The sequence below is a fragment of the Falco peregrinus genome, chromosome Z (assembly GCF_023634155.1).
Source record: "Falco peregrinus isolate bFalPer1 chromosome Z, bFalPer1.pri, whole genome shotgun sequence".
NCBI classification, from domain to species: domain Eukaryota; kingdom Metazoa; phylum Chordata; class Aves; order Falconiformes; family Falconidae; genus Falco; species Falco peregrinus.
Genome location: NC_073739.1, coordinates 39,895,332 through 40,015,813, shown reverse-complemented (window position 1 = coordinate 40,015,813; position 120,482 = coordinate 39,895,332). Strand labels below are relative to the sequence as shown.

At 39.5% G+C, this 120,482-nt stretch overlaps 3 protein-coding genes across 10 annotated transcripts; all 3 read right to left on the bottom strand.

Moving 5' to 3' along the window:
* Nucleotides 1-6,380: 6,380 nt before the first annotated feature.
* On the bottom strand, nt 6,381-52,448 carry CDC14B (cell division cycle 14B). 7 transcript variants are annotated; one of them, XM_055790530.1, is made up of 14 exons: nt 52,116-52,448; nt 44,303-44,396; nt 43,291-43,366; nt 41,608-41,700; nt 31,097-31,173; nt 27,721-27,787; nt 26,207-26,269; nt 25,206-25,293; nt 24,637-24,867; nt 22,905-23,043; nt 22,629-22,782; nt 21,783-21,883; nt 13,407-13,523; nt 6,381-9,555 (listed from the first exon to the last, which is right to left on the bottom strand). In XM_055790530.1, the coding sequence occupies exons 1-13, from the start codon at nt 52,273-52,275 to the stop codon at nt 13,412-13,414; spliced, it is 1,455 nt and encodes a 484-aa protein (XP_055646505.1). In that variant the 5' UTR covers nt 52,276-52,448; the 3' UTR covers nt 6,381-9,555; nt 13,407-13,411. The 7 variants fall into 7 exon arrangements, with proteins under 7 accessions (XP_055646505.1, XP_055646503.1, XP_013157272.1 ...); XM_055790528.1 differs by having other exon boundaries at nt 6,381-9,558; nt 52,116-52,447; XM_013301818.3 differs by lacking the exon at nt 52,116-52,448 and adding an exon at nt 45,886-46,210 and having other exon boundaries at nt 6,381-9,558.
* A 2,526-nt stretch (nt 52,449-54,974) lies between these two features.
* PRXL2C (peroxiredoxin like 2C) lies at nt 54,975-59,944 on the bottom strand. Of its 2 annotated transcripts, XM_055791481.1 has the most exons (6): nt 59,291-59,941; nt 58,684-58,752; nt 57,147-57,200; nt 56,634-56,739; nt 56,256-56,387; nt 54,975-55,634 (listed from the first exon to the last, which is right to left on the bottom strand). In XM_055791481.1, the coding sequence occupies exons 1-6, from the start codon at nt 59,750-59,752 to the stop codon at nt 55,507-55,509; spliced, it is 951 nt and encodes a 316-aa protein (XP_055647456.1). In that variant the 5' UTR covers nt 59,753-59,941; the 3' UTR covers nt 54,975-55,506. The 2 variants fall into 2 exon arrangements, with proteins under 2 accessions (XP_055647456.1, XP_055647457.1); XM_055791482.1 differs by lacking the exon at nt 57,147-57,200 and having other exon boundaries at nt 59,291-59,944.
* Nucleotides 59,945-104,772: 44,828 nt separating this feature from the next.
* Nucleotides 104,773-114,691, bottom strand: LOC114013030 (protein FAM240B-like). Its single transcript, XM_027791381.2, has 3 exons — nt 114,612-114,691; nt 108,753-108,901; nt 104,773-106,220 (listed from the first exon to the last, which is right to left on the bottom strand). Exons 2-3 carry the CDS (start codon nt 108,896-108,898, stop codon nt 106,088-106,090), a joined length of 279 nt encoding a protein of 92 aa, XP_027647182.1. The 5' UTR covers nt 108,899-108,901; nt 114,612-114,691; the 3' UTR covers nt 104,773-106,087.
* Between the last annotated feature and the right edge of the window lie 5,791 nt (nt 114,692-120,482).

Below are 120,482 nucleotides of genomic sequence, written 5' to 3'. Positions count from 1 at the left end.
CTTCAGTAGCAAGATACATTCTGCAACTACTTTGAAAACATAGTAAAGTAAGAATTTTGAGCAAAAGCCTGTATGTATATAAGGATATATACATGCAGACAGAACTAAACTGTGAAGGAAGCTTTTATTTCTGGCAGGAGCAAGTACAAACTAAAAAGTTTCATTCCTTACCAAGAAGTTTGTATCATATAGGGGATGAGGTAGGATGTCCTTTCCTTGCAGCTTTAACATGACTTCCTTGAGGCAGGTACCCTAACTTGTTCCCTGTCAAAGGGGACACTCAGAGCCATTCATGGGGGATCTGAGAGAAACAAGGAAATGGTGCCAGAAATGAGAGGACAACCACAATGGACATTTTGGAAGTAGCTGTTAGCCTTAAAGGAGTCTACAAATGCCTGCTCAGCTTGAAGTCATTCTTTCAGTTTACTGGGAAAGCAGATTAATATAAGCCTTTCTGTTTTTCCCTGTTCTCTGCCTCACTTTGTTTTCTATCACTCTCTTTCTAAGCACTCTCCTTTGAGAGCAGATAGTGGATGAGACTTAAAGAAAAAAACTGTTTTGGTTTGAAGTAAGCTCGAGGAGTATTCAGAATCTTAAAGTAACTTATCTCAGTGGTAAGGCTTTACACAAGTAGGATATTATCACCCAGGGAGGACTACTGACTTTTCTACATGCTCCAAACAGATGGTCTGCAAAGTAGTGCTGCTCAAAGGACTTTTCTTACATTGTTAAATTACTTATATGAAAATTTGCTATAACATGAGATTTTGGATTCCACAAGGAGCTCATTTTAGCGGCATAGAGATACGCTGACAATCCACGGTAGAAAGAATGTGCAAAAGCAAGGGAAGCGTTGGTGTTAGAGAAACCTATGCTGCTGCTTTCTGAACTGGATGAAATAACATAAATGACTTTTTCACCTTGTAGGAGTGTTATCCTAGGTCTGGGTTCTTCACCTGGCATGCAAGAGCCAATCCACACACACAGAGCAGAGCAATTCGTTTATTGCATGTTTATTGCACAGAGATGGGTGCTGGGTGGTAAATCCACAAAGCTAGCACACTCTTAACACATGGTAAAACACTTTATACACTTTGAACAATTGTTTAAAACTATGTTTAGTCGCACTTAATTCTCACTGGTTTGTAAGAGCCTTGTCTCCATTTGAAGGTACAGTATTCAGGTACACAGTTCTATGGGGAGGGGGCTTTGTTTGTAGGAGGCTTTCTTTGCTCGAGGGTGGATCTTTTACTATGCTAATTAGGATAGTTCATACATAGTTTCAGTAATTTTCTGTTCAGTCTCATTAACCATTTGGTTCTCCTTGAGCTTAGCTTGACATACTGGTGGTATCTATTGATTCCCCAAGGCCATGTCTTATTAACTATCTGTAAGGGTTGATGAACGTCCTCTGTTTTTCAAATTCTTTCTTGTCTTTCATTATAGATATTTACAAATATATATTTTTATAAAAGTAAATAATTCTTGTATCAGGAGCAAGCTGCTACTTGAAATCACTGCAGCTGCTGCTGCTCTTGTAATAGGTGTTTGGGTGTTTCTGCCAAAAATGGCAATTTCGTGATTGTGGAACAGAAGTTATTTTGTCTGTGGGAGTCTTCAAATTTTGGGGGGTTTTTTCCCTTCCTGTTCACCTTATCCCACCAAACAGGGAAGAATGTGTCTAAATTTATGTTTTTGCTTGCAGGTGTGAGTGTATATATAGGTGTGGAGAGCTTCTTTGCAAGGCTTACCTCTCTTTTCCATTGTCTTTTAAGGGTGTAGCTTCTTCTTTTACTAACACCTCTTTTTGCTAAGGAAAGCAGTGAAATACTTAAAAGCAACCCTTCCACTAAAAATTTGAAACCTTGTTATGCTACTGGGCTGAATCTGGTGTAATGCAGTTGGTTCGGTTCTGACTGTTCTCTGGGAAGGCTGAAAAGATTGTTTTATTTTTCAGTCTGGTGCCTGATGCTGCAAAGATCCTATTTACTCCTCTAACTTCTTTTCAGACTATCAGACTTCAGTATGGCTTAAGGATATATACATACAGAGAATCAATTATTAATTGTAAGTGGTGACAGTGACCCAATTCCTTTGCCTAGCTGTGAAAAGGTAACTTACTAAAACCCAAGTCATCTGTCGTATTTAAGGTACCAAAATAGCTGTATCTGTTAAGCACGTTTGCTGCTTAACAAAGCACTCCTGGTCTAGCTTTACTCTTTCACGTAAAGCAAATGGAAGCAGGTATACATATATACACAAACACTAGTAAACCATGGCATGCATCTTAGGAGGAGATTAAATTGTGTTGCAGATCTTAGTCATGTTACTCTCTAATGCACTACTACAAGGTACTCTACTGTATAGTATTACTGTAGCGAGTGGCCTAGGAAAACTACTGTATTTCAGCTTTGAGTTTTAGATTAATATAAATCTCATTAAGTTTGCAAAAAGAAGAATTCACTTTTCTCTACAACTGCCATTTATATATGATAGTGTTGATAACTGTGTGGTCCACTTGAATCATATGTAGTGCTGTAGTAGAGTTTATTACTATGAAAGTGCTTTTAAAGGGAAGAGGAGAGGAATGTCTGTGCTTAACATAAGAATACTGAAGGATAACTAAACAGACTGAGAAGTAAAAAGCCCTGGTGAAAAACTTTAGTTCATGGATACAAGTATTAGGCAATTGAGCCCATGGGAGGTGAGCTTTCAGCTCTGGTTACGCTTGTTCATGTGAAAACAGCGCTGGGAGGGTATGAGCAGCCTTTGGGCCCAGACCGCAAATCTGCAGCCCTAGTACATCTATGTCATTATGATTATTCTTACATAATTCTCACTCCATGTTTTTTTCCTTCAGAGGTGTCTCAGGCACATGTGCACCTACACACACATCCACATAAAAATACATATATACACACATATATATGTAGTGTTGAAAGTAATGTAACACTGACTCATTTTCAGTGGATCAACAATTGAATGTGAAACAGGGTTATATTTGCAAAAAAGTACATTTCAGTCACTGAATAACAGGTGTGGAGTTAGAGCTTTTCTTTTTCAGTAACATACGCTGGGCAAATGCTGAACAGTTTGTGCTTGGAAAGGGAAAACCTTCATTGGAAGAAGTAAGAACTGTTACACTTTGGCTCTATTAGAATTTAATATGAAATATATTGGATCTTCAGCTGCAAACAAATGCCTTTTTGAAGATGTGATGCAACAAGTGTCGCTGGGTCTTCAGAGCAGTGTTTGCAGTTAATTGCAGTGTTATGTTTAAGACTAAGCTAGCACCTACTGAATTGAATAAAGTTTTTGCACTCCCTGTCTGAGTAGCTAGTGTGAATATCCATATTCTGTGTTTTGTTGTCTCTACAATGTTTTACAGCTACTAAGAGGACTCCATAAGCTGCTGCCTGCTTTTAGCAATGGTAGTTCCTGTCTATGTTTGCACTGTATTCAACAAAAGATACTGTTTTGCATAATGTAATTGAATTAGCAGGATAGTTTTGCCAAAACGTAAAAATAGCAGCAACAAGGTAGGATTTATTCTCCTCTGGCAAGTAAGTTGACATACTATAATCCAGGAATTCTGAGCTTGTTACTGGCTTGGTTATATTTCTGTTACTTACAGATTGAATGCTGTTTTCAGGTTTCCTTGGCTCTAGCAAAGGCTCTGGAGCTTGGAAGCTATTGTGGGAAAAGTAAAGCCTAGTAACGTTTTGAATGAAGAGTCCAGTGAAATGAAAGAAGACCGTAGGCTAGAAAAGGTCTGATCAGTGGGAGGAAAGGAAGGAACCCAAACAAACCAACATTAAGTAATAGCTCACTTTGAGACATGATGTTGGCATTGGAAGAGTTCTCTAGAAGCATGACACCAGGGTACATGTCAACTGTTGCGAGTACTGAGTAGAGTTTCAGTCATGGGAGCATGACATTTCAGGAGGAACAGCGAAAGATTAATCTGGTAATGGCAGAACTGAAACTTGGGAAGAAACACAAATGGGTCTGGAGAGAGACTGTGTTTGAAGGAGGGGTAATGAGGTGGCTGACTTCTGCTGAGTAGAAAACCAAGGGACTACCAAGTTGCCTTAAGAGAATGGCATCAAAGCACTGATGGAGGTAAAAGCAAGCTCACAATGGTGAGAAACGGTCTGCTTCAGCATGTGCGTAGTGCCCATCTTCCTGCTATTGGCAGCAATCACTTTGCATTTTCTTGCACTACTAACAGCTGCTGCCAAGGGTCATCTCCTGTCTGCTCCCTGTCAAGGAGTTTGGGATTTTACCATTTTATCCTGTTTGTGGTATAACTGGTCTGCAGCAACTGACACAGTTGGAAGAGCAGGGAGTCAGAGGTGCCAGTGACACCAAACTGCTTTTTATCTGCTGCTGCGCAGCAGGGCCAGCGCATGCTGGGCTGAGGGATGATAAACAAGCATTTGCTGCTTGGCCCTTTTGTTTTGCCACATATTCTTTAGCCACCCTGTGGACTGGGACAGTCCCATAGCAAGGACATAGTCAAGGAGCGGAGCTGTTTAAAGGACAGACTTTCTAGATGCCCTCTAGTCCCTCTTGTCACAGACCAGCACTTGGACCAGGTTCTTGGAGAGACCCTGTGGATGGAAGGTGTTATGCTTAATACCAGATTTACTTACTTGAAGATGGTTGATGTCACACATTTCTGATTTAGAGTGATATAAAGTATAATGACACACACAAATGTAAGCTATACTTTGCAAAATATAGCAATTGCAGTACATGTTGCAATTGCAATACATCGTTCAATCACAGTACCAGTGTGATTCCCATTACTGGACCCTATGATAATCCTGTCACCCCGAAGGGTGTCCCCAGTCCCTGACAACAAACAGGAGGGTTGATGCCAGCTCACACCCACTGTTCTGTTCAAAATGCTTTTGGCAGTTGCCTGGTGCTTATACTCTGTATATTCACTCTCCCCATGCTGCTCTGTCCAGTTCAGGGACATCTTCACTCTCTCCAAAGCACTTGGGCAGAAACATTTACACCACCAGCTGATCCACTCAGCTGTTGATAATCATCTAAAACAAAGGCCACCCTCTAGTCCTCTGTGTTGAGATAAAGTCATCTGCTTGGCAACTGCTGTGGTCCACCACAGCCTGCATCACTCCCTGAGCTTCACAAGCACATCACCCTTGCCCATCTCCTCTCAGCCTTATTCTATTTTGGGGCTTACTAGTCAGTTACACCCAAGTGAAACCAACAGACAAAACACAACTGCAAGAGAAAGCAAGCATATCTCTCTCAAAATACTTGTAGTTAGGTTTAAAACATGTATTTTAACACCAGCTTTGAGTATTTCTAAACAGCGCATCCATTTGGCTACAGTGTATTTTTATCCACTCCTACACATGCTATGTAGAAATTGTAACGCGAAGGAGGCTAAAATAGAGCCAAATCAAACTTACTCAAATTCTATCCAGGTTATTCTCACAGTGCACACACTTGCAAATGGATTTGACCTGGGCCACCGCTCCGGCTGTTCTCTGAAGGATTTTTTTTTTAGTCCTCTGCCCTCTCCTGCCCAGTGCCAGTACTCCTTAAATCACTAATGGTATCACAGGGCTTAACTGTTTTCGTCCAGACATCACATGCATAAACCAATGTTTTCACAGACAAAACCCTCACTTTTCAGCAGGGAGTTAGGTTGTCAGGAAAATGTCATTTCAACATTAATGTAATTTTAGAAAGGATCACCTTACAACAGATGAACATGGATTTTCTAACTATAAAAATGTATCTTTTGAACAAGAAAGTTTACTTGTCAAACAGTCTCTGCTTCAGGTGTGCAAATTCTGCATTTTCTAATGTAGGTAAGGTAAGGGTGATCAGAAGTATTTGAGTTGGTCAATACTTTTTGCTGTTGTTTTGTTATTTTTAAGTCTAAACTAGACCACCATCAACTCTTACACAAAAAGAAGTGTTTCTGAAAATTTATTTTTACTTTTGAGAAACCTTCACTTTCACAGTAAGATTAGATTGTATTTAATATGATGTTCATTTCTGAAAATGAGTACTGTATGATCATAAAGAAAGGACACAAATTAACTAAACCCCATTGTTCTATCTTCTCCAAGTTTTTTTACTGGGTAACAGTATCCCAACAATTTAAATACTACTGTTTTCCAAAGTGAGTCCCCTGAAATGCAGAGCCAGAAGGTCTCTATTTTTAAAATTGGAGAAGTATGTGTTTTAAAGATTTGTGCTTTAATTAAAGGTTTTCAGGCAGCTGAGATTCTTGCATTATTTTTCAGAGCACATATAAGCCTATGTGATACAGATATGATGGGTGTATGCCGAACTTTTTTAGAATGCTGGAAATAAAAGTGACAAAACCAAACTTCGGATTATTACTTTTAATTTTCCACAGTTCATGTTTGCAATTCTCACTATTCAGTATTTTGTATAAAATCAAATACAATATGCAGTATTTTCAAATGAGACACAAATGCATATTGAACTACTTAAAATTACAAGATAATATGAAGCTTTATCTTAAAAATACCTTCAGCAAAATAAACTCCCACTCTGTCAATCCAAGTTAAAAAAATATTAGAAATACACAATTTAAAAATAATCAGGATGAACAGTACTGATTAGTCAAGAAATTTAAGATCTCGATAGTCTGTACACGAGTTTATGCAAGACAATCTGCAAACCATTAATATAAAAACTGCAGTGCAACAAACTGGTGAACATCACATTTTTGTCTTTTTCCATTTTAATGCACAAGTCTCTACAAATCTTATTTAAGTCAACAGCACTTCCTCTGTTTTACTGGGGCAAAAAGACAAGGTCTGAATTACCATCCAAGTTCAGTTTTTGATGCTGTAACAGAAGCCAGCAATTTGACCCTAGATATTACAGCTTTTGAGTATGTTGCATACTTTTGAGTAAGAGATCAAGGGTGAATCCATCTGTTGTGCATTTTAAATAGGGAAAAGAATTTCTAAGGAAAAACTCCTAATTGATGACAGCAGAAATAACTTCCTTCAGCTGCTCTGTGGTACAGCAGTGATGCAGCTGCTGCCACACATTCCATTTTGGCACATAATTAAACAAAGATTTAAAAACCAAGGACTCTCTCACCCATGGCCACTCTTCACGCTTACTTAAGACAGCTTTGGTACGGTATAATAAAAATGCTAGGCAAAGTACTAAAAATTCAGAAGAACAAGTGAAGCAATACAGTTAGGTGGGACACAATGAGGTAATGAGTTAATTTTCCATATAAGGCTGTTTGGAGAGTTCAAATGTAAAATCCCTTTGACATTTATGTGTTTCTCCCTAAGATACTGGGTGGTGGAAAGAGTACCCTGAAACACACTCATGCCTAACATGCAGTTTTGGTTTAGCTACAGTTGCTATTGTGTGTGTTTGTGCACTTGTTTCACCAAAACTTACTTCTTAGGAACCTGAAAGTGCTAATGGCTCTGCTGGTTACTTTAGAAAAGGCAATTACATTTTGGAATTTGGAAGGGCTGTGAAATAGACTGATTAGGTCAAAAGCAAAGATGCCAAAAGAAGCAGCTCAGCTGAGAGAAGGGCAAAGCCAAACACAGTATTACTGTATCTTTCTTGACTCACCCTCTCACTTCACTAGTTTCATCTCTTCTGCCTTCCAAGTAAGAATTTACTTCAAGAATAAACAGAGATTCATATTTGCACAATATACCTACTATTGTGGTTACCTGTAGTTCATCTTTTGGGCAAGTGACATACTAAGGAAAAAAAAAATGTAATCACTGTATCAGGGTGAATTCAGTTCCCCTCTTTTAGGTGCTTTTCACCCATAAAAAACTGGTGGTGAGGGTGAAGATTTAAGAGGAAAACAAAAAATAATCAGGTATGAGCCTCAATGGTCCTTTATTTTGCATCACACAAGCCTCTTCTGTTTTCTTTTTATTTGTATTTGCAAATTTTGAGTATCCAAACTTATGCATCCTCCCTGAAGCTTACTTACACTTCCCATCCTGCTTCCCCTCCAATTCAAGATGATCTTGCCACAAAATGTTTTCAAGCCAATGTGTGGTTATTCATATCGGCATTCAAAAATGACCAGCCTAACAGAAAGCTTAACCTTAATTTAAAAGCATGTAGGTTGAAACTAGTCACTGCACCTGCCCATTTACACTCATGAAAAGAAAATTCTCTCCCTTGCAGAGGTAATCAACCTTTAAAAACTTCAGTTATCCCACTGCTAACATTTCAGATCTCTCCATTTCTTGTCCTTTCTACTGTGAGAGTCAATCAACAGATAACTGTATGATATTTAAGGCTATGTGGTAACAGTCCTCATCTGAGGGATATGCAGCTATAAACTTCAGTTGGCAGACAAGGGTACATCACTGCAAAGACGACTTTGAGATTTCATAATGTGAGAAGTGGTAGGGATAAAACGCTGCCAGTGTTTGAAGACAGTCTTGTAGTGGATGAAAACTGCAGTATCAGACAGAGGTAAGCTGTAGGTTTTGAAGTGTTAATTAGATGTTAAAAACTATACGGGCCCTCAGTTCCACTACCAATTGCAGTTGTACAGCAAGCTTATTTTCCCTTTTTTGTGTGCTGCACTCATTAGGTGTCTCAAAGGCAAAAACCTGCGACATCCGCATGTTATCAACTGTACCAATAAAACCCAGGAAAAATTCTTACCTTTTAGATATGGTAATCTAAAGTTTCACCTAAAAGGCTTGAAGATAGGAAAAGAAACAGTAATGACATTTCAGTATGACAGCACTGCTTTAAATGGTAAGCTGTTTTTCCCTCCCCTCAAAATCACAGACTTAAAGCAATTACAACTAGCTAGAAGAGCCATTGGTTGTGAACAACTAAAAATCTATTACTGATAAAACTAAGTTAATTGCTTATAGTTACATTTTTTCAAAATAAACGAACCACACAACCTTTGAAAATAAAGCACTCTTTGGTGGACAATAGTTGCTTCATGTAGTCAATACTGCTGCTTCATAAAAAACTTCATATAAAATAAGAAAGAACAGCCAATTAACACAGGACGGTACCAATACTATAAGAAAAAAGCTTTTGTGATTTGATTTTCAGTCTCAAGTGCAGACTTGAGCCCAGTCTGAACGGACAACACAGATTTAAATATTTAAAAGCTCCCACTGTCTTTTCATTTCTAGTGGTCAGCAGCTAAGTGATTGCCATCACAATTTATACACATGCATCATACATACTAGCAAGCCCTCTTTATAATAGAGAGCTTACATATTTACACCTGAGTCTGAACGTACACAGATTTTTGTTGGTTTTGTTTCAGGAAGTGTTAGCACATCAGGGAAGTGTCTACAAAGCACGTTGACAGTTCATTTTATTCTGCACGTATGGAAGAGATTCTTTTGTTTCACTTTTGCTGAAAAATGAAGCCAAAGTAATCTTCTTTGAATTGCATAATCCCCTCTAGTCGCATCCCCTTCATTCCTGAATATCCTTTTCACCACTGGTTGCTTATTTGAAAATTAACGCAATACTGTTCTAGTCCTTGGGACGGATTGGCTGCTGAAATAAAACATATTTGAGAAAAAAAGTTAAATATGTACTCAGTATGTATTTCAAGCAAATATTTCTGGGAAGGTAAAATGAGCAAACAATACTTCAAAGAAAGAAACAGAAGATAAAAGTCACTGCATTTAACAACAGCAATATTGGTTGTAAAGAAAGCACGGAGTGGTCTGATCACAGACAATATGAAGAAAGGTTCCGTCCATACAGAAAAGCAACAGATTCAAAGTACCATAATTTCATTAAGCGCATTTGCTGTAAAGCATTCCTTTTCTTTCTCTCCCTCTGCGATATCATACTGTTGGAAAAGTAGAAAGAATAGTAAAGAAACAATTTTTTTTTAAGCTGGATTTAGATTACATATAGACAAGCTCTGAAATGCTGCAGGTAGTTTTCAGTGTTTGAACACGGGTGCAAAAGGGTGCTTTACAATTCCCAGCAAAGCAAAAGCACAGGAGATTTTTAAAGCGTATTCCTCTTTGTTAGTTTCTGTGATCTACCTCTCTGGTTAGAAGTAAAAGAATTTATACAATACATTTTTGATACATTTTCCACCACACTCGCAATTTTTACTTTTTTAATAACCTGACCTGTATTCCCTTAAGCACCTCTACCTACCAAAATTCCTTCACCACTCAAGATTTAGTTTCTAATCAACTACTTACTATACACATAATCCTAATTCCGTTATGTGTAGTAACACAGAAAAGATTGTTTCATTTGTGTCTTACTACGATTCAGCTGGGTTGGATCTGATGTATGCACCTTGTTAAAATACAAACACGAATGTCTCAGTAACTGGCAAATTTACAAGGAAGATGTCTTAACTAGAGAAACAAGGGGCATCCACAGAAGAGACCGTGGATAATGCTCTAGCAATATGATTTCTTGTAATTCAATGACAGTGCTATTTCCATCACAAGATATGATGTGCTATGTCCACCAGTACCGGTCTTTTGTAGATGGCAGCTGACACCTAGAGATGTTCTGTAAAGGAAATGCAGCGAGTGTTATGAATAGGACTGAAATTCCCTTAATTCTCTCTGCAAAGCCAGAATAGAGTGTTTTAGCTGTAAGTGACTGTTTTGGCTGAAAATCATTCTGGAGGCATTCTATGCTAGTGTCTCTAACAGTCTGAAGGATAAAATGGTAAATCAGTTACTCAGCTCTGCAGATTACACTGTGTTAAGATGTTTTGCAAATGTGATTAATCTACAGTAAGAATGGACCTAAAGCATCAACAAATGAGATTTATGTAAAAACAGTGTAAGATGTTTCCACTGGAACATATCAAACAAGAAAATGAGAGGGTAAGGCTACACATTAATATTGGAAGTTCAGAGAAGGCAACAAGGTCTTGACAAAGACATATTGGTTAGGGCATGATCTCAATTTTGTGATAATAATTATTCTCCTCTACCCTAAAATCCACTTGATCTGGAAGAGGTCAGTCAATATAAGCACTACGAGGCAATGCAAACTGCAGAGACTTCAAGAAATTAAATTTAAAAGAGATGAAAAAAACCCAAAGGGATGTTTAAAAGAAGAAGAGAGCAAGGTTTTACCAAACACAGGAAAAATAAAGGACACCTACACGATTAACAACAAGGTACTGCATTCTAAGTCCATGAAGTTATACAGTCATATCAAAATACCCTTTAGAGGGATGAACACCCAATCTGCCCTCCCTCTCAGATGACACGATAATTAAGAACTCCAGAACTGTGACATACCTGTTTAGGACAAACTTGATTACTGGATGCAGCATAAAATGACTTAAATTCTTTGACTCAAGAGTTAGAAGAAACGAAACAGAATAAGGAATGAAATATTTGGGGTAGAGGCTTCAGAAAAAATCCCTTGAAATATGAAGTAGCTTATGAAGTTTGAGTTCAACCCGATCCTTGGTCCTCAGAGTCATAAATCTGTCAATACACCTAAAGGATCTCTTTCAAAATAACTGAAATCTTCTAAGAATTCTATTTTAGGGGTGTTGTTTCCTCCTAGGGATAAGTATTCTCATCTCACACAGGAAAAACATCAACTTGGAGGTGTTTTCTCCAGGGTCTGAAAATCTCTGTTCAATTACACATGCACATACTTCCAAGTGTTGCAAGGAGCTTAAAACTGGGAGAGGCATGAAGAATAAAAACAGCAGGCAGAATCCATCCAACATGGTGAAAATGACGCAAAATGAAGGAAAGCCCAACCAACCAAACAGGAAAACCCTGAGAAATACTTCAGTTTTTTAGTAAAATATGCATTTCAGGAAAAAGATATTATTTTTTAACATATTCTTACATTAATCAAAACATAGTTCCTATAGCTACTGCTAAGAATTCTCGGCTGCAGTCTTCTGCTGGAAGAAGGGTTCGCCGGAGTCAAGAAGACGCTCAATATGAGTTATGCATCTTGCTCAACTTTATTAGTTTCTAACACTACTTATATAGAACCGATACACATGCATATTCGTAAAGCAGAAATATAATTGGTTAGTAGTCTCTAAATGCGCGTGGTTCTCACTCCCCTAATTATCATGACTAAAATAAGCATTCTATCCATGTAGCTAGTTGTGTTGCTGTGCTTCAGCCTTGTAGTTTGTTACTCCCTATATTCCCATTCTGGTCCCTATCCTTCTTGGCCCTGCACCTGCTTTCCCAGCAGCTGTAGCTTGTTACAGCCACGGCCTGTTGGCACAACGTAATCACTCGGTCTCAGGATTCAAGAACAGCTCAAGGCTACCTTTCTTGTTATCTCCAGCACAGCAACTTCAGTACAATTCTGGTTACAGGCCTATTCTAATACCAGGCCTGGATTGTGCAGATCTTCAGAGATTCTAAGGCCATGCTTCTGCAGCCATTCTTCTGCAGTCTGCTGTTAATGACTGTTTCTGATAAGAGTGATTTTTTCATAAATTCTGTTACCTTCAAGATAACAGGGCAAGGAAGGGCAAAGAAAAGCTCTGTGGGGAAAAAGCTGCACAACCCCCTGGAATTTTCAGCAATCTTTATAAATCAAACTACGTAACTACTTGTTATGTTATCTGCCACCTTTTAATCTTCCCAACAAAATTCAGTCTCTTCAGCACCCAACAGACCCATTCAAAAGCTTTTCACTATAAGCACAAGACAAACTGGTGAACTGTAACCACTGGAAATTGCTTGGAATTGTCTTAAGCAAATCTTTCAGGCTTATCTTTGATAATGATCTGGAGAGCTGCCAGAGGGGCACAGACACATGCATACACAAAGAAATGTAGCAGCAGTATGGCCATAGGCTTCTGGGCCAAAAGGCACTTTCAGTCCTGCATAAATCTATCTGAATTTAAAATTTCATTGAGCTTTACCAAACAGGTTCAGCTCAGATTATCAGCCACACTCTCAGTGCCAAATCTTATACCCATATACCATGCACTTTATACACTTCCCCTCTACTACTGCATTTCAGTTGTGCATCAAATTCCTCTTAGATTTCGCTTCATGTACTGACTAATATTTGACTTAATGCTGTGAACAACTTTTCCGTCCCTTATTACAGGCAGAGGTTTGGTAAAGAAAGGGATTTTTCTTACCAAAATCCCTCACCTTCAGTAATTCTAACTCATATTAGCATTTACCATATAAAATTCTCAAAGCTGAAAGACTGAGCAACATAAACAACACAAGATTTAATAAGGTTCTAGATATTTTCAGTACATGACATAAACCATAAAATTCTTTCTCATTTCCCATTGCTAGGAGAAGGAGTTGAAACTGTGGCAAAAGCTGCCATCAGCAATTGATATGCCATTTCAAAGTATTTGCCTAGAAAACAGTTACTGGATCTGTAAAGAGGGTAACTCTCACCTTTTTTAACTGTTTTTTCTTGCAGCAGACCTGGTAGTTCTTTTAGTAATGTCTGAACTGTCAGAAATGCTAGGTTCAGAGGTTTTATTTTTCTGAACACTGGAGTGCAGAATTACTCTGGAAAGAGTAGGAGAAAAGAAAGATTATATAATCTGAAAGTTTCTAGGAAAACACTGAAAAGCGGGTATTAAAGTTGATGTAGAGCTAACACGTACCAGCTGGCTTTTCACAAATCATTCTGAAAAGCAAAGTCCTTGTTATAATCATGGTAATGCAAGTTCTTTTATTAGGAGCACAGCAGCTTTTTCTGGTTGATTTTTTGGTTGGGGTTTGGTTTTGGTAGGTGATTTTTTTGCTTTCAAAGAACAATTTAAATTTATGGCTTTGAATTTCCTGTTAGGTTTTGGAAAGACAAAAAGCTAATAAATTGTATTGTATATTACTGCAACAAAACCAAAAAAAAAGGATAAAATCTGGAGTATGCCACAAAGCCAAACATTATTTTCCAGACTGACACAGAAAGGAATTCAGAAAAAAAGCCAAGTAATTCGATTTGCGAAGATCCAAGCCTGATCTCCAACAATTAACCAGGAGATACTCCCTTAAGTATAGTAGGCTGAGAAAATCATTGCATATGCTGGCATTTTGCTCTTACAGGGAGTTACTACACCATACCCAAAACTCAGCTTTACATGCTGGTTGTGCTCAACTGCTTGTCTGGAAGACTCTAGAGCAGTATGTTGACTATTCCTTAAACAGGCAGATAAATCCTAGTGTTGCTTACAACAATAAGAAACCCAGACTGTGAAATGCAAATAACTATTTTTAGCCACAGCCAACTGGTTCATGGGGAAAACACATCTTCTGTATTCCTGAATACTTGTAGTGAAATTGTAATACTATGGAGACATTGGAATCCACAGATATCTATTCAGTGCATCATTTTCTACATCTAGTTCCTAGTTATTCCATCTGTGCAAGGCTCCAACTGTAAAACTATGCATCATTTTGAAGATTCAGAGCTAAGACTAACTTAGCTATTACTGGGTTTTCCCTTGCTGTTACTAGACTCTAATTTTCAGTGGCTTCACTGAGTCCATCTGTGTCAGCAGATTATATTAGATTGGACATCAAAATCTTCATGAAGTTGTATAAACTGCAGTCCAGATGCTTAATACTCTGAAGAAACTGTTTTCAAAAATCCTAGATATGAACATAAAACATAACTTTTGGAGCAAAAGTGGACAGGCATACATGGGAGAAAATATGACTATTTTCATACTCATGTAACATATTCACCAAAACCAGAAATGGAATAAAATCCCTATGCTTTTACCGTTTTATATGGGTTTAATACCAGAATATGCATCGGAGGTAACACAATTTCATCTGAAATAAATTCTTTTCAGCGGTAAAAGTTATCAGCAACCTTGTTTACCACATACTTCTAGATCGTTTAGCAAACAGATGACTACAGAACCACAAAGTATTTTGAATTTCGACTTGAACAAATCTCTCAATAATTCAGACTTGCAAAATCTTGTCATCTGATTTGCAGAAGTCCAAACTGAACAGATGTTCTCTTCCTCTAAGATAGGAGACAAGATTGTAATGGCAAGTACTATCAAAATATGCAAAGCAAATTCAGAGTCAGAGGAATCAGTTATTTGCGAAGCTGAAAACAAAAACCAGGTACCTTCATGTCATATCATGCTTCTGTAGACAACAGAAACTCTCCTAACAATCTATCCTCCTTGCATGCCCAAAGTTAAAAGGTTCAAATCCTGGAAGTTCACTTTGTAATTTCTATTGTGCTTGTAAACCAGTTCTAACAAGTTCTAATATTAAAATTCTCTTTTCAGTGCCACAGTTGTCATACAACCTCAACAAATTTGGGCCACTGTGCTTTCAGCTAGCTTTAAAAATGATACTAGTGGTGAAAAAAGACTTATATTGTACCTTTCATCTGTGCCACTAGCAACTTTCAGGACTGAACAGAAAGGTACAATGCTGGCTTAACCTCCTAACATTTAGTCACTGAAATATAAGCGTGACCAAATCATGGCATATACAACTTTTATTAGAGCTCATGCAGACAAAAATATGGAAAAATAATGTATTCTCCTTAAATATTTGTATACAGCATCTCTCTGTATAAAAATGCATGTAATGTACACATAAAAGAAAGCAAAAGTTATTGGAATGTGATATAATATTTCTCTTATAGATGTCCATTCTTTCCAGACACCAGAAGTTCAGAAAACAAGTCTGTATACAAGGCTTAAACCCATATACTTATTAGATATGAACTGGAACTTTATGAAGTGTTAAGACACTACCTTGCACAAACACTAAAATATTCATCCTTTCAGCATTTCATACGTATGTCCTTACTTCCCACATAATTTAATCTGTTCAGCATCAAGAAAGAAAAGAGGTTCTAAATGGGAACATGACTTATCATGTCACCATATATAACTGCACCTTAAACCCAAACCAACCACAACATCATCCTCTTAAAGATTGCTGTATTTACCAAAGGGTAGGGAGAGAAGGAGCTGGCTTATGGGATCACCTCAGAGCCAGCTGTGAGCATGGTAGAACCTTTAACATCATCTGCTCTTCAGTCGATATGTCATTTTTACATCTCAGCAATCCACAACTTCACATGGCTACCCAAGAGTAAAGATTAATTGAAATCCCTGTGAACAAAACATTTGCTGCATGATCAGACATGTTTAAATCAGACTACAATTCTAGACTTCCAAGGCTGATAGCACCCAAGGAAAACAGATGAGGTCTCATTTACACCATCATCTGACATGGTGTGACAATATTCAGAGCTGTCTTTGGGCCTGACAATTGTCAGCTTAGGAGCAGTAACAGTACTATCAGAGCTTTCATTACAATTGCTACTGCATACACGTTTAAGGTCAGAAAAGAAACAAATGTACAGAATTTTGATTTAACACAATTAGACTTACAGCCTCACTTGATAGCAGGTTCAACAGATAGGTTTTATAATGGAGATGAGGCCACAGTAGAGGAAATCCTCCCAATATCTCGGACACCCCAAAAATCCCAAACTATATTAGAGAAGGGTAGGATCCTCAGGACACCCCCTTTAGTGTTTTGTAACTGTTCACGTAAAATAGCATGTCATGCTGTACATGACAACAAACAACTTCCAGAAACACCAGCAGAAAGTGCATCTGGTGTACTCAATGAAACACAATTTATTTATTTTTTAAAAGAAAAAGCAGAACGTTTCCTGAACACAGGCGATGTTGTAATAGCCACACTACTAAACATGTATCATAAGAATTTTTCATCTCCAGTTAATCCATAATGGAAGCATCACTTGGTAGTTCTGAACCTAATATATTCCCCAAACACCAGGCTGCTTATACACTACTTTTTTATTCAAGTTAGTACATTGGCCTTCAAACAAATCAAAACCCACTTAAGTGGAACAGTGTTTGGGTTCAGTAGCACCATCTTTTAAGTAGTTCACAACTTTTTTTCACCATTTAACTCAGAGCAAGGTGGGAGGACAGGTACACCACCAATACACAAAAGCCCGAGCACCCCACAACCCAAGACAAAATCCACCAAACCTGAAACGCCAGCAAGGTAGTAAGTCTTGCAGATAAATCAATCTACTCAATAAGCTTTTTTAAAAGAAAAATTATTACAGTGCCCTGCAGAGGAATGAGGGAAAGAGAGGCTGCAGGAACGTATCTTCTCTGCCCTGCAATGGGCATCTTATTTTTGCTATGGTTACCTGCTTTATGAAGTCTGTCAAATGCAATATTGCATTCTCCTTCATCATCTCATGATTTTTAGGAAAAAAGCCGAAGACCTCTACCACTGCTCCAAGTCATTGATGTGCAAGAAGTGACAGATACTCTTTAGTATACAGGGCTGCAGCCAACAGGACTGCCGGACTAACCCAGAGAGATTCACAATCCTGAATGATAATTTGATCTCTTAAAACACAAGGGACACTAGCTGTGTAACAGAGAGAATGTTAGCCTAGGTTTTAAGAAAAGCTTAAGCATTTTCTCTTCCAGACACAAACCAACATTGTGTGATTTTCAATCTTGGATATGAGGCAGCAGCACCAGTAACCCAATTGCTTACATCATGACACATTTAGCAACATCAAACAGTCTTTTCTCTTTCCCTCTAGCAAGGGAATTTTTAGACAGAACACAACTATAATCCTTTCTTTCTCTTACAGTTTTTGAGTGAAATTGATCTTACAGTACAGGAAAACAAAGGACAGATTGTTTTATTTTTTTAAACCCTTGTTTTAAGTTTATCTTTTTAGTCTGTGTTTAGAAATCTGAAATCTGACTTTTAGAAAACACTAAGACAATACTGCTACACTCATAAAACCCTGAAAACAATCCTTTCATTTAAGTATGTTCTTTGACAAAGTCAGGTACCAATAAAAAAAATCGCTAAAGCTATAGTAAATTTTGGGTTTTGTTTTTCTCCAAAAAAACAGATTAATATGACCTCAGCTAATGCTAATAGTGTATCTAAGTTGTCCACAAGTCCTCCAGTTCTCATTCTTAGGTATTAAGTCATTTGGTTTAGCAGAAAGAGTCCAATGCTTTTTAAAAATCTGGACAGAAAGTTGCCAGGCCAAAAGTAAAAAGGATAAAAACTCTTCACCTTAATGCTCTGCCAGGAAAGAATGCATTTTCTTACCTCATACTCTGGTGTAAAACACTTTTTCTGACCTACTTTTTCTCTGAGAGCACCCAAGTTTCAAGCGTTCACCCAAAGAAACCATTTCACTTTGAGGGTGGTGGTGATGGAGCAGCTCTAGGCAGACACAGCAGCAAGCAGAAGGCTCTTGTTTGGGTTTCCTGGCAGTTCTGCGTGCTGCTGAGGTTTTGTTCAGCCAAAAGATGGAAGCTGTGATTTGATGAAAAGAATCCACCTTCTAAGGGCAGGAAAGGCACCGCAATCACTGCAGCCACTTTGACATAAGCAGGGTGGAGAAAGAATGAAAACTGTACTCAAGGAACTAGTATGTTTTTAATGCTTTACACAGCTCATGAATCCAAGTAACAGAAAGAAGGGATTTAACTGGTCTTATAAAGCTCTGTAAAAAGTAATTGGGCACAAAAGAAGATGAAAACAGATTGCCTGGGTAAACAAGTGAGCCTTGACCTAATACTGCAACTTGCCTCATCTTCTGTTAGATTAAACAGGAAAAAAGAAATCCCATTTTATTGCCTCTCATGGCACACAATCCTATAATCTAGTAAAAACAAAGACCTACTGACATTTATAACAAACTCTAATCCCTGGCATATCATGTGAGTAAAACCATCCCTTTTTTTTTTTGGTAGGGTTTTTTTTTAGGAAACTAAGCTTCTTTGCAAGTTCATGGATTTCAAAGTAAAACTGGAGACAACATCTTCATCTGATACATGCAAAGGACAGGACCCTGTTTTAAAGCAGTACTTTTTCCTTTTTACAAATATAGTTTTGCTCATATAGTTTTGCTTATTTGCAGGAGCATGCAGAGAAGAAAAGCTTCAAAATTATGAACTATCCCGTTTATAAAAGCTCTGCACCTTTTTGTTTGCAAGCCAGCCATAAAACTCACTCAGTTACTCTAAATAATATATACAAAAATACAACAAAGCCAGAGCAGTGAAATTAATCTTGCAACAAAGCCAGTTAAGAAACATGATATGAAAACATGCATTTATGAGACATACTAGACAGAAAGTGTGAGCTATTGTAGAGAAATGGAATGGGACACTTACACAGTGGCTCTCTCAGGGGGTCCTGATGGTTACTATGTTCTTAAACCATCTAGACAGAATAGCAGGCTGGGCAGAAGGGAGCCACAAACAATCCACCAGATGACAATGCTACACAGTGTAGACACCAGCATAGCTAGAAGCCATCTAAAAAAAGGGGTTGGAGGGGGAGGAAAAGATGAACAAAAAATTCAAAAGCAAAAGCTATTGATGCATTTTAGCTTGTTTCAAGTTCTTCAAAAGCATATTGGTCTATAACTTTTGCCAAGCATTTTCTTACTGTCTATGACAGTAACAATCCATGCAACCATAGCTTGCCAAACGAGGTATCCACGTGTTGCTGGAATCAAAGCGTATTCCAAATATTGTCTGTACACTCTTTGGAAAATAAATGCATGCCGGAGCAGTACATCTCTGACCACTTGCTGCCATCTCTTATGCAGTTTCATCAGCTTGTATTCATACACCGTAATTCACAATCATACGTCTTAATACTAAAACATTAGATCAGAGCCCTATCAGTTTGTAGGAAAAAGCAGTTCATGTAAACACCCAGATCATGGGGTATACTACCTTCCTGTGTTCAAAGCAGCAAAAGCTAATTCATAACCCTTTGCCAAAGGTGCAGAATATTGCTAATTAGAGCATATACAAAGTATCAACTCATCAAAGCATATAGTTTATACAACCAACTTCAATAAACACTAACAAACATTATACACAAATCCCTTGTGACTTAAATGTAAGCAATGCCTGTAACTCTCAAAGACTGTAATTGTCCCAGCTTCTGGTGCTCTTACTTTGCTTTGTTTTTTTTTTCTTTTCTGTGAAATAGAACTACATAGAGGAATTATTGTTTGCTTCAGTAAAAATTGATCAATTTCACTGCAAGATTAATTGTTTTTAACAGTCTAAACTAACGGAAAAAAGAGGGACCTCTCTTCAAATAGGGAAGACTTCTGACTCACGTAGGACAGCTAAATATTCTAGCTGTATTTTGGCTTAGTAATCGTAACACAAAAAATATAAGAAGTTATATATTTATTTTTCACCAAATTATTTCAGTGCAAGCTGCAAGCCATACAGATAACTTGGGGGAACAGGAGGGAGGAAATTCCAACTCTGCACCACAATGCACACTATAAAGAGCAACTATAAGCTCCAAATCGATTATTTTAATTCTACAGAAGTACAAGCTAACTAGTTTTAATTAGAGCAGTCATGTTGTGGAGTGCTTCATGAATGGAATAACAGTAAACAGTTGATAGGCTGTCTGCATATTACAACAATGGCTCTGAATAATAACCATACAGTCTACATTTATTCTATGAAACATACAATAAATGAGATCTTTCACAACTTTTATTACATAACTTAAAGTACCTTTTATGAAAAAAGTACTGTAAAGTGGAAACTAAAGCACTATGTGCTTTAGCAACTGACGTGCAAGGTAGTTGTTTTTTTTACTGTGCTACCTGAGGTAACTGAGATGATGTGTTTTGGGGTCTTTGTAATGTCAGTTGGGTACAGGCTTTTTCTGAATCTGTGTAAATGATGAGCATGAACAAAAGAGAATCTCTTCAAACAAAAGCATAATTCATACATAGTAGTATGCGAGGGTTTCCAAAGACATATTCCTTTACCTTCAGCACATTCTTGCTACATACCTCTCATGTTTTCTAGGAGTCTGATGACACTGTTTGGTCTTTAAGAAGGAGAAAAAAAAAAAAAAAATCCAGGTGCTAGGAGCATGATCCCCTACAGAAACACAGCACAGTAAAAGCCAAGCTGCTTTTAGTCTGTGACTAGTGCTACATTATTTGCAAAAATCTGACAGCCAGGGATCATCATTGTTTTCCTACCAATCAAGTGAAATCCCTGTATGTCTTGCAAGTCTTACATTCTCCTGTAGTTTATTTAAGGGCAGACAGAAAAGCTTCTCCACCTACAGTTGCTACAAGCTACATCAGATGCAAAGGCCACTATGAACTTCCTTTCACAGGTAGTGTTTCAATACTTGTCTAAAGAGACTATCATACCAGGTTTCCTGACAGAAATGCACTCTTTTTCTATTTACTGAGATAGTGCTACTCTGTCTTCCAGATCTACCAGCCACTATCCCAAAGCCCACAGGATTTACGGAAAGTTCCTCTTCAAGTAAGAGGAAATGAAAGTAAGATAAAGATTCTTCTTTCAACTCTTCTTATGTAGCTGACTTTACTTCAAAAATCTGTGTGTACAAACACCACCACACGAAGTCATATTCTTCCATTTTTATACTACCATGGGAAAGACAAGAGACTGTTTGTGATTAAACTAAAAGTAAAGCATTCAGGAATACTACGGGAGCTTGTAAAGCGCAGACTAATGGAATCAAGACAACACAGAAAACCAGTAACGCAGTTATTTAACGAAGTTTTCCTGCCTCTTTAGTGCTCACCAAGCCTTCAGAGAAACAGTGAATCTCATGCTTGTTTTAAATGAGTAAATGTAGCCTTGGCAACAAACTTATTGGGGCAAAGGGAAGTATGCATAAAGAAGAAGAAAAAAGTATTTCTGGCATTTATATATTCAGAATCTGACTTACGTTAGTGGAGATGTAGTTGGAGCTTTTGCTTGCCTGCTACTTTTCAGAGCACGAAGCTTATCACCTTGTGTTACACAGTTTGTTTCATCTTCATCACTGTACTGGATAAGTGGAGGGCGGGAAAGATTAAAATAAAGACACTTAAGATATTTAAGAATTAACCTTATATTAATGTTAGAATTATCCCAACAGGAAAGTTTGCTAGGATAAAATCAAAGGAAATTCACTTGCATAGATACAATTATGTTCTTTCTAGTTCCCTATTTGCTGCTTTTAAAGCTGTAAACCATTAAGTGGTCTCATTAATTACATGCATCAGAACGTTGTCTACCTTTAGAACAGTGGAAACATCAAATCTTTGCTTAGGTACAGTACAATCTTCACTCAAGTACACCATTTCCCTCTTTCACTTGCCTTTGTAAAACAGCAGTACCATTTTTTTAAAAGGCAACATCAAAAGGTGTTGTAGAAGTTGCAATTACTTAGAAACTAATAAAAGCAAAAAAATATTTCAGCCCTTCTCTTAAACACAGACCATGAAGTAAGAACCTAAACAAAGTAAAATCACAGTGGTTTTGACTGCAAATTGTGAGTACTTCTTTTGTTCTAATATCTACCCAATTATTAAAGACTAAAGTATGATAAGGATACTCCTACTTCACCTGTGTATTGCACTTCTTTTCTCATACTTGCTGTTCATACCTTTTCCCCTCCCCATATCCCCTGATACAAAAAGTGCAAACAGAAAAAGAATCTGATTAACACAGTTTTAGCACAGCCAGAGGTTTGTTCAGATTCTCAAGAGCAGTTACAACTTTTTGAAGAGCACAGTATTTGGATGGTTACCAGCTCAATGTCCTTTCGGATGGTTCTCCTGTTTCTCATGTCATTAATTGAAATATCATCTACTCTTGACAGAATTCTTGTTACAGCAATTTTACAGTTTCCTTTCAACTTTGCACGGAAAATATCTCCTTCTGTCCAAAGTTCTGCCTGTTTGCTATCATAACATGGAAAAAAAGCCCAAAACACAATAAATCAACACCAAAGATTAAGTGTACAATAAAGAAGAAAAAGACATCTAGCTCTATTTTTGAAATAATTTATAGTTAATCTACTTACTCCATCAAGAAGTGTTGTTGTGGTCCAATCACTGAACCAGGTCTATTAATTCTAATCCAGGCAATAGTTTCAGCAGCTGTCATCCGATAATGCTTCATAATATAACAGGCAATAAGTGTGCCAGTTCGTCCAAGACCAGCTGTGTAAGATAAAAGAATGGCTTCTTTCATATACCCATCTTCATCTGGAATCTGTTGTAGCTACAGACATTGTTACTTGGACAAATAGTTACTGGCCTAGTTTATTATTAAGCAAACATGTTACTGATCAAACTTGCTAAGTGCAACCTACCTTTTGATTTTTTTTCCCCCATATACAAGGTTACTAACACATTGTTCACATGCTTTTTGAATTGCACTGAAACCAGTTGCTCTTCCAATTCCTCCTGACTAACCTCTTACTTTAGTTCCCAAGGAAAAGACAGATTTTGTAATGACCATGTCCAGGCACTAGCTGACACAGGCAAGAAGTACTCCAGAATGAGGAACCTTCTTTGCAACGGCCCTCCAAAGAGTTCTATTTACCTTGGGAAACATGAGAAGGAAAGGAGGGCAGCTCTAGGTAAGTGGCTCCTCTCCTCAGTCACTTGCTGTAAATATCAAAACCACACATCACCTTCTCTCATTTAACAACTGACTGATCAACATCAATGTAAAATCTTCAGTATAACCCAATAGCCAAGGCAATCACACAGCACTTTCCATGCCTTGCCCTGGCTTTAAGAACAGGCTACAGTGTTGCCCTCTTTCTCAAGGGTAAGAGCACACTGAGGAACATAAGGTGGTCTATACACCGTTAGTATGGTAAATATCAAAGAACATCTTAATCTGAGTGAAAACAAAGCACTTGTACCACTAATATGCAGTATTCAGGCATAATCAATTTAGCCATATACCAGAATTTATCATCTCAGTGGTGAGCAAGAGTATGCACTCGCTTCCCAACTGTTAATATGCTGGTTTTACCAATTCTACCACTTCACTCTATAATCCTGTTAAACATGCAACAAATGCAGTCTCTGCAGGTCCCTGGCAAATGGGTTAAGAAAAGGCCTTTCTCCAATCACAGCGTTATCAGGTACACCAGTAGTGAGGCAAGGTCTGTGAGGAATAAATGTCTGATAGGCTATTAAAGATGGTGTGGGAAGGGAAACATAGTTCCTCTAGAACCACAGAAAACTGTATCTTTATACCAGCTGCATTGGGCATGCTCTCTTTTCCTCAGCAGTCTAACTCTGGAAGAGCAGATAATCAGAGCATGCCCAGTGTAGCTAGTATAAAGGGTTTCTGAAGGATTAAGATCTCTGCGGTTCTGGAAGAACACGCATACTTTATGAGGAATATCCTCAAAAAGCAGCAATGATCTTTTCAAAAGTTTATGATTTGGTACATTTAACCTTACATTTTCAGAAAGACCTATAAACCTTGCCAGGACTTCAAATTCCTGCTCAAAAGCATCCTTTGAAAGTGTTAACACTTTCTAGCAGAAAGAGCTGATAATATTGGCAAGGTTACTTTCCCCAGCCTCACTCTTCAAAAAGCTGGGAAGATTTCCCTGGAACTTAAAAAAATTAGAAGATGAAGTGCAGAACAGAAACATAGAATTTGTACGGAAAAGTTGAAGACTGGCAGATAGATGTTCATAACTAGATATAACAGCAATATAGCGCAAAATACCTCAGGAATTGTAACTACAAGCATCACCTGTAATATAAATTTTTTTTAGACTATACCTTTGCAATGAACGGCTATAACACCTTCAGCGTTTTCACAAATATTTAGAAATGTTTTAACTATAGTATCACTAGGTGTGCTTCCATCAGCAAAGAAGAGGTCAAAATGCTCAAATCCAGCATCCGTAAATCGCTTGGCATCATACAGTTTTTTGTTGAGGCGTATTATAGTGGTGACCTTATGTTTCCTGAAGTATGGGAAATAAGCCTCTGGAGCATGGTGGGGATAGCCTATTTGAAAAAAGAAGGGGAAAAAAAAAGAAGAGAGTAAGGCTCAAACTGCACATATGAACAAAGACCCAAAAACAAGAGATGAAAACATTTTCAAAATAGAACTCATGTTCAACATAAAGAAACAGACTAACTGAAAATGGAATTTTAACATAATCACCTAGGTCAGATACAATTAAACCAAGCATTAAAATTTTACTGCCAGCGTTCTTATAAAAGAAAAAGAGCCAAGGAAAAAACACACTGTTTGAGGAACAATTTTTAAAGCTTGTTCTTACTGATAACAATCACTAAGAAAGCAGTGGGCTTGTGTCCCCCACCTCCTTTTTTAAGCATACCATTTTCAATTTTACTTCTTGAATGAGGTCCACTGAAGGCAATGAATTTGTTTGGTATTATCCAGTTAAAATCTCCATTTTCTGCTCTCTGTCAAGAGAAAATGCTTGGTTTATCATTATCCCTGTATTTTCAGGCTTTTCCTTATTGTTTCAAAATACATGCTAGATAGAATTGATGTACAATTTTTGCCAAAGGAAGTTATGTTAGTTGTCTGCTTTCTGTTCCATCAGGAGGATGCCAGAAGCTCTCAAACTCACTTTTCTTGCCTGTCTTCTCCTCTTTCTAGAGTTTTAGAACAACAGAACTGATGCCCTTCAGATGAAAGGCAATTTCCAATATTTAATTTTTTATAGGTTTCTAAATTATGACCTTGGCCTTACCTCTGTTCACAATTTAAGTCATGATTTTTTAGATTCTAAGAACACTAAATTTTCTCTTTACAGACAACTGGCATCTGTGCATTTCTGAGACTCCATATAGTCAAGAGTTGCAGCCCTTCATTGTCACATTCATTTCTCATGCCCCAAAGTCAATTTTACAGGCTTGGAGTTTCCCAGTCCTGCTTCTGTCTTTACCTCAAAGACTGGTACTGTATTTTCGCCATGTGTTCAGAGATACATAATTTAATTGCTCCCCAGAATTCAGGCTTGGACTTGCATGCCCTTGAGTTTCTCATCAAGACTGCTCAAGAATATGCATGATCTCTAAAAGGTGGTCAAACTCCCACTCCCTGATCATCTTCCAGGGCTTTCATAATAACGGAAAAACGTATTTATTTCCATTTTGGTTTCTGCTTCCCCTCCCATGTTGGAGGCTGACTATGCTTAAATCTGAATTTTCATATTCTCTCTCTGACCACAAACCTTTATTTAACAATCAACGTTTAAAGAGACAAAACAAAAATGGAACTTAATACTATTAAAAAAAAGAAAAAGAAAAAAAGCACTTATAAACAATCACCTTAGCATTAGTAACAGCAAAACAATTACTGAATACTTACTTCAAAATGCTCATATTCATTTACATCAAACACACTGAAATCCAGCAAACCATATTGCAAAGCCTAAAATTCAGAATACAGCTTTTAACAAAGACAACACATTTTCAATGAGGACAGTTTATCACTCTTTTAGGTTACTGAAAGCCACTTAATACCTTTTCTACTCCTTCAGAGAGATTTCTTCCTATATTTGTAAAAATACAGATAACTCAGTCTTGGTTCAAAACAGATTTGCAGATTTCAATATAAGTGAATTTGGACAAGCAAATCCACTCTTTTGTTTTTACTAAGTGACTACAAAATTCCAGACTACAGAAGCAGTCAGCCTTTTCATTACTGCTAGGTGAACAAAATAAAAAATGAGAAGAAGAACTGGCAAAAATTACCTATTGAAATTATGAGTACATGCTAAAGGATGCATTCAAGGATTGCAAATATTTTTGTGCATGAAGCTATTCACTCTCATTATGATGCTAATATCCTCACTGATTTTAAATTGCTTGGAGACACACAGTCCTAAGCAGACATTAGTGTGGTCCCTGATGTCCCGTCATCATCCTCAACCATTATATTCAATACTGTATATAACACGTAAACATTTGGGTAACTGGCAGTTTATCCACTTGCTAAATCAGGAAGCACAAACAGAGATAATCCCGTATCTCCAGATACTTATAATACTACATTCTAATTTCTTCTTTCACTGCGTAATCTTCTGTAGTTTTCCTTGCTGTTCACTGGTACTAAAAAGAAATAGCAATTCACCACTCTTGGCATACAAACAGCCAATGTCAAAACATCCAAAAAACCTGAAAATCACAAATTTTCAAGAATCCACCTTAATCAGTAAAAACTCCAGTTTTTGGCATACCCATAATAAAAAAGACAGTAGTAGGGTGGAGAGCTGCAGATGCCCCATTTCATTACTCATACAGATGAAAAAAAGTATGCATTTGAATTCCCCTGTCTTTCAATGCCTCATTACTTCACAATTGTATTGCTATAAAACACTGGATCATGATAATTTGTAGTTACCAGAAAAAAAAAAAAAAACAAACACCTGCCTTCTAACATTTGTTCTATTCATATTACTAAAGCACACTTCAGACATTAGCCCACGCTACAAATGCCTAAAAAGTAACACTAACCAATTCAAAACCACTGTCAAAGGCTATATTCAGCCTAAAATGTAACACCAGGGGGCATATAATAAACCTATCACACAACTCTTAGAGATTAGAGGTGTGAACTCCTGTCCTGATAGATTACATAAATAAAACTCAAAATTCTGCCTTTAAAATCTTCACTAGTTGATTATATAAGTTATTGGTCAACTTCTAGGGATGCTGTACCTAGAAGTTTTGTTGCAATGCATAATACATAATAAGCTAGCCAACAATCAGAAAATCTGCTGCTGTGCAGCTCTAACTGGATCCTTGATTCCTAACCCTTCTTTTTCTGCTAGGCAAATTTTAGCTGACCTTTTGCAACTAGAAAAATATGGTTTTACTGACCTTGTTTATTGCATGAAAACAGTCCAGCAATGTCAGATGAAAACTGCAAGTACCAAAGGAAGCATCCCTGTAAGATATGATCAAATTGGTAAAATTGTCCAATTTCAATCCAAGTGAAAGCAATTGAAGATATTTCTCTAAAACACCTTTAAAAATTGTTCCAAGATAATTACTATTATACTGAAATGATTATGTCAAATGATTATTTAATGTCCCCATCTTGCATCTTACAATAATAACAAAACATAAAATGTTATATTAACAGATGATCCAAGAGCAAGATTAGGCCAGTTACAGTTCTGGTAAACATGACATGTTTTATTTCTGACATGAACATTCAAATTGGCATCCTTCAGTAATTATGTCAACAAAGAACAGACAAAACAAAGTCCTTCTGGCAAAAGTTAATGTCTAAATTAACATTATACTCTAAAATACACTCTTAGAACATTTTCTTCTGAAGTACACTTTCAAAACCATCAACTTTTAATACAGTGCAAATTTTTTCTCCAAACTCCATTTGAAAGAAAAGATGATGCACACATGCATTCTATGTATACATGAACAGCATCTCCTGACTATGACTGGCAAGATACGCATTTGTGTGGATATATTAAAAGACTTTCCTTAAGATGTATAGAATAGTTTATGCTTAAACACGAGGAGAAGTTGGTTTTCATTAAAACTCCTCCTTTAAACTACAATTTTAAAAAAATCTGTTAATCCAAGAATGGCATGTTCTTAGTATGTGACCATTATTAGATTCCCGAAGGACTGCAGAGTAAGCATTCTACATGAACACTATAGTCAAGTCAAAAAATAATTTTAAACTGAACCTACATCTAACAGTATTATGTCTTGGCAGAAGACTGTGCAGCCCTCATCAGCAGAACACCATTATAGTTTAAAACCAGTAAAAAATATATCACGCTCAAATTCAACTGAGATGAGGAAGAACTTCTGAAGAACCTGGATGGCTGCCTCTACAACTTGTTTGTATCATTTTCCTCCCTAATGAAGCAGCATGAAAGATGGCGGTAAAAGAATTAAGCAGGAGAAGCAAATAACATGAACCCTATTCATGTTACAAATAAAATGAACCCTATTCAAATGAAAGAGAGGACAGGTAAAGCTGATGTTGTAGTGGACTGTCTGTTTGGCCACCTGACCAGGAAGAACAAGTGGATCAGGCCCTCTACAGACAGATGGGAGCAGCCTCACATTAGCAGGCCCTGGTCCCCATGGGAAACTTCAGCTGCTCCTGTACCTGTTGGAGGGTCAACACGGCAGGACATAAGCAATCCAGAAGGTTCCTGCAATGAGCTAATGACAACTTCCTTCTCCAAGTGACACAGTAGCCAATGTGGAACAGTGCTCTGCTGGACCTTACACTCACCAACAAGGAGGTGCTCGCTGGGCATATGAAAGCCAAAGGCAGCCTTGGATACAGTAACTATAAGGTGGTGGAGTTCAGGATCCTGAGGGTATGGAGGAAGGTGAAGAGCAAGCTCACCACCCTGGACTTCAGGAGAGCAGCCTTTGGCTTCTTCAAAGATCTGCTTGGAAGATTCTCATGGGATAAGGCCTTGGAGGGAAGAGAGGCCTAAGAAAGCTGGCTAATATTCAAGGATTACCCCTTTCAAGCTTAACAGCAGTTAATCCAAATGAATCTGAAGCAGGCAAAAAGGCCAGGAGGCCTCTGTGGATGAAGAAGGAACTCCTGGCCAAACGCAAACACAAAAAGGAAGCATTCAGAGGGTGGAAACAGGGACAGGTAACCTGGGAGGAATATAGAGACACTGTCTGAGCATACAGGGACAAAGTTAGGAAAGTTAAAGCCCAAATAAATTGAATCTGGCCAGGGATGTCAAAGAAAACACAAAGGGCTTCTGTAAGTACACAGATGACAAAAGGAAGACTAGGGAAGATGTGGGCCCACTGCTCAATGAGACAGGGGACCTGGTTACACAGGACATGGAGAAGGCCGAGGTGCTGAATGCCTTGTTTCCATCAGTCTTTACTAGCAAGACCAGCCTTCAGGAATCCCAGGTCTCAGAAACCAGGGGGAGAGGCCAGAGTAACAAAGATGTACTTGGTGGAAGAGGATCAGGTCAAGGAATACTTCTGCAGATGGGACATACCTAGACCCATTGGCCCTGGCAGGATGTACTTGTGAGTGCTGGGGGAGCTGGCAGATGACATTGCAAGACCACTTTCAATAATCTCTAATCAATCATGGCAACTGGTAGAAATGCCCAAGACATGGAGGAAAGTAAATGTCACCCTCAGCTTCAAGAAGGTCCAAGAAGGAATCCCCAGGAACTACAGGTCAGGCAGTATCAGCTAAATCCCCAGAGAGGCAATGGTGCAGCTAACCCTGGAACCCATTACCAGACACATTAAGGACAAGAAAATCAGAAGGAATAGTCAGCACAGATTCACCAGTGCAAAGTCATGCTTGACCAATTTGGTAAACTTCTACAGTGAAATGACTGGCCGGGGAGATGAGGGGAGATGAGGTGGTGGCAGAGGGGAAGTAACAGGTGGTGGCGGGGGTAAGTAACAGAAATACAGATCATCACAAGACCATCTCTTGGCAAGAGAGCTAGAAAACACAGACAAGCAAGGACTGAATTAATCACCCCATAACAATGCATTTGGACAGTAAACATGCCTCCTAAAAAGCTTTTTGGCCATTCTTTCCTGCATATTGTGGCAGCCAACAGAATGTTAGTTTAGTCCAACTTTTAGAAACTCTTGTTTGGAAGAAGTTAAGGTGGTGTTCCTCTGCACAATGGATCAACTTTGCAACATTAAGCAGCACCACTTACACCACAAAGAGAAGTCTGTGGACTGAAACAGCTAGGATTACAATCCCTCAGTGGCAAGCAACCATGAACCAATGGTTTTACACATTTCCTCATTGGTAAAAAGAGATACTTTAAAGTTACACTACATCATATGAAGTTAGCTAAGCAAGTTTTATACACAAATCACTATTTTTGGGTTGCTGCGTACATTCAACAAGCGGGAAAAATGGAGTGCTAGAAGTATTACAAGCCATTTGTGATGAATGACAGATATTTTGGTAAACTTAACTACCAGCTACTGGCAGAAAACCAGACCACCACGTGAGAAGCAACGTAGATCAAAAAGCTCAAGAAGAGTGCATACAAAGCAGTGTGACTCCCTCACCTTCTGTCAACCGACTTCAGTACCTGCTGCTAACACCTATGTTCAGCAGTCTGCACTTAAAGTTCAGGCAGTGAACATGTTAAAACTTCAGATAAGCCCTGTCCCCAGATTAGTACTGATAAATGCTACATTCTTCTTCAAATTATCAAGGTACAGAAAATTCTAACACCTTGTTATTTACCTGAAAGGAAGATAGGAAATGCTTCCAGCCAATATAAGCCTGTACATATCTTCTGGGGATTTTCTCAGGTATATTATCTATTTTTGTGGAAAAGGACAGAAAAGGAAAAAGATTATTTTTAAGATTGATATTAATAATTTCAAGTCACTTGTTTACTACAGAAGGCATTATCACAGAGGTAAAAAGTGCTGGGAAAGAGTGGCATCAAGAACAACTGTATGCAAGTGTGCAACAATAAAACAAACATAAACAATATAAAATACTGGTCAACCTAGAGGAATACGTATTTTTATATAAAATGTACAAATCAGTGCATGAGTTGTTCAACTACAGGCTACAGTGACAAAACTTCTGTCTAGATTCTTCCATGTTCCTACTGCAACTCTGCTGGACCAGCTTGGAGATTTATTTATTTTTTTAATTAAGATTTTAGGATGTAAATCAAAACACAAAACCCCAGAGAGATATCAGCAAAGCTACGAATCATCTGGTCTACAAAACAGTGTCAGCAGACAAGATTAAAACAGTAATTCATGTATACTTTAATTTTCCTGCAGCAGTACATTTGCATTATTCGAAGTCCTGTACTTGCTCCTTTGCACTGGTAGTGCAGTATCCAGGAACTAAATCCAGATACCAAAAAGGGAAGAAAGAAAAAAAAAAAAAAAAAAAAGAAATCTGTAACTTCAGCAGCAAAATCCTAAGAACAGAATGAAGCAACGCACTTGAAGGACTGTGTATCAAACTTTCTACTCTCAAAAACACTCAGAAAAGAATTCACAAAGGACCAACTCAAGACAAATATCCAAATGGTCTTCCATCACAACATGCCTGACCCCTCTTGGATAGCCTCTAACACTAAGGTCTCTTTAAATAATACTGTAAAACTCCTCTTTTATGCAAACCACATCTTCCAACACCACCAAACACCATCCCCAGCACAACCAGAAGATAACAACAGTTAATAACAAACTGCCATTAACAGGTCAGTACTCAGTAATTTCAAGTTAATACTTTTCCTTTAAAACTGCATTAACTAAGCTTTACCACACAAAAGAAAGTGTTTTTTTCCATTAACATTTAGTAAATTATTTGAATCTCTTACATTAATGACCTTTTTCCTTAAGAGGTTTTTTGAAAGTAAGAATCCTAATGAGTATTAATTAAACACCCCAAAAAAGTCTAAGTGTGGCATTTTTGCTTTCTGTTGCTTTTGACATGTTTTTCTTTCAAAAGTCGGCATTGCCTTTCAAATTTCTTTGATGATACTGCAAAGCCAGCTTGAACAAATGGCTTAACATCCTCTTCTACACACATACACACATTCTTGTGAGGTGGGAATGGGAGGCAAAACGGATGACGCTGGAAAAAAACCACGCAGCTTGAAACATATCCTAAACAGACTGCTAAAACATACATGGCAACAGGTGACCCCTTTCATTTTCCCTCTGGTTTGATTACTGTGTTAAGTATTTTCTTCCTGTGCAATTAGCAAAATCAAAGAAAAAAACATCTGTCGTGTTGAAGTAGTTTAGCTAAGTAATAAAAACTCCATGTTTTGTGCCCATGTGTGCTTTCACTGGGGAGGGGTAAGTGACTTTTGCATTTGTATTTGCAAGCATACACCTGTAATAGAAAAGAGACTTAAAAAGCACCCAAAATATCATTAAATAGCTGCTCCTCACATGCCAGAGTTCACTTTCCATTCTGCAGGTACATTCATTGCCTGGATTGGGTATCAAGGTTATTCCAAGAAATTTCAAGTTGTGTGCTTTGATACAGTCATACTTTGCATCTTGCAGCACGGGAACACATATTGCTCTCTAGCAACCGTATAAATCTAGCACTGCTTGCTTATCAGAAAAAATGCTCTGCCCCAGAAAAACTCACAAACCAGAGACATGAAATGGCATTAGCAAATAAAATGTAATTAAACAGCAGAAACTTGAGTTTGTAGCCAGAAATTAGTCATATGGAAAAAAAAATGGGATTCAGTGCTGTGAGGCTGGGTAATATGCAGAGTACTACTTGTACAACAGGCAAATAGAAATGCAGCTACTACTAGCTAATCCTGTAAGCACATGTACCTCAGAAAGGTCAAGGATTTCTCCTGTACCTCAGCTGAACTTATACTTTCTCAAAGAAAACAAGCTCCAAGGCAGAAGCATTTGTTTACAAATCTAACAGCTGCAACAGGCAACTTTTCCCTTAATGTTAAGTGTTGTATTAAAATGAGTCTACATAATGTTACAGTATACTGAAACATGTTCGTTCTTAAGCACAGATCCAACTTCTGAAATCACATTACCAGTGAAGTTGCTAGAAACGCTATCTTAACGTACATGCGCGTGCATGTAGACTTTCCTTAACATAGTTATAGAAACACAGGCTACATAAAAGGACACTTAAAAAAAAAAACCTGATTTTTTCAGTATCTGCCATCATTTAGTATGTACAAAAAGCACTGTGCAGGCAGATGGCATTTTTCAATGTGGAAAAGCTACTAAACAAAAATATGCAGTACCTCCTGTACAACTGAAGCAATATACAGTATATTCACTGAAGAAGGAAGCTCTTCCAGGTAGATTTCTCAGAATTTTCTGAAACGAAGACAGACCCTGCTGCACTTCAGCTGTGACACTACTACACACACAAGAAATAACATGTGAACAGTTGCAGAGACAGATGATGGAATGATCAGATGGTATTCTCAGTGAAAGGTGGTTTACAACAAAAATTAGTTTAGTATGAGGATATCTAGACAGATGCAATGGTGTAGAGTGCTTCAAAATGGAAGAACTCAGTCTCTACCCAGAATGGGAAAGACTGTAAACAGATACTTAATTCACAGGGAAAGTATCCTGGCAGTAACACAACACAAGAGGCTGCGACAGTTGAAGTGGAGAAAGAATCAGTTTCTGTCAGAGCCTAAGACCATAAAAAAGTACCCAGCTAGAAAACTTGTTAACAGGCAAGACTGGATGGAAGCTGAACATGGGTGAATCTGGGTTCAGGTTGTGGGTGAACAAAATTCCAGATATGGAAACAGTTAAGACTGAAGGAGTGAGGGAAGAAGCAGCAAAGCCGAGGAAAGCAACAGATGTCAAGGCAGCAGAGGCCGTATCTGCAGTAGGAAGTAGTGTGCACCAGCAGAAATGCACCTGCAGACTGACAGCCAGCACTGACGATCTGAAGTCTGCACTTCCCGCAGCTTTTAACCTTAACAGCTAGTCCTAGTCTGATCCTGTGGAATCCCATTACCTGTTGGGTTTACTCCTAGACGGCTCCACGAAGTGAAGCAAAATGCACTAAGCAGGGTTCAAGGAAAGATTCGCTTCAAAAACACTCCTGACATGAACTGAGACTGTTACAGAACTGTATATAATACTGTTTCTGAACAGGCTGTATGTAATACTGCTTCTGAACAGGAGGAGACCACTGAAGCCTTAAAGGTGAAAAATTTCATTGGAATGATGTGGGTGAACAAAGGACTAAAGAAAGCCCATAAATGAGAGAAAAAAGTAAAAATGATCAGAGACCTATAGTAGACAGAAGTGTTGAGAGGATGGATGACTTTCTAAGGCAGTAAGCAAAACTGATGTTTCAGTAGAGAAGAGAGTGAAAATGTTGATCTGATGAACAGTAAAACAAAGATATATTTGTAAATTCATAAGGTATGTACTGGGAGAAGGAAGGGAAATAGGAAAAAGACATACCTCCAGAAATCAAAATATACAACAGCTGAAATCAGTTTGGTCAGATGCCGATTATAATTTATGTCTCTTCTGTGCTTTCTAAGGTGACAGAAACTTTCACAAATAAAGTTGTTTTCCTACGTTAATGCCAATAAAGCAACTAATAAGTATGATTAAAAAGACAAAAAGTACTAAAATAAATTTCAAGCAATTATACTAACTCTTACTTAGCAGAAGCAGGCGATTTCTGGAATGGCTTTTGTCCATTCTCATATACACAAATGAAGAAAAGTCTGTTAGAATTTTACACTGATTTTCCAAGAAGGTCCTTTCCTGCAAGTCAGGAAATATTAAAAAAGCAGCTTTTTTTAAAAACTTAGAAAATTCAGCAGACCTGAAATAAATCATCCACAAGTATAGCTGCATCAGTTTTAGAATTTTCCTACAATCATATGCAAGTGCAAATGGGTGTACATCCATATCTACATACACACACACACAAATACACATGGAAAAACTCTTGAAATCCTTTACAAATCTTTACTTAAGTACCTTCCAGAATTTTTTTTTTCTAGAAAGAAAGAAAGAACTGGAATCTTTCAAGTCAAAGTAACATACTATTTTATCACACTGGGTAATCACTTGTGTACCAGCAATTTAGAAATTTGCTTTCTCTATGCATAGAAAAAAATAACCCACTGAACTTAAAAACACGGCCAGAAATTTGCTATTAGCGGCTGAACCATTCACATTGCTCTAATCATCCTTTTCATTTAGGACATATGTTTTGAATTAAGAGACTACAGGCAGCTCTGAACGGTCAAGAACTATCCAAGCATTGAGTACCGGGATGCACTCAAGCACTCCTCCAGCCAATACCGTTGGGTAGTCAAACACAGCACTATAAAGTTCACTGAATATAACAGAAGAGCCTGTAGGACTAGGTGACTCAGTCTTTATAAGCATTTCAAATCAACCACAGAATGAGTTCTTTTAGCAAGCCATGTTACTGTCTCATTCATAATGTTTTCAAACCAGCCCTATTTTTTAAACAAAGATTTCATAGATTATCATTACAATCATGCGAGTGGTATTCACAATAGGAAGAAAAGTATTCCTGGTAGAAAAGGAAAGGAGGCTCTGGTTGAAAAAAGCATCTTTATCTTCAGTATATGGGATTGCTGAGTGAAATAGTAATGCTGCATGCAAGACAGAACATGTTTGATAATAATAACCCATGACATAAGTGGTAGCTTTTTCAGGAAAATTAAATAGGATACTTAAATATGCTGTACTGTTAGAAACTATATCACGTCTGTAAATAGCACTTTAAATTCACATCTGTGATGTGCTTAGTGTAATCAAGTTTGTCCACCTGTTCACCCTTAACCGCCAAATCTACTTAAGGTTGCTACCTAAATCATACATTTTACCAACCATACTGACTTAAAGCAAGAAAATAATGAGATTAATTTTACACTGCTTACAAGCACATTTCATGTGATACAACTATGATCCAGAAATGTTACTCACCCAAAATAGCCTGAACTGCCATAAACTGCAAATAATCACAACCCACTCATTGCGAACAAATGCAAATTACTGTGTGTTACCAGACTCAAACACAAGCTCACACACGTCTAATTTACTATAAAAGTATTAAATATTTTATTTCATTAAAACCTCTATTGCATATACTAGTCAGTTGATACATTAAATTTTCTAGCTATATTCCTTAGAAAAAAATTAAATACAGCAAAATTAAAATAGAAATATATTAGAATAAAAAGCTTCCTGTATGAATTTTTGTGGTGTACTGAAGAAATGCACGTGGCCAACAGTCCCTTCATTAGCAGAAACAGAGTCATTAAGTGGGTAAAACAGGCACAGAGGGAATAGCTGCCGGTCTCTGGCATCTCTTTGTTCATCATAAACAAACACAAGAAACCTCCAATTACCTTTTAAACAGCAGAGGGGAAGCATAGAAAACCCTGTTAGCTGGGAACTGACCAGGCTGGGCACATCAGTACTTCACGACTGCTAAGAAAGCAAGTTAGTACTATTGTGAGGGACCCCCAAAGAGCAACCCTTCTTCTACTGAGACCAGCAGTCTGGTAAGAACATCATGAAGAAGAGCCTAGTACAAACAGCAGGAAAAGCTGCTGTCATAAAGACTAACCGCAATTTTCCAAATGCAATTCAGAGAAGGTAGCTTTTCAGAGGACATGAACACAAGAGAAAGCGAAAAAGACTTGGGACAACTTTTGCTTAAATGAAAGACCATTACTTTGTCCATCTAGTCTCTGCCACTTGCCTGTCAAGCACAAGCACCTCTCATCAAAGCACAGCTGGGGGTAAACACAGTCTACCCACCCTTACCCATTTACCACCACTCTGCCTGGACCACTAAACAAACATGTTTGCCTGCTTTCCCATGGCTTAGCCAAAGATAATTCTGCAAATGCCACAGTAAGAACAGTGCAGTTTGACATCACACAGATGTGCACTAATCGTTTCTGCAACCTCCAGCTTCTACCCAGTATTAGGCCCACAGCTAGGAAGGACACTAACAAATTGAAAAGGCAAAAAAACAGTACTACGGATCAGAACGGATGAAGGAAACGCTGCTTACCCTGAAGAAAGAAGATGACAAAATAGACAAAGTACAGAGATGAGTCCTGGAGAAGGTGACCTGAATTACAGCAGTTCATGGGGCGGTACCCTCGGAGGGTCACCCTCCAAGTACATAATTAGTGCCAGGCCTGAGGAAAAAAACACTAAGTTAATGCAGCCAAGGGGAGAGGGGGGAGCTGGGAACTGGGTGGACAGGGCACAGAGGAGACATTTTCTTTCTTAATACAGAAGGAGCAATGATGGAAGAAGCAGACTTTCCTCACCCACAGCCAAGTCCTGGTGAAAATCAAGAGAAGCCACTGTAGAGATCAACTCAGAAGATCACTGCTGCTTTGGTAGAGTGGTAAGGCCTGAACAGTGCAGATACCTTTTAAAGAAAAATTGCTTTTCTTTGGAAGCTGAAGAACAAAGGTAGTTTCCCCACCCCACCCCCTTCCTTCCCCTCACCCCCTCTGCCCAAACAAAGTGTAAACATTTAACCCCAACACACTGAATTCTGGCTACCCTTTGAGTGGCTGAACGTGCCAAATTTATATATAATCTACACAAAAGAATATTATTCCCATTATGCAGTGTATCATCTGCAAAAATGAAACAAAATACATAATTAAAATAGATGGAAGATGAACACTAAAGGGATTAAGATGTAAATTGTTAAGATTTAGTCTAAAAAATAACACTTTATTCTAAAACTACATATATAACAATGTATTTGAAAACTTTGCTCTTCACTCTTAATGCCACTTTATACTGATGAGCCCTGTAGCTTGAGTTAGGCTGTGCTGTCACATCAAAGTACACCTGGAAGGAAGCAGCAGATGCAGGAGGAGGGAGAAAGAAGTGTGTAGCCTGGAGAGTTCAGAAGCTACCTCCACTGAAGAGTAAAGAAAGACAAGTTACATGAAGGGGAGGAGTAGGTGGGAATATTAAAACACACCAACTGTGAAGAAAAGACTGGGAACAGACTTTGCTTGTAAATCAGAACAATAACACCTGCTCTTATACTTCACCACAGCTCATGAAGTCTTTCATAACTGCTTTAGTAGTCAAAATGAGCATAACCCCACATGACATATAAACACACATATACATTTAAACAAAATATGTTGAATGATAAACATGCTAACACATCCCAACTCCTTTAAGCAGAACTTAAATAATGTTGTGTTTAAGAATACAAATTTAAGGTCAACAAGCCCTTAAAATGACAGGCTCTGAAGCTGCTAGCATAAAACTATTCAATGTTTATGAGGACATGCAAGTTCCAGAGGAGAACTAGTTATATACACTTCATTATAGTTTCATAGTTAATTTGTGATTTACGTTTCAAAAAAAGAGAGAACAAAGCCAGAAACACACACACTACTATGCCTGTGCTGTTCCTCAAACCCTGGCAGTCTGTTATTCCTAACAAGTAACTTAAAGCACCTGAATCTACAGAACACCTTGCACCCAAAACTATGCTTAAGTTATCAAAGGCCTTACAACACATGCAAACAAGTACTATTTTCATGACTAACTCTGCAAAGACTACTTTCCCTTTCTACTTCCTTGCCCTTCCCATCTGAACTCCTCCAACCTAATGCACTGCCATGCAGTTCCTCAACCCACTATGAAGCTAAAAAACCAAAATCAAGTAACAAACACATTAAAACCACAGAAAACAAAATACAGTGGCAACCTACCACTTACCCTTAAGGGATTTTAGACATTAAACAATGATACTCAGTTGAAGCAACGAAGAGCATTACCAACAGGACATTTGGTCTGATTAACTAAAATTACAAAAATGCTTCTTACAGTTTTAACTAATAGCTGGATGGATTCTTATTCACCAAAAAGCAAATCACTCTGAACTGGACAAGTAGGTGGATGCTTAAGCCTACATATGTTTTAAATAAAGATGGCCTATACTTCCTTTCCATCAGGAAATATGCTTATAGGCATATATTTATCATGCATTCTGAACAGATCCTATACACTACTGCTTGCCCCATAGAGAACAATCCTTTTCTCCCTACAGAAATCAGAAAAAGGGGACATGTATGTTTGAACACTTCAGCAGTGATTGCTGTAATTAAGCCTGCCTCTTCATGAAAGATCATGAAAGGGTGCCAGGGAGAAAAAAGTAAGCCTCAGGGGCACAGTCTTTTCCTGTGTGATCTTCCTCCGCTGGAATCCCTCCCACACAAATCTGGGAAGAAACTCTACACTACTTTATAGAAAAAGCAGTACCAAAGCCAAAGTCTGTTGCACTAAACAAAAAAATCAGCACCTAGCTACAACTACTTCACCATCTAGGACTTCCAACTATGCAAGCCAGACATGTTCCGCTTCAAAGAGGGGACTGATGCTCACAGAGTGCTCCACTTTGCCACAGGAAACAGCCGAAATACTCAACCTGTACAATGCAATAACCTAAGCACAAGTCTTTCTACTCTGAAAACGACTGGTCGTTTTGACTAGCCTCTTTCTGCCATATGCCAGCTGTCTGCAACCCCTCCCACATGCACTGGCTAGTCAGTCATGATCTCGTGCCATACTCAGCTGGATCTGTGTTAGCATCCTCTCTGTACTGTGTAATGCCCACTTCTTCATTGCAGTCCTCTGAAGTAAAAACTGCCTACTCCTCTGTCCAACAGCCTCCATTTTTAATTACCATGCTTTGGACTGTCATAATCCATACATATTAATATTAGAGCTTTATTCAAGTCTATCAAAGCATTCCGCTTTAACTGCATGTTGTTACTGCAACATGGCAGAGCTACTGGATGATCAGAACTAACATTTGTGTTAGGTTTTTTGTATACTTTTACATCATCAACAAGAGTACTTTTGTATTAGATTGTTTTGCCATTAGTTAATTTTCCATACCATGGATTCTGCTTAAAATGTCAGCTGCTGTGCTACACAATACTACTACATATATTCAGAACAGAAGTTTACTGAAAAACAAAAGACACTTCTTCCCAAATAATGGTTGATAACTGAAGTCAGTCCCCTCTCACTCTCCGGGCCTCCATTAAGATCAAGTCACTAGGAAGGAGTTTTCCTAAAAGCTGCAGCTCCTTTGTCAAAATAATGCCTTAACTGCAACGAAGTTTAGTAAGTCATGTTGCTGGTTTTTGTGTTGTTTAAGAATGCAAATATCTACAGCAACATTCTAAGTGCCTCTGTTTCAAAAACCAAGAGTGACACATTTTCAAATCTAGATCTTGATTTGTAATAAGTACTGTAGAAAATAACCAGAAAAACTCTGGTGAGCAGGAAATGGACCTCTTGCATGATGCAGAGGGGCAACAAGGAGAATACCAGCATCACAGCTAGTACTGTATAGCCTTGCAGCTAATAAAGGGGAATGACCTAAGGCTACATAAACTTTGACCCCTCAAATCTCCAACATCAAAAACCGCATAGATTCTCACTTCATTTTATTACTCAGCAAACGAGAGAGATGGTTACAATCAAGGTGTGTTACAAGTCAAAGCAGAACATGAATATGGTACATCACATCTCTCATGCTGAAGCATTCCGGTTTATTCCTTGACTACACTTCTGTGTACCAAAGACATGCAGCTGTGATGTAAAGCCAGTTGTTTTCCCTTCTGCAAGCAGGGCCACGGCTCAGTGCATTTCCAGCCACCTTCTGTATTCCCAGGCTTTATACTAGTCCTAAACCTACCACATGATGAGTCCTTCTCCTAGATTAACTGAAGAGATCACCTTACATTAAAAAAACTGCAGCTGGGGAAGAAAAGGTCTACTTAAACAGGCATGCAATGGGAAATGCTATACTGTACTTTGTGCATGGTAATATTTCTCTGTTTTAAAAAAGCAAAAAGAAAGCATGTGTGGGTGAGGGAAAGAAAAACCATCAAGAAACAGTATTTTTTTCTAAATGAAAATATTCATAAAGATTTTCTTTTCAGTAGTGCTCTTATTTCTTAGGAGCATAGATTGCAGTAGAGAAGAAAAAACCAAAACTGTAGAACTCTCACTCATACACCTACTAGACATTAAAAATTGTCTTAGTATGTGGTACCTTACTATATAATACATTAGTAGGAAGATACGTATTCATGAGACAAGAATTGGTTTTATCTTGCTGTTTTAGAAACTACATAAAAAAAAAATTTAACACATTTAGCAAGTTGATGTAATGTAAAAACTTAAAATACTTACTGCGTAGGAGCCTATGAGGAATGCAGCATTTGCTTGTTTCTTCTGATCAAAGCCAGTATAATGAATTATTTTCTTCCTTATCAATGAATATGACTGTATCAAGAAATGAATGAGATTATGATTTTGCATTTTAGACTTTTCATACCTTCTTTTATAAAATTAGAGGAATGCAAGGGTCTGTTTACCTTTCAGTCATCTGTATTCAGAAGACCAAGCATATTGTAGACTGGTCGCTCAAAAGCTTTGGAATACTCTACTGCATCCCTGCCTAGATTGTTCCAGTATTTTTCCCAGTATCCAGCCTAAATAATTTTTTATACAAGTTACAGTGATCTTTCTTTTTCTCCTTAAATTAGTGTAATATTTCTGACTTCAAGCCCTATCTGACAGATAGGTGTTTATGAGAAGTAAACACAAAGTAGCATTCTCAAAAGCATCACAGGCATGTTAAAGTCACAATAGTTTTGAAAACCGACTTCAGACTTTTTATTCTTAAAGAAAACCTGACTTTAGATAAACTATCCGCTAACTGGCTACTGAACCGAATTTTGATGCTCTTGAAACTGATTAAATTTGATTAACTGCTAAGATTGCTATTTAAATAGTGACATTTTATGCTATGTTGCTTGTTCAGATACTATTCAAAGCACTCAAGACAAATAAACCCCAGATCACTAGCAGCAGTATCCAGATCCCAGTAATCCTAATATGCCTCTCCAATATCAAACCCAAGATATTCAAAGGAATTATAATAGAGACCTGTGTTGCTTCAAAGCATCCTGTAAACAAGAATTACGAGAATCTTGTCTCCATCAAGCCCATTTGTAGCGCCACAGGGGCAAAGCAAGTCTGAATTATACAAACTCATACCAGTGACAGACATCAAGGAATGGAAAAACAAGAAAAAACCAAACCTCTGTTAAAATATAATGTTCTGCATACTTCCCAATTTTCACAGTTCAGTGGCAGTTTCAAGAAAAAAAAAGCAGTTTTGAAGAGGCAAACTGTGATTCACATCAATGCTAATAAGCTTTTTTATTTGCCTAATAGGTTTTATACTCCAACATCTGTTAGAGGTCAACTAACTCAATGTCATTCATGTTAATTAATACAGGAACCCTCTGTTTTGAAGACACAATGTTCTATCAAAAGCCCTATCCTGAAAATTACTGAGCAGTCCTCAGAGGAGATAATGTGCAGTGAAAGCACAGCAGTCTCCTTCAGGACAACGCCATAAATGTTACCTAAGATCAAATGTTGCTTCTTACCAAAGAGATGTCAGGACCAAAAGAGAAGCCCAAGTCAAACAAAAAACACCTCAAATAAAAATGTGTTGCATAGCCATCAAACTTACTCAATACTGGCAGATTGCCAAGATGACTGAATTCCAAGAGGGTGGCTTTTAATTTAAAGCAGTCTGTACCCATTTAGCAACATTTTAGGAGCTTAACATTACTTACTGCCACAGTGGTGCATTTTCTGGATCTTAAAAGTAAGTGGTTTTCCCTCCTGATCGTCCTCCTCCCTAAATTTACCTTGATAAAATTTAGCATTTATATCCGAAACTTAGCTGGATTAGGAACTCAGGAACCACCTGAACAAAAAAAACCCAAAACCTTTTGGCCCATTTGTTTCTGTTATTTAAAAAGTCAAGAATATTGAACAAAAAAAACCAAGTGTTACCTTTAATTTCTTATTTAGCTTGCAGCAGTATCTGTAGACCATTGCCAGATTGAGTGGTCCAAAGTCTGCATAGAAGCTGGCAGGAGAAAGGGGAAAAATTGCACATGACCTCTGTAAATGCCTTTTTTTTTTAAATCAGGTGCACAAAGCAAGAAATAATAACATATATGATGTATGTGCATCATACTAAAACAAGAATGCCTTCTTACATACATACTATTTTGTGGGAGGTAACAGTTTTGTCATCTTTAAATGGGGGCTAAAACTATTTTTTCTTGTTTTCCACACACCACCACTTATAACCAAACTAGAATACTCCAGGTTTGAAGAATTCTCTCTACTGTATCACTCTGTAACCAGTTCAGAAACTCTTATTTTAAGAGCAACCCAAAAGCTTTACTGTAAAAGAAGGCAATTAATATGGCTAGAGAAAAGTGAAACTGAGAAAAAAAGATTGATTAGTACTTTCAAAAACAGTAACCATGCTCTTGGTCAAGAATATTTAAAGAATTGGCAGCATTCCAAGATCACATACAAAGGCATACAGTGTTCACAACAGGGGAAATATTACATCCATTGTCAGCTCATAAAGACTTGAATTGATTTTGCTAGTTTTTTCTTCTTATTCTAGAAGGTTTAGCCTTTCCACTTAATACTTGAGCAACCAAAGTCATCCTCTTCAGCTCGGCAGTCCAGTGCACACTTCTGAATACATATTGTTGCATCATGTTCCTGTATCTTCTAACAAGAATGGGTACAATAAAAGCTTTTTCTTTGAAAAGAGTTTTAAGAAATCCTGATTGGAAGCCAAGAAACCATTCTAAGACATATAAATCATCACGGCAGATAAGCCTGAGAGGACCAAACTCATGTAATTAGTGCTGTAATGGGAATGGTATGTTTCCCTCAGCTACATTTAAAAACAGAATGTCAATTAGACTGGTTCCTCATTGCTGTTGCTCTGTCTAATTTATTTCTGTAAAAAAACGAAAAAAATAAAGACTGTACTTACTTTTCATACACAAGTTCATCATCTATGCAGAAATAATGGGTATTTGCAGCTCCACTCTTTGGTGTTTGGCAGAGAATTGCAAAATAAAGGCGATCTGAAATGCAAGAAAATTTAAAGCTTTCATAAACATCATACTTTTCTGCTGAAAGTCTAAAGTATTACCTCTCAACAGAACAACTTTAAGTGGTTTAAAATGAACCACATCTTCTTTGAAGTATTACTGAACTAGATATGATTATTTCTCTGGTGTTAAGCAATAAGGCACACAAAGACTGAGGCTTTTGCTCAGCAGCGTTCCCATGATCTGCAGCTATTTAGTGTTTTTTCCCAAACCAAGTGTTCCCAGGAAAGCTCCCTGTTTTGACGACTTCGCAATATAGCAGGAGCCCGACTTGCACGCACACACACAGCAGAGACCCACCGCCTTCTGGCAACAGACCCCACTGCTGCACTGTGAACACCAACACACACACACACACATCCCCAACTAAGTCACAAATCCCTCAGCATCTCATAGCACCTAGTTAAACTAAACTGCAAAGCGTGCTTGTGTCAAAACGCAAGTACTTCCCACCTTTTCATAAAACAATGATTTTGATGGTAGTGGCATGCAAGTAAAGTCTGCAGGCAACGGACTATAGAGGGATGCAAGGGGGCAAGGAGGCAGTCACCGCCTGGACACATCCCTGTCCGTATCCAATCCCTACCTGGGATGCCCCTTCAAGGCCTCCGTGCACGAAGGCAGGAGGCACCCTGTGCTTGCCCCGGCTTCCTTTGTTAAGCTGAGAGGAATAAAATGCCAGTGGTATGAACACAGATATAAATTATTTTTATGGCCGGGGAGCTGTAGCCCTGGTGAACTTTAAACATTGACTGTGCTGCTGCTGTAAATTGCTGTGCTTGCAGTAATTGGTCAATAAACATTGAGGCCTTGCAGCACCAGAGCAGTATTTTTCTTCCTCTCGCTGAAACAATATAATTATAAAGTACATGGATTAAAATTCGAACCTAAAAGGAAATATTTTATTTTTTGCAAACTAGTTGCCTGAAACAGATACATCACTTAAATATCGAAACAGATCACCTGCATATAAAAGTATTATTTCAAAGCATGGTTTGTGATAAACTGTTATCTCCTTTTCCAGAATGCAGGAAAAGAAAATCACTTTATGCTTCAAAACAAAATCCTCTCTGACTAGCACTTAGAAATTACTTGTATCTTGAAAATACATAGTAAAGTATGCCACGAAAGGAGTCCCCCATGTCTGTATTTCAACATTCACATGCTCAGTGCTCACTTAGGTACAGCAATATCTCAGGCAGTAGAGGCAGACACCACCACCAAAAACTGTACCTTTGCTAAATGCACATTTCAATAGAACAGCAGCCTGATGTGAATGGTTTGGTTCAACATTTACAGGTCAGGTGCAATCAGTGGGACGTACAGTAACTCTTGAGCAAGTCGGACACCTACTTCCTTACTCTCTCAGCAGAAGTAAGGCATTAAACTTGCTTCTTTAATTTGTAATAGTCACATCTTGCAGGCACAGCAGCTGTAGTACTAGCTGGGAAGTGCGCATTACCTGCTTAGGAACTTCTGTACCTCCCAGCATTTGCCAAAGCATCTCCTGAAAACAAGGCAAAGGATAAAATTTAAGAGTAATGCTGTGCATTTTAAAGAAGTGACTAAACTGGCCCACAAAGGGAAATATGTGTGGAGAAGCAAGTGCACTGATACCCCAACTTGACACAAAATACACTATAGGGAAGACTGCTTCACAGAAAGGCAGTCCTGGGAAAGTGTTTAGGCCAACACTTTGGGGGTGGATGGGGCCCCAGCTTACCACAAATTCCCTGCATCTGCCCCCACCATTGTGTTGCTCTCTGTGCTGTGTCAAGGTGGATTTGTGTGAATAAGAAACTGTAAAGAGTATCCTAGCACAGCAGAAATAGAAAAAGAAAAAAAAAAAGAAAAGAAAAGAAAAGCTGCTTTGCTGGTTTACCTTCCTCTGCCCTTAGAATCAGAGCTAAAATGGGGGGGGGGGGGGGGGGAGACATGACTGAGGGCAAAGGAGGAAGCTGAAAGAAGGACTGAGAGGACAGGGTATCTTGGGATTATGTTTAAACTGGCATTTTACACTGGCATTGCTAGATTAAACATGCCACACTACAACCTCAAGCTATAATTTCACACCACTTTTGAACTGATTTAATGGCTAGCTGCCTCCAGGTTCCTTACAAGAAAAAGTTATCTTCTGAGTTAGCTCACTAAACCAGCCCACTGGGGGTTAACAGGAGGAATACACAGCCAGAATTTTTCATCTGTCCTTTAGATCCAGTCTGATTATTGACTTAGACTGAGCTCTCCCTTGTACACAAACAACATCCACATCTAAGTCTGGGCAGAAGTCGACTGTCTTAGCAGTCGAGCTGACATGCTACCTCCTTGCACGCCAGATTCTTCCCGTAACTTTCAATCATTTTTGAAAATACACAAGCACTACACAAAGAGTAATCTAAAATCCTCGAATACAAAAGGGGATAAAAATGAGAATAAATACGTTTGCACAGGTCAAAGGCCTAAAATAATATAGCATTTTGCTCCTAAACAGGATTTGGAGTAACAGAACCACTCACTTCCTCAGTGCTCCTACTTCTACTAAAAACCTTCTGCAGCTTTTGCAAAAATGTCCAACAAAAATCAGAATTGCTATTTTGAGTGAACAGTGTGTATGTGGCCTTTTTAATTGCTGTTGGCATTCAATTCTGCACTGGTATTCCAGATCACGTTAATTTTTGCTATTCTTAACACACCTGAAAGAAACTCGAGTTCAATGAACTTACAGAACTACCTCACAATAAGAGCAGTGTGTGTCAAATGCCTGTCTCCTCAGAAGCTGTCCATTCCTGTGCACCACTAACAATTGCTTCCTATTATGTAAACAGTGGGCTCCACCTTTGTAACGTTTCCTATAGGGAGATTTTAGAAAAGAGCTACACAGAGGAGTCCTTTCCGACAAGTGTATTTACCTTTTAACTGGCCTACCGGTCCAGTATCAGATAAATGCTGTGTTACTCACCATGTCTGTTTTTACCTGACTTTTTTGCAAACACATTCCCAGTTCTGTTTAGCCAAGGATTAGTGTTGATTTTTAACAGTAGTAACAGATGCTGAGAAAGGAGAAATCCTTCATTAAGGATCTGATTGCAGGATGAGGGCTTACACATAAAATATACCAGAGTACTGATGGGTTGATTTCACTAGGACTCTACAAAGGTTTGGACTGCTAGGAGCAAGGCTTCTGTTTTGTTATTTTTATGCTTCCTTTGCTAGTTTTAGCTTTTTAGTATTTCATTTACATATAGTGTGCTTGAGCTGTTCCAGATTCCTGCAAATTTCTGATGAACGGTCATCCTAAAAGTATCAGAACAGAGCAGACGTTTCTAATCATCTCTCAGAAGAAGGAGACAGTATGGCTCACTGCCTTAAAGGCTGCATCTGCACTGCACTTAGGAGATATGATTGCAGTATGTCAGATATACTTGAATTACACTTAATTTTGTTAGCCTCACATAACAAAACAGTTAAAATACAGAAATATGGATGTCAATGCACGCAATTCATTTGAGTAAGCATCCCATGTACAGCAAAATGAGCCTGCATACCCCTAACAGAAGACTATGTTACCACAGCTTTGCTACCACTGGTACATGAACTAGTGAGATTAAAGCTAGCAACAAGCATGTCTACACAAGCTGTAATAATCATGCATCTGATTGCAGTGTGCATATAGAAGGAAAAGCATTTTGCTTGTTCTTCAGATTTACAGTGTTCTATGGAAATAGTCATATAGAAAACTGAGAGCCACCACTTCAAAATCATGTTAATGTGAACACAGAGATAACAAATTAATCTTCCCTTTACTGCTGCACAGGCCTTGGAAAAAGAAATTTCAGTAATTCAAGAGACAAGTAAATACCAAACAGGCACTTTCTGCATGACAAGTCTGCATATGATCAGAAAAGGCTATTTCATAAAAAAAGACATTTGACAGTTCTTTTGTTAAACAAATGCCTTAGATGAGAAATTCAGAAAAGACTGACAGTACAACAAAACCCAATGTTAGTCTGTTTTGAATTACCAAGATTGTTAACTAGAGTTATTTACTATTGTAAGCGGAGTGTACTTCTAAATTCAGAGTTGGTATGTAGTATTTTCTTGTGTTTGATCTAAAAACCCCCAAAATACCAGGAAGACACATGTAAAAGCATAAAAGACAAATTCTGTTACAAGGTCAAGATGAAATACACAATGTATATTTTTTTTAGTCATACTATCCTTGAAAAGATTGATTCACTCATCACTGCTTCAAATGTAAGTGATGATAAGAGTTGGCAATTAGAACAGCCTGGCATCTGAAACAGAAAATGAAAGCATACTAAAAAGTTAAAGGAACATTTTACTTCACAAAAAACATGAAAAAACAGGGCCATATCACAACCGATCAACAACACTGGGTTACTTTACTCAAGTAAGAGTCCTTACACTTTGCTGCCCTTGTCTCATACACAAGTCTACTTTACATATATTCACGCACTTTCAGTGCTGGATTAGATATTAAAGCCTTAAATTCGTATTTAAAATCTCTGCTTTGAGAAAGACTCACAAGTAAGTGAGGTTATATTGATAAAAGAATAAATACAACTTCTGTACTGAGATAGTTGTATAACAAAAACTAATTCAAAGTGCTGGTAAGTCAAAATGTTGGAAAGCTTAATGATACTCAGTCTTTAGCATTCCAAAAATATATAGTTTTCTAAATAATATGCAAAGTTTATAATGACAAACAAGCAATAATGGAAAAACAAAAGCCAGTGCAATGGTTTAGGGAAAAAAACCAACACAAAACCAAAAAAAACCCAAAAACCAACTCACCAATTAATGAGCATCCTGAATCGAATGCTATTTCATAAAACCACCAAGTGACAGCGTAAGTAAAAAATTCTCAATAAAGGAAAAAAGACATATACAGTACAGCTTAGCTCATCCTTTAAGATGCTAGTTCCTCACTGTAAACAAACTAGATACACATGTAGCAGGAGGAGAAACAAATGTCAAGAAATGCCCCACAGTGTTACATCACTTAAATTTTAAGTCCACTATAGTACAATACAGAATTAACTACTGAAAAGCGAGACAGAAACACACACCTTCTGGCTGAGGTTTATGTAAAATAATTCCACATCTTCTTTAAAAAGTTATTTACAAAATCAGAGCAATGACAAAGAAAAGCAGCCAGGAAAAGGGAATAAACAGCTTTCAAGCACCTCAAAAAGAATTGTTACGTTTTCTGTAATCGTATAAATCACTTCTTTCAGAGATCAGAAGATAGGTGAATATGCTTCTAATAACAGAAGAAACTGCATTCAGTTCCAGCAAATCGAAGTCATACCAGCAAGCCTCACGCATTAGTTGACAATGAGAAAATGGTAAGGTTTACCATGCAGCTTAACAGACCAAAACAAACAAATTTTTACAAGAACAGCCTTCCTGAACCAGTCTTAATAGTAAACAAAAATATTTAATGATTAAAAATTATTCTGACATACGGCTAATGCATACAATCCATTAGGAAATAAAGAAATGCATAATTACCCTAAGTATTTTGAGCATAAAAACCATGCAAATAATGGATTAGAAATTCTGCTGTTTATGAAAGTAACATCATGCCAGAAAAGATCCATAAATCTTCACAGCTATTCGGGTTTGTTTTCTCCCTCTGTCTTTTAGCAAAGATGAAAATGAAGGTAGCCTGTTCTTAATGAGTTTGGCACTGTTTCTGTAAGCAGATAAGCTAATGCAGATGTCTCAGCCTTTACAGAGACTAAAACATGTATGTCCATTTGCAAGAATAAGGCCCTAGGCTTTAATTCATCTCCAGTCCAGAACTATAAATTCATTTCTCAGAACTTTAAGAAGGCAGAACTGACAGTTCAAAACTTGAAATAACTTTTAAAACAGCTGAAGAAAAAGATAAGCATCTGAGCTCATTCTTTTAAGGTTTCTGTTTTCAAAATTATGTATGACATACCTGTGTAACAAAAATTTGACTATAACTGTTCTGTTATTAGAAGTCTGTACACAGTGGTCACTGTGCACATTAAAAAGATCAAGAAAAAAGAAATATTAACAATAATAATTACTGCATTTTAATCAAGTTTGTTATACTGTGTACTGCTGCACATGGTGAAATGCCACTGAAAAAACACAAGTCAAAGCCTAGGTGCTCTACGATATTACTTAAAGGGGGTGAACATTTCTTTGGAGGAGAAGATGCAGTAATTTAAGGGCCCTGTTGATGTCAGATGTGCATTATCAGATCCAAGCAACTGCTATGTGAGAACAGTTAGATGGACCAGTTTGCTGGAGACCTGAGCTGGACAGGTCAGCTCTAGGTAGTGCAATTATTTTGATATCAAAAAGTTATCACCTGCCAAATGAGGGGTTTCTACATCTAACCGTAAAACAGTACCATCATCACTTCCTATATAAATGGCTGCAGTTATAGAAAAATACACATAAGGAGTTACTGTTGCATTAGAATTCTGCATGTAAGTACACTATTATGTTTCTCTGTGTAGATTAGGCCTAAAATACTGTATTTTAGGCTGCGGTATTTAGGATTTTATTCCCTGACAGTATTAGAGCTTTTTAAAAAAGAGGAATCTGGTATGCTTTGGGAATTTACATTCTTCCGACATCTGTATACCAGATTTCCGAAACAAAATCTTACAGTTTCCTAAACATAACATCATGTAGGAGACACACCAGATAATTTAAGGAACCCTGTTTCTTGGCACAGGTAAGACTGGTGCCTTTTGTCCACATCTGCCCTTTGCATTTTTGCTTGCTCCATCTATGGACTATTTCCCACATCCTCCACAGAGAATTAGTTAAGTGAGGTTTATTTCTTGTTTTTAGGAGATGTTGTAAATAATAGCACTCTCAAACTCTAATACAGGACATTTTTTTTTTCTTTTAGGCAAACTAAACTCAAGCCTGTCTTTTAGCTGGGGAACTCAAACCTAAATCCAGAATTATTCTGGCCGTGATCCAATCTGCTTCTCCACCAAGGCCAAAACAAAGCACAGCCCCAAGCCTGGGCCATGGGAAGGACGGGGGACACGGAGCAAACCAGCCTGCAGAAGCCCTGGGCACTCGAGTGTCAAGAGGAGGTGCAAAGCTTGTCCGCTATTTTACCCGTCAGTCAGCAAGCACAACGTTCGGAGAAATGTTATATTCGGACCCAATACCGAGATAAATACGCTACTCCACCTCCCCCCCCGCCCATGTTCTACTGGTTCAAATGTGTTTTCCCTTTACTCTTTTACAAGCTGAAAGAGACAGCACAAGGCAACTGCTCGGCACAGCCAGGGTTAATAAAAACCCACGGTATTTATTCTTCTGGAAGCACGGCCGGACTCGAGATGCATTTTTCAAGCACACTTCGCTGCGCGGAACGCCGGAGAGACGCAAGAACCGACCCACTGCCCAGATGGCAGCGGCGGCCGCCGCCGCCCAAGCGCCGCGGGTCCCGGCGGGGCTGCGGCGCCCCGGCGCTGAGGGAAAGTTTCCCTCCCCGCGGCCGCACCTCCCGCGCGGGGGCCGGCGCGAGGGCGGGACGGGGACGGGGACGGAACGCGACGCCAAGGGACGGGACGGGACGGGACACCCCGCGCGCCAGCGGCCCCCACCACGTCCCCCCGGCAACCCCCCCGCCCGCCCCCCACCCCCCCGGCACGCCCCCCTCACCGGCGATCCTCAGGCAGGTCTCCGACCCAGCGGGGGGCGGCTGCCGCCGCTCCGCCTCGCCCCCCGCCGTCCGCGACGCCGCGCCCCGAGTTCTCTTCAGAGCCGGCGGCGCCGGGGCAGCGGCGCGGCGCCGGGCCTCGGCCCAGCTCTTCCGCTTCATGGCGGAGGCGGCCGCGCCGCTACGGTGGGTGCGAAGCAGACCGCCTCATCCCCGCCGCGCCGCTCCCCGCGGGGCCCGGGCCGCCGGAGGGGAGGGAGCCCGCGACGGCGGCGGCGGCGGCTGACGCGTCTCCCCGGACACCGCCCCCTCCCACCGCCCCATGCACCTACGGTCCCCCACGCCCCGCGCCGGCGGCGGCTCCGGCACCCCCCGCCCCCCCGCGCCGCCTCCGATTGGGTCAGCGCCGTGTGGCGTCACCACACGGCGGAGCGGTGGGGACGGTGATGTCATAGTGGCCGCTGTAACAGGTGGACGGGGGCCGCGCGGGGCCCGCGGCACCTGGCCCTTGCCCGCCGCCGGGGGCTGCCGGGGGGGCGCCGGGCCCCAGGCGGGGGGGGCGGCGCCGGCACGCGGCGTCTAGGGGGGCGGCGCCCCGGCGGCCGGGCGCGCCGGCAGCGTTGCCGGGAAGCCGCAGCCTTCGGACATGAGCGGTTTCGGTTACTGAGTGTCTTGAGGCGTCGCAGTCTTCCAGGTGCCTCTCGCGACACGTACCGGAAGAGGGTCCCACGGGGAGGTGGCACTGCGCGAGGCCAGCTGGAACGTGTCCAGCGCGCTGAGCCGCCCTTGCTCGGAACTTAACATGGATTCGTCTGGAAAGTTACGATCACTGGGCGTGAGCCTGCCACTCGGACTCGGTGATACTGCAAAACACACCGTTATTATAAGCAGACACTGAAAAAAACAAGCTAGTAATTAACTTCCCGAAACCCCTCATCTCTTAACTGGCTGTGACAAAAGCTCTCTCGTAAGTGTTCACCCGTCTGCTCACATGAGGTCACTGCTTATCTCCCACTGGTTTCTGTCTTCCACTGTGTAACTTTTTTAAAAACAGTTTTTCTAAATAACACCAGAGACCTAACTGCTGACTCTTGGGAAACGGTTTCTGCCATGGATGAGTGTGGCCATCATTCCAATCCATGACGCACGTGGGAATGGTGGTGTGCTCGCAGGGCACCAGAGGGCTCGGTGGGGCTGTGGCTGGGTGCGGAACGCAGGGCTGGTGCCCTGTTCGGATTGCTGCTCCACCGCACTCTCCTCTGTCGTCTTCCCTCATTTTGTTTGCCCTCACTTGGAGAATCTTTCTGAACATGGGGTTTTGCTGGGAATAACACAGAGGCCGTGCTGTGGCTCCTGTCAGTATTGAAATGGTAGAGAGTAGATGACTTCGACCTACAGAGCCATCAAACTACAACTTAATTAGTTCCAATCCCCGTTAAGAGTTTGCAGTTCTTCTAGCTATAGTTAGTTTCATGTAATGTAGAACTGGCAATAGAACTATTCCCATTGTATATTATTTGAATTCTTCTGAAAGCCACACATGCAGAAAAACAGCTAGCCAAACAATTCCTTTAAACTCAAAAGAACCAAGAACACGAAAATGAAATGATTGCAAAATAGATGAGGAACTAGAGTGGGTGTCTGTGGCAGTAACGATCAGATGAATGAAGCTGAGTGGAAGCACTGCTAATAAACATTTATCATTCTTTCTCTTTGAAATTAAGTTTTCTGCTTTTCTTGTCTTTGTTTTACAAACATAAGACCAGTTTTCTACCTTGCTTTCTGCTGTGGGGGCAGCTGCGTTCCAGAGTTTCCAGCATACTCAGAAATCATCGGTGAGCTGGGGAGCCCTGGAGGGAGGGGGACAGCTCCTTCTTTATGAATGTAGGGGTAGGGGTTAATGGGAAAGGGACTTTACCCCGCTGTAACCCTCAGCTGCCATTGCCAGTCCCTTATGCCAAGTTCTGAGGAAGCCTTTGGCCAGCCCTGAAATTACACGGGTTCAGAGTCTGCACGTGACTACCTTTAGTCCTGTGCCGAGTGCTGTGGAGTCAAAGCAGGGAACTGAACAGTGGTTTTACGTTAATAATATCCTTCTTCTAAATACACTGTTATCAAAATGGGTATGTAATTAATAAGGTGCTAAGGCATAGTACCTCTAATGGAATTACACTGCTTAGTATCATTATGTTTCTTAAGCAACCCTTTTATTTTTCGTTATGGAACACTGCATTTAATTTCACATGCTCTAAATAGTGTAGAGCTCTCTGCAGCTTGCTCTGGGCCTGCCTGGTGACCTCAATGGATGCAGGGACAAAAGTCTTCACAGAATACTGTTTTACAATTGCATTAGTGTTAAAGCTTAGAAGGGGAGAGAATTTGCAGGTGACATCTGTATTAACTGTAGCATTTTACAGTGAAGGCCAAAGATCAGATACTGCAGAGAAGGATATGCTCCTCTGCAGGTCTCAGACAATCTTATTTTAAAATTGCTTAAAAGTAGTAACTCATGGATGAAGGAGGGCACATCTACTTTAATGAAAGCAATAGATTCTGAACATAAACATTTCTAGAAAAATGGGTAATATATCTAACAGAACTGCAAACCAAACTGTTGTCTTTAGCTCAGTTGTCTCAGACAGAAATAACCAAGGACATTTTTTCAGAGACCTCTTGCTCTGAGAGAAAGTACATACATACAAGGGAGAATATTCTGCTGCAAGTCTTCGTAGGAAAACAAGTAATTGACTACAGTCTACTCCAAAACTGACAGTCTGATCAGAAATATGTTTAGACATCTCTCCCTCATCTTACAGACCCACCTTTTTGTATGACACAGAAAAACTGCAGACAATGGATGATGTATTTAAAGTATTTATTTAAAACTATAAAATGCATTTCATAATGTCTGCGACAGATACAAAAGTAGGCAGAAGCTGAAGTCCCAGTATTCAAAACTGATTTTTCAAGGTTTATTTTAATACAAGACCACACAGTGCTAGAAGTTTTGAAACATTGCTGGCAAGTATTGGATTGAAAGCCTGTGTGATCCGCTGAAAGCAAGAATCCCAAGTTCTTCCTGAGCAAAACCAGATTTTTTAGTTTGGTGCATCTTGAACAAAGATTTTTAAAATACATTAGCAAAATTGTTTGATGAGGAAATAATAAGATACAGGATTTTTTGCAATAAGCCTCAGCTGTGTTTTAGTTTTTGTTATCCTATACGCAACAGAAATACCACTTTGTGTCCATCTTCACTGCCAGCTAATTTGTTCTGTGCTCTCATTTTTTAGACAAAGGTTTCAGATGTCATGTAAAGACACAATGGTACCAACGCTTGTGGGAATTGTTCTTGAGGAGCACAAATTAAAAAATTTGTATCTTGTGTCAGTGTCATATGTCAATAATCTGGGGCTTGTTTGTGAAATTTACTGGTTTAACGCCTGCCAGCTGCAAAACTGTATTAATGGGAACATGATCCAGCCTGTTTTTATCAAGATGAAAAAAATGAACTTCATTGCCTGGAATGGAATGAGAATAAGATTATGTGAATAGTGGAATAAAATATTTATTTATTCAAAGACATAACTGAATCAAAGAAGCATTCTGATTTCCTACTAGTTGTTATACAAACGTGAACTTGCACAATATACTGTATTTTAAACAACAACAACAATTTTTGTTTTAATTGTTACAGAAGCAAGGAACATTGAAGCATCTAACTGAACTAAATCTGCTGTAGTATGATGCTTCCTAATGATTTGATGACTTTGTCATGTTGCAGCCCCATTTTCATGCATTATTCCTCTACTGAAATTACATTAAATACCTCAAATCAAATGTGAAAGCAGAACGTAGGTAAACACCACAATGTCAAAAACCCCCTCCATGCTCTGAAGCAGCTGTTGCATCAGCACTCCTATGAGCTCGCAGGACTGTGATCAGCTTTGTGCCACCTCTGTGGGAGGTGGGACTGCACTATGACACTTTAACTGGTTCCTTCAGCCAGCAAAATCACACAGTTCAACACAATACAATACTGTCTCCTTGGGGTCCACAGGGACAGCAGCCAAGACAGTAGCGCTAAAGCGAACAGCTGAAGAAGAAGACTGTTAATGTTCATGCAAAACAAAGAAGCTCACCTGGGCCTAAAATCAAAGCTCCTCCCTGCTGAGCAGGGTCTCCTTGAAAATCAAAAGCTGGGCCAGTCATTGCCCTCCACACACTCCTAATGCTTCCCAGGAGTGTGTTTGATTTTACGTGAGGGCTCCGCACTAAACGAAACAGCAAAACTCTTGTTATCTAGAAATACAGACGTATATAAGGAGAACAACAAAACTGAACAACTGCTCATGAATAGTTCAGAGTTTCCTGATTACCACTGTTTTGACAAAATACAGCCCACAACAGACCGTCTGGTGGGCAAGTCCCTTGGTATTTCATTGTGATTATACTATTTTATCAGAGCATTGTTGGTTTTCAATGTATAAGTCCAAACAAGGTGAGAAAACTGTTCTTACCTGATATGTTACTACCTTCACCTCTTTTCATGCCAAGTGTTTTATAAATTTCCCTTTGTGGATCTACATACATTTCATGTGTATACCCAGTTAAACTGCAAAAGGGCTGCAAAATATATGCATACAAAAAAGTAGTATTTTTAAGGTTAAGACAGTAATTAGTCATTAATGTACTGACAGTGGAAAACCAGTGACACATACCCCCTCCCCAATTTGGAAACCTGTGGATCTGTCATGTAAGTAAACTAAAGGCCAAAAATGTTTAGCCACAAAGCTTTTAGCTACCAGTGAAATCAAGAAAAGATGATTCCTTAGTAAGCCCCAGTGGTTTTTAAACTGAAAGTTTATTTGCTTTATTCATGTACTACTATTAGAATTGCTTCAGGAAAAAGAATTCTGTCCTCTTTCTCTGTGGTTGCAAATGACCGTCTTTTCACCCAGCTCTAAATCCCTCAGTGCAGACCATTAAGACACAATAAAGCATACAATATATTTAATGCCTACTTTATTTACCTTGATGTGATGGTAAGATGACTGTCCAATAACTATAAGCCTCACATTTGCTTCCTAGAACAGAACACGGTATTGAAACTGTAAGGAGGAACTCTGTGTTTCTGCATGGCTGCAAAGAATTGCAGACTGGTATCCTGAGTTAATGATCACAGTGCACTCAGTTAAACTTATTTGAAATCAACATCATTTACACATTTGGAGCCTGCAGCTTTGTCTACCAATGACAGTTAGCTGCTACATTAATTTATTAAATGAAAAATTATTTTTAAAGACAACTTTTAAATAACAGATGTGTAAACTTCAAGTTTTCTGTAGCATTAGTAGCCATCTTTTCAATTGATTGCAACCTGCTATTATTTTGGAAATTCAAGATTTCCACTCAGTTGCACCTGCATCTAAAGCAGCAGCATGCAACACATACATCTGTGATTTACATATAGATGCTCATTAATAAATGTAACTTGAATCTACCTGTACTGCTTACTTGCAGGTGCAACATTAGGCCTGAGTCTAAAACAGAGGCCAACACTTAAGTTGATTTAGATGCCAGCAGAACAGTTAATAAAATGCAAAGTTGTTTTAATATTAGGGTGTAACACCTGCCTTTCCCATATAGAATCATTTTACTTGATATTGAAGCCCTCCTAAACATGGAATTCTCACACCAAGAAAAGCATGACAGTTTTGATTCCCTGTATACATTTGAACAGCCAAATTAAGAAATGTCATTCTGAGTAATGCTGATAGAGAAGTTTTGAAAAATCTGTCCTGAGAAGGGGAGCTGCCAAAGAAATTCCCCCTTTTCATCCCCAAGTCCCTAAGTAGTTCCATCTAAGGCTTGCTGTCAGCAAGGAGCTGTGTCTGTCATCAGCTGTGCTGCTGTTGGGAATAAAGTATGACAGAATTTCAATCAGCAGCCTAGAAGGGCCAGATTGACCTTCCACATTTAGCAGGGGATCACTGTCTTTCTCTGGTATCTCCTAACACCCAACACCCATCCATAGCAACCCCTGCCCACTACATTTCTCCTTTCTGTCACTATGCCACTCCTGTTTGTGCAGCTGCCTAGAGAACAGGTCACACAACTGATGCAGCTGACAAATAACCATAGAAAAAGAGACTATTTAATCGAGATCAATTTTCTGATCTTGTTCCATGCACAACCATCTGTCAGTGGTACCAGCACAACGGAAAGGGCAGTAGTTAGTGGTCAGGAAAAGACAGCTGCCCAGGGCACTACTAATACCAAAAGAACTGCCTGTCAGATGTTGTCCATTCAGAACACAGCAGAAAAACCTGCATCAAACTAACAGGGCAGGGAGAAATAAGGCTGCTGCAATGGAGCATGTAACGCAATAAATCCTCTCCTGTGTCTCCAGGCAGATGCATTATGGCTATTGTAGCAAACAATGCAAACTTTCTTCTGAGCCTTTTTTAATTCCTAGAAGGTTCAAGCCTCATGCAAGCCTGTGGCAGGACATAAGAAACCTGCTCAACTACATCAAGCCTATGTACGTATTAAAGGCAGAGTACTTACTTGTAAAAACGCCTTGGGGACCTTTGCCAGGTCTTCTACATACTCCTTACAGGTGTAACATAAAAAATTCTGCAACATAACCAGTTGTATGTGTCAGAAACAGACAACATCGCATAGCAATAGAAGGATCAGATTCTGACTTTGGGCACAAACCATGTCAGAGTTGATCAGGAACGGGACACAGGAAAGATTTAAGTTCTTTGCTGTCACCAAAGTCGGATTAGGATCCTGGTTTAATCCCAGCCTGAACAAGGCCACTGGCCTAGGGGCCTTGCCAGTATTTCTATAACTGGGTGTTTTAGAAATGCGAGAGCTGGCTCACTGCCCGGGATATCAAGGGACACAGTACTTTTTTCACTAAACACATGGCTGAAGACTTATTTCCTTTCAGGTGAATACTGTATCGTTTTACCTGCCAAAGAAAGGGGCGGCGGGGTGGCGGTGGTGTTTTACAACTAATGTGCTTCGTATTTTCCTCCTGCCGCAGCGCAGCCTGTGCCAGCTCCCCGCTGCCCGCCGCTTGCGCAGCCGCGCTGGGCCCCGCAGGGCTCCCCCCGCGGCCCGCAGGCCGGCGAGACAACCCTCCCGGGCAGCCGCCCCTCCTCACCCGCACGAACACCACGATCGCTTTTTGCTCCCCGTACAGGGCCTTGAAGGGGACGCTCCTCCCGTCCGCGTCCACCACCAGGCAGCGGGCGGCCTCCCGCAGCTCCACCGCCTCCTGCCGCTGCCCGCGGCCCCATGCGCGGCCCACCTGCTGCGTGACCGGCGGCGCCGCCGGCCCGGCCATGGCGCGCCGCGGCCCGCCGCTCCGGCAGGCCTGCCCCCGCGCAGGAGGAGGGGAGTAAGGCGGGGCCGCAGCGGAGAGCGCGGCGGCTATGAGGGTGACGGGCGCGCCCCGGCGGGCTGGGAGGGCCCGGCCCGGGAGGGCAGCCAGGCTCGGCGGCGCCTGCGGCCCGGCCGGCGGGGGGTTGGTGCGTCTCGGGCCTGGGGTAAGAAGAGCGAGAAAGCTGCTGCCAAAGCCGCTGGGCGGCGGCGGTCGGAAGGCGGTTTTGTGCCTGGAAGACATAACAAAATCGAACCGGGCTTCCCGGCAGCGGTGTGCGAGCAGCAGCGGCGACTGGTCACGCAGCCTCCCGGTCAGGGGTGGCCTGGCGGGGTGCCGTGGCCTTTCAGAGGTCTGTGAGCGAGCCACGGAGCTCTGTTGTGGAGGAGTTGTCACACTGCTGCATCAGAAGAAACCAGGCCCCGTTCCCATGCAGCGGTAAAAGCAGAAGGTTACGGACCTGGGCGGGTGAAGGCGCAGGGTGCTGAGCAGCGCCCGTGCCAGAACCGAGCGCACAGAGGAGCGTGAAACGAAGGTGGCTGGGCAGCTGAAGAGTACCGTGGTCTCCGGGACTGTTGTGTTAGCTGACAGCTTTGAAGGAGGAGAGCACTTCCCTTAGCTAAGTGGGCAGAGAAGAATTGTTGGCAGGAGTAGGACTGGAGGATCTTCAGGAATTACTGGCCTTCGTGAAGCTCTCCGGTGTTAGTTCCAGAGTGCCTCCAGGCAAACTGTCCCAGTGTCTATAGTGTTGATGTTATTCAAACTTGTATCCACTGTACTTTGTGTGAAGCCCATTGCTTTTATATGACTAGGAAACCTGTTACATGATAGAACAGGTTAATTCCGTTACTGCAGTGACTTTTCAGCCGTACACAGACAATTGCTAAATTGCCCTCAATCTGCTGTTTCCTAGACTAAATAATTTAAAAAAATTATTTCTTCTCATCAGTCATGTTTTCTACAGTTTCTGGAATACAGATTTTGTAGTTTCCTCTGGAATTTCTAGATGGTTTCTGTCATTCCTCAGGTTCAGTGCCTAGAACTAGACACAGTATTTTAGCTAAGTTAAATTTTCTTCATGTCTTGGGTCTGTACATCCCCTTAGACGTGCTGGTATTGTGGCTGTGTTTTTTGCAATGGCACATTTTTATTGAATCCTGTTCAGCCTGAGAGCCACTATCACTTCCAGCTGTTCTGTGCCAGACCTTCCGTAGAAGGGAGTGCATTACCAGCATTTCTCTTGCATTAGTCAGTGAAAGAAATTCTCTCTAGTGTCACAACGTCAGAAAAGTCAAATGAGCTCCGTATAAGACATCTACACAGGATGATAAAGCATAGTGGGACCTCCAGCTGGGATACCTCCCAACTCTGTTTTGTAACTCTTGCCAAAGAGAGCTTCAGGGCATGTAAGGTGATTTGTGCCATGTTAACAGAAATGACGGGTCAGCTCTGCATTATTAGTGACAACCTAAGGGAAAGTAATCCCTGACTGATAGCTTTTTACAAGTTTCCAGCACATACACACACAGGTGAAACTATCCAGTATCCACCCACTAGTATAGTCCTGTTTCAGAAATGAAAGTTTATTTCACCATGTGGATCCGGCTTGTGGCCTTGCCAGGTTAACTGTGAGCATAATAATACTACTACTTTGCTGAGCTAGCAAATCAGTGTTTGAACATCAGCAAAGCATTTCTTGTGTATTTGCCTATGTCTGTGTACTTCAAGGGCTAATCTTTCAGTCAAGTATGTCCTCACAATGACTTTGATTTAAAAGGCAATGAGCTCAAAGTAGTAAAGAATTTCTGAAAATTGTGAAACTTACATTCTGCTAGGTGCGGTTGGACTTGCTGATCTTAAAGGTCTTTTCCGACAGAAGTGATTTTATGATTCTGTAAGAATTTGGGCAGTATTTACTCCCCATTGTTACTGTCATCAGCCTTTTTTGTTCACTTAACATTTACCTATATATTATGCTGTCAGATTGCTTTAACTAGCAGTGGATGAACCAAACATGGGCTGTGCAGCACTGCTCTGTGGCCCCACAGCAGCACTGATGGGAATCATAGAATCATACCCTTGACTACTGCAGAATGTAGCAAAGCAGGGACAACTGACCACATCCGATATGCCTTGCTTTTTGTCAAAAGGCTGAAGTGGGCAGGCTGAGCGTGTAATTTTGCTATGTTGGAGCCACAGCAAAACTCTGGGTAGTGTTGGGCAGGGCTCAGGAGCACAGCTTTGTCATCAGTATAGCTTGGACCACAGCCCTTGCCATTGCAGCTGGAAATTACAGCCTGCAGATGACATGGTTGTACTACTAGAGGGTACAACTACCTCTGATTGGGAGTACAGAAAGGGATGAGCCTGTTGATGAAACAGAGTTGGGCAGCATGGTGTTACAGACTCGAAGGACACTGTCCCAGCCCAGTCTGTGCATATCTGACCTTGTGCCCAGAATGCTCATTCTCACTTAATTTGAAATGAAATGCCTGAGGAGTCCAGCCTGTCTGCAAGAACTGGTAAACATTCCTACTAAGCCAATCAAGACTGCCTGCAGACCTCACTCCTTTATGCTATTTGGCCTCCTTAAACTAGCTGAAAAACATATCCTTAACACTAGGTTTCAGCTATATACAATTGAGGAATAGCGACTTCTGAGGATATTCACCAAAGCATTCTCTACAGCCCCTCAAAAGTGTGGTTCTAATATTTTATGCAGATTCTTAAGTGTTGCTAGAATAGAAATATATATCACTGTCATCCCCAGTTTTATGAAGAAAGAACAGAGGTGAAGGCAGTTGAACACTGACATGTTCTCTGAAAGAGGAAACACTCAAAATTACGAGTCACTTTTTAAAGCTGAAGCTTAAAGGCTTTCATTTATGTATGCGTAACAAAAATACAGATGTAAGTTCCACTGACTTGGGTAGGAAGAAAGACTCCGTATCTGCCAATACTCTGGACAGTACTGACTGTCTTAAGATTGCAGGCTACTAAACCCACATAATTCTTCAATATGAGCTGTGATTAGGGAAACTTCCCCTTCTACTCTTTTCTTTATAGCTCTTAAATACAGAAATGTTGGTAACTTAAAAACGCAGTCATCAGAATGATGTCTTTCACAGTGTCCTAAGGAGAATCAATTAGTACATTGGCATTATTAATCATAATATAACATTAAAGATGCAAGTGTCTTGCAGTGCAATTTACAGTTGTAAAGAGAAATTTATCTAATTCTTAATTAACCAAGGGTTGGGTTAATTTGTGCTGTGGGTAGGTGTCATGGTTGAACCCTGGCTGGCAACCAAGCCTCATGCAGCTTCTCACTCACTCTCCCTCACCCAGAGGGATGGGGAGGAGAATCGGAAAGGAATGTAAAACTCAAGGGTTGAGATAAGGACAATTTAATAGGTAAAGCAAAAGCTGTGCACACAAGCAAAGCAGAACAAGGAATTCATTCACCACTTCCCATTGGCAGGCAGGTGCTCAGCCATCCCCAGGAAAGCCGGGCTCCATCACATGTGAAGTTTACTTAGGAAGACAAATGCCATAATGCCAGATGTCCCCCCACTTCCTTCCTCTTCCCCCAGCTTATATACTCAGCATGATGTTCAGTGGTGTGGAAGATCCCTTTGGCTAGTTCAGGTCACCTGTCCTGGCTGTGTCCCCTCCCAGTTTCCCGTGCCCCACCAGCCCTCTCGCTGGCAGGGCTGAAGAAACTGAAAAGCCCCTGACTTACTGTAAACATTACCCAGCAACAACTAAAAAAATCAGTGTGATGTCAACATTGTTCTCACACTAAATCCAAAGCACAGCACTGCACCAGCTACTGAGAAGAAAATTAACTCTGTCCCAGCTGAAACCAGGACAGTCTCCATCCCTTATTCCATACCATTTACATCATGCCACACTTTCCAATACAACCTCATTAACCACTCACCTTTCCCGTCCTTTGATATAATACACAGGTATCATCCTCCTAGTCTATGGACCACCCCCGTAAAAATGTTAATAAAATGTCCACAAATGTCCACAGAATGTCTGTTGAGTTCATTTAGTTCATGAACACGATTTCTTCTGGTGGTCACTCAGGAGAGGAGAGGTTGTGTGTTGTACGGGGTGATTGGTCACCAAAGCCAGCTCAGGTCAGGTCACTGCTGCACTTGCACTGCTTCTTGTAAGGCTTGTCCTCCAATGGTTCAGGTGGTTCCTGCTGCAGTCTTTCCTATAACATGCGACTCAAATAATGAGTTACAACAATTCAAAGGTATTTCCATTACAGTCTTCACCTGGTCCCTTGGGAACAGCCCATGGGGTTTAACATTGCAATGAACTCCTCCCCTTGCTCCTTCTAAGGCTTAGAGCCATGCCATGGAATGCAGGTGCTCAGTGGGCCACTTCTGGTAAGCCCACTTTGGACTTCCCCACAGACTGCAGTCCCTTAGGGTTGTACCTGCTGCACGTGGAGCCTCAGCTATGACCCACAGTCTCTCCAGGGGTATCCCTGCTGCAGCACAGACTCATCCACAGCCACAGTCACTTCGAGGTGCATCTGTTCCAGCACGGCCTTATCCATGGTCTGTGACCATAGACCTGCTCCAGGGTGGCCTTACCCACAGCCACAGTCCCTTCAGAAGTAAATCAGCTCCAGCATGGCCTTATCCCTGGCCGCAATCCCTCCAGGGGTGTTACTGCTCTGTTGTGGGCTTATCCATGGCCACATGCTTTGAGGTGCTCCAGCATGGCCTCATGCACAGCCACTGACACTTCAAGGTGTACCTGCTGCACCATGGACTTGTCCACAGCCAGAGAGGCTTTGATGTGTACCTTCTCCAGCGTGGACTTGCCCTTAGGCCACAATCCCTTCAGAGGCATACCTGCTGTGGCATGGACTTATCCATGGCCACAGACACACTGACGTATACCTGCTCAGGTTTGGACTTATTCATGGCCACAGGGGCTTTGGGGTGTCCTGCTCCCATGTGGACTCATCCACAGGTCACAGTCCCTTTGACTCGAGCTCACACTGGAGTTCCAGCCTGTCCAGCAGAGCAGCACAGAAACAGCAGCCATGCCCTGGCCACCTGCCAGCCCCGGCGCATCGCCATGGCTGTTGCCAGAATGTTCCCAGGCACAGCACAGTGAGTGATAAGCAGTGCAGCAGCACAGCAAGCAGCGAAAGCAAGGAGCAGCCACTAATGAGCACTAGAGTCTAATATACAGTGAGGCAAGCATGCCCCGTGGCAAGCACAGGAGCCTGCCAATTCAGAGCTAAACAGCAATAGCAAGCATAAATTTGAATTAGCACATTCCAGTCAAATCTGTTGTTATCTTGAACCCTTTGAGCCCCATGTTGGGCACCAAAAAGGACTGTCATGATTTAACCCTGGCCGGCAACCAAGCCCCACGCAGCCGCTCACTCACTCCCCCTCACCCAGAGGGATGGGGAGAAGGATCAGAAAGGAGTGTAAAACTCAAGGGTTGAGATAACAACAATTTAATAGGTAAAGCAAAATCTGTGCACACAAGCAAAGCAGAACAAGGAATTCATTCACCACTTCCCATGGGCAGGCAGGTGTTCAGCCATCTCCAGGAAAGCAGCGCTCCATCACATGCTCCATCACATGTGAAGTTTACTTAGGAAGACAAATGCCATAATGCCAGATGTCCCCCCCACTTCCTTCTTCTCCCCCCCCCCCCCCCCCCCCCCCCCCAGTTTATATACTCAGCATGACATCATATGGTATGGAATGTCCCTTTGGCTAGTTTGGTTCACCTGCCCTGGCTGTGTCCCCTCCCAATGTCCCATGTCCCTCCAGCCCTCTTGGCTGGCAGGGCCCAAGGAACTGAAAAGTCCTTGATTTAGTCTAAACATCACCCAGCAACAACTAAAAACATCAGTGTCCTATCAATGTTGTTCTCACATCAGAGCCAAAACACAGCACTGTACTAACTGCTAAGAAGAAAACTAATCCTATCCCAGCTGAAACCAGGACAACAGGAAGTTCAGATTATTGCCATTTCAAGCGGAAGAAAAATAATTACACAGAGATATAGAGTAATTTATTTGTTCTGTATTGAATAGTGAAAAAAAATACCAGCTGTAATTATACAACCTGAATTCCTTTATTTACAGCAGCTGAACAAAATATCTGACGAGATGTGTGGCCTATATCAATAGCATAAACATTGTCTAGAGTATGGGGTGTGTATTTGTAAAGCAACCAGTTTACTGCAAGATGTATTGTTTATTTAGCACAAGTGTATTCTTGTTTATCTAAGTATTATTTAGCTAGAGATAACATGGTTATTACTTATCAGCTAAAAATAAATTAGTGTTTACAATTCTATGGTAAAAACATCATGCTAAGTGCTAGCTAAGAATGAGTTGGTTTGAAACTGTTGTTGTAATTAAAAAACAGTAAAATATACTGCTCTGTAGATAGATGAATTCTTTGTAATGAGGGTGGTGAGGCACTGGAACAGGTTGCCCAGAGAAGCTGTGGATGCCCCATCCCTGGAAGTGTTCAAGGCCAGGTTGGATGGCCTTGGCTTGGGGGTTGGAACTAGATGCTCTTTAAAGGTCGCTTCCAACCCAAACCATTTTATGATTCTTTGATAAGAGGCTTTTTCCTTTATTGCTACCTTTCATCACTTCCTTAGTGTCATGATGTACCAGGAGTACACTAGAATTCTTGGTGTAGGGTCATGGGACTGATTCTTCTAATCAGCAAGGGGAATAATTTGCAGCCTTGAAAGTGATATTGCAAATGGTGGCTTCATCTCCATTTTTTCTACTTGGTGTGTGCTATCTGTCTCTAGATGTTTCTCTTTAGTTTTGCTTTCTATTTTTTTGCTGAGGGAGGAGATACTAAAGTTTGAAAACTTGCTTAAGTTTTGCACTTTTCTTTTTCACTTCTTTTAGAACTTAGAACCCTTAGTACAAGACTAAGAGTTTCATAAGGCTTGTTGCAGTGTCAGTGTGTGTTACATACTAATTAACTGTTTTTTCACAACACAAATAATGTAAATGTATTTAAGAAGCTACTGTAATAGTTTAGTGATTATACTGACATATGGAGAGAAATTTTTTTTCCTATTATGTTTAGCACATTTGGTTTTGTAACACGAACCCTACATAGAGACCAGTAACTACAAACTTTACTACACAACAAAATGTAACAATGTTAAGTTGTTACTTATACTTTATTTTATTATATATTATTATTATATAGACATATATATACAAAATAATTATGTATTAACTTTGGTTAATATATCCTCAAGGCATGAAGAGAGCCTTTAATGCATTTAGTAAGAGCTCTCTGTATTTGATCTGTTTCTGTTTTGCAGCTACCTATTCTATGTGCTGCAAATAAAAACGAGGGGTGACCATCTGTACGTCAAGAAGAGCAAATTATATGTGAAGACACTGTTTAGTTGCTCAAAGTGCCACTGGTTTGAATCTTTCTTTAAAGAACTAAGAAGAAGCAAGCCTCTCACCTGAAGAAATCACTACTTAAATAGATGAGACTGAGTCAAAAAGCAAATAAAAGCATTCCAAACTGGCCAAACAGACTTGTCTTGTATCTTGTTAGCAATAAGGCTCTTAGCAAGTAAGCTAATTATCTTTAGTGTTTAAATTATAGTGTAAACTAGATCAGAGGATTAAGAGATAAGAATGTGAAGAAAAGGGAAGGTGATCTCATGGAGCATTCATGCCAAATTATGCTTTGTTATTTAAGACTCCTGGTGTCTTACAAGGTAAGCAAAAACTTTCTTAAAAGCTTTAGATACCATTCTTTTTTGCTTCCAGCTGAGCAATCTAAAACTTTTCTTCCCCCTGCCCCCCACCTCCGCTGATGGTGTAGGCAAAGCATACTGTAGTTCCCAGCTGCTATTTCTGTTTTCTGTGTTGATATAGAGCTGGGTGTGTACTTAGCAGTGGATTCAGTTCAAATGGCTCTTTTATGTATGGCAATGTTGACATTTAGGTACGGTTAAGAATTGCCTTCTTGAGGGCAGTAGATGGTATAATATATTTGCTGGAGGCTAATAACTTCAGCTAATTTTAGTGCACACTTGGAAACAGATTTCTTTTATTTCCTGATATATAATTAAGAGTAGCGTCATATCAGACATATCTCTTGTGCCTCTTTGCTAGAGGGATCAATTAGGAACCCAGGCCATACAGAGGCACATTTGATTTTTTTTGCAAGCACTTACACTTGACTGACTGCTCATATCCCCATGACTACAAATCCATTGCCCTTGCCTACCCTTCTCCCTTTCAAAATGGATAAAATGTGTTGTTTAATTATCTCTTATTATTGTGTGTCCAACGTATGTACCAAACTTGGATGAAGTAAGCCACGGGTTTCATTTAGTAAGGCTTTCCTGAATAAATTATTTAAATAACAAAAAGGAGTCCAAAAGTAAAGTGTCTAATGGTTGTCATGTGAATCCTCTGTCAGGAACTTTAGAGATCACAGCTTTCCAGCTGGCTTTCCTAAGAGGGCCTTTAAAATTCTCTCCAGTGGAAATAATGTGTTTGGTTTGTAACAAAAACTTCCACGACAGCCAGTGAAATTCATGCCAGAGCCGAGGTGAAAGGCCCAACCCTTGAAAACTTTTTGGGTCTGGAGTTCATGTGGATGTCAGTGTGAATCCTGCACTTGGCACTTTAAGAGCTGATCCTTGGCTTAAGGCTCAAGAATCTGGCCCCCGCTGTATCTTCCAGTGTTTAAACAAAAAGCTGTTTTTCTTCCTGCTGTTTGCATCATAATTGCATTATTTGCTTCAACAAAGATGTCAATCTGCTTCAGAAGATTCTTACTTCTTGATGAAGCTATTTATTCTTTCCTTATTTTTCAGTTGCTATCCTCAGTTCTGTTTATACATACATTTCTAATACAGTCATTTGTTTATGCACAAAACTAGCAGTAAAAGTGAAAAACAGATTAAAAGGGGAGAATACAAATACCTTAAATACACTTTAGTCACAGGCAACCATAAATAAAATTGTATTAACATATCAGCTAAAACACAACTTCTCCAACTGAAACATCAGTAAATGTAAAAAAAGTGTTATCTTTATTTCCAGATTTGTGGAAGGTCATTTAAATTAGTTCCAGTTTATGTACTATTGTTCCATTACACCATCATCTTTCATGTTATAAGTTAGGATGCGCAATATCCTTCTGTCTGCAGCTAAAGATTTTGAACATAAGAGCTAACAATAATGTACAGGCAAAAAAATGTTAAAAAAGAAAAAAAGTCTGACTGCATTCTCCTCAAAACTTTTTTTTTCATTTTATTTATTGTTACTTTATAAAATGTTTACAACAATTTAAATTGGTTTCCTTGATGTTGATTTTCATGCATCAACAATTAGTTAAAAGCAGCTTCTGCCATTTCTGCGTAGTACATGAGTCATTATTTTTTCAGACTGAATTGACTTCCTCTTGTGCTCGGTCCTGAAAGAGTGATCAACAGCGACTGTTTAAAAGTTCTCATTAGGCACTTTAACGTTCAAGCTGTGGTCCTGCTGTGGTTTCTGAGGTCTTGACATGGGACTGTAGTGATTTCAATATTGGTTTGATCATACAAATAAGTTAGCTAGGTATCATAACAATCTGTAAAACTTACTCGTCTCTATGCTGCTGCCACTATTAATTCTACAAAGGGAAATTCTTTAATGTACCAATAGTTGTTGTTTGAAAAGGTCAGAAGAGTGAAGAAATCTGGCTGACAGTCCAAGTGGGATCAGCTCACTGTCCAGAATTCCCATGCCAGCAGGAATCAGTTCTTGCTAGTCTGATGTGCGTGTCCCTTTCTGAGTGGTTATAACCGCTGTTGCTTCTCTTAAATGGAAAGACCATAAGACAGAAAAAAATTAATCAGAACTTTTTGGGTGACCTTTGTGGATCCCATCCTACTTCCCACCTGCTGCTTAGTAGGGTGCTAATAGCTAAGGCAGGTGAATCTAAGCAGACATTCTGTATTTATTTAGTTATTTACACAAATGTGTAAAATGTCTTTTGATTGGCTTAATCTGTTGGCATGTTTATTCTATTCTAAAAATGTCTTCTTCAGGAAGTATAGTCCACTTGGGAGATGCATGCGTAATTTATTCTTTTTCCTAATAAATTTTTCATATGAGCAGGGTGTGTCTTTAGCTACTTTGGAATGCTTCTTCTGTGGCCTGTGCCTCTGTGGTCCTTATAGCAGTGACTTTTGAATAAAAGCTTTAATAAGATCCTTTTGAAAATCTTTCTTTTAATTATTTTTCCTTGTATGTCTGTGCAGCTGTATTCTAACTAGATCATTGTAATTCAGCCTCTGTTTCCAACAATGTAATAAGGAGCTTGTTCACACTTGAAAGTTAATTCTCATTAAAATACATGTAAATTTAATTTCTGTAGCTATTGCTGAGTAACTCCACTTGTGGATGTGCTTATTTGAACTGTGCTTATCTGAAATAACTTTCAAATAATGAGACTTAAGTCAGAATAAGGGATAATTCTGCATGAAAAGACATGTAAAAACACAGAAGTTGTCCAGAATATCTATACCTGATATTGTGGACAAGCTGTGAGAAGTCTTTTAGTGTGGTACTATTTTAGCTTTCTATGGGAATTTCAGGTGATAAAAATTTTTAAGGTCTCTGTTGTTATCTCTGATGTCACTTACCTTACAGAGGTTTTATTAAATGTGAAATTGAACTAAGAGGACTGCTTTCTTTGAAGAAAATTGATGGTAATTTTCTAGAGTAAGTTATTTACTGGCTTCCAGTTCCAGAATAAAGCATGAAGAACAGGCAATCAACAGCTGGCTTGCTGTGCCAAATGATGGATAGACAAGTCTTTGCACTTGGGAGGTGATACTGTCTGTCTGATACAATTTACATTGTATAATCCAAAAAAATGAGTTCATACTTCCCTCAAGTTCTAAAGAGTCAGAGTCCTAGACAGAATTTTCCCATGTAAAGGGAGAAAGCTGTCTGTTGTTGGTGTAAAAATTCCATTTTCCCATGTAAATCATCTCCTTCTGTGCATTGTAGAGGCATTTGTGGGATCTATACAGTGGTTTATTTCTAAGCATAGTGTGCCACAAAATTTGGTCCTCCATTTTTGCAGGATATACTAGAACTTGCACTGAAAGGCTTGTAAAAGATGGAGAGAATGGGAAAATAGCATGTCATGGGTGCAGAAGTCTCTGTTATTAGTTCTCCTGACTATTTGAATGACGTGTCAACCTGAAATCACAAGCTTTCACTAAAACATTACTAGTTCTCCTTCTGGTACAAACAGAAGCTTGAAAATAGTTCTCCTGTACCTAAAAGTTCAAGTTCAGCTTAAAAAGATCCCCAAGTGTGCCACCCTTGAAAAGATTCTGAGTCAAGAGCTACCTTTATTTGAAGCTGGCAGTGCTGAAGTTACCACTGGCCACTTTTTTCTAATGCTTCCCATAAATGCTGCAATGTTTAGCCTGTCCACCTTCAAATTAACAGTGCACGGCCTGTACTTGAAGGGAGGAATGTGGCTGTATCATTTTTCTCAAGTCTAGGTGAAAGAAAAGCACTTTTCCTGTTGAAGCTGTGGCTTGACCTTGTGTTTTCTTCTCCAAGCATTTAGCGTCATGTGGGCTTCTAAAAGCATGCAGAAATACTGGACAGCACTTTGAGACAAGAGGCAAAAAAGTGTTGAAACAAAAAAAAGCAGTGGAAATTTGTGTTGACAGAAGCAATTGAGAAAATGTGATTTAGTCAGAACTCTGGGGGTAACCTTGTTCACAGTGCAGTGGAGATCTCTGAGGACTATAAATACTTCAGATATAGGTTTAATACTGTATCTTAAAGACAGTGTTTCCAACAATTCAGCCTGACATTGTCCTGGCATCTTATTTAATACCACCTCAGTGGTAAGAATACAGCCTATGGAGTCACTAGTGTTAATGCCTGCTGTCTACCTAGCAACAGGTGCTATTTGGCAGTTACTTGTTACCTTAAAAAGAAGAAACCATACAACATACATTTTGTATAACTTACACTTCATAATCTTTCAGATTTAATAGTCTTCCAGAGAATTAGCATAATCAGCAGTACTCAGAGGAATAAAGAATTTGTGAAACTCTAATGCCAGGACTGAGATAAATCCATCATCTCTGAGTGTGCAGGAAGAACTAGTGGGGGATCCACTTTTCATGTACCTCTCACATGAATATGTCTCAGCTGCAGGCTCTGTGAGTCTCTTCCTTCACTGAACTTTGTAAGAACATCCTGAACCAGTGGGAGTCCAAATGAGGTGGCATCACAAAGAAAACAGCCATGATTTGGGGAACTGGTGTTGAGGTTGTACACATAAGGTTTTCTTTCTGCCAATCTTTTCTTCTCACTTGTTTTCCTCTGCTCCAGTGTGGTTTATGCATGGGTCACAGTTCCTTTGACGGAGTTGCTGCCCTGACGTATATTGTCCATGACCCGGTCCTCATGGCGATCATCCATGGCCTGTAGCCCCTCAGGGGTGTCCCTGCCTTACTGTGTGTCACTTGTGGGCCACAGTCCCTTCAGGGCATCCCCACTGTGGGCTGCAGTCCCTTCAGAGGTGCACCTCCTCTAGCGTGGAGCATCTCTGAAAAGCACACATCTCCATCAGTGCCCTCAGTCAAGTTCCTGTCCATGTGTCTGCTCTGGTTCTTGTCTCCCAGCAACAGCCACTCTTTCTTAAACAGGTCTGAACAGAGGGCACCATGTAGTTGGTTGAAATTTTGGTGTGTGATGTGGGGTGCACACTGGTTTCAGAGCCAGCTGGAAAGGGCTGTGACTGCACAGGGCAGCTAATGGATTCCTCCCTGCAGGGCACCCTTGCAGCCTTTGGCTGCAGAAAACCTGACATTTGTGCCCCCTAACAGTCTCTCGACATAGCATGCTGTGCTCCTGCCAGACCAACCTTACTGAGTGGGCTCCCAAAACAGTCCAAGGTAGTTCAGGGTCCACTTAAATAGCAAACTGTTTTCCTGCCTTTTGGTTTGTTTATCCTGTGGTTGTGTGCTGTTACTTGACATCTGTGAAATGCTTAAAACTGAAATAGAAACCAATTGCACTTCTTGTTTGTTAGTAGCCAAGTCTCTTTTGAAAACGGCTCCTCTACAATGTCAGTGTCCACTGGACATAACAGTTGAAAACAGGAGCAAAAATTAAAGCAAACGAAATTGAAACTGAGGGTATTCAGAAATTAAACGTGTTAATGATTTGTCACAAAACTGGCTGTCTTTGAAGGTATCTGCCTTCAGTTACCAAAGATGAGTCGTGCAAATCTCTGAGTTAGTATGAAAGCTGAGGAGATGCTTTCTTTCATGTCTAGCTTGCTAGGCAAAAATTGTTATTCTTTAAGATAACAAACTACTGACAACAATCCATCCCTGTCATCATCACCTCATCAAAGACTGGTGTAATGATTTATATCTGAAGCTTGTGGTAGGCACCATCTTTACTTGGTGTATATGCTGCACTTAATTTTCTTTGTATTAAAAATATTATATAAAAAAATACTAACAGTAGGTTGCTGTAGTTCTCAGAATCCTTCACAGTCTCTTATTCAACTTCTAGTATCCATGCAAGAGCCCTTCATCTATTTTTCTTCATTTGCAGCTTGGTGCAAAAGCTGTGCTCTCAGGAACCATGTAGTTAGAAAGCTCTGGACAGATGAGGAAGGTTCTTGGAAGAGGTCACTTGGCTGTGGAAGGAGCAAATGGGTGAAATAAAAATTAATTTAAACTTGCAATTTGCAATGCTTAACTGCTAGGAAAATATTTTCTGTGTTACTCCAGACTGAATTATATTAATGGAAAGGTCGGGAATGAAAGAAATCAGCAAGCGAATGAGAATTTGGACATATTTGTCTTAAATGTCCACCAGGGACACGCAGAGAGCAGGATCCACTGGGAAGTATTCACTGAATGTCCAAAAGACTTGAAAATGTGTAGGAATTGTGATGACTGCCTTACAGTCACTTACCACTTACAGGAAACAGAAATAAGGATAATTGTGCTCATTTTAATTGTTAATTAGACATAGAAATTTGAAAGGAAAATGGGACTTTTTTTTCCTAAGTGCCGATCACAATTAGTCAATAAGGAGCCGATTTTTTACTGTTGAGAGAGTCTGAAGACATCTGGGTTCCAATAATCATTAACTTTGAGAAATAATTGGTCTCAACAAAATGAAAATCACACTGGTGTATTTGTTTTTGTATTGTTCTTGGCTGGTACTTTTTGTTGTCTGACTTGCTTCTGTAATAGCAAGGGAAGGGGGACAAGTCTGTTTCATGTCAGGCTTAGCTTTAACTCCTGTTGGGGCTCTTTCATTTTTTGTGAGTTCCTTTTAGAATATGTTATGTAGGTGTTTAGCAATGTCCGCAGAATGTGAGTATGGTTTCTCTTAGATGGGATCATTTAAAATACTTCTGACTTCTGAATTGAACACTACTTTGAACATGAATAAATGAAAATTCATTTGAAAGGTAAAGGGCCTGAAGTGAAATTTTAAAAAAATTTAGTTCACACTGTGGCCTTTTTATGAAAAAACATCATAGGACCTGTAACCCATCCTACGGTGGGCTTAGAAGGGTTGTCTATAGAAGCACCTTTGAGTACAAACTCCTCTTAACAGTCTTTTGAATGTGGAGGACCATGTTCGAGATCAGCACAATGCACCCTTACAGATTAACCACTTGGTGTCATGAATGCGTAGCCCAGCGTTGCTCAGATGTTGTGATTGACGTCAGTCAAGCTGAATGTGGCTAACACTGTGTAGGTTTATTTTTAAGATGTGGCTTCAGCAAAAGGGTGGCTCTTCTGTTTCTTCATTCTTAATTTTCTTTTCTCTTTTCCAATGTTTAGGTTTTCATGCTGAATTTTCTCCTGCTCCCCATCTTTATCTTACTCTTTAGCTGCATATTTTGGTTTGCTAAAATGCTGGTAAAACCAAATCCTGCTGGAATGTGTTTGGCAGGAGTTGTGTGCAGGAAACATAAGCCTTTCCTGGGATATTTTCTGTGTTCAGAATTGCAGCTGGAAACAATGAATCTTTCAAAGAATCTCTCTGGTCTTAAAATGATTTATACAGGAGAGCAAAGAAGCATCTACTAAAAAATTAACAGAACTCCCCACTGTTTTAATTAGGGAAAAGAATGCTATAAACCAAGCAATGAACATAAAAGATGACTAGATAACAGTCTGATGTTATTTTTAAGGATTTAAATGAACTTCCCAGCCCCTGACCCCAGTATTACATGTTTCTAACCTTTGCAAAGGCATTCGGGAAGATACTGAACAGTCTGTCTCCATCCCTCCCACCTTATGAACATTTTGCAAAGCCAGATCAGCACCAGTTATGCTATCTCTATCCTGTTCACGTTGCAGCCAGTTTCCCTGCCACTGTGTTGCTTTCAGCATGGAAAGGTAAAGAAGAAAGTAAGGAACAGGCTGGATCAGCCCAGTGGAGAATGTAATATAGAAACATGTAGCAGTAGACACATTTCTATCCAAGAGCTTCATCTGGAGAAATATACTGTGCTATATTTCACATATCTCAAATTAAAACACAGAGTCATATCTAATACCATGGTGTGAAGCTGTTCTAGAGTATCTAAAATGTAGGTCTGTCCCCAGGTTTAACAGCTTGAGTTCATCTTTGAAGGTATTACAGCTTCTTAGAGGCCCTGGTTTCCCCTTCAGACAGAGCAGAACTTACTCTGAAACCAAATTGGTTCATCTAGATACTCTGTTGTTGTTTACCTGCTTAGTTGTAGCGCAGGTGCTCATGTTTTTGTGCCAGGATATTTGTCAGAGAATTCACAGCTCACTTTGGTTTTGTGCAATTTCCCTCTGGAATTTAGGTTGTGGCAGCCTCTTCAAGGAAACATTCCTCAGAAGATATATTTGTCCAATAATGAGTTAAATTTAGGTTGGGATTTACTGAAGTGATGATTTGGGGAAGACACTTTTTACCAGAACAGAGTAGATCCTGTTAACTGTAGTTTACCCTAGCCTAAGATGAACACTACCTGAATGCTTGTTCTTTCAAGCCACAAGCAACCCTGTCAGAAAAACAATTTTAAAAGACACAAACACACTTTTGAGTTAATAAGTGGAAGCTGTAGTGAGCTCCAGAAAGTGAAGTCCTCTGACTCTACTGCTGACTGATGCATTAGCTGTGGTACTTTTCAGAAAAATGGAAGGAAGAATTGAGATATGCTAATGAGGATTGTATGTTGTTTCTAGTTATGAAAATAATTGGCTGTCACATCACATGCTTGCTATCTCCTAGGCAAAGCTTCCTGATACTTCAGTGCTATTATTCTTTGAATCTAACACAAACAGACTTTGAACACAAGTATGAGGTTTTTATATCTAGCACAAATATACTTAGAACAGAAGCATTGTGACTTACAGGGAATTTCTGTATACTACACTTTTAATGAAGCTTCCTATCCATTTCCTTTAAAATTCAATTGATCATCTAAGTCTTTGACATGATATTCTGGTACTTGGCAGCTTTTCCTTTTTCCTAAATAAAAGTTGGCCTGTAGGTATCTTAACCATTTGGATGTGGAAATCTCATTTTCTGTCCTCCAAGGCTATGAAAAATAGTCCAATTTGGAAAAAACCCCTGTCTTTCCTCCTTGAAATAAAGAAGAAAGAAAAGGAATACGTAAAGCTACAGAATAATCTTGCACGTATATATGCCATATCCCTGTCACTGCCCTGACTTTTTACTCATCGCTCTGAATTAGTTTAAATAGTCATTGGCATTCCATACAGTGCAGCATATAATAGGCATTGCAGTGCTCATTGTAGGCAAGTGGCAATGTGAACTTCAGGGAGTTGTTTAATATTCATTGTACACATTTTGAAAAAAGACAGAACATGATTTTCAAACTTCAGTGCACATCTGTGCATCATTGTGTGTATATTGTGAGCCCCAGTGGGCACTCAACAAGCTGGGCCAAATCTGCCCTCAGTTGCACTGCTAAAAGTCTGGATAAATCCTGCTCTTTTAAAAACAGAGATACCCTATTTCCACCACTGTAGCAGAAGGAATATTAGGCCTACTGTTTGCTTCTTGCTGCTGTGATGGGCTGATGGTCTGTGCTTAATGACAGGCCTATAGGGGTATCTATACAACAGTCTCAAATCAATTTGCTGATTTTAAATAAACACACTGAACTGAGACTCTTTCTAGGAAGAAATAAAAAAGTAAAAGGAATGATAACCAGCCTCCTCTGATTTCAAAAAAGGTCTTTTGGTAGAGCCTTCTGGTCCCTAATCTTCCATGTTCTTCTACATGCACTGCTCCCCTGAGAACTTTACTTGTCCCCAGGGTCAAAGCCTTAGATATTCTTGGATTTTCTTGTCTGTAATGCTAGGTTCTAGGTTAAAAGTTTTGTATGCTATTGACATCTTAGAAACCGCAAGATCATTTCTTGTTGTGTATACTCTGCTGTACTTCCTTGCTGAATGCTAGAACCAAGTTCAGTTCTCATGGCAGAACACAACCACTACACACAGATGTCGTATGTACCTACTATGTCAGGTAGTCTGATTAATTGATTATTTTTTTTAATTTATCCTCAGTTATGTGGTTCTGGCTGCTCTTTTCTAATTTGATTAGTTTATGTTACACGGCATTGATATTCTTCCTGTATCTACAGCAGTTTCAGGGTTAACTTTGTACTGAGCTGTGTTAGAAACTGAGATGTGCAAGAATGTTACTGGGATAAGTGATTTTTGTTTGGTCTGGTTTGTCTGTTGTCAGTAGAACTGATGCTAATAAAGCATATGTGAGCTAAGATTCTTCATGGTCCTTGGTATTTAGAAACTGAACATATCTGAACTGACTGTAAATACAGAGAAAACTTTTATGCCAGATATCATAGATAACTTGTTCGTGGTAGAAGTATAATGTATGATAGTTAGAGGAGGTGCTTGTGAATATGGCAGAGATGAACTGTTTTTAGGCACAACTTTTGGAGTTAGGAGAATATATTGAATTACCATTGTACAGAGCCTGAAAAAATTATCTAAGATATTTTTCTAACCTCTGCCACCACAGTTTATAAGAACTGACATTTATAACACTTCATTCTGAACCACTGACATTACATGACAATGTATTTATTCTTTCAATGGTGCTGGCAACAAATTTGCTTAGTTCATAACGTAGGGTGCTTTTTTTCTGGCTGCCATCACAACCAGGGATCTGAATTCTGAGTATTTTTTCCTAACTTCATTGACCCCACCCTGCTTGGTAGCAATGATAATCTTAATGAAAGTATATGAGAAAAGATGTTTCTGTGACTGCCTCCTTGGGACAAAGGTTAAGGAAACAACATTGTAATAAAAATTTGAGTGGAAAACATTACATTAATAAAAGTATATGGTATAATGGATCTGTACAGAATTGCAGCCAGTGGATGTAGTCTAGGCTAAGAGTGTAATGCAATTTAAATACAATTGATATATTTCCTGCAAGTACATGTCACTACTAACATATGCTCCTGGCATTTCTGTTTGTGGTTCTGATTCTTCTTACTTACATGAAAGCCACTGAATAAACATTCAGTAAGCACTTTTTGACTGTCTGCGGTACTAAATGTGATCTGCAAGCTCTTCTTCAGAGCATTGCTCAAGTACAATTTCACGTCAGCCCGAATCTATGGTCCTGCTCCTGCTTACTGAACAGTGATACTCATGTTGTTATTTTTACCAGCATACTGCTGTACACCTCTGTGACATCCTTTTCTGACACCTCTGATGACATCACGTTGCAGCAAATGACTGCTCACCTCCTTTCCAATGGTGGTAGTCTACAAAAAAGACCACAACCACCAATTCATCTATTTAGTACTCTAGGCTGAGCAGTGCATATGCTCTATGTTGCACCGATCAGAAGTGTCTTTGTCTTTACCTAACCATGAAGGTGTTGCTGAATGTCTTTGAAGCCATCTTTCATGTTGCAATGAAAATGCAAAGAAAAAAAAAATCTTTGCTGCTTTATTTTCACACTGCAGGCACGTTTACTTGCTTGGCCATATGACCATGCTATCTGCCTAGAAACCCATTTGCTTCATTTCCATGTGGTGATGGTTTTCATCCTCCCTTTCATATTAGTTGTCTTGATCACAGTGTGACTGCCCATCAACTTCATTCTTATTGGGGTTCAGCTTTCATCAGCCTTTCAGCAAAGTGTTCATTTAGGTGAAGTATTATGAACCTCTGTGAGGATAGCTTTTTCTTTGTCAAAAAAAGTGCAGATGGATGTGCAATCTCTCGTACTGTTGTTGTCTTTGGCATGGGTGTAGCTACCAGCTGTTGCAGTTGATAAATTTAAGGAGTGATAATGCTAAAGAGGGGACTGGACTTTTTTACTTCATGGTGAAAAGACTTTAAGGCTAACACTGGTTGACTGAGGACAAGAAAGATTGGGAGATTGCAGTCTGGAGGTTGTTTAATACTGTATCAGAAGGATGAATAGTTCCTTTATCTGTGAGTCAGCTCAGTGGAAAAAAAATATTAAAGAAACTAAAATTGAAGTGCAATAGCTGGAAATTACTCTGAATGATGACAATAAACAAAGACCAAGCAAACAAAAATCCACAAAATGAGTAAGAACCAGAAGGGCTATATCTTTTATTTCTTTGGTGTTATGGTGATATGTGGTGATATGGCTTTTCCCTCTGTGTCTTTCTTCATTTGGTATTCATTAATCAGCCCAGAAATAACTCCATGATTCATTTGAGCTTGGAGCTAAACATCCCAGTTTTTGAAAGATATTTAGTGTTTGGGAAAGTAGGCAAGCTGACAAAATTGTGCAATGTCTGTGTCTACGAATTGCTAGATCTTAAGTAGGAAAGCTTCAAATTTTCCCCCACGGGCCCCTTGTTCTTGTTCAAATCTGCCCTGAAGGTTACACCTCTCTGAGCCTTGCTTGTTGAGTGTGGTCTTAAGTGTGAAACAGAGCGCTTTAGCAGTCATGTACTTCTCATAAAATGGAACAGACAAGTGCATTTATTTGCTTTGCTTCTGATTTGAAGCAGTGCTTTAAGGGTGAAAGGTTTTTTGTCATACTTCCCAGCTAAGATATCCCAACAGAGATTCAGCTGACCTAAACTGTAACATTATACCTGGCTGTGCAAATGACATTTAAGACTTCACTGCTTATGTATCTTGGAAAACCTTTTTTCTGTTAAATATTAATACCAGCTCAGAACAGTTGCTCCCGAGTAAAGCAAACCTTCAGGTCTCTGCAGCACGCTCTGTTGGGAAGGGTTCCACAAGATGGCAATGTGTATCCAGATTGTGTTTCCGTTTGCTTTAGTAGGAGATCTTCCAAGTGCATCAGCAGATTTTGCTGGTGGAATGAAATATTAAAAAGTTCCACAAGACAAACCCCTTATTTAATTAAATATTCTTGATTATTTTGCTTAAATTTAAACCATCTAAGTTGTTTTAATATTGCCAGATTAATAGGCAAAAAAATGATTGTTTTGTAAAATATACGTTTACAAAATAAAATAAAAATATACGAAAACATACGTTTTCTTTCCCCACCCCATTCCATATAATGAAATATATCTTTGTTCACACAGTATTATTTTATTGAGACAGATAACTGTATAGAAAATATAAGTAATTATGTGCATTCATAATTCAAGTAATAACCGTTTTAGTGAAGGAAACATTGCAAGTTAATTGTGCCTGGTTTTGTATCACTCTCTGCTTGGCTCTAGCTTAGCTGAGATTGCTTTTGATAGCATCCTGAATCATACACGTAAATTGTAATCCACCAGTCAGTCCCCTACAGATTAAGGAGGTCTTTGTGGGGCAGAGAGATGAGCAACGGGGGAGTTCTCTTGTCAAAAGGGATAGGCAGGAAATACTTGCCTAGTGATGAAAGGCAGAAGTAACTCCCTTTTCATCCTGCATAGAAGATATTCCTCACTCCTTTATTACTGTTGGGCTCTGGTGCCTTCCTACTTTACATGAAGTAATAGATAACTACAGGCAGTTGGTGCCAGGGGCTGGGTGCAGTAGTACGTAGGGAACAGGACCCAGTGCACAAGAGGCTGCATTTCCCCACAGAAGCAAAGTGGAATCAGGGTGATACTGAGGGAGGCTGTTTTAGCAGATTTTTAACAGTTCATCACACACACACACACACACACACAAAATGAAGCTCATTTGTGAGACAATGAAGGAAGAGTGAGCAGAGCTATGGGAGAGAGAAAAACAGTTCCTCCAGGAACTACAGTACTATTAAGATCTGGTTCCCAGTGGATGTCTGTGCCTTATGGGGTCTAATAGGTATGAGCTCAAATCGAATCTTTGCTGGCAATTGGAATATTCAGAGACTGCTGAGAAACACCAGGTTTCTTTTTTAGGGGGTATCTCAGGTGACTAGTAATGTCAGAATGCATGCTTTAGCCTCTCTGTCTTTGGGGCACTGTTGTGGCTCTCTCCCTTCATTGCCTGCCTATTTCCAAGCAGCTTCCTTTGAGACCCCTTTTTCTTATTTGGCTGAAATTGAACATAAAGTTCAGATATTGTTGAAGGGAAAGAGACTGGCAGAGGTATGGGCAGATAGCAAGAGTATGTAAAAGTGAGGTTTCATCCCTCATGGTAGCGGGGGGAAGAACAGTGTTAAAAATGCAATTTCTGTTTCTCACCTTAAACTTCTGAGGAGACACAGGATGGGTACTGAGGAAATGAGGCTGAACTGTATCTTCTGCTACACATGAGATGACATGTATTTTAACAAAGATGTAAATATTTTGGGTGATGGATATTCATCTGAAGTGGATTCCTCAGGATGAATAGAAATGGGCTTTATTTTATATGCTGGTGGGCTACTTCTCTCTCCTTTTACCGTCCTTCTAGCCTTCTGAATTTACAAGAGCCTGCTAATTTTCACTACTGGAGAATCTGAACATTCTTACCAGACACAGTCACCAACTTTCTTATAATAAAGGCAGTTCTGTAGAAGTGTACATTATTGAGGGAGTTCAAAATACTTGCTTCTGTGTAACTAAACTGGTGAGCTGTAAGCATGTACGTTAAAAGACTTATTTCTGGCATGTTGTTGAGGGTTTTTTTGGTTACTTTAGCAAGGTAAAAAACTATGCACAGAATGTTATTGCTCTGCCTAGTTGTAGTCTGTCTTTAGAGAATATGTAGGAATTTTGCAATATATTGGAACACCTCAATTTTCAATTTGTTAAAAGCACTGAGCGTTTTCATAACAGTGTTTCAAAAATATGTGTTTTGGTAACATAAATGAGTAATGTAACATGTGATCTTGTTGAGTTATCTGAGTCAGCAGTGGAAAATGCCTGTTTATTCATACATCTGTCTGCCTGGTGGTATAACTGCTTTCCTTATTGATATGAGACTGGCAACATGATTCTTATTTTCTGACACTACCTAGCTGATGCAAGCCTAAAGTGACCCTTCTTGATTCTTGCTGAAAAAACACAAGTAAAATTTTGACTTCAGTGAAGTTACAACAAAATTCTCACCCACCTCGATAGTTAGTGGCCAGAATTTCAGCCATATCTAGTAAGAAACTTATTCTGAAGTACTTAAAAATAACTAGAAGAAAGGAGACACGAGAGAAAGCTGCTGCTCACCCCCACCCCCACCCCCCACCCCCGGGTCTGGAGGTAGGTGACTGAAATACAAGGAAGCTAGGTGGGACCTTTTGAAAAGCACATAGTTGATACGGAGATCTACCTGGGAGCTATCAGAAATGCCTATGTGTAATGCCAAACTAAACAGAATTCTCAGCAGTTCCCCTGTACTTCCTATATACCTCTAATAACTCTAATGCTGTGTGAATTTCTTGAGAACACCTTGGCAAACTAGGCATTGAACCACTTTGCACAACCATGTCTTGATACAACCATTAAGCTTTGCTTTTCCGTGCAGTGGGATTGTGCAATGAAATATTTTACTCAGGATAGATGCCTCATTCAAAATAAGGCCTTGTGACCTTGGTTGTTGCGTACTTGAAATGTTCTGAACTTCATCTCCATTCTGCAGGGAGGTAAATGCAACTACTACAAAAACAGTATGCAAATTAAAATACTGCCCTGAAATCACTGTGGGAAAAACAAAACCCAGCATGACCCAAGAAAACAGAAAAATTCCCTCCAATCTCCACCTGATGTCCTATATGACTAGTTCTGTAATTCAGTCACCAGTGCACACTAGACACCTTGAGCACACCAAATGTTCCTTCCTTGCATGATGCAAACCTGCAGATAAGCTCTTTGCAAAAATACCAACCCAAAACTGAAACACTTATTTAAAATTGCAGATGTGGTAGACAGCAGCATCAGCAATGTATGTTGCACAGCATATGAATAAATCAAGTCCCATCGATAACTAATGAAAGGCTTTTAGATATGCTTAACACTAAATTACTTTTGATTAAAAGCTTACTGGAGAGACAAATGCAAACTGTAGCTAGGTGCACTCACGTTAGACAGTTACGTGCTGAATCTAATTTGAAATGGGTAAGTGCTAACGCATTTCATTTCCTGCATACTGAGTGAGACAATGTTCACATTTTTTTTAAACAGTAATTTCAAGTGAGTCTTTCAAAGTGCTTGAGTCAGCAACGCAGCAAGAGTATTTGGAAAGATGATCAAGCAAATGGAACTTCAAGTGATTTAATGTGCTCACCATCACAGGTAGCTAGCTTGATCTATGGCATACTTAGAATGATGGAACAAGCTGTGTACATCAGTGGCGTATTTCAAGCTGTTAGTATTCTTAGCAAATAATGTTTAATATGGGTTTATCTTTAGTCTGGAAAACTTACTAGGAAGTGTGATGAATAGCAAAATTATGGAAGCAACAAATGAGAGTGGATGTCCGGATGTAACAGCAGAGGGGAGAGAGAAAATGAGCCGGCTGGGCTACACCATAACTGTTCTGGATCTCCTTATGATAAGTTGTGTCAGAATTGTGATTTCTTATGAGTATTTCTCAGACTGGGATCTGGCAATCTAAGAGGAATAGCATGTGTGGTACTAGTCGTCACAGGAAGGAAAGCATGTTTGTGGGAAAGGGTGCAACACCGAGTTCAGGGTCAGTCAAAGATGAGAAGCAAGTGCCTCACTAATATCTGAGGTAATGGAGTGCTGGAAGTCAGGTAACTTTGTACTAGAAAATGCTGTTTCCAAATATAAAAAGCCTTGAGGTGAAGGAAAGAAATGTTGGGCACTGACAAAAGCTTTTTAAAAAGGTAGAGTCTGTAATGATTTTAAAAATGTAGACAATTCTGTCTGCAGTTGTTTTTGCCCAAAGGTAATAATATTGCATTCTAAGCAAAGCAATAGGCATGTAGTCCTGTCCTAACATCATCCTTTTAATACTCGCAGAGGGCAATGAGTACACTTGCTCTTTACTCATCATCAGTCCCAGAACAGTTACTGCCCTCTATAGGAATTAATATAAACAAAGTTTTTCACAAAAGAAATGTGTACCTTTTTGCAAGAGGACATAGTCTTTGCAGTTCTGGAAGTCTGAATAGGTAGGCACTATTTTTTGTACTTCTGGTGGCATTTAAAACGGTTTTGAAATGTAATGATATCACTAAGTTTTTCAATGCAATGGTATAGTTTGACCAGAACTGATACTCTCTGTTTCTTTTCTAACCAGACTTTGGCCACAATTTCCATGATGGCAGCAATCTGCTGTCTTGGTGTCTGGCCCATAGTGGGAAAACGAGACGTGAGGCCTCTGGACTGTAGTGAGACAGAGTAGCGACTGAGTAGGCACAGGTCTGTGCTGAATGGAGCAGGAGTAATACATCTGAAGAGCTCCAAAACGGTTGTTTTATTGTGCTTTTTTTTCCTGAAATTTCTGCTTCAAAGTAATAATTATTCTTGATAATAATTTGTCTTTTGGTCCAATCTGGCTGCATGCAAATTAAAAAAAACTTTAATTTCCAGTAGGATAAAAATTATAGAAAAGTCTACATGGAAAGGGACCCCTGGAGATCACCTCATCCAAATTTTTGTTGAAAACATTGAGTTATCCAGGTCCCTGTCAAGCTGTCTTCAGTATCTCCAGCAAAGGAGATTCCACCACTTCCAGCATTTAGTTGTCACAGAATTAAGGAATGGTTGAGGTGGGAAGGGACCTCTGGAGGTCATCTGGTCCAACCCCCCTGCTCAAACAGGTTGCCCAGGACTGTGCCCTCATGGTGAAGTATTTTTTCTATATCCAGAAGGAATTTCCCCTGAAGCAACTTCTGGCTGCTGCTCTTCTGTCACTGTGCATCTCTGTGCAGAGAGCACCCTCACCTCCTCTACATCTGCCTTTTAGCTACTGGAAAACTTTCATTAGGTGTCCCCAGAGCCTTCCCTTCTCTAGTCTGAACAAACTCCATTTCTTCAACATTTCTTTGTATATCTGATTTGTCAATCCTCTAACTTAGTGGCTCTTTGTTGGACCCTCTCTGGTACTTCACTGTCCTTGAGCTGCAAAGGAGGATGAATTATTCCAGGTGTGGCCTGACAAGCACCAAGAGGAATATTGACAGCCCTCAAGCTGTTGGGTTACCTCTGGCTGTTGGCCTCTTTGCTGCCAGGGCACACTGCTCGCTTAGGCTGTTTGCTGTCCCACGGACATCTTGCTAGGAAGGCAGTTAGGTGTCCCCAGCCAGGCAGTTAGGTCTGTCACTGGGTTCATCTGTATGTCTGCTCTTTGGACTCTTCCTACTCAAGATACCTTCCCAGCCTCTCCTCCACCACTCTTTGCTGCCTGTGTGTGGATCTCATGTGATAAAAATCTGAAACATGAGTAAAATGGTTAAATTCTTCTAGTCCGAGGGAAGTAAAAAAACAGTGCTTCCTGCTAAAGGTTTAGAAAAGGGGATAGGGATGTCATGTCATTATGTAGCAACCTTCCTGTCAGAGAAAAGATACCTCCAGCCCAAACTGAACTTGAGCCTGGCCATCAAAGAGGAATCTGCCTGAATACTTAACCATCCCATCTCTGAGGAAGGGACGACAGGCTGTTCTTTTCCTGTTCAGTGAATTATGTATTAATGACAGAAATGTGCATTTTATCTAACTTTTACCTAAGTGCTGTGATTATTTTTTAAAATTTTTTAATTTTAAGTACAGAAGAAGGGAGTTAAATCCAAAAAAGGTACAATGGAGGGCACAGAAGAGGTACAACTGGCTCTTCAGTCCACGTGTCAGTCTCTACGTTGATTCCATTTTATGTTATCTGGCTGAAATATCCCAGCCTTTCATGCCAAAATCAGTTACATCATACCTGTTCCTCAGCCAGACCAATGGTACTTCTGAACAGAATACGACTACACCATTATCTCAGAGCAGTGGTTTTTCTTTAGCTTTTAGGAACTGCCAATAGTTTAACTGCATTAAGGGTATTATATATATAATGTTTTTAACTGGGCCCTGTTTCTAATGTTCGTTTAGACTGTCTGACCTACTGAGACAAATACCTGCTTTGCATGATCCATCACCATTACTGTACCTGTGGAAAAATGTAAATTCTTTCTGTGCTGAACTCAACCTGGGGTTAAAAAGAACTATTTTTAAAATTCCTTAAATCAATCATGTACATATTGTTATTATTCTTCTTTTAGTGAATCTTAGATTAATCCATACACATATACTTTAAACTGCCTTCTACATTTTCTGCAACCCAAAAGAGAGCACCTTGTTATCAGGATAAAGAAAACAGAAATGGAAGAAACCATAGTCTGTGCTCCATTTACAAAAACCTTTGCAAATCTGAACCAATGCCTAATAGAAATACAAGGCAAAAGATAACATTTGAAAAGGAAAAAGTAAATGTAATACATATTGCATGAACCTATTATAGTTATATGAATTATCTGAAATCAAATACTTTAGAAGACATGGCTTGAGTTTATAACAAAGCCTGAGGTTTAGCAGATCAACCTCTGATCTGTAGCTGGGTATATATGCTGAGATAGTTGGGTAGCATTTAAGAGAAAAGTCAAGATAACTTCCAGTGATGTATTACTGGGCACTTCAAGAAAAAAGCGGTGGAATTCAGCTGAATGTTTTTCAGAAAGGGCAATGCACAGTGGCTTTAGGATATCATCCCCTTCACAGCACTTCACTCCCACTTCTCACACGATGGAATTGGGTATGCAAGCCCCCTGCACAGAACACAGCACACAGCTCTCACCAGTCATTTCTTCATCTTCTGCAGTACTGCCTGCTCTGCTCATCACTTGGGTCAGAGCAATCAATGGATTACAGGGGCATATATACCCTCAATTGAAATCTTTTCACACGGTTACACCAGGGGTGGTTACCCTCTTTTGGCATCTGTGCTACAGCGCTGCTTATGAAGCTTAACAGTGTGGGATAGGTGCAGAAAGATACTCTGGGAGACTGGGAATGTGGAGCCTCGTAAGTGAACTGAGTTAAGTCTGCCGCAAGAGGAAGAGCTGAGATATAGATTAACAATCTAGTTACTATAGTGACAAAGGGGAATATGTATTGAATGTGACAGTGTCCTTTTCAGCACTTGACATAATATGTATCTTTTCTAAAATAACAATACAATTTACAATAGGAAAAAAAAAGGCAACTGTGTAAACTGTGTATGCTGCTTTCTGGTATTTATTGTGTGTATTTATTTCACAAAGCTGCAATGGGAAAAAAAACCAGCAAAATATCCACCCTGGTAACAGAAAAAAACCTGTGTAAATAGGTATACATGCGCTGTTACATCAATGAACTAATGACTCACTAACACTAATGCTTTCGTGTAAACTCTTTGGTTACCTGGCAATACATGGAACAGAATCTGATCAGTAAGAATAGCCCTGTTTTAAAAATCACTTCTCAGTTTCTTTTTTATTTGTGAACACCTACTGTTAGCCTCCTTTGTGAAAGGGCTCCCACAGAGTGCATAAAGAACTGCATTAGCAATTAATTTGCCTGGCCTCATTTCCCAGCTGTACATCAGTGTCACACTATGCATTAAAATAGCTGTCTTCATAAATTTTCCAGTAGGAAATAAAAACAGAATGATACTTTTTGAAGCCTAACTGAAAACCGATAGTACAGACATACAATGTTTTCACTACCGTAAAGAGGAAAGTCACGTCTCATACCAACAAAAGTCCCTCCTGTTGAAAATTAGGAACAGGCTCCCTGGTAATTTTTTCCTAAGAGGCTTTAAAGTTTCCTTTTCTCAGGCCTCCAGTGTTCTCAACTGCAATGCATATATTAGTATTATTATTTAATTATTTTGTACTCTTGGATACTATTTCAAAGAAAGTTAACTGCTTGTTATCATATAGTATTTTCTTCAGCTTTCATAAGATGATTGCATGTTTTGACCTCTTCTCATCACGACACTGTTTAATTCTGGGTTCTCCTTCTTTTAAAAAAAATTTCTCCCAGGTCTGAATCCTCACTTTAGACAGCAGAGTTGGCATTATTCAAAGAACTGCTATCTTGCTATCTTGCATGGAGCATTAAAGCAGGAATGAAATGCCTATCTGCCTAATGGGTTAAATTTTTATGAAGGAGGAGCTGGGAGGAGGTATTGCAATTCTAATGCTAGAGGTGACTGGCTGAGGAGCACCACAGGTCCTCCTCCAGAGCAGTGTCTCACAAAGATTGCCTTGCATGTCAATGACTCTTATCCCTGGCTTTCGATAAGTGACAGACAGCTCAAGTATGTACAATGCTCATTTAGTCTTTGGCTGACTTGCTGGTCCTGCCAACAAAAGGACGAGTTTGAACTATCTGCAGTGGTGGCGTTCTGGTGGACAACTGCAGTAGGATCTGATCTGAGATGGCCAACTCATTTCACATAGATTACCCAACAGCCTTCAAATATAGCAGGGTTGGCTGTTACTGACCTGGGCTGGATTCAAACTGGCAATTAAAGAATGAAAGGCTCCATATGCCAGTATCTCCCCGAGCCATTAGGTGACATATGGTTTCATTCTGAGAAAAATTATGTTAAGCTGCTCTGAAATTATGTATGCAAAGGTTAAAGGCATCTTTTGCCATACCCCTTGGGAGCCTTTTAGAGGTATTTATATCACAGGGGAGTAATCCATAGTGTGGAAATTATAAGTCCCTTCATTCATTTAGTATGCCTATTCATGTTAAATTGAATGATAAGTGGTATCCTAAAATGTCTGAAGAAGCCTTCAGGCCTTACAGTTTGTGAGTTTTTTGTTTGGTTGGTTTTGGGGTTTTTTGGGGGGCTTTTTTTTAGGGGAGTGACAGTAAAGATGGTTGCATACTTATTTGTTCTGTTCTAATCCCTCTTATGAAAAGTAAGTCTTTTAATTTCATTTCCATCCACAGCTGTCATGTCACCTGTCCAGAGTTCTTGTATAGCCTGGCCAACAGGACTCCTAAATCTACTTCTACTGCTTTTAGCTAATAGGGGCAGCTGGACTCTTGTTTCTGTCCTACTCCAAAATATGTCCAGAAAAGCTTTTGAGAAAATTGAGAGAGGTGATTGGAATAAGCTATCTACAACTGAAGATCATGTTGAAATTTTAATTTCTTCCAGGCTATGGATGCAATTTAAAATATTAAATTTTCTTCTCCCATTTGAATGAGTCCTGGTATCTAAACAACAGAGAGGTTAGCTTTACTTAACTTACATTTCATGCAGTCCTATAGAAAAAGAATCAGCAGACTACATTTCCTTCCCACACCAAATGTTTAAGAAATCTACTAAAACTGAACTTAAAAGTACATGAATATTTAGAACAGCAAGGTGATCTCATAGCTAGGTTGTGACTGCCAATCTGAAAGGCACTGAGTGGGGAAACAGGCAGGCCTGGGTTCATTTTCCACTACTACCAGAGTCACCCAAAAGTTTCAGTTGGAAGGAAAAAGAAGACTGGGAAGAGGCCAGGATCTGGACTCACAAAAATCTGGTCACAAATAAGTCTTCCAAGGCTTTTGTCAACACCAAAGAATTACTGCTATGCTTCCCCCTACTAGTTCTTACCTAAAATGTTCATGGCACAGTCATTTTAAGTTGGAAATATGGCACAAAACCTGAAGCAGACCTGTTGATTTCCTCTGAGAATTTTGTTAAGTGTTTTTATTCTCCTCACATTTCCTTCCTCTTAGTATGCATTATAAGTGCAGATACTACAGTGGGCATAGGAGACGCACCATTATTCTCAGACATGGGTCTACAGTTGTGGCACCAAATAAATGTTACTTCTGATGCCCCTGAACTTTTGTTGTAAATATGTCCCCAGAAGAAGAAAATATGCTTGTTAAGGGAGGGACATATATGTGAGAGCATGCCTCAAGAGGAGGCAGAGAATGATTGAAGTTTCAAGAGGAAGCCATAGGAGAAAAGGTCTTTTATAAACCACAGAGAAGCCTGGAGCATACCCTGTGGGATCTGGAGGAAGAGATAAAACTAAGGAATAAAAAAGTGTGCACCAATAGAATGATGTAAATTACCAGGAGAAAGAAGTGATTGTGAAGAATGAAAATATTTATCAGACACCTGCTGGAAATAAAAGTGTAACAGACTAGGAACACTAGAAAGTGATCCTTTCACTATCTAAATCAGTTCATAAGCAACGTGAATAGAAAAGGTGTTTTTAGCCTTTACTGCGAATAAGAGAAAATAACATGTATTTTAGTAATTCAATTACATACGTCATTTTTGTAAACTTATAATAAAATATGATGTAGCCGAAGAAATGGAGTTAGGAGTTTTAGACCACTAAGGATGACTGAATGGATTGGAATGGCTTCGCTGGAATAATCTGAGGACGGAATATATGAAATACAGTATGCATATTATCCTATACTCAGTATATACTATTGTCCTGGTTTCAGTGGGATAGAATTAATTTTCTCCTCAGTAGCTGGTGTAGCGCTGTTTTGGATTTGGTGAGAGAACAATGTTGATGGCACACGGATGGTTTTAGTTGTTGCTGGGTGATGTTTATACTAAATCAAGGACTTTTCAGTTTCTTAGGCCCTGCCAGCGAGAGGGCTGGAGGGGCACAGGAAGCTGGGAGGGGACCTGAACTAGCCAAAGGGATATTCCATACCATATGACGTCATGCTGAGTGTATAAACTGGGAGGAGAAGATGGAAGGTGGGGACATCTGGCATTATGGCGTTTGTCTTCCCAAGTAACCATGACATATGATGCAGCCCGACTTTCCTGGGGATGGCTGGGCACCTGCCTGCAGATGGGAAGTGGTGAATGAATTCCTCATTTTGCTTCACTTGTGTGTGTGGCTTTTGTTTTACCTGTTAAACTGTCTTTGTCTCAACCCATGAGTTTTCTCACTTTTACTCTTCTGATCCTCTCCTTCATCACACTGTGGGGGAGTGAGCCAGTGGCTGTGTGGTGCTTGATTGCCAGCTGGGGTTAAACCACGACAACTATTTTGCTTCAGGTTTTGTTTCTGGGCCCTGGTCAGTCTTCTGTTCTTTTTCTACTCTATGCAATCAGGTGTAATTAACTGCAGTTTGTTTTGTGGTGGTTTTTTTCCTAGAGCTATCTACAAAAGCTCCCACTCTATGTGTTTGTATAGCTCTCTTAAGCACAACCATGAAAAGAGCTGTCAAGAGCTGGGCAGGGGTCAATGCTAATCAACAGAAAGACTTGGAAGAGGAATAGCCTGATTCAAGATCAAGCTTATCATGTTTGGGCAGAAAAGAACTGGACAACACAGTTGCTTCTTTTAGTGTGAGAGGTCATAAGGCCACAGAGGAGAAAGCTGCAACAGCAAAGACAAGGGCATCAAACGTGTGTGAGGATTTCAGTAGTGATGACCTTCAGGCAGTGGCACTCCTGACCTGCTGCTTTCTGGGTGGTAAGGAAAGAGAGAGGGCACGTAGCTTAAGGATCAAGTTCAAGGTTCAGAGCTGGGTCAGGTTTTTCAGTTGCTTAAATTTTTTGCAGTCTTGTTCAATTTTAAGTGCAAATCAGCACACTTTCACTTAATAGAGGCTGGAAGACCTGAAGGTATAGCTGGGGACAGAGTGAGGAAAAGCCCATAAGTTCATGGGAGACAGAAAAGAAGAGCAGTCATTCATAGCATTGCTGAAGTATCTTCTGCAGAGAAATGGCGGCTGAAGATCTTTTTATTAAAACTGGTTGTACTTTCCCAAGACTGATTTGTAAGTTTTCCGTGGGAGGACAAGGCTGGTTTATCCCAAGGCAACTGCTTTTCATAGTGAAAATCAATCATTTACAATCAGAGTCTAAAACAAAGCTAAACTCTGTGAGCATAAAGATTATATATATCTCTGCAGAGTGCAAACTGGGATCTGATAGAAAATTTACACCAACAGTGGATATAAAGCTTAGTAATGTGACTCAGATTTTAAGCAGGTGGTTATTCTAGTGGATCTGCTCTAATTTTTGCTATTTTATGCTCCGGGCTATAAATCTTTACCACCTTCAAGTGTTTCACCCCTTAGAGGGCTCATTTTTTTTAAAGTTACATGCTGATCTAATTGTTAACATAATTATGAATGGAACATGAAGTATATGCATTTTAAAGCCTTTTAACTTGATATAGTTAAACCAACACTTGGGTAGTAAATGATTATTTTATCCAGGCTAACTGAGGTCTTTTTCATTTGTACATGTATTTCCAATAGGTGGCACTCCAACAACTTCTGTAAATGTTACGCTGTTTGAGTCTGAACTCTTGCAAAAGCAGAAAAGTCTGTACAAATAATGAAAAATTTATTTGTAACTCATTTATTTTAGACATCACACCAAAATCTCATGTGTTTATGAATTATATGTTTAAGGCTGTAAACTGGGGAAATAACAGGGGAGGAGGAGAAATAAATTTGTGGACTTGTTCGTTTATAAAAAGGTTGTGAAATGTGCTAGTGGTAATTTGTTTCAGTATTCTCCAGTCATCTCCTGAGATAACTACAGTCCTTGTCCAGAAAGTTTGAAGTGCCTGGCGCGGAGGCAGATCTCCTACCTGGGGTGTTCTGGCATTTGATTCAACAGAGGAGAGATTCTTCTGGCCCTCAGAAGAGCTACTGCCAGTGAGAGAAAAAGGGAACAAATAGACTTGAAGGAGACATCAGATTACACAAGAACACAAGAAGGAACTATGAAGCTGGATTTACCTAAATTCACAATAACAGTAAGATACCCTGAGCAGGTCGATGTGCTTACTCCTAAAGGTGATCTGACTCCAACCTCATGCCCTTCTTTGGAATATGAATGAAACTGGGGTGAAATCCCGACAACACTGAATACAATAGCAGAGCTTCATTAAGTTGAAAGAGATGGAGATTTTACCTTGTGGCACTTAATTCTCCATCCACCTGTAACCATCACTTGTGATACAGACAATAGCAGGGCTATGGGAAAAAAATGCTTGTTCTGAACGCTCTTTAAATCTGGTTTAGCCATGAAAAATTTGCCTGTTCTTCACTTTACATGAAGCAAATTTGGTAAGTCAGTGTGGTCATTCTTTGTGCCAAGCAGAGGAAGGGCATACAATTCAAAAGACTGGGGCATCTCATTCCAGACCAGCTCAATCTGCCAAGCAGCAGCATTACGACTGAGACCTTGTAATGCTGCTGGTATTATATGTGTTTCCCACGGATCTTTAGTTTTACTCAGGATAGTCAATCTTGCACAGTAAAACTTTGGAAAAGTGAAAAATAATACCTTGGTGATTTCTTAGTTTATGTGCACTATTTTAGTTGCTCAGCTTATCATTCTGGGTAACAGTTCATCCTTCCTTGTCCCTAAAAGAAGCACATTTGAAGGTAAAATGTCTTTTTTGTTAACATACAGTGTAATAACAAACTTCTAGTTCCACTTCCTAAGGGATAGTTTGACATGGTTAATGGAGGTGGCAACCAAAATTCCTGAAGGGTAAAAGTGCTTTTAGCTAAACATGCTGAAATCTGGCAAGCTAAAATCAGAGGTAATATTAATTAGGAAGTTTTGTCATTGTGTAGATTTCATTTCATATTTTCAGTAAAGGGCACAGGATTTGCCTTCACTGCAGGTTTACCTGGAACACAGAGAGCTTTATGCTGTATTAAATGTTTTTGTTGTTTTGGTTTTTTTTTACGGGATGAATGAGTATCAGTGTGCAATACCAATACATAAACATGCACTGCCTCATTGTGAAGAGCTGTTTATATGAACATAATAAGGAACTTATTGGAACATTAACTGCATTGTAGAAAGTCTACTCTCTTGACAGCTGCTCAGGTTGCTTCTTTGCCCTGCCCTTCAAATCATGTTTGGTCAGAGCACCTTACTGTGTTTTTGTTGTCCATATTTGTGTTGATCAATCTGTCACACCAAGTTAAACAACACTACAGCTGGACTGTGCAATATACTTTATTTTTAGGTTTCTGGAAAAGGTTTATGTCCTACATGAGAGCTACGGAGGAAAGGCATCATTATGGAGGCATCCTAATTGTAAATTGAACCACATAATTTCCTCCATCCCCAAACTGGCAGTGTAAGGTAAGAGGGATTGGATTTCAAAAGCTGCGGCACTCTTCCCTCTGTTCCAGTTTACTTGTCCTTGATTCATCTGGAGAGAAAACAGGCATGTTAAAAGGCAGTATAAAGCAGATACTTCCATGTACAAACAAGCATCTCTCAGCCTCATAAAGGTTTGAAAAGCCCAGCTATTTATCATGTTACATTCTTGCTCATTGCCTGGTTTCAGATATCAAAGCAATATAGTCATACTTGTCAGGCAGAGGTGTGAATTTCTTATTGTGCCTTCCTGTGAAAGGTTCAGTGTTTTAGCTCCTCCTTTGCATCATTTGTTCATAATTATTGCCATCCTACAAGGGCTAAGATTTGGCTCCTTTGATAATTTACTTGTTTTAATACATATGACAAGTGGCTTGTTGATTAGACTGTGCAGACTAACCCTGACTTTTCCTTGGTGCTGACCAAAACGGTTCACACAGGCTGGCTGGCTGTGACAGTTTCAGCTGAGGGTTTAGAACTCCAACAGATCATCTATGGAGGATTTAGCTGCAGGAGTTTTGGATGTTACTACCCCCACCTGCCCATTTCTCCTTACCAGCTGCAGGTTGCTGCATTTCCTAGCCAGGATGACAGAATGGAAATTGCGTCTGTACTTCAGTTGTCCCAGGTCAAGGACTTGCATTTCAGTGCAAACCCTTCACTCTTGGCTTAAGCTAGTTCACTAAATTGTACCTGCATGCTTAGGTGGGCTGGGAGCCTGGGAACCTGGCAGCCTGAAAACAGGGACCAATAATTAGGTACTGCAGTACTAAATCTGCCAAAATATCTTGGTGGAAGTCCTACAAAACACGGAAAATTGGAACATCTGCCTTGTGTTGCACCAGTAGATCAGTTTTCAAGCCACAAAACAGCAGCTGTTTGGGAGAGGTGAAAAAATGAAATTACCATTTATTTTTCATTTTTTTAAAAAAAGGTCGGATCCAGGAATTCTGACTCTCTCTCCTTTAGCTTTGAAATCAACAAAAATTACTTAAATTTAGCTTTTAGCTTGGCTAGGAACAAATCTGTGAAATTGTAAGTGGGGAAAATCTATATACATAATTGCAGAAGTATTTTTTCATATGCATATGCTGTATTTAATATTGATATTTCATACATTATGTTTAATATATTGACCATACAAATAATATTTCTGTTAATTATTGTTCAGCATTTCACTTTGTTCAAATGTATTTATATTTTTTATGACAGTATATGCCTACACAAACTTAATTTTTAACAGGAAGCATATCTTGCATTTGGTTGTATTGAAGAGCTAAGCTATGTGAATGCCTGTGCTATAGAAAGAAGGGTTGTGTTTTTCTGACAGATTTTTTTAAGTCTGCAGTTCTCATAAATACGATTTGACATGAAATTTTAGGATCTCTTTAGGAGTTCCTCAAAAAAGCAATACCACACATGCTCTTGGAGTTCTGTATTATGATATAACAAAATCTTTCCTTAGGGTATTCTTCAGTATATTACCTGTCAGCTGGGGAAAGATGCTAATTAAAGCATGAATTCAGTTACCTGAGCTTATTAGCCTATTCCTAACTAACAAGGCAAAAGTCTCCTGAGTTTTGGGAACTGAACGGTATTGTGTTAAACTCTTCTCCCCTGTGAGAATTGCTGAGCTGCATCTTTTAATGATGCTTCCTTTCTTTGGAGACAAAGAAATGTTAAATGTTGTCAGTACCCTCCTTCCCAGTTTCTCTTTTAGCTCTGTCTGAATAACTTTCTGCTTTTACTTATTCCCTTGATGCAAAGTTTATTGAGATCTCAATTCCTTGTAAATTGGATCTCAAACTACCTTTTGAATTTTATCTAGAGGAAACATAAAGCTACTGAGAATGACTGTTCCTCTTTGTCTCTCCCTTCATGCACTCTCAGTAACTCCATAGACAGTGAATTATTTTACTCATTTCTGTGGCACCTTTGCTCTGCTAGCTGACTAATTTACATCTTGTAGAGTGACTTGAAGGTTATGAACACTGGACTCTGATAAACTGCCAATGAAGAGAGTATTTTCAAAAGTCAGGACTCCTTAACAGTCCTGCTAATTTGATGAAGGAGGCACACTTAATTGATTGAGATTCATTATGAATTTGCTGGATTTCCTCTGCTGCTAGATGTAGTCAGAACTAGTCTCAGAGTTTTGAATCCCCTGAAAGCAAGGGATTCCCAGTCAACCCTCAAAGCCTCGCCAGTACTACAGCCAGAAAAGGTTAGCTAAAAGGTGACTGCTCATCCTCAGTTCACATGAATCATTGAATGAAAAAACAGGGAGGCAACATACCGTGGCAGTATGTTCACACTTATCACCGTAAAGCTGGAAGCAGGAAGCTATACTCTGCATTTGTTCCATGTCCCCGGGGAGCTTCCAGGGTGTCAGGGAACACCCTGCACAATTCTCAAGGCTAAAGGCAGCAAAGGGATAGGTGAACCTGCTGGTTATAGCCCTAGGTATTGAAGACTGTTGAATCCAAATAATATTTTGCACATTAATTTATTACATGCACAATGAAATTGCTAGGTTTGGGTACAGCGTATTTAATGCTCACAGTAAGGTGTGGCGTTAGGCCTTCTGAATGTGAAGATAAGCCACATACCTCTTCCCCACTGCAGCTCTGCTCCCACTTTCACTTACATTGTGTTTCATTGTGCCCACCCAAGGGAGCTTGTCCTGGACGAGCCAGGTCTCCCTAACCCAGCAGAAGTCTCATCCAGGAAAACTGGCTAGGTTTCTGTGACACCAGAGAATTTAACTGGCAATGTGCAGAGTCCTGCCTGCATGGGGGGAAGAGCCAGTGTGGAGACATGGGCAGGGCAGCAGGGGATATGGCCTTCCTGGTAGCAGCTGAATTCTGACAGCAGCTCAGTCTTTTTGTGTAACTTTGCAAGCTCAAGAGAGAGAAACTAGTGTGAACCTCTTTTTAATACAAGTAGTCCCGTACAGCAATTTGTTTATGGGGCATGATGGAATCATAGAAAAAAGTATTATGAATTTCAGGAAGGTTAGACCATGAAGTTTGAATGCCTGATATTTTTTTCTGTGCTGTATAAATTAAAAATTAATGTGACTTTAATGAAAACTCTACCATAAATTCTGAGAAATGTTAACATAGGAAAAACCTGAGAAAGCAGACTTCAAAGAACATGGTCAAAATTTCATTGGAACAGTCTTATTTAGCTAGAGAAATATACAACAACAGTTTAAAAGCTTTCTTTTCTGGATCTTCTGTTTGGCTCCAAAGCACCTGTTAGTCTGCTTAGCACTGTTGCCTTGACTTTCATTTTCATCTTCCCTTTCTCTCTTACTTATACATTCCTCCTCTTGTTGTAGCACTGTATGGCAACACCAAAGGGAATCTTTGCCTCACGCACACTGGCTGGGATTTGTCCTGTGGCTGCCCTGCTGCTGCATTTGGGACTGACATGAATGCAGCCAGTGGTTCTCAAACAGCTTCTATCACATGCCACTTCAGGGTGACAGGGAGAAGAAAGCCAGGGACAGGTCTGTCCTCAGACCCCATTCACATATTGCTACTCATAGACCTAGTGAGCTGTTGCTGCTACTCCTGATAATTGAAAGGCAGGTTTAGGTAGCTGGAGGCTGCGGAAGAGCAGGGTGAAAAAAGATTGGCTCTTAGGCCTGCTAGCAGGATGCCAGCTGTGGATGCAGCTGCCCCAGCTAGCCAACCTTCTCATATGGCCTTCTTGCACAGATTTGTGTTCCTCTGCCACTTGGAGAAGGTGATGGAGCCACCCCTCAGTGACACAGAAACAGAGATGTAAAACTTCCTGTAGGAAAAGGCAAAATTTGTTTCCAGATTGAGGGAGAAGCTCAGCTTGACAATGCTGGCCTGGGGATTTGAATGTTCCATCTTTGACATTGCTCCTCTGACAGACCCCTGACCCCTCACCCCCCAAAAAAAAATCCCAAAACCAACCAACCCAAAACCCCACAAACCACCAAAAAAACCAACCCAACCCAACCCCAACCCCAACCCCAACCAGCAAGAAAATCAAAACAAAAAAGCGAAAATATTTTGCTCTGGAACCCGCTTGTTTTGTGTGTTTAGAGCTTCCTAGAACCTGTGTGCCTGAGGCTGCTGGGGGGATGTGCTGGAATAGTGTTTGACATTCCCTAGCATGGTTTTCCTCTCTGATGTATTCCTTCTATGGCTGGCATACAGCCAGGTGAAATTGTGCGGAACACCAAAGATTAAGAAATCAGGGGCAGAGCACTGTGTCTGTGTTGCCTCCAGACTGGAGGCTGAGCATTAGAAACTGACATTTTCCTAAACTTGAGATTGGAATTGCTGAAGCATTTTAGGATAGTATGTCTGCATGTGCTTTTCTTTGGAACAGAAAAAATTATTTTTAACTGTAATTCCAGTTGTCCATGTGGAAGGCCTTCATTGTTTCAGTTATAACTGATCAAATGATACTGCTAGAAAAAATGTGTTTCACAAGGGTAAAATTCACATATATGCGTTTAGCTTGGTTTACTTTTTAATTGCCATGTAATTTGGAGCATCAGAAGGCATAATTGATAGCTTTTATTTCTATTTGTTTTCAATGATTAAAAATTAATTTTCTAAGACAAGTCTTCCAAGTACTATTTTCTAGTTAGAAAATACATGTGTGCAAGTCAGGAATTGCTCTGCACTTAGGAGATACAGCTTGCAGATCTGGGATACATAGTAATTACATGCCAGATCCTATCAAAGCTCGGGAAGCTTGTCACATTGACTAGAATTCATGCTAGAAGGCTGTATTTCTCCCAATTCAAATTTTGCTCTTGACAACATAAGTATAGCTCCTCTGTTTGAAAATCCTGCAGCCTAGCTGTGAATTCTTGTTGCCTAATTGCCAACAGAAATACCAGACTTTCCTAAGGTACATTGAGGACTGGCAGCCAGGAGAATTTGCACTTGGATAGGAGCCTTTACAGCTGAGTGCCAGATTCCAAGTAAGAGGTTACCTGAAAAAGGAGGTGGCACTGGTGGAACTAGGCAGTGTACCTGCTCAAATTTGCTGGCTTTTGTTGAAAACAATGGCTCAAATTTAGCAGTATTTGGGCTAGTCAGTATTACCCCCTTAGAAACCAGCTTGCTGGGAGAGATGCTATCCTTATCTTCAGGACTGGCTTTCTCTGATGATTCCAGGGTATGTAATAGGAGTGTCCAGGTTAAATTATAAATACAGCAGCTAATGTAGTTGAAGGTATACTTATTTTCTGCATCCTTAATCTTTGTAGTTATGTATTAACTGAGTGCTGTCAAAATTCCTGCAGTAAAGCTATAAAATACACCTGTACTTACTTTAAGATCTTTTTCAGTGGTGCCTTGGAATAAAAAAAATAAATAAAAAGACTCTGTTTTGGATTTGAGATAAAGAGGATATTCTTTAGTGCATCCACCAATTAAAGCAATAAAACATCCCCGGAGAGATTAGTATTTTGTCAGAACACAGTGAAGTGTTACATATTAATTACTTCCATGTATTGCTCTTAATTATCTGTAATGGCCAAAGGTAACCAAACTGAAAATAAACAAAGCATATACAGAAACTGTCTTGACCAAACACATGCTACAGAATTTTGATATGGCTCCAAAGGGGCTTATTATGGTTTGGAAGTACTGAAATTTGCCTGTGGTTTAGACATAAAACTTTTCAAACATGGCTGCACTCTGTTAGTTTGTTGACAGACTCATTCCACACAATTGTCAGCCCCCTAGTACATATTATAGAGGGGTCATTAGTTCTGGGAAAATGGAGTATTTGTCATCACTGCAGCAGAAGTGTGTACATATCATAAATGGAGCCTGAAGGGATTTAGTTCCAGGTTATTAAGAGTTCATTTGAGACAGTGGATAATAACTTTTGTTTCTGATATTTTAGATTAGACTACCCTTACTGCTTGTAGGGCTTATTTTCATTGGCTGTTATTATTGTTATTACAAATACATATTTAATGATTGAGGCAGTATAAACAAAGTCAGTAGACCCATGTACTGTCCAAAAGCTGCAAAGTATCAATTCATTAGTTAGTGCTTAACAATAACTAAGCTCTAACAAGAACTCTGCTGCAACAATATCGAGTAATTAATGAAATAGCATTGATATGTGGAACTTTTTTACATGTAAAAATGAGCAATTGTGTGTGTTTATTCATGTATTAGAATTCTATAAAAGCACTGATACAAATCTTACAGAATAAATTTCTGTAAGGGAAGCTGCAGTGGAATCAACACCACACCCCCCCACACACACACCCTGAAAAACTAAAATGAAGCTACCAGGGCAAACACAGGTACTTTTTCAAAAGGTTTGTCTGAAGTAACACTGTCACCCACTCTCTAACGTTGTGGTTTCCTTTCCTCATCAGACTCATAGCCTATACTGCAACTTCAGACTCTAACAGTGGTGATGCAATTGTTGACTTGACTATCACATTAGAGAGAGAAAACTAACATTAACTATAGCAAAATGTCTCTGAAAATATAATTTTCTGCTGATTATTTGCAAACAGACAACACAGACTGAGCTTTTTGTATCAGTATTTTGCAGATATAATTACTCTGTGTTAAATACTAAATCTAACAGAATCAAGAACTTTTCAATATTAAGACTACATTTTGAACTGTTCCTTATGGTTGAACAGTCAAAATGTACTGGCAAGTTACGGTTTTGATCAAACTGCACCAATGTACATGTGGGATATGCAGTACAGTCATAGTGGAAGCCAAACACAAAAGAGCTAATCTTTAAAGAACTGGCCAAAATAGCTAAACTAAATATTAACTTTTGGATTTGCTATGCATCTATTTTCCCCCTTTGACTTTTGTTGGATGATTATTTTTATTACCGCAGTTGTTTGAAATTATGCTGCTGCTGCTGTTTGCTGTGGAAAAAATAGTGACCCTGACTGTGAACCTCTGAAGCTATACAATTGTGAGGTATGGATTGGTATCACTGAGGCTGACAACTAGCACTGAGTACCAGGTAAAGATTGGGCCAATAGCCTCTCACATTTCAATAGCCACTAGTAGGGAATTATTATTTCATTTAAGGAATGACATTTGAGACAAGTACACTTAATTATGAAGGTAACACATAGCAACCTATTGTTAAGTTTGGCTTCCCTGGTAATATAACCCTTTTTCAGCCTATTTGCCAGACTGCCATTTTTGGGGCTGGAATTTTCCCTGCTATGTGTCCACCTTAGCTTGAAATATGTTTAAAACTCTGGCCACTAAATAACACACAGACAAAAACACACAGCTGAAATATATGGGAAATAGGAGAAATAAGTAGGTTTTTGTATTGTCAGTCCTGATTACTGAATTTTTGCATGACATATTTTCTCAAATGCGTAATACCATGGATAATCCTGTTCTCTGTAAGAAATAAATTGTATAGTAATGCTTAATTCATGAAGGGAAGCATCCTCAGGAAGTATAAGATTTTCTAGAGCAATTCTTTGTTTCATCCTCACTTACCTACAGATGCCATTTTCAATCCACAAGTATCTTTTATGTAATTTACTATTCCTTACTCACACTGTGGTGGTGAAGCCCCACTCAGGTGCTGTTTAATAGGCAAGGTAGAGAACAGCATCCCTCCGGACACAGCCAGTTTGTAATTAGGAGGAACATTTGGGCTAGAAAATTGGTAATTATACTCATATTCCTATCATTTAACTGTAGAACACCACGCATATCTCTTTTATGGTTCCAGAAGCGAGATCTGTGTTGTTTTATTGTAGCATGGGCAGACCCTGTTCCAACACATAGCAGCTTCAACAGGTCAGTTGATCAAGCTGTGTGTGCATCGTTATGCATGTTAGCACATCTGCATGGCTGTATAATGAAATTATTATTCCTGAGTTCAGTCATTGTATCTGCTAAGGTCTTCAGATCTACATGAAGCATATTAATTTGCTTTCATCCCATTTCTATTGTTTTGGTTGGGTTATACTCATCTACGTTAGCAAGTGACTCAGCACATTACCAGCAGCTCTGTAGGTCACAGTGGCTGTAGCTGAGGTCCCTACATTAGGCTATGAATGGTTTAAGGATTTACATCACTCAGACTAATTTGGTGAGTTGGACCAAGTATCCCCAGTAAGTAGGTGTCTAGAAACTCTCTGAAGAACTACTGCTTATCCCAGAGCCTTACAGGCTAGGGTCCTTTTGTGTGCACTTGGAGCATGGCTTCTGGTCTGGTTTAATTTTCTTTGAAAGAATTCCAGTTTGCATGCCTCAGACTTGCTCTGTGATCCAAACCAGTGTGTGCTAAGTGCAGACAGTCAAGAGTTTCACTTAAAAAGGGCTCTCTTGCTCTGAATTTAAGTACTAATTCAAATGTACCAGCTGACAGGTTTGAGTTGCTGCTTATTTAAACATGCCCTACCTGTAACTGATTGTGTGAGTGCTTCTGGGTGATGTCTGAATGAAATCAGGCTGCAGCTCTATGTGATTTATATTCACCCTTTTGACTGCCTTGATTTGAGTAAGCTGGACTTCAACAGCTGGCCACAGCTCAGAGACAGTTTAAGAAAGCAATCCTTGCTGTTTCTCAAGCATTAGTCATTGGTTCCCAGATCAGACGCAGCACCTAAGAGTAACCATGTGAATGAGTGTAGTATTTGCTCACATTATCTGCCATGCACATACCTTTGGAAATGCCAGCTTAAGCACATTACCTCATAGACGTGATCCGTGCCTATTGTGTCATATATCACATGCCTAAAGTCCTATGACCAAAAACATTAGTCTCTGACCTATCTTGTACAAATTTAGTTGTTCTTTACTGGCTTAGGAGAGTGCTGGACTGGTTTATATGCTGAAGTAAGAAAGACATGGTAATAGCTTGCTAGTGCAGGCTCAGAGTGGTACTAGTTATGCAGGCTAACTGATATTTTATTCCAGTTCTTTTTCTATTAGGCAAATTAATAAACTCCAAGGAAAAAAATATCTAGGTAATAAGTTTTTCTTCTCAAATAGCTAGTCCAAATTTCTTAATATAGTTACTGTAATCTGTATTTTCACTTGAATTTATTTTTTGGGTTTTTTTCCCCATTGGAAAGGGGGAGAAACTAAGGGACAAAATAAAAATGCTGTATGGAGTTGGAGACATCTGCTCTCCCAACAGCTTATGCTCACTGGATATCCTGTTTTATCAATGGGAGCTGTATATATTAGTGCAGGGGTCCTCAAACTGTTTAACCAGGGGGCCGGCGCGCGGATGCAGTGGCAGGCAGCCATCTGCGGCTGCTTGGTTTCCCCCCCAACCCCCGGCGGGGGGGGCAGGGGGTCTGTAAATACCGGGGGCTGGATTGAGACCCTGGGGGGCCGTATATACGGCCCATGGGCCGTAGTTTGAGGACCCCTGTATTAGTGAGACAGATGTATTTTAATGTAACAGTTCAGCTTGTACTGACTTGTTTGTTTGCTTTTTTTGATGAAAGTAAGGTTTGACATTTTCAGGCATGTCTGAAATGCAGAAATTCAGGCTGAAATTTCACCAGTCCTATAACAAAACCAAAAGGACAAAATGCTATCTGTCACCTTACTGTCTGTCTTCAGCTTTGCAATATACAAGCAGCATATCTGGCTTCTGGACTTTATTATTCCTAGTACTTGATTCCTTTCTGAGTCTGGTTTTATGTGCAGTAGCAGTGAAAAATGGATGAAAATGCACGCTGGGGAACAGAAAGCATCTGGTGTTCAATATAATGGAGATGCCAGGATACTGGTGTCCTGTAAAATATGTGTTAGAATAGCTAAGCATGACTAATGCATATGCACTTGAGCAACTCACAGAGAGCTGGTTTTCACTAAGAGTGAGAGTATTTTAGTCAGAAGACTTGTGATATACATGCTCTGCACCGCAGTGGGTGTATCAGAAACCCATTTGTGACTGAAATGGATTCCAGGTACTTGCAGAGATAAACAATGCTCACAGTACTTCTCTGGCGTGTAGTCAATATGATGGTGCCTGCTTATAGCAGAAGTGATTTCACACATCCCTGGGCCTCCTTAGAGCTCCTGAAAAAGCTTGGAGACCTAAGGTGGTTTTTGTGTACTCTCTGGGAAGTGCTGTAAATTGCTGCATGTGAATTGCATCTACTTACGTGGTCTTTTTCCTGTGTCTTACATAGCTTCATAAACAGTCAGATATACTGTCATAAAAATGTTCCTAATAATTTAAAACATTGACATTAAATGTAAAAGAACAAGAAATGCTTATTGGGACAGCTTTTTCTTGTCACACTGGCATACAGTAGGGGTAACCTTCACTGATGTGTGTGGCATTACACCACCATAAAACACTGGTTAAATTAGCAAATCTAGTAGATCATGTTTTCAGAAGTGGGGAACCTGGCATTTCTCCATTTCAATAGGCCCTGTCTATGGCCTTTAGCTAATGCTACAGAACAGTGAACTATGTTTTTTATGTAAGTGGAAGCAGGTTCAAGTCCTGCTTGATCTTCTTCACTAGAGATAGCTTGGGTGGCAGCAAAAGAACTTTTTAGAGAATAGTGGGAAATAAATGAACACAGAAGAAAGAGACCAGTCTGTAAAGGCAAAAGCAGCTACAACTTTATTTTTCCACATTGCTTTTCTAATAGAAAAAAAAAACACGAAGAAACAATTTCTTTTTGGGTTGGATTATATGAAAAGAGACTGATTCTACATTCCATTCAGTGTTCAATAACCAAATAACATTTTATAAGTTTTTAATTGTTTTAATCCTTCCTGAATTATCAACTTTTTTGGCCTAACATGATTTTTTCTATAGGAGACTGCCACTGTGTAAAAGTAGGAACATTCTGTAAAACAGTGTGTTTTAATGAAATGTCTTAAAAGGATAAAAAAAGCATTTCTGTGAGGTCTGTAAATGGTTTAATTTTTGTTTTGTTGTGAAATGTATCAAATTTATTCCCATCTCCTTTTTCAGTGTATAGAAAGATGCAAGGTAAAATTCCATATGGCTCAATATTGTTAGAGAAAAACAGTTGTTTAGACTTATGACTCTTGCATATCAAAGAAATTAATTTAAGACATAAAAAGTTAATGTTTTCATCCAAAATAAATGATATTTAGATACACAGACATATAGGTAAATGGAACACACTGTTATTACCCCGTGTTTAGTTATTCCTCACTCTTTTTCACCTGACCTAGAAGAAGATGAAATGCAGCAAGTGTTTGGATTAGTGCACACCAGGTATGGCAAGTGAAACCTTGCAAAGCATTCCTGTGCTGTTGAGATGAAGTGATTTGCTGCCTCCTATTTCAAACTCTTTCATACTCACTTGCTCTGACATTTCTCAGACTGGTTCATAATAACTTCAGTAGTCTTCTTACCTACCCCATGAAAGTCAAAATCCTTTCCTCTGTTCATTTAATGATTAAGATCTGCAAGTTTTCTTATATGTTGATCAGAAAAGTTCATTGTTATTGCCTGATTCCATTAAAGAATATATTTCTCCTTCTGCCCAACTGATCAGACTAATCCTTAACTCCCTTTGCTGTGGCTCATCAAGACAGGCAGAACAGCTTATATCTGCATTAAGCCAGACTCTGTAAGCTCTCTAAATGGAAATGTGCAATTTTGCATGCAGCTGTCTAAATGTATTATTCCTATTAAACAAGCGATCCTCTTCCCTAGAAATATGTTGTTGTCACTTGGAAATGCAGAGTTACATAAGAAAGTCCTGCTGCATCGCAGTAATAATATATCATGGAGAATAAAGGTGTCTGCTTCTTATCTGTCCCTTTACATTTTTTTTCAAGATTATGTTCTGTGGCCTTATTTTTGCACTGAATTTCAGTAGGACTTTATTAGTAACTCCAGTAAGTAGTCTGCAAAAGGGCCAGATTCTGACCTTTTGCTTGTTCAGCAGTGTACCTGCTGGTTTATAGGTGCGTGCAGAAGGTCAGAGTCATGCTCAATGCTTTCTGTTTTTTCACAGTAATTTTAAGCAACAGTTTTATCTGGCAAGGGAACAGCCTCAACAGCCATCATCATCATCTGTTCTTTCTGTGTTTTCCTGTGAGCCTGGACCTGCCTTGTTTGTCCTTCCAGCCGCAGAGTCCATTCATGACGAAGTCTGCAAAGAGAGAACAAGTGCTTAGCAAGTACTGAGCCAAATCCTTCAAATGTATCCAGGGCTTTTCAGCAGGGTTGAAGCTTTCCTCTCTTTCATCACTGTAGCATTTGTCCCATATTTATTTACCATCTACACATCTCTCTAGCTTACTAGATTGGGAATGCAGGGAAGAAAGGGATAGTGCTGATGCTATCAGTGGTTGACATTGCCGGATTCCTAATGAGTCAAACAACTGCTGAAATACTGTCAGTGCGAAGAGCTCTGGTTTTTCCTCTGGGGTATTCTCAAAGCCACACAGAAATACTGTCTATGCGGTAAGGTCATTCAATGTATAAATTGAAAAATACAGTTACACCCCCTGACCCCCCAAGTTCCCTGTAAAATGCTGTGGAGAAGAGCAAGCAGAACGTTAAATATGTCCATTTGGGTTTACTCCGACGAATAAGAAAAAAAAAATAACCATTTTGTAACCAAAATTTCTGCAGGCCTTGTATGTGTTTAATGAAAGGAATTGATGTCACATGCAAGAGGAGCCACATAGCTTCAAGACATAAGTATAGTACAGGCAAAAGAGAAAATCACTAGGGACCACTTCAAGTTATTGCTGGCCGAGTCACTTTCCACAAGAAATGGTGTTATGAAACACCTGACCCAGTAATACTATAGGATTAGGTATCATACGGTAATGCCAAATGCATCATGGAATATATGGGTTTTTATATTACATTTGGTGTGTTAAAAAGAACAGCAGCCAATGATTTAATCTGAGAAAAAGTTAGCAGTAGCTGTTTCACATGAATGCTTGTGGTAGTTTGGCTTCAGAGTTTGTTTTCAGATTGTGTTTTAAACTTTTCTTGTCTACGGTGTCTGGGCTTCACCATTCTCTTGTGCCCATAGTTAAGCCTGAAAACATTGGTGCAGGTATTTACCAAAAATTTGCCATTGAAGGCATCAGTGTTCCTTATCAACTAATGTCTTAGGTGTCAGAAAGAGAGCACTTTCTATACTTAGAGCCATCTAATTCTCCCAGGTGCCACTTACATGAGGTAGTGGACCTACGGATTTTGTAATGACAGTGTCTATTATCTCCTGAAGGTATCTTTTTTTTTTTTTTTTTTTTTTAAATTAGAGAACACTTTGCAAGCAATTTGGGCTTTGGTAAAGTGACCTTGAAGGAACTTGACTGGGTCTGTTTCAGTTGTGATCAGTCAGTTAAGGCATACTGCATACGTATGTGAAGACATAGTCCAAATTCTTTTGCTGCATTTTTTTCCTGTTCAGAGAAGATCTTATACAAGCTTTTAACATTTTTGACTTTGTGAAGCTAGAAGTATTTTCTGCACCCCTAATTGCAATTAGTTTGTGATGTCTTCTTGCAATATTTTTTTATGAAGCTGGGGTGACAAAAGTTTCCAGTGCAGCTGAACACTGTGCTGGGTTTTGTCATACATGCTTTCCCTCCAGCAACTTGGTGATTTGGTTTTGGGACTATTACTGATTAGCTGGAGTAGGATGCTGGGAGCAGGACTGTCTACATCTGACTCTGTTGGGACACGAGGCCTGCCCAGTTCTTGATTTCTTCATCCTTAAAATAATGATAATAGCTTCCTCCTTGGGCACTAGGGTCACAGTACCTGGCAGTTTTTTTAAAGAAACAGCCATTTACCAGCACATTCCAGTTTACTGAAGTCAAATTAATTTATTTGAATGTCCCAGTTTTGAGGAAAGTTTATGCAGGGGAACCTTGGTCAACCTAAGGAAGAAACCCCCATCAGAAAAAAACACAAGAGACACAGGTATTTCTTATAATCTTTCTCCATCTGTTATTAGTCAGGGGATTCATGAAGAGCAACAGGTTGTGCAAGTATTTGAAGCAGTCTACTAAACTTGTATGTTGTATCTATACCAGTCACAACTCTTCCTAGGCAATGCCTGGAGTTTTATACTATTTTGGAAAAATATTAAATACATTTGAATAACCTTATTTTTTACCTGTCATAAGCAAGAATGCTTATGAAATCTGTTTCATGGCATAGGAAAATCTTATTGTACTGTTTATGTCTTTGGGTTTATATGATGCAAAAGGCTGTTAAACATGGTAAAGACGCTATGGATTTGCTTGTGCTACACATCAAATGAGTGATTTGCCTGTCCCTTTAATGTAATACTATTTTATTTATTTGTGTAGCTGTACCAGTTCCAGGTAAAAATCCCGATATTTTCTGGCTGTCACAAGCCGTTCCAGGTAAAAATCCTGATATTTTCTGGCTGTCACAAGCCATAGTGCCAAAGTTGTGGCTATACTCCAAGGCCTTTGAAGAATGCTCATGAGGTTCAGGGGTGAGGGGTGTCTGAGTTTCCATGAAGAAGAGCCATGGAAATATGAGATAAGCAGCTGTGAGAGGAAAAGTGCCAAAGATCCAGAACACAATCTGTGCTATGAATAAAGCAGTACAATAATGGTTACCTTATTTTAAAGCACGTGATGACATGCCTTGCTGGTCTTGTGCAAAAGAAAAAAATACCACTTACTTGTTCAGGGCACTTTTGCTTAACCTAGACTCTTCACCTTCTCGTTGCTTAGTTTGCTCTTGGATGACTTTTTCCCAGAAATTCTTCAGCTCTTCTGCATCATGACCACCCATTTTGTAACGTCTAGAGTTGGTATGCGTGCTCATTTTCTGAAAAACAATTTGGAGGTCAGAACAGTCAGGAGTCTAACCTGAGGCAGATACTGTGTTGCTTAGCCCTTTGCAATTTCTTTCTCATGGAGTGCTATTAAAATAAAACACGTTACCTGAGAAGAATAAGTAACTGATGCTTACTATGCCTTGAAGGAAAATACAAGGCATTGGAACAGGCCTTGGGTGATAATTAAATTGTATACTTATATTTTTGTAATATAATGACTGAGTAATGGCTACGCATAGTACAGTTCACTGAAATGTTGTGGAGGCCTCAGGATGTGTGAGATTTTAACTGGTTTTGGAAGGATTTGGGATAGTCCAAATATAGTGCCATTTTCAGTGAAGTTCAGATAAGATGTTGTGAAGGGCTTTCCCTTCCTCTGCCTCCTGCAGTTTTAAAAGAGATCGTAGATGGTTGCTATCCAAAGGGTATACATTGCTCTTAAATGATTCCTTTTACTACTCCAATGATATAAAGTACAAAATATGCAGGGGAATTATCAACTCAAAGTTAAAGCACACAGAGTACAAAGCCCTGGGGAACTTGTTATGGCCATGTTCTTTAATTTATCAAAATTCAGTCTTAAATGTTGTTAAAAGTAGAGCTTGTTAAAATATAGAGATGAGTTCCAATAAATGAGAAAAAGGATGGAAATGAGGTGAATTTCTCCTTGCTAAATGCATAGTATTCAAACATGGAAGGTTTTAAAATTCTCAGCATGACTGATGCACTTGCTGATATTACCAAATATACCTTGGTTATCAGATCTTAATGGTACTTTGAAAAGTTACGTTCTGCTGTCTATTCCCAAATGAAATAATTAGAAAAATTCCATCATGTACTATATTTGTTGCCATACTATATTTGTTGCTGTACTATATTGGTTGCTGTTGCTTTGCTATGATGTTAAATAAGGTACCAACAACCCCTTATACTTCTACCCCTGCTGTGAAACAGTATTTCCTGCATCAGTCTCCTACACTAAAACCCTCCAGCAGGTGGGAGGAGGCAAGAAAAAAACCAAACCCCAAACCCATGTTCCTGAGTTTTCTATGACTAGATCAGCACATAATTTGAAGGTTCCTGTGAAATTCCTTTGCTTCCTTGTGTTCATGTATACTCTGCTGTCACTAGATACTTTTGCTGTCTGTCCACTCTGTAATGCTGATGAATTAATACCTCATAGACACTGATAAGTACTTTTGAGTCTGCTTTATAGACAGTGTCATATATTATAAGCTATCCTTAATAAATGCTATAAAGATTATGCTAATGTAGGCCAATCTGAGGAAACCTTTGAGTTGTGCAATGCTGTAAGGAGAAGATTAGAGAAAAAGAAAAGGACGGTCAGATGCAACACAATGAAGGCAGACTTGTGTAAGGTCTTCCTATCAAATACTGTATGTTAAAGTCCTGAAGTTTTAAATGGGTATGTAAGTCAGATCTTGGCATCTCCCTAGATGTAATATTTCAGATTTGGCATAATTTTCATAAACCTTTTTTTCAGAAAGATCAATAACAACAAATAACTTTGCCAAACTTGGTGCTAAGTCTGACCGGACTGAAAAACTTTCTTAACAAAAAGAAAAATCTCTTCCAGATGCAATATTTTTTCATGGAGAAGTCCAGTTGCTTAAAGGCTGGCACAGTCCAACTCGAGTAGCAAGTGTGAACTGGTTAGTCCATGTAATATAATCTCCTATGCAATGGAATATCAGACATGCTTGAGTTGTTAGGATACTGGTCTTCTTCACAGCAAGGTCAGCAAGAGCTACAATATCACCAGAACAATCAGATATTTTCATCTGAGGCAAACAACAGTTTTCTGGTGTTTCCTTTGCTGTGAACTGGGGATGCTGTAGCTGTAGCATAGTGGGGTACATCAGTAATTGTTACACTGGTGTGGGTACATCAGTTCTACTACCTCCTTTTGCTAAATGTGCTTTGTTTATTTATGATATTGTCTAAATGGAAATATGGATAATCTTTTAATGATCTTTTATCTCACTCTGAGGCCCTAAAATAACAGTATTATTTAAAGCTTCATCCTGCAAAAACGTATGCATGTCACAGACACACTGGAACATGCCCTATCTGAATCTTAATTCTATAGGCTTTAGGCAGTGTTAGAATAAACGCTCTGGTAATAGTGAGTGATGGAATATGATTATTTCATCATTCCTAGATCAACAGGTCACCTGGGTCTTTGCACCATTTAAAGGCTCTTCTCTCAGTAGCAGCTGCCCATTTGACACTGTTCAGGTAATTATCCTGTTGCCTCAGAAGCCAAGTGCAAGCTGCTGACAAACTGTCTGAGTAGGTTTGCTCTCCAAACCCTATTATACTTTGGCTCATGTAAAAGTCTGCCATAACACATTAACCTTTTATTAAAGATTACATTTTTATGATTATTAAACTTCTAGTAGATACTCTTCGAGTGGTACAAAGAGGGCCTCCAGTCTTTATCTGAGGTCTAAATTGGTTAGATCTTTTGGAGGTGCATGAGGGTTTTGCCTGCCTTAAATCTTGGCTGCTCTAGTCAGAGGAACAAGCTGTGGTCATACAGGTACCCAAAGGATGGAAATACTTCTGCAGATGTCAGTCTGGCGTGTCTGTGGGACTTCCTGCAAGCCAAGAACTTCTGACTTGATAATAATTCCCTGGAAAAACAGAAACAGTTGAATCTTTCACGTGGTATTGCTGTGGTCCTGGCTAAGACAGATTCTTGGTGTAAGACTTTTGAAGATGGTGCTGTCTGGCATTATTAGCCAGCTTCTCTTGTGGTATGGTATGTGAAAGCATCCTTTCTTTGAGCCTGGCATTACGACATCCATGTACACAGATTAGAGTTCACATATACTGTGTAATACCTTCTTTTTTTGCCAATTGAAAGATTCTGCTTAGGAGCTTGGTTTGGATTTGTGAGTTGTTCTTTAGTTTTCTTTTCTTTGTATCAAAAAAATTATTATTGCTCTAGAAAACATGTTTTGTTGTTGCAGTTGAGTGGTTTTCTGCTTTCTTTGTAGATGTCCCAATAACATAAATTGGAGTTACACTAACAATCTGACTTAATTTTGGCAAACTTCTTGATTCCTTCACTCACATATGTCATGGTTCAGAAACTAGCAGGACAGTTAGATTTCCTCTGTAAGTCAAAAACACACTTTTCTTAGAGTCACTCCACTAGTGTTACCTCGATGGAAAGTGAGCAAGGAAAAGTGGTTATCATCTTTGTTTTCATTTTGGATTGCCAGGTTATAATTCCAGAGAAATTAAAGGGAAGTCCAGGAGATGTCTTTCTGGCTACTAACAGGAGGTTGTTTTACATGTTTTTCTGCTGATATGAAAGTAAAATAAGCAACAGCAACACTTCCATAGGTTGAAAATGATTCATTCAGAAGACTTGATTCAGTGTAAGTATCACTTATGGACTGAAAATTTGTATTATGAAACTTTCAGCAGTACATTTCCTATAAAGGGCTACTAAAATGTGTATAACACTGGTGCAAGGCAGGGTCCCTTATGACATCTTCAACTAAGATGGTTGAGGAAGGACTGTTTCTGTATGGGTTGTGCAGTCCTACCTGCCCACTTGAAATATCGTTGACTGCTGTTTTGGGGAGTTGAGCTGATAAAACAAAATTTAAATAAAGGTAAAACTTGGATCTTGGCTCAAGTGGCTTATGTATTAACTCTGAACCTCAACTATGAGAAAGATGTGTATGTGCATATGAAAGGATTTTTTTACAGCATTCATCATTTATGGGAACTAATTTGTCTGTTAAAGAATTGTTAATTTATAGCAAATGTCCACAAGAAGACATAATAGTAAATAAAATTAATGGCACTGTAAAAGAAAAATCTCCTGTTTGTAAGCAAACCATAAATCACATGGCTATGCAATGATCTGTAAGGCACCCACTCACTCACAAAACACAGATAGCATTTACATATATGTTATCTCAGAGAGCTGCTGCTCTCCCAGAGCATGTTTAAAGGAGATTCAAAGTGTGAATGATGAATGTTTTTCCTCAACAGATCTCTCCAGTGCAAGGGAGAAGAAATTCTGCTTTTAGATGGAAATTATTATATGCACAACCTTTATTCACTGCCCCAAAATTGATATAGAAACAGCCAGTGGTACAGCCTTCTGCCTTTTAAACTGATGTGCAGGCTGAATGTGCTTTGGAAAGGTGTTACATTAGCATGTTTCCAAATGCTCTGGTTTTAGTCCTTTCCTGGTCTGTACATTTTGAATTATTGTAACCTTTGACAACCTCCACTGAGGTACAAAAAGGATTTTGAAGAAATATCTAATGTGAGGAATTTCTCTTTGACACACTTTGTAATTGTATTTCTACTTCAGACTCTTGCCAGAGAAATGTTTGAAATCAGAAATGGCTCTTGATATTTTGAACAAAAGTGCTATTTTTAGTAACCTTTATCTAAAATAAACAAACAAAAGAAGAAAATATTGTCTGAAGCTTCAGGAGGCATTTTTTACACTTTGTAGTCTACTTAATACATGTCTTGAGCACCCATTGTCTCAAAAATTCAGTAATTTAAATGGAGAGACAATACTTGTGCATACAATGAGATTCTCTGAAAACCTTACTTTTTAGTGAGAAGTCTTTTAAGGCATTCAGTAAAGCTGTTGACTGAACATAGTTTGAGAAAAATGTCAAAGTAATTTTAAATCAAAATGATACGTAATTTAAAAAATCATTTGGTTTGGCTAAAAAAAATAAACCAACCTTTTTTTTTTCTTATTGGAAAATATTTTAACCAGCAAAATAAAATAATGTTTTAACATTTCTAAATTTTATTTCTAACAAATTTCTAACAAAGTTTGCTGAAAGAAGAAAATCTTTAACAATAATGATTGTTTTTTGTATCTTAAACATATTTCCTTTCTAAAAGGTGGAGATAAGGCTAATTTTAATACTCTAGATAAATTTGATGATTCAGCCAATTTTGATATTGAACATGACCATGTTTCTGGAAGAATTTTTTACACTCACTACAGAATTTTTTGAAGACCATTGTAAACAATGGAAAAATTACTTTTGACTTCAATGAACTCAGTCCCTTGGGTCATATCATGACCATAAGCTATTTTCTTTGTTAGGCCACTAATTACTCTCCTATTCCTTTCGCCCTTCACTGGGGTTTGTTTGCCTAAGCATACAATATTTGCCAGCATTATAGAATAGTTACAGTACAATATATGAGTTCAAAGCCTGTTTATGTTCTTTTTTAATATAAAAAAACTTTATGCTGTAATAAGTTTTAAATTATGCTTATAGAATACATCATTAAGATGAATATTCCCTCACATGTTCATTTTACGTGGTTTTCCTTTCAGCTGAAGTATGTGTAGTACAGAAGTTCTAGTAATACCAAAGCCAGACATAGGGATAAATAACAGGTTAATAACTGAAGTTAAGATTAGATTAAAACAAAACAGAGGCAGGATGCCTCTGATATTTTATAAATCTCCCAATTTATCTCCCAATAAAGTATACCATAATATACAGAATTCAAGGTCATGGAGGGAAGAAGAAGAAGAAAGCATAATTCAAATTCACATAATTTAACAAAAAATATAATAAATATATATGCGTGTATGTCTAGGTGTGTTTAATAATCAAGATAGGAAGAGAAAATCTTATTTTGGCAAAATACAAGAATATAAATGCTTACTTTGATTGTACAGTAGCTTCCTCTTCTGTCAAAGTACGGATTTCTTGAGTGATTACTGAATAGTGTCAGTTTTACCTCTGGGTTCCCTTTTTCAAGAGGACTGCAACTGCCAGGAATAACTGATGAAATCTATTAATCCGTCACTTATTTTTATTTGGGAGTGATGACATCTGCTATTGTGAATTAGTTTAATGGCAGGGGGGAAAAACCCAAACCCACAGTCTCATTTTGTGAAGTCTGCAACACACTAAGCGGAATGACCAGACAGTTACAGGGCACAAACTCTGAATACCACATTTGATCTGTGCTATAATTTTTGGCAGGTGCCACTGATGTCATAACTTGGCTCTGGGGAAACAGTTATTCTTTGACAAGTGCAGATCGCTGGAACATAACTTCCATATGACTTGCAAGACTTCAGTACTGTCCCCTCCAAGAAAATGCATAGATCTGAAGAGAACGTGTTGAATAACACAGCTTGTCTCAGGATTGTGCTACTGAGAGACTGACAGATAAATAGATTTTTTTTTCACCCCTTTTGAAGTTTTGGTCTGTAAGAGCACCTGGTAGGCTGCATGACAGGATTCCAGCTAAGCTGTTAATACACTGAATAGTGCAGGAATCTGAACTCAGCCAGCTGCAAGCTGGAATCATAGCGTATATAATTTGTTACAGAATGTAGCACTTCCACTTCTTGGACAGATTTTTCCTCCCTCCACTAGTACTGCTGGGTGAACAGAAAACACAGGGAAGTAAGGTGCTACTTACTCTGACAAAGAGAGAGAAGACTGAAAGGGACCTCCTGTTGTCAGCTACTACTGGCAACCTGACTGCATAACCCTTCTGATAATTTCACAAGTTCTGTCTTGAAATGAGTTATGTTTCTTACTCCAGGCACTTCCAGTGAAAAGTTGCTCCAGAACTTTTCTGTGCAAAGTACTAAAAGGTTTTTTCTAATTTACAACCTGAATTTATTCAAGAGACAAGTTACCCCTCCTTTGGCTCCATGGTATGTATGGCAGAAATCACCTCCCCTCTCCTTCCTTGTTTTGAAGATACATCAGTCAAGGACTTTGGACTCTTCTCATACTCATTCTCTTGATAGGTGTCATGGCCTTTCTCTGCAGTCTCATTGAAAACAGGCAATGGGAACTGTATGTCATATTCCAGCTGAGTACTAGGACTTTATATGCTTCCTTATTTTGTTTGTATATAACTACCTGAATCTCGAATCAGATTTAACTTTTCCAGAGATATACAATGCTCATAAACACTCTCTAATGATTAATACACCCACCTAGTCCTCTTATTTTTTCCAACAGATAAGCTCCACCTTATAACAGAAATTTTGATTAGATCCTAAGCTTATGACCTGACTTTTGTTCCACTTTCTCTGTTTCAGTCCTTCAGGTTATCTGTGTCTTTTGTCTTTGAAATTCATTTGCTGCTGATGATCTTTTTGTCCTCCAGAAAATTTAACTCACTGCTTCATTTTGTGCCAAATGTCACCACTCAACACAGTAGTAAGACACTTGCAAGACAGCTCTGGAGCAATTCCTTTTTAACCTTCTTGCAGGAAGGGAGCTTTCGCTAAAAGATGCTATCTGATTTTAACCACTCCTTATCCACTTAAATGAAATATTTTACTGAGGTTCACAGTTTATCTGGTCCACATGTATTTGCCCACATTTATCTTGGTTAAAGAGAAGCACTGAAGTAATGTGCCATGGTTGACCTTTGACAAACCCACTTTGTATTTATTTAATCTGCCTTCAGATTTTTAATTATTAAATCCTCTGAAGTTTGTTTGGAAGTCTTGAATGCTATTAAGTCAGACCAATATCTCTATTTGGAATGTGACAGAATATGGAACCACCTGTAACACAGTGGGTTTTATTCCAGTTCTCTGTCAATGCCTGAAGTTTGGATGAGATTCACATGTAGAGGTAATATCTTTTCTTAGATCAGCTAGTATAAGCTGGGAAAAATGCACAAGGTCTGAAATAGAAGCAGCAAACTTCAAAGCTAAATATCAGTTAGGAACAATTGTTCTAAGTTTAAATAGATAAACCTCAGTGAGACCATCAGAGAGAAAAGTTGGCTCCTTGTAGGAAAGAGGAGAAGAGAGTAAAGGAAAAGTAATAAAGTTCACCTTATGTCTTACTATAAAGAGAAACAGGTTATTTATTGTTTGCTGTGCTTAGTAGATGGGGAGACAGGAAGAGAGGACATTGTAATATGTCATCAAGTATTCCTATTGAGTCCATAGTTAGTTTAGATCAACAGCAAAATTAATTTTTCCACTAACCATTCAGTAAGACACTCAGCACCACTACTCTTTCTGGAAGGTAGCTGTGAAATGTATCATGAGGTAAGTAATTCACTGCTCCAGGACAGACTGCTCTGTCTGATAGCTGATCCTGGACCCTAGGCAAATGCCCATAGTGCCGATGAGGGTATCCGACTCTTACAGTTTCTCTTCTTGGAGCTGCTCCACTTTATATAAATAATGCAATACACTGGGCTTGAGAGACAGAGTCAACAGCATGCTTGTTTAATCTCCTGTGTGAGTCAGGAGGGTTTTGCACTTTCCCACATATTGGATAGATTACCTCACATTTTGGCTACTGGGTATTCTAAGACATGCTTTTTCATGGCAAGGGAGTTACTTGGAATCTCTTTTGAGGTTTCACTGTGGCCTTGACATAAAACAGATCTCAAAATCCTGCTTGTGTTGTGCTTGAAACTGCCCAAACTCAACATGTCTAAGCACTTGAACACAGTTCTGCTGTGTAGTTTCAGTGGTGCCTTAGTGGCAAGAAAACATAAGAAACTCTAGGCAGAGGACTAGGCCACTACAAGACACACAGAGAAATAATCAGAGCTCTTTGATCTTCGTAATTAAAGCAGCTGAACTTGGCGTGATGTCTGATACTTCATAGAGATCAGCAGTACAGTCTGCTCTGGCCTTCTGGTAGTACGGAGTCAATTGCATAGATAATTTGTGACTTTAGAAGTTGCATGGATTTATTCTATAGACTTGTCAGACAAATCAATATTTTGAGTAAATTATTTCAACTTTAAAAATTGTGTAGATGCCACTATATGTTTGGAGGTTTATAGTCTAGCTTGACAGTTTCACCTAAGAAGTTTGCAAGTCTGCAGTGTACCTCTCTTGCTGTGGCTCTGACAGTCACTTTTCCTCATCTGTAACGATTTAGAGCCGTTACTAGGTCTCATGTAGTGTTGTCTTGCACTGATGTGAGGTTTCTTATAATTGACTGTATTTTGGATGTTGTATTATAGTAATTTGCTTTGTTACTCTGTCATCATCTTGTATTTTTTCAATAGTTGGTGTAGAAATCACCATTTATGCGGAGCTTTTTTCACTTTATGTCAGCAATTGCAGAATACAGCTGTGAACCGTGGTGTTTATAATGGCGTTTTTGGAGTATTTCCTGGTGGTACCACTGTCAGGGCCTGGAGGACCTCAACAGGCCGTCACAGACCTGCCCATTCTCGCCTGCAGCCCACACCTTTTCCCAAGCACCCACTTTCAGCTCAGGCCCAGCAACCTGGTTCCTGCCTGAGCTCTGCCAGGCAACCCCCTGGCTCCATCCCTGTCCCTCATCCTGCCCCTGATCAGATCTCAGACCTACATCTGGCAACAGTATTTATTGACAGCATCATACGTAGCTTATCTTCGGACCTGTCTCCTGGATGTGCCCTAGACCTGTTTCATCCCTCCCTTCATCATTCTTGGCACTGCTGATGGATGCTGTTACCAGCACCTGATACAGCAACCTGCTTGGCCTGCCATTCCGAGATCCCACTTCTTGGCAAGGGCACTGCCTGTGCTGGGGTCACACTTGGCTCCTGCCTCATTCCCCTGTCATGGGGCACAACTGCTTCTGTTCCTACCTGACCATTACCATGAATGCAACTCCATGGGTGACAGCAATACAGGCACACCAAAGACAGTGGAATACTGTCATTAAAGCCAGGAAAGACTGGGGGAAAAAAACCCTCTTGTCTACAATTGGGGTCTCACTAATCTCAGCACAATTTTGTAAAAAATGCTCAAAAATACTGGAGTTGGCAGCACCAGGTTCTACCTTGTTCATGCCAAGTCTGTGCTGAAATAGCTCCAGACACTCACTAAACTACCTCCTACACTGAGAAAACATGAACCCACCTCCCATGGCTGTCATCGGTGTTTGAGATGCACTGATGTAAGTGCCTCAGAACAGTTCTGCTTCATCTGGGTGACTGAAGGAATACTTTATTACTTTCAAGTACATTAAGAAGGTGGAGGACAGCTGGACATAAAACATATTTAGTGGATTCTGATACTGCATGTGGTCAGGTGTGTAGATACTTTTATCTAAACTGGGTACCTAAATGTAGATTCCTAAAGCCGAGAAAATTTCCTTGCAGTGTCTGAGTTCATGACAAGAACACATGGATTGTGTTTGCAAATGAGAAGGGACAACTTGAGTCTGGGGAACCTAGCATCTGTGCAGATTAGCTCCGTTGCTAATTTGATGCAGATGAGTAACACAGGATGCTGCAGAGCATGGAGGTGACTGTTACCCTTCCTATGGTAGTCTGACAACAGTGACTTTCGTCAATCTGTGATTAGAAAACAATTATTGCTGGGATGATCCAGGGAGTACTTGAGCAATATAAGTTTCTCTGCCTCAAGTTACTTCTAAGTTATTTCTAATTACACAGATGGTTTGTAAAGAATTTTGCACAGAGAGGCTTCTCTAGCTGTGTTGATGCTGTCAATAAAATGCTTGTTTGCAATAGGTAACCAAACCTTATCCTTCATTGAAAGGGAAAGAACTCATTTGTTACAGGCCATTGAAGATTTCAGTGGGCACTTAACTGCAGTGACCTCTGGATAGTTTAGCAGGCTGCAAAACAGCTGTTTCTTTCCCGAGTTATGCTTGGTCATATGCACTTGACAACCTGAAGAGGAGGAGTGTGCCCAGTCTCAGATTTTTGTTTGACTTCCATTTCCTTATCAGGAATATGTTTATCTTTTGTGTATTGCACATTATTTTCAAGCATGAGGGGAAGCAGATATCAAAAGGAATGAGACATAATTGCACTGCAGCATCTGGTTTCTGTTGTTTACTGACACAAAGCTCCTCCCAGCTTGCAGGGCCTTCAGTGCATGCTGGAAGCTCCCTCATGAAGGGGCTATGTTATGGATGCAAATTGCATGAAACAGGACAATGGGGCAGGTGCTGATGAGTTATAGATGGTACTGTAGTCTTTTTATGATCTGGGGAAGTGTTCTTGTTGTCTCAGCACTGCTCTTCTTTGGTACTCGGTAATCACAGCCCCCAACTACTTATTCAAGACACCTCTGTAGTGATCACTTGCTGAATCTTCTTTTAGTGCCATGACCTTCTTTTCCTTACTCCCAAGCTTCCACCTATACCGTGTGGATGTATCTTCAGTTGTGTGGCTTTGACCAGCAGGGTCAGGCTTCCTTAAGCTTGACAATCAGGGTGATGTATGTTTTCTCTGCAATTACACAGATGAACAGCCCACAAAATTTAAGGGTTCTTATTACCATCTTCCCTTCTGTGTCAGAGGACAATGCTGCTAGTGGTAGGGTCCATTTGGATGCTCTCTGTGTGCACCAGAAAGGGAGACATAATATGTACAGTTCTCATGAAAAAAACACCAGAGAGAATGAAAAAGTAGGGGACAAGGTGAAAACAGTGCAGTGTGTTGGCCTAGTGAATGATATCTTTGAGCCCACACAGAGATTATGCTGGATGATGTGACATTATTTCATCTGTGTTGCTCCAGGTTGGCAAGCATGTTGCTCCAATGAAGTCAGCCCTGCATAAG

Excerpts from the sequence above, each read along its gene's own strand:
- PRXL2C (XM_055791481.1), bottom strand. The coding sequence starts at position 59,752 with ATGTCTTCCAGGCACAAAACCGCCTTCCGACCGCCGCCGCCCAGCGGC. Across the intron at positions 56,388-56,633 it reads TGAAGGTAGTAACATATCAG|TGCGGAGCCCTCACGTAAAA; the intron begins GTAAGAACAGTT and ends TGTTTCGTTTAG. Across the intron at positions 55,635-56,255 it reads AGCTTTGATTTTAGGCCCAG|GCAATGAAGTTCATTTTTTT; the intron begins GTGAGCTTCTTT and ends ATTCCATTCCAG.
- CDC14B (XM_055790530.1), bottom strand. The coding sequence starts at position 52,275 with ATGAAGCGGAAGAGCTGGGCCGAGGCCCGGCGCCGCGCCGCTGCCCCG. Across the intron at positions 23,044-24,636 it reads TATAGCCGTTCATTGCAAAG|CTGGTCTTGGACGAACTGGC; the intron begins GTATAGTCTAAA and ends TATCTTACACAG. Across the intron at positions 21,884-22,628 it reads TCCGAAAGGACATTGAGCTG|TACAGTGATGAAGATGAAAC; the intron begins GTAACCATCCAA and ends CCACTTATCCAG.
- LOC114013030 (XM_027791381.2), bottom strand. The coding sequence starts at position 108,898 with ATGAGCACGCATACCAACTCTAGACGTTACAAAATGGGTGGTCATGAT. Across the intron at positions 106,221-108,752 it reads AGCAAAAGTGCCCTGAACAA|ACTTCGTCATGAATGGACTC; the intron begins GTAAGTGGTATT and ends CTCTCTTTGCAG.